The sequence below is a fragment of the Phyllobates terribilis genome, unplaced genomic scaffold (assembly GCF_046119375.1).
Source record: "Phyllobates terribilis strain yellow unplaced genomic scaffold, ASM4611937v1 Scaffold_11__3_contigs__length_659146591, whole genome shotgun sequence".
NCBI classification, from domain to species: Eukaryota; Metazoa; Chordata; class Amphibia; order Anura; family Dendrobatidae; genus Phyllobates; species Phyllobates terribilis.
The window spans coordinates 107,618,223-107,740,439 of record NW_027362771.1 but is presented as its reverse complement, the minus strand read 5'-3'; the positions used below and the strand labels follow the sequence as shown (position 1 = coordinate 107,740,439).

At 42.3% G+C, this 122,217-nt stretch overlaps 2 protein-coding genes across 6 annotated transcripts; both read right to left on the bottom strand.

The window, feature by feature from the left end:
* Nucleotides 1-12,359: 12,359 nt before the first annotated feature.
* Nucleotides 12,360-84,574, bottom strand: KDM3B (lysine demethylase 3B). 4 transcript variants are annotated; one of them, XM_073651437.1, is made up of 24 exons: nt 84,158-84,574; nt 71,467-71,634; nt 68,570-68,683; nt 68,366-68,471; nt 67,376-67,500; nt 61,921-61,995; nt 59,748-60,320; nt 57,317-58,502; nt 55,773-55,974; nt 54,967-55,181; nt 54,638-54,790; nt 54,169-54,282; nt 53,893-54,020; nt 52,913-53,183; nt 50,461-50,708; nt 49,845-50,108; nt 49,575-49,746; nt 47,714-47,804; nt 46,485-46,615; nt 36,823-36,942; nt 34,657-34,850; nt 34,403-34,579; nt 14,904-15,038; nt 12,360-13,593 (listed from the first exon to the last, which is right to left on the bottom strand). In XM_073651437.1, exons 1-24 carry the CDS (start codon nt 84,320-84,322, stop codon nt 13,513-13,515), a joined length of 5,208 nt encoding a protein of 1,735 aa, XP_073507538.1. In that variant the 5' UTR covers nt 84,323-84,574; the 3' UTR covers nt 12,360-13,512. The 4 variants fall into 4 exon arrangements, with proteins under 4 accessions (XP_073507538.1, XP_073507537.1, XP_073507540.1 ...); XM_073651436.1 differs by having other exon boundaries at nt 68,366-68,474; nt 84,158-84,573; XM_073651439.1 differs by having other exon boundaries at nt 34,657-34,796; nt 84,158-84,573.
* A 7,351-nt stretch (nt 84,575-91,925) lies between these two features.
* On the bottom strand, nt 91,926-113,273 carry LOC141165661 (C-terminal-binding protein 2). 2 transcript variants are annotated; one of them, XM_073651433.1, is made up of 10 exons: nt 113,175-113,273; nt 109,327-109,396; nt 105,448-105,602; nt 102,284-102,428; nt 102,000-102,206; nt 101,247-101,461; nt 98,754-98,884; nt 98,547-98,674; nt 98,319-98,433; nt 91,926-96,860 (listed from the first exon to the last, which is right to left on the bottom strand). In XM_073651433.1, the coding sequence occupies exons 2-10, from the start codon at nt 109,373-109,375 to the stop codon at nt 96,698-96,700; spliced, it is 1,308 nt and encodes a 435-aa protein (XP_073507534.1). In that variant the 5' UTR covers nt 109,376-109,396; nt 113,175-113,273; the 3' UTR covers nt 91,926-96,697. The 2 variants fall into 2 exon arrangements, with proteins under 2 accessions (XP_073507534.1, XP_073507535.1); XM_073651434.1 differs by having other exon boundaries at nt 109,333-109,396.
* Nucleotides 113,274-122,217: the final 8,944 nt, after the last annotated feature.

Below are 122,217 nucleotides of genomic sequence, written 5' to 3'. Positions count from 1 at the left end.
ATTATGAAGATCCCAAACTTTTATGGTTTTGTTTTACCCATAACTTTTTTCTGTTTTAGTCGATGGCACTGTGTGAGCGCTTGTTTCTACGGCCTGAGCTGTACATTTTCTTGGTATCCTTTGGAGTGCATAACACGCTTTGATCACTTTCTTTTGCTTTTTAGTGGAAGGTGCTGCCACAAAAAATTACAATTTTGGCATTTTTTTATTTTTTTTTACAGCATTTACATTATGGGTTAAATAATTTTATATTTTGATACATCAGACTGTTACAGAATCAGCAATAACTGTTAAGCTTATTTTTTTTTAATTTGTTAGTTTTGGATGAGTAAAAGGCGGTTTTCAAACTTTTATGTATATTTTTTATTTTTATAAATATTCTTAAAAACATATATTTTTAAACTTTTTATAATAAGGCAATTTAAACTTATTTAAACCTCGGTTAAAAGAAGTGACATAAGATAGAACATGTGCACAGCAAAGTTGTTTTGACACTGCTGTACATATGTTCATTTTATAGGGCGCTTTTGTGGCCCTTTTTCATGTGGATTCCGTTTGACAAAGATGTTGTGTGCGCAAAGCCTAAGGGATTGTGCACAAAGATTTTTTTTTTCCCCTCTCCAAAATCTGATTCAAAACTCTTGGAAAACGCTCTCTGGCTATGTGCACTCCAGTCTTGATGAAGGTGCGTGGTGGAGTCAGACGCTCCTTATTCATGAAGAAGTGCATGTCTCTTCATATCTGATATATATCTGACGTGTTGAAGTGAGTCAGACCTAGTTGGATAGTGGTCCCCTAAGGGTCCCAATACCCTGTTTTACGCCGCACTATAGTAGCGGCAGTTAGCCACACTTGGTTGCGTGACCTGTGTCGTGGTCAAAGTCACCGTCTAGCCCCCGGCTTATCGTCTTATAGCCACAAGATAATAGGAGAGATCACCTAATTGTAAGGGGAATGTGTTATCAGAAAATGACCTACTGTTTAAATCAGGTTTTAGTACTAAATGTAGGGGGTTTTTTTTCATTTCATAATCTGTACTAAAAATGAGAATCTTGCAATTTTCACAGTGCCATATTTTAGACACATAGTTGTAATTTATGTTGTTTCAGGAAATCCATACATAGACTTACACCTCATTCAGACTTTTGTGTTGCACATACATGTTGTATCAGCGTTTTTCATGGATACAACACGTATCCATTCTAATCTAGGGGGCTGTTCACATATGTGTTTTTTCATGGAACATGTGTCCATGCCAAATACATGGAGACATGTCCGTTTTCCTCTGGTATCACGGATGACCCGAGAGCCAATACAACAAATCTATAGGTCCATGAAAAACTTGTACAGTACACTGCAGCACACACATTACCAAAGACAGAAAAACACTGTTGACACTGATGGAAAAAAATGGACACACTGATGACACGGTACGATTTTTCCCGAATGTGTTGAAACACGGACATGTGAATGAGTTCTTACTCAGACCTTATTTTTTGTATTCAGACAGTCATCTAATGAGCGTGTGCAAAGATCATTGTAAAGGGAAGAGGATCAGGATCAGCTGTGACCTCACCTATTGTGAAGGTGTGCAAATCAGGAGTAGTACAGAAGATTATAGACACCTGGCTGGAGATGAAAGAAGTGAAGTAGGAGAAATCTCATGGTCAATTTGAGAGCAGCTGTGGACAATGCTACTTAAAGGGGTTGTTCACTACTCGAGCAACCCCTTCTCAGTAGCTGTATTCCCTATATTAACCTCAGGTGCCGACGCCGTTCTTGTGACATTGGAGCCATTGGAATCTTGTCTCCAAGAGCTCATGTGATGTTTTGTTCCATGAGTCCTGCAGCCAATCAGCAGCCACTTCACTCTCCCATTCTTTGGACGTAGCTGACATCCGGCAGCACATGTACACAGGACAATGTGCTGAGAATGACAATATTTAAGTAAGGCAACATTATCACGGCATTATTTTGGTCAGTCACATCAGTATTTCATCACATCAGTATTTGTAAACCAAAACCAGAAGTAGGTCAAAAATGTAGAATTGGTGTACATGTTTCTATTATACTTTTCCTCTGATTGTTCCTCTCCTGGTTTTGGCTCCCATTCCTGAGAAAAATACTGATGTGAAATACTGCCCAAAATACTGCCATGTGAACATGGCCTTAGCTTAGAAATCATGTCACCTGACAAACATTCAAAAATCTGTTTAGATAGGCTGATGATCAGTTTCTAATTATTGACCACAGTTGACTGTACTTTACAGAGTAAACCATAGCTCCCAACCATCCTGTATTCGGCAGGACTATCCCGATTTGAGGGCTCAGTCCCGCCTCCCATCCCGTCACGGCACACCTGTTCTCCTGATAAGTGTCAGGACCTGAGGAAGCATCGGGGGCCCCGGCACACTATGGGCCTGGTGAGTCAGGAGAGCCCAGTGCCAGTGCCCGCGAGTGGGCCCCCCCGCTTCCTCAAGGCCCCGGCACTTGCCATAGAACTTACCTCTCGTCGTTCCTACGCAGCTCTGGCGTCTTCCGCATCGCCTGACTCTGTGATGTGTCTGGGCAGAGGGCGTGCTGACGTCACTACACTGCGCCCTCTGCTCTGACAGTGCAGAGTGCGGGAAGACGCCGAGGAGTCCTGACCTGCCGCCAGCAAGGAGAGGATTTGATTTTTATTTATTTTTTATACATGGGGCCCATACTGTATATGGCTATATATGGGGCCCATACTGTATGTGGCTATATATGGGGCCCATACTGTATATGGCAATATATGGGGCCCATACTGTATATGGCAATATATGGGGCCCATACTGAATGGAGCAATATATGGGGCCCTTACTGAATGGAGCAATATATGGGGCCCGTACTGAATGGAGCTATATATGGGGCCCATTATTCTGTATGGAGCTATATATGGGGCCCATTATTCTGTATGGAGCTATATATGGGGCCCATTATTCTGTATGGAGCATTATATGGGGTCCATTATTCTCTATGGAGCATTATATGGGGTCCATTATTCTCTATGGAGCATTATATGGGGTCCATTATTCTGTTTGGAGCATTATATGAGACCCATTATTCTGTATGGAGCATTATATGGAGCCCATTATTCTGTATTGAGCAATATATGGGGTCCATTATTTGGTATGGAGCATTATATGGGGCCCATAATTCTGTATGGAGCTATATATGGGGCCCATAATTCTGTATGGTGCATTATATGGGGCCCATTATTTTGTATGGAGCAATATATGGGACCCATACTGAATGGAGAAATATATGGGGCCCATACTGAATGGAGAATTATATGGGGACCGTACTGTATGGAGCTATATATGGGGCCCATTATTCTGTATGGAGCATTATATGGGGTTCATTATTCTCTATGGAGCATTATATGGGGTCCATTATTCTCTATGGAGCATTATATGAGACCCATTATTCTGTATGGAGCATTATATGAGACCCATTATTCTGTATGGAGCATTATATGAGACCCATTATTCTGTATGGAGCATTATATGGGGCCCATTATTCGGTATGGAGTGTTATATGGGGTCCATTATTCTGTATGGAGCAATATATGGGGCCCATCATTCTGTATGCAGCAATATATGGGGCACATTATTTGGTATGGAGCATTATATGGGGCCCATAATTCTGTATGGAGCATTATATGGGGCCCATAATTCCGTATGGAGCAATATATGGGGTCCATTATTCTGTATGGAGCAATATATGGGGCCCATTATTCTGTATGGAGCAATATATGGAGCCCATTATCCTACGCGCACTGCATGATGTAACCCTCTTTCTCGTCTTCCAAAGTTGGGAGGTATGAGTAAACTTTTGGGAGATTTTTTTTAGATGTTTTAGGTCCATTAATAATTCTAGGCAGTTCTGTGGAGAACCTGGTCCTGAGAGCCCTACCAATCGCTCAGAAGACCTCTTAGAAGAGTGCAGCTCCGGAAAGCATACACATAATAGAAATTTCTAGTGTTGTCCACAGTCTGATGACGGCTGATAACAGCAACAACTCCCATCATCTCCTTATCGTTGTTAAGGACATACCAGGAATTGCAGTTTCATGCAATACAATTGTATATGGCAATTAACACAAATGTCCCAAGTAATTAGTCCATCCCACTTCAAGAATAAATGTAATATCACAGCTCCAGATTAGAATTCAATCAGAGACAATGAAGAGATATATGTGTAGAGATAAAACATTAAACATTTATTAGATAAAGCTAAAATCATTATGAAATAAACTTAAAAGTAGCAGGGAAAGAAAACTGTTAACCAATCCACATGTAGGCGAGCCTAAATCTATTTAGAAATAAGCTATGACTCAGAATGATCACTAATTAAACCATGCAAATTCATATCCTGACATATAAGGTGCATAGTGCTGGAGCAAATCTACCATGTGAATAAAGGTTTTGCATGATAGAGTTCATTGGTTTGAGACAATCAGCATGAGTCAAACAGAACACATTTTTTAAGGAATAGCCTATTTACAGTAAAGTGCAAAGTCCAATGGTTACAGGCATTAGATTCTAGTGGGTCTGGCTTCAGGGAAGATGTTAATGAAAACTTACTATTTATAGGCTGATCTACATGTGAAGGGAACCCCGACGACATCGTTTTGCCCCTTTGGAAGAAGCACTGGCGAAATTACATACACTGTCAGGTGGGCGACATTACACTGATACAATGATACCTTGGTTGATGAAATCCATCCTTTGGTTCTTGTGTAATCTCTGCTTTCAGTTTGGCGATAATGATATGCCCATGCTTCGGGTCGACCTGTGGGGGGGGGGGGGGGGCGCTCTATCTGGTGCTCTGCTTACATATTCATCTGTATGCTCTTATGACAGCTCACTGTGCCTTCACTGACCTGCCTCCTATTTTACCTAACCCCACACTACTAGATGCATTATGCAAAATAGGAGGCAGGTCAGTGAAGGATCAGTGAGCTGTCATAAGAGCATACAGATGAATATGTAAGCAGAGCACCAGATAGTCGCACCTCCACAGTCTGCCTCGAAGCACAAGCATATCATTATCTCCAAACTGAAAGTAAAGATTGCACAAAAACCACAGCATGGATTTCATCAACCAAGGTATCATATTAATCAGTGTAATGTCGCACACATGACAGCATATGTAGTTTACTGTGCACAATCCTGCTGACAGGTGCACTTTAAGCTTTTCTTCTTTTGTTCAAAATTTGTTTGAACCTCTGCATCTGCAAAAATTATCCCCCTCCTACCCTTGTGGTCTCTAAATCATGCGTTTTTATTGTGTTATTAATTTATTTTTGTGTTCTACCTCCCTTTCCTATTTAGATGTTTGGTATCTAGGATGATTTGCTAGGACTTCAACATCTTTGTGTTCCTTACAGCAGATTCAGGATGAAGGAGGAACAGACTGCACCAGAGCACTTACCGAATGACATATACACTTTAGTTGTTATTGTTGTACTTTTTAACATTGTCTGTGTATTGCATGTTGTCGCAGTCTGTGTACCAGCTGTTTTTCTCCTTCCGGAGTGCAGTGCGCATCCGTGGTGGTCTTCTGATGTCACGCATGCACTCAGCCGTCTTTACCTCTCCTGAGCATGTCTGGGTGCTTCGGCTCATGCGCACCCGGCTTGTTGGCTTGGGTCTGTGCGGGTGATTCGCTGCGCATGCGCCGTTAAACGATTTAGCATACACTCACGCCCTCCTAGCAATGATGCTGCCGGTCACATAACAGCGCATGTGACCATTCCCTTGGATACTTAGGGTCCTTCCTGGTACCTTACTAACATCGCCTCTTGAAAAATCAGCTACAAACACTGTGAAACGGGCATCGCGAGCCGCTTCCTGTCCGCCACTTGCCTATACCTTCCCTGGTAAGGTTTACTCTTCTTTATGTCTTATTTTTGAAGCCACTTACCTTTTATGATGCATTGATTACCTTTATTGTAGGAATTCATTGTGACTTCTTGGTATTCACTTTTCCGGCACTGCACTTTGTTATTTACATCTTTGATTGATCAGGTTAGGGCATGTCTTAGCTGATGCCTATTTATCCATCTGTCTTGTTACCGTTTTTTGTTTTGTCTAATTATTATTGGAATATAATGAATAAATAAAAATATGTATTTTATACCAGTAGAACTCCTTTTCCTCTGAGTGTATTAACTATAATGTGTATGTATGAACATACATAGTTAGCTGGACCTTGTTTATGGAGTGTTAATCTTCATCCAGTTTACTGTTCTTTTATTGTCTTTCACAAACCACGCGTATGTTTTTATTAGCTTTTATTATTTTTTGTGTTTATAAATGAATAAAAATATTTGTTTTTTCAATAAATTTGTTTGGAGGTCTTTTTCTCTTTGGATTACTGTGTATGTGACCTACCACATGTCAATGGTCTTTTAGGTTCTATACTATCCAAAGGGTTTGGGCAACTTTAGGGAGTGTGCACACGATGCCTTTTAGACATCTTTGAACCTGGCGAACTATTCAGGAAGATGACGATTCAGAACCTGCATCTTTTGTCCTGAAGCAACTTTCTTTGCTTCTTTTCAGTTGTATTTTCGCCAACATCTTTTGGCCACTTTTTTTTTATTTAAATTGGATTCAATAAACTAAAGAATGGTCAGGTCACTTCTTTTACATGCTTTGCGTCTTTGGAAACCTGAAGTGTTTAAAAGAAGCTTAAAAGGCTGGTCATATGCACAGCAAAGCCGCAAGCTGTCTTTACATTGCAGTGTATATGTTCATTATATTTAGTGTTTATTTAGTGCTTTTTCAAGTAGGTTACAGAATGGAACCTCCTGAGAAAGACATCATGTTCACATACCCTTAGTCTGACTTACCAGTAAGGAGTGTGGCCAAATAAAGCGCCAAAAAGCAGCATGAACACCAAAACGGCCCTGTAGTCAGGTGACAACACCTTCACATAATCTACTCCTCTAAAGCACCACTTAAGTGTTTTTTAAATTACAGCATTGGAGTGGTGCTACCAATCTAAGTTCCCTGCTCCTAGTATTACACATACCAGACACCGTGTTCAGCTCTTCCAGGTGTCGCTCCGGTCTTGCGCCTTCTTCTTGTGATCGCAACTTCTGACTGACCAGAAGTCAGAGGTAACGGTCACAAGCTCTCAATGTAAGTCTATGAGAGCCTTGTTCTGGCCTGGTTCTGGCTCTCATAGACTTATATTGAGTAGTGACTTCTGGATCGTCCAGCAAACACTGGAGCTATCTGGCAGGTCACAACCTGCAGAAGACCTACCGGAGTGGCGCTGATAAAAGATGAAGACGGCGGGTGGTGAGTATAATATTAGAGGTAGATAATTTACATTACTAACACCATTCCAGCAGTAAAATTTAAAAAAAACAACACTCTAGAGTGGTTTTTATAAGGATTATGACAAAAATAAGCTAAGCCATAATAATAGGATAAGGGATAACTTACTGCTGATTCCTGGGGGTCCGTCTCCAAATAACATTTATCTGAACAAGATTATGGCTAAGTTTCTTTTTAATCTTTCTTATAGGACTGAAAATACCTTTAATTCTGTAAGCTGCTAGATGAATCTTTCATGGGTTCTGGAAAATGTGGAGGTATAAATTTTAACTCTTTAATCATGTTCATACAGCTAATTTTTTAAACCAATTCAATGTTTTCTACACTAAAATCAGCTTGAATTCTACCTGTATTCAATAGAAATAAGTGCTGTAGTTCATATGACTAGGATTCTTCCCCACAGATTTTAAATCCGCATTGTAAAAAAAAAAAAAAAAAAAAAAGTTGGATAGTCAATACTTAAAAGGTGTTGTCTGGGACTTTTACAACGATGGCCTAGCCTTACAATATGCCATCAACATCTGATCGTTGGGGGTATGACACTCTGCCCTCTCAGCAAATAGCTGTTCTTAGTGCCGGCTGGCTGTGTCAAGTTGCTGAGCAAAACTACAACTGCTTAGTGACTATGGCCTGGTACTGAACAGCCACTCTCTATTTGAATCAATAAGGCTCAGGTGTGCAGTACCCAGCCAATCCCAATATGCAGTTGATGGAGATGTGTAGTTTTGCTCTGAAACTGAACACATCCAGCCACTGCCAGCACTAGGAACAGCTGATTGGCATTAATGTCTATCAGTTATTGATGACCTAACCTAAGGAAAGGTCATCAATGTAAAAGTCCCGAACAACCCCTTTAAAGCACTTTACCCTAGGAGGACGCGATGGCAGACAAAATCATATTGGCTCCATTAAATAGAATACCATTGCCATGCGGGGGAATACTTGGTCTACAACAATGTTTAGGTAGGTGGTACATGTCAAAGTAACATCCACATAAATGGCAGGATTTCCAGCAGAATGTTGCTCAGAACATCAAACAGCCTCTGCTGTCTTGTCTTCATTAGTGATCGAGCATGCTCGGGCGAGCACTTATTATCTTCAGCGTGCTCGGGGGTTAAGTTTTCGTCGCTCCGTGAACATGATTTGCGTCTGACAGCTTTAATACATGTGAGGAATGCTGGAAAAACAGGCATTTCTCAAATGTATTAAAGCTGTCAAACAGTCGCAAATCATGTTCATGGAGCGAGAAAACGTAACCCCCGAGCACGCTGAGGCTAATAGGTGCTCGTAAATCTCGAGCAACGAGCATGCTCGATCAACACTAGTCTTCATCCATCTTAACTTCTATTTCACAAGCAAGTATGCATTTAACCCAGTTATGATGTAAATCACTACACCAGACAACCTTCTTCTATTGCTTCATGGTTCACTTTTGATGCTCACATGTCCATTGTCGGCAATTTCAGCGTGGGATGGGGTCAGCATGTTCTGGCGCTATGTAACAAACCCTGACAGAGAAGAGTCAGCACATACAGTGCATGAATCCTAGCAGTAACTTTAGCATTTTGTTCTTGATTCATGTTTACCGTTGCTTCTATTGTATCAGAATAGACAAACTAGCCTTTACTGCCTATGGACATCATTGAGCCCTGGGAACAGGCCCAGAGTCAGCAACCAGGCAAGTGCTTGGGCCCTGAGCAGACGGGGACACCTGCAAACAGATATTCCAGCCCAAGCTGACAGGGCTACAGTCCTCAGTTCTTGTATCAAAAACAGCATTTTTGTTGTCACTCCACAAATTCTTAAATCGGATTAAGGTCTGGGGATTGGGATGGCCACTTCATAACATTAATCTAGTTGGTCTGGAACCAGGAGGTTGCCCGCTTGCTGGTGAGTTTGGGGTCATGGTCCTGCTGAAACACTCATTTCAAGGGCATTTCTTCTTCAGCATAAGGCAACATGATCTCTTCTAATTTTTTGATATATTCAGACTGGTCCATGGTGCCTGGTATGCAATAAATGGGCCCAACTCCATAGTATGAGAAACATCCCCAAACCATTATGCTTACACCTCTGTAGAACAGTCTATTGTGGTTTAAATTCAGTGTTTATGGGTCATTTCACAAACTGTCTGCGGCCTTTAGCTCCAATAAGAACAATCTTCCTCTCATCTATCCATAGAATATTGTGCCACTTCTCTTTAGGCCAGTCATTGTGTTCTTTGGCAAACTGTAACTTTTTTAACATGTTCTTTTTTCAGCTACGGTACTTTACAAGGGTTTCCTGTAAGTAGTTTGGCTTCATGTAGGTGTCTTCTGATGGTAGCTGGACTCACAGGTAACTGAAGATCTTTTATCTTCCTGGAGCTGATCATTGGATGATTCTTGTGAATCTATGCGAATAGTAGAATTTATTTTCCTACCACGTGTTTCGGGTTTTGTTTTGCCATTTTAAAGCATTGGAAATCTTTTAATTTGAGGAGCCAATTATTTTCTGCCCTTTGTTTCCACCTCTCCAATCAACTTCTTGATCAAAGATCTTTCTCCTTAGGTACAATGTCTGGAACATCACATGTTACTCTCAGAACAAGGGCTAAAACCAGCAGGTACAACATTTGCTGAACACCCTCCTTTCATTAAATGAGTCAATTACACCGAATTAGCAGCGTACATATGATGACTGTTGATTGCCCATTACTCGCCTAAATCTGGTCATTATTTTTTTTTCCCCATGTTGTATTATCTTTTTTTGCCAAAAAAGTAAACACATTAGTGATGTTAGACTATTATTCTGCACATAACTCCCAACCATTGTTATTCACTTCTCTTGACTCATTGGTTGAGGTGGCTACATGCAGCTAAAAGCCATGCAGCCTGCCCAAAGCATGTACCCTTGATTTTTTGCTTCATCCAGCTACTGAAACACAGAAACCTGGCCTAGTAGCTATCAGGCACCTGAGCAATCACAAAGCCACACAATCCCCTTTACATTTTTTTTTTTAATTAATTAAAGGGGTTGTCCCTAGGCTACAAGTCTGTAGTCACTCTATGTGACTGCACCTGTGAACCCTCAACATTGTGCACACTGCGGGCCCTGAGGATTCTCCGGTCCCAGGAGTGGTGGGCGCGTGATCTCAAGCATTCGATTTGCATACATGCAGTGATGTGCTGGACACGTCTAGTCAGAATGTGTCTGGAAGTATGCAAATCGCATACTTGCAGTAACATGATCGCCCGGTCCCAGCACTGGCGTGCTCGCCCTGTGAGGATTCACAAGCCTGCAGTCTTATAGAGCAGCGTTCCCCAACTCCAGTCCTCAAGGCCCACCAACAGGTCATGTTTTCAGGATTTCCTTAGTATTGCACAGGTGATAATTACATCACCTGCACAGGCAATAGTTACATCACCTGTGCAATACTAAGGAAATCCTGAAAACATGACCTGTTGGTGGGCCTTGAGGACTGGAGTTGGGGAACCCTGTTATAGAGTATCTGCAAACTCGTAGCTTAAAGAACAGACAATCCCTTTAAACTAAATGCTAAAATAACCTTTTCATTTTGAATCTCTCATTTTTTTTAAATATTCTATACATGTTTAACTGGCTGGTCATCGTGCTTTGTGCTGTGTCCAACAGTTAATGGATTTGCCAGTGGTCAATCCCTCAAATAAATTGTGGCTTCTCCTAGATATTGGTTTACTTTACGAGATCATTGGACACACAAATGGTTTCTGCCTACACAAAGATATTACAGTCTGAGCCACTATTGCTAACTTGTGCTTTTTGCACTCTGTATTTTAAAAAGCTCCTGCCATCCTGGGACAGAATTCCCTTCTACAACTTTGGTGGCGTAATGCTGTAGGATACTACTCCAAAAAGTATTCACCAACGGTGGTTTTTGTTTTTGCAGCTGCGTCCAGATGTGTGTTTTCACATGTTGTAGTCAAACACCTCAATTGATGCAGCAATTTTATTTTAAAAAATTGTGGCACAAAATTTCCCTGTTCCCTTATAAGTGAACATTTATAATCTATATGCGGTTTTCAGGGCATGTCGAGTTTATCTATGGGCTTGTCACTCTTGCGCAATCCCATAGCGTTAAATGTGTGTAGCATTAGGTTTTTAGTTTGTGTTTTTATTTTTAATTAAGAAAATGATGTTCACCTTTATCCAGCAGTCCTTTTTCAAAATCTGAAGTGGAGCAGACAAAGACTGAACATACGAACAGCAAATTGGTTTTACAATACAAATGAGTAGGAGGAATCTATGAAGTATTTTTGAAGCCAGTTTTCAGGCTTTTTTTTATTTTTTTTTTAAATGGACCCGCTGCAAAAATCCTCAAACAACTCCTGGTGCACATACCCTTACATGGTGGCCATTCAGAAACATTGCCTACCAGAGGGGTTGTCCTTTCCGACTCATTGAGAGCCTAAAGTGCCTGACCACCGACTATTATGTCCATACTCCTTCACGGGTCATATAGACAAGGGTTGGCTGCGTAAAACAACCCACTTAAATATTAAGCAATATAAATCTAGGTTTTGCATGACAGTAATAAAGTCTTCATTTAAAGCTTACCTAGATGTTTTTTCTCCCCATGAGACAATAGCGTAAGATAAAATTATGAAGTTTGCAAAATATCTCTCTGAGGATGGAGTTGACCCAAGACATGGATTAGGAGCAATAGATTGACTCCATGATTGGCATTTTTGCCTTTCAGCGCTGCGATTAAATGCACTGCTGAATGGTAAAGCTTCATAGCAGGTAGTGTGCATGCTTTCTGGATCTGAGCTCAATGTACTCTGACTGTATGAGAAGGTGTTTCTAGGGTAAATGCAAGAATATTATGATCAGAGGTACTGTTGTACATATATTGTCTTACACTGAAAATTATAACTGTGCAAACAACTTGTGCCACGTCTTAACTGTAGGAAAAAACCCCACAAATCAAACGAGAGATTCGTTGTACTTTAATAAGAACATGGAAACCCTAAGTCAGCCCTTCACAAAATCAAAATACAGGAAGTCAAATTAAAGTCATCTACAATAATTCACTTAAAAAACGTGTGTAAATGCATGTATAAACAGACCTGCAAAGTGGCACCAATACAGGCGGGAAAATGATCACCTCCCAAAATCTGGAAAGCTCCTTAAAATAATGATGTCTGATGGTCTGATTATAGTTGTCTCAAATATTAATTTCAAAATATATCACTGGTTAAGAATGCAGTTTTTCATTGGATGGGTAACAACTGGTAAATGAAATGGATCATGTGCCAAACATTTTGCATAAAGTTGCTACAGCAACTCTATACACGTAATACAAACGCTGTGGAAAGATGCCCAGTAATGGCTTCCTCTCTTAACAAACACTTGGGTATGGTGTGATAATCCTAAAACTGGCCAGTACTTACACTCATATGAATGACTACAGAAAGTAGTCATTGTGAAAGGAAGACTAAATGCTATGTGCCATTCTGGAAATGCAGGGAAAACAGAGGTGATCTTCATAAGGTCTAAAAATGTCTAATGTCATGAAAGAGTAACTGCTCCGCTAAAAACCTATTGTTCTTAATAAATACATTTCCAATGCCTGTCCTCCCCCAATAAAAGCATGAATTCAGCCCCCTCCACTTTATTTAGAGCTAGCATATTGAACTATGCCATTAATAAGGTTGTAACAAGTTATTTTGTATTGCAAATAACTACAAGGACAAGTACTAAATTATCCATTGTGTTAGACATTGGGTTCAAGGTGAAGAGTTTTTCTTTTTTTAATTATTAACTATGTTAGTTCCACTTGTATTAGTTTTGTAGATTTCTCCAAGACTGGAAAACTATGCCCAAGAAGCCATACATGCTCTTCTAGATTTTCTTAGTCCAGAAATGTGCTATCAGCACAGTATTCCAGAGATCATGTAGTTAAAGCTGAAGGCAGTGACAGAAAATAGCCGCCTTTCAGACAAGTGCGTAAGTGAGGCATGTCTATAGTACATGTGATGAGGCTGTATAGAAAACAGTGGCTGGGTTGTACAATGGATCCTCTCTGTTTTGACTTTTGCCTTTAGAAGTGACAAATCCAAAACGTGAATGATGCTCCTGTTCCAATTTTCCAAGAGCGTAAAACTAATGTTCTTTATGATCTCGCCAGCTTAGACTCATGTGCTCGGAGGGTGCCAACAGCATCTTTGACTGCATGGTAGATAATGTTCTTGACCTGAAAAAAAAAACAAAAAAAAACAAATGGGAAGAATAAGGAAAATAAAAACAATTTTTGAGAACGTTTTTACGGATAGGGATGGGAGTAAAGGGCATTACCCAAACTCATCATATCTTAATAATAATAATTGGGCACCATACTTTTCTGTCAACCTATTATGATTAAAAGCTATGGACATCTGACATGGAGAATTATATTTACATACTTTAGAGTAACTTTTTAAATTTATTATAATATCTAAGATTCAGTTTTCAATATTTCATCCTTTATTCATTATCAGACCCCCTATTATTTTTCTAGTTTCAAACTTTTATCATGTGAATGTATCATCCCTAGTAATATAGGCTGCATGTGAGGTCTTTGTATCCAGAATGCTGCTGACTTCACTAGCTTTCATCTACAATCACAGCATCATCTCTGGACAGCTTTTTCCCTTCTGCAGACCATGAAGACGAATTTCCTATAATTTGTGGTAACAGACAACGATGGTGAGAAGTATGTATTTTCCCCTTCCCTTTTTAAGTCCTCACTTTTTCTCTGTACAAAGTTACATAATCTATGTGATTCTCTAACCTCCCCATTTACTTTCTTCCTGCATATATTATACTGCTATATACATTAGTTTTCGCAATCTACCCCCTCCTTGAAAACTTGGATGCTTTCCCTCCTCTCCACTCTCTCATCTATCATGTACATCCTTCTTCCTTGCCATCAACTTTAAGGCCAAATTCACACTTTTTCTAATCTTTTATGCAATAAAAAGGTCCAATTTTCATCAGTGTGATATGGTTTCCATCCGTTTTTAATTTGTCAATTGTTACCACCTGTATGTCATCCTCTTTCTCATACGAGTTAAAAAAAAACGATGACTTTTCAAGCTTCTCCTAGCAGTCAGTGAAAAATGGACAGCACACAGATTCAACACAAATGGCATCCTTGTGCTGTCCATTGTATTCAGAAGACCCATTCATATGAAGATTGACAAATCCAGGAGCAGAGTGCTGTTGGATGTTTGTCAGAAGTAGCTGGACAACCAGCTATGTTAGGGAATTGCTTAGCCTCTACAACAGCAAAATAGGAGGAATTTTTCAGATTTAGAAAGTTGCTATATTTTTATGGAAAAAAAAAAATAGTGCAAAGCTAACCATAAGCTTTAGATGCTTATGTTCCTATAAAACAAAATGTGAAGGGTAAATAATGATTTTAGAATTTTAAGTATTAAAAGGTTAAGGATATACAATAGTTTTTCTTATACAGAAGTGGTAATTAAGTTATTATAAATAATTATTTGTAAATCACTATTATACCTGTAGTTTGTCCTCGTGGTTTGTATGCGTATTTGACAAGTGCCTAAATTCCTGCGTCAGACGAAAGCAATGTTTCACATGTTCTGGAGAGACAAAATCTTCCGCTACTTTTATACAACTGTACAAGTTGTGGACCTTCAGACAAATGAAAAGTAAATACGATGTAAAATCTCATTGTGTATGGACACAAGTATGTAAATCAACTCAACACGATTATGCAACCTTGGTGGCAGAGATCTTAAGTTTTGTCAAAACTATGGCATATCTAGGAACTTTTCACAAGATGCCATGGTATGAAATATTTTTGTCTTTTTATTGAATGGAATAAAACTATCTTGTATACCTCCCAATCAGAGGGCAAGTTATTTACTTTGGTAGTGTCATCATATTCCACAGCGCTTTACAGACATTTTCACTGACCCCATTAACTCTCACAATATGAATTCCCTATCAGTGTGTCTTTGGCGCGTAGGAGGAAACCCATACAAACACGGGGAGAACATATCCTCAGTTGGGTAAATGGGTGTCAATAAATATGTTTCCCAGCACAGTAAATGGACACTGAACAGGAGACATGTTTTAGATGTATAGCAGATGCAAGTCCCACCAATGAGAACCGCATATTTCTCAAGAATAGGGCCCCGTCACTTGCTGCTATCAACGGAGAGGTGGACCGAATTCCCATGTAAATGAAAGAGAATTACAACCATCTTTAAGGATGAGACAAATGTGGTCCTATTGGTGAAATTCTCATCAACTAGGCATTTATGCCGTATCCTGAGGATATATCAAATGTACAAAATGCCAACACCCTTTTAATAACTAGGTGTTACTAGGGATGTTAACTGGGGTGTGTTTCTATAGAGTTTAACAAAGTTCGCTCAGTGCTGCCAGTATCACAGTATGTCGGGACACACCTCTTTTTCAAGGTGAATGGTAACACTCAGGTGTCAATTTACTTGCTGTATTTTTCGGACTATAAGACACACTTTTTAGCAAGAAAAAAAATCTTGCTAAAAAGTGAGTGCATCTTATAGTCTGGAGGCAGCTTCCTGTGATCGAGGACAATGCCGATACAGTGTCCTTCCAGATCACCGAGACACCTTCTCTCTCTCCTCCTGCCCCACACTGATCTATGTGACTGGTACAGACTAAAAGAGGAAGCTACCGGGGCCTGTATGGAGGCTGCACATTCCATGTACCCTAAGGACCTTTCACCCAACAAGCTCCAAGACCTTTCAGGTCATGCGATTGATCACATGACCTGAAAGGAACTGCAAAATTAGGTAATGTATGGTGTGTGTACAGGGTCGGTCTGGGCTGGCGGGATACCGGGAAATTTCCCGGTGGGCCCCGCCCCTGCTGCAGAGTAGAGGGGGGAGAAGAGAACAAAAAAAAATCCTGCGGTTTTAAGGGGCACGGGCCCTTTAAAAGCGCAGGCACAGTGTATGCAGGGACGCGCGCACGCAGCGTTCATTACCTGAACCACCGCGGCGCACGTCCCAGTGAAGCAGCTGAAGCTGCGTGTCTCCCTTCGCCGGCCGGCGTATGACGTCATCGTCATGCGCCTGCTGTGAAGGAGGCGCGCAACTCAGGAGAAGGAGGACACCGCACGGGATCGCAGGAAGGTAAGAGGTGTGTGTGTGTGTGTAATGGTCTGGACACACAAGGCGGGGGCCAGCAGGACACACAAGGGGGGGCCCAGCTGGACAGACCCACAAGGGGGGGGCCCAGCTGGACAGACCCACAAGGGGGGGCCCAGCTGGACAGACACACAAGGGGGGGCCAAGCTGGACAGACACACAAGGGGGGGGCCCAGCTGGACAGACACACAAGGGGGGGGCCCAGCTGGACAGACACACAAGGGGGGGGGCCCAGCTGGACAGACACACAAGGGGGGGCCCAGCTGGACAGACACACAAGGGGGGGGCCCAGCTGGACAGACACACAAGGGGGGGCCCAGCTGGACAGACACACAAGGGGGGGCCCAGCTGGACAGACACACAAGGGGGGGCCCAGCTGGACAGACACACAAGGGGGGGCCCAGCTGGACAGACACACAAGGGGGGGCCCAGCTGGACAGACACAAGGGGGGGCCCAGCTGGACGGACACACAAGGGGGGCCCAGCTGGACGGACACACAAGGGGGGCCCAGCTGGACGGACACACAAGGGGGGCCCAGCTGGACACACGAGGGGGGGCCCAGCTGGACACACGAGGGGGGCCAAGCTGGACACACGAGGGGGGGCCAAGCTGGACACACGAGGGGGGGCCAAGCTGGACACACGAGGGGGGGCCAAGCTGGACACACGAGGGGGGGGGCCCTGGCTGGACACGCAAGGGGGGGGGAGCCTTGGCTGGACACGCAAGGGGGGAGCCCTGGCTGGACACGCTAGGGAGGGGAGCCCTGGCTGGACACACAAGGGGGAGCCCTGGCAGGACACACAAGGGGGAACCAAGGTGGACCCAGGCAAAGGGGGGTGGGCAGGATGGGTATATGGGGGGCAGGCTGGACATATGGAGGCCAGGATGGATATATGGGGGGCAGGATGGATATATGGGGGGGCAGGATGGATATATGGGGGGGCAAGATGGATATATGGAGGCCAGGATGGATATATGGGGGGGGGGGGGGCAAGCTGGACTTATGGAGGCCAGGATGGATATATGGGGGGAGGGGGGCAGGCTGAACACATGGAGGCCAGGATGGATATATGGGGGGGGGCTAGGATGAATATGTGGGGGGGGCGGGCTCGATACACATGGGCTAGCATAAATATATGGAGGGGCACACTGGATATATGGGGGGGTGTCAGGATGGATATATGCAGGGGGTAAGGGCAGTATGGATATATGAGGGGAGAGGTTGGACACATGGAGGCCAGGATGAATATGTAGAGGGCAGGCTGGACACATGGAGGATATATGGGGGGGACATATGGGGGCGCAGGCTGGAAACATGGAGGCAAGGATGGATATGTGGGGGGGCAGACTGGCACATGGGGGGGCTAGGATGGGTATATGGGAGGGGGCAGGCTCGATACACATGTGCTAGGATAAATATATGGAGGGGTCACACTAGACAAATGGTGGCCAGAAGGGACATATGGGGGTGCCTGGCTAGACAAGGGACTTAATTACTGTTTGGGGGCCAGATTGAGGAACATACTTTATTAGTTTATGGTGACCAGTGGGGAACATTATTACTTTAGATTCCAATTATTATTACATTACTTCTTCTGTAATATAATTTACTTTTTAGGAAATTGTTTTTCATGGGATGGGACAAAAGAGAGGTCCTGCTACTGTGCAGGACGGCACTATGTTGCTTTTTTTCTTCAACTGGTGTAGTGTAGAGGTCGGGGGGGGAAAGTGGGAATATTCTCTAGAAGAGATCAGTTATTAATAACTGTGTGTTATTTTCTGCAGAGATGATTCCTGGCTGGAAGAAGTGATGGCTGTCTGTGCCAGATGAAGAAGAAAAGCGAAGATGAAGGACTTCACCTAGAGACATCACTGGTGAGTCAGTGTATTACATGTACACTTACACTACACACGTGGTCAAAATTGTTGGTACTCCTCGTTTAATGAAAGAAAAACCCACAATGGTCACAGAAATAACTTCAATCTGATAAATTACAAATTTTTGAAAATGAAGAGATGAAGGTCAGACATTGATTTTCTGCTTCCACAGAATTTAAAAAAAAATTAACCTCATGAAATCGGCCTGGACAGAAATGATGGTTCTTCTTAACTTAATATTTTGTTGAACCTTTTGAGGCAATCACTGCAATCAAACGATTCCTGTAACTGTCAATGAGACTTCTGCGCCTCTCGACAGGTATTTTGGCCGACTCCTCATGAGCAAACTGCTCCAGTTGTCTCGTGTTTGAAGGTTGCCTTTTCCAGAATGTTTCAGCTCTTTCCAAAGATGCTCCATAGGATTTAGGTCAGGGCTCATAGAAGCCACTTCAGAATAGTCCAATGTTTTCCTCTTAGCCATTCTTGGCTGTTTTTAGCTGTGTGTTTTGGGTCATTATGCTGTTGCTAGACCTGCGACTGAGACCAAGCTTTCTGACACTGGGCAGCACATTTCTCTCTAGAATCCCTTGATAGTCTTGAGATTTCATTGTACCCTGCACAGATTCAAGACACCCTGTGCCAGGTGCAGCAAAGCAGCCCCAGAACATAACAGAGCCTCCACCATGTTTCACAGTAGGGACAGTGTTCTTTTCTTGATATGCTTCATTTTTCCATCTGTGAACATAGAGCTGATGTGCCTTGCCAAAAACTTCAATTTTTGTCTCATCTGTCCATAGTACATTCTCCCAGAAGCTTTGTGGCTTGTCAACATGTAGTTTGTCAAATTCCAGTCTGGCTTTTTTACTATTTTTTTTTTCAACAATGGTGTTCTCCTTGGTCGTCTTACATGAAGTTCACTTTGGATCAAACAACGGTGGATAGTACGATCTGACACTGATGTTCCTTGAGCTTGAAGTTCACCTTTAATCTCTTTAGAAGTTATTCTGGGCTCTTTTGTTACCATTCATATTATCCGTCTCTTTGATTTGTCATCAATTTTCCTCCTGCACCCACGTCCAGGGAGGTTGGCTACAGTCCCATGGATCTTAAATTTCTGAATAATATGTGCACCTGTAGTCACAGAAACATCAAGCTGCTTGGAGATGGTCTTATAACCTTTACCTTTTAACATGCTTTTCTATAATTTTCTTTCTAATCTCCTGAGACAGCTCTTTCCTTTGCTTCTTCTGGTCCATGTTGAGTGTGGTACACACCATGTCACCAAACAACACAGTGAGTATCTGTAGCCCTATATACAAGCACAGTGAGTATCTGTAGCCCTATATACAAGCACAGTGAGTATCTGTAACCCTATATACAGGCACAGTGAATATCTGTAACCCTATATACAGGCACAGTGAGTATCTGTAACTCTATATACAGGCACAGTGAGTATCTGTAACCCTATATACAGGCACAGTGAGTATCTGTAGCCCTATATACAGGCACAGTGAGTATCTGCAGCCCTATATATAGCACAGTGAGTATCTGTAGCCCTATATACAGGCCCACTGACTGATTACAAGATTGTAGACACCTGTGATGCTAATTAGTGGACACAACTTTATTTAACATGTCCCTTTTGTCACATTATTTTCAGGGTTACCATCATTTCTGTCCAGGCCGATTTCATGAGTTTAATTTTTTTTTTAAATTCAGTGGAAGCAGAAAAGCAATGTCTGACTTTCATTTGTTCATTTTCATAGATTTTTAATGTATTATTACTTTTGTCAGATTCAAGTTATTTCTGTGACCATTGTGGGTTTTTCTTTCATTAAACGAGGGGTACCAACAATTCTGACCACGTGTGTATATAGTATATACAGAACTCCTGTGTATGTCACTGGTGATCACTATATTATGTATACACTATATACAGAGCTTCTGTGTATAATGTCACTTGTGACCACTGTATTACCTGTGCACTATATACAGAGCTCCAGTGTATAATGTCACTGGTGATCACTGTATTACCTGTACACTGACACTATATACAGAGCTCCTGTGTATAATGTCACTGGTGATCCCTGTATTACCTGTACACTATACACTATATACAGAGCTCCTGTGTATAATGTCACTGGTGACCACTGTATTACCTGTACACTATATACAGAGCTCCTGTGTATAATGTCACTGGTGACCACTGTATTATCTGTACACTATATACAGAGCTCCTGTGTATAATGTCACTGGTGACCACTGTATTACCTGTGCAATATATACAGAGCTCCTGTGTATAATGTCACTGGTGACCACTGTATTACCTGTACACTATATACAGAGCTCCTGTGTATAATGTCACTGGTGACCACTGTATTATCTGTACACTATATACAGAGCTCCTGTGTATAATGTCACTGGTGACCACTGTATTACCTGTGCACTATACACTATGTACAGAGCTCCTGTGTATAATGTCACTGGTGACCACTGTATTACCTGTACACTATATACAGAGCTCCTGTGTATAATGTCACTGGTGACCACTGTAATACCTGTACACTAAATACAGAGCTCCAGTGTATAATGTCACTGGTGATCACTGTATTACCTGTACACTGACACTCTATACAGAGCTCCTGTGTATAATGTCACTGGTGAACCCTGTATTACCTGTACACTGACACTATATACTGAGCTCCAGTGTATAATGTCACTGGTGGTCACTGTATTACCTGTACACTGTATACAGAGTTCCTGTGTATAATGTCACTGGTGATCCCTGTATTACCTGTACACTGACACTATATACAGAGCTCCTGTGTATAATGTCACTGGTGATCCCTGTATTACCTGTACACTGACACTATATACAGAGCTCCTGTGTATAATGTCACTGGTGGTAATAACAGTGTTGTTAGTATTGTGGTTTGTATTCATGATCAGTATTGTAGTATTTGGTCACTTTGGGGTGGTAATATGTGGTCTGGTCATGGTGTGGCCGTATTTGTTCCTTGTATGTAGTATTATTCGGTCACTATGTGGTGGTAATATGTGATCTAGTCATGGTGTGGCGATATTTGTCTCTTTTGTATGTGGTATTATTGGTGTTGATATAGTGGACTGTGTTGTGTATGGCAGTTATTTTGTTCTTGCTGATATTAACTAGGAAAAGATTTTTTTCCATTAGGCCACAGCCCCACCATCAGTATTCGGTCAGTATTTTTTCTCAGGAGTAGCTGCCAAAACCAGGAGTGGGTGATAAATACAGAATTGGTGACTTGTTTCTATTATACCTTTTCTCTGATTGTTCCTCACCTGGTTTTGGCTCCCACTCCTGAGAAAAAATACTGACCAAATACTGATAGTGGGGCCGCAGCCTTAGAGATTAAATACTTGGACCAGAGCGGCAGAGATGCACTTACAGGGGTTCTCTGGTGAAAACAAGTAATCACCTCTCCACAGGATCAGTGATGATATTGATTGGTGGGGGTCTGACTGCTGGGACACAATCGGCAGAATGTGGAGCTTTTCTCCCCATTAGACTGGAGCGGCATGTGAGATGCGACCACTCATCCAGTCATTCCCTCAGTGACTGTGAGCGCTGCTCTTTTTTGGAAGCTGCATTTTAAAATGGGGATAAGTGTCCTGTCAGGGATGAAACTTCCCCATTCTTCTGATAGGCGCGTTTTCCAATGTTCGGACCCAAACGATCAATAAGTGATCACCGATCCTGTGGATCCCATGGATCGGTGATAACTTGTTTTAACCAAAGAAGCCCTTTAATGCAAACTACCGTAATTGTACATCCCAGTTATAGTGGTGCACAGTAGATGTGCAGGAGCCGCCAGTCAATGCTCCACTATAACAGGGATAGCGGATAACAGATATTTGCATATGGCTGTAGGTGGGCCCCTAGAGTCAGTTCTCCCTGTGGGCCCCAGACACCCCAGTCCGACCCTGTGTGTGTATGTAAATGTGCATGTTTAGCACAACTGTGTGTACATAAATGTGCATATGTAGCAGTACTGTGTATGTAAATGTGCATACGCAGCAGAGCTGTGTGTGTATGTAGCAGAGTAGAGTGTGCATGTACTGTCCAAGCAGCAGTATGCTCAATATTAATTATGGTCACTATTACTCTCAACCCTATACTGGATACATATATATCTGCTGACATTAACCATAATAATATTTCTGTACAATTAGCTTGGGTAATGTCATACTATAGGCTCAAAATGATATAGATGGACAACAGGTGCCTGAGTCAAGGAAAGAAATATAATTTAAATACACTGCTCAAAAAAATAAAGGGAACACTCAAATAACACATCCTAGATCTGAATGAATGAAATATTCCCATTGAATACTTTGTTCTGTACAAAGTGGAATGTGCTGACAACAAAATCACACAAAAATCATCAATGGAAATCCAATTTATTAACCAATGGAAGCCTGGATTTGGAGTCACCCCCAAAATTAAAGTGGAAAAACACACTACAGGCTGATCCAACTTTGATGTAATGTCCTTAATAAAAGTCAAAATGAGGTTCAGTATTGTGTGTGGCCTCCACGTGCCTGTATGACCTCCCTACAACGCCTGGGCATGCTCCTGATGAGGTTGTGGATGGTCTCCTGTGGGATCTCCTCCCAGACCTGGACTAAAGCATCCACCAACTCCTGGACAGTCTGTGTTGCAACGTGACGTTGGTGGATGGAGCGAGACATGATGTCCCAGATGTGCTCAATCGGATTCAGGTCTGGGGAATGGGTGGGCCAGTCCATAGCTTCAATGCCTTCATCTTGCAGGAACTGCTGACACACTCCAGCCACATGAGGTCTGGCATGGTCCTGCATTAGGAGGAACCCAGGGCCAACCGCACCAGCATATGCTCTCACAAGGGGTCTGAGCATCTCATCTCAGTACCTAATGGCAGTCAGGCTACCTCTGGCGAGCACATGGAGGGCTGTGCGGCCCCCCAAAGAAATGCCACCCCACACCATTACTGACCCACTGCCAAACCGGTCATGCTGAAGGATGTTGCAGGCAGCAGATCGCTCTCCACGGCGTCTCCAGACTCTGTCACGTCTGTCACATGTGCTCAGTGTGAAACTGCTTTCATCTGTGAAGAGCACAGGGCGCCAGTGGCGACTTTGCCAATCCTGGTGTTCTGTGGCAAATGCCAAGCGTCCTGCACGGTGTTGAGCTGTGAGCACAACCCCCATCTGTGGACGTCGGGCCCTCATACCACCCTCATGGAGTCGGTTTCTAACCGTTTGTGCAGACACATGCACATTTGTGGCCTGCTGGAGGTCATTTTGCAGGGCTCTGACAGTGTTCCTCCGGTTCCTCCTTGCACAAAGGCGGAGGTAGCGGTCCTGCTGCTGGGTTGATGCCCTCCTATGGCCCCCTCCACGTCTCCTGGTGTACTGGCCTGTCTCCTGGTAGCGCCTCCAGCCTGACAGACACAGCAAACCTCCTTGCCACAGCTCGCCTTTATGTGCCATCCTGGATGAGCAGCACTACATGAGCAACTTCTGTGGGTTGTAGAGTCCGTCTCATGCTACCACGAGTGTGAAAGCACAACCAACATTCAAAAGTGACCAAAACATCAGCCAGAAAGCATTGATACTGAGATGTGGTCTGTGGTCCCCACCTGCTGAACCACTCCTTTATTAAGGGTGTCTTGATAATTGCCAATAATTTCCATCTATCGTCTATTCCATTTGCACAACAGCATGTGAAATTGATTGTCAATCAGTGTTGTTTCCTAAGTGGACAGTTTGATTTCACAGAAGTTTGATTTACTTGGAGTTATATTCTGTTGTTTAAGTGTTCCCTTTATTTTTTTGAGCAGTGCATATACAGGTGCATCTCACTAAATTAGAATATCATCAAAAAGTTTATTTCAGTTCTTCAATGCAAAAAGGGAAACTCATTATATAGAGTCATTACAAACAGAGTGATCTATTTCAAGTATTTATTTCTGTTAACCCCTTTACCCCCGAGGGTGGTTTGCACGTTAATGACCAGGCCAATTTTTACAATTCTGACAACTGTCACTTTATGAGGTAATTACTCTGGAACGCTTCAACGGATCCCCCTGATTCTGAGATTGTTTTTTCGTGACATATTGTACTTCATGATGGTGGTAAAATTTCTTTGATATCACTTGTGTTTATTTGTGAAAAAATCGGAAATTTGGCGAAAATTTCACAATTTTCAAAATTTTAATTTTCATGCCCTTAAATCAGAGAGATATGTTACACAAAATAGTTAATAAATAACATTTCCCACATGTCTACTTTACATCAGCACAATTTTGGAATCAAAATTTTTTTCCATTAGGGAGCTATAAGGGCTAAAAGTTGACCAGCGATTACTAATTTTTACAACAAAATTTACAAAAACATTGTTTTAGAGACCACATCACATTTGACGTGACTTTGAGGGGCCTTTATGACAGAAAATACCCAAAAGTGACACCATTCTAAAAACTGCACCCCTCAAGGTGCTCAAAACTACATTCAAGAAGTTTATTAACCCTTCAGGTGCTTCACAGGAATTTTTGGAATGTGAAAGAAAAAAATGAACATTTAACTTTTTTCACAAAAATGTTATTTTAGACGCAATTTTTTTTTATTTTCGCAGGGGTAACAGGAAAAAATGGACCCCAAAATTTGTTGTGCAATTTCTCCTGAGAACGCAGATACCCCATATGTGGGGGAAAACCACTGTTTGGGCACACGGCAGGGTTTGGAAGGGAAGGAGCGACATTTGACTTTTTGAATGTAAAATTTGCTTGAATAGTTAGCGTCCCTGATGTGCCTAAATAGTGGAAACCACTCCCTCCTCCCCCCAGTGACTCCATTTTGGAAACTACACCCCTCCAGGATTTTATCAAGGGGTATAGTGAACATTTTGAACCCAGAGGTACGACACAGAATTTGATAACATTAGGTCATCATATTGAAAAGTTGTCATTAGTCTTGAGTGCAAGTGCTCGCTATTTGAGTAAGCATCGGGTACTCGGGTATGAACCAAGTATCGCGGGTGCTCAAGTGACAAGCTCGAGTCCCCACCCCGCATGTTTCACGGTTATTAGACACCCCAAAAAAAATGGCATGGCAGGCAATCCCCGCAAGGTTTTATTGGCTGTATAACAGCTGCCAAACATTTGGGGCGGAGACTCGAGCATGTCACTTGAGCAACCGCTATACTCGGTGCATACCCGAGCACCTGATGCAAACTCAAGTAGAGAGCACTTGCTCTCAACACTAGTCGCCATATCGTCATCTTTTTTTTTCTTTACTTCTGAAAAAATCCCAACCCAAACCCTAGCCCAACTCTAACCCAACCCTAGCCCTAACCCTAACCCTGGCCCTGGCTCTAACCCTAGCCCTGGCCCTACCCTAACGTTTATTTTTTACGCCGTTCCTCGTGCGGTATAAGTGATTAGACGTCTTTATTCTTCGGGTTGGTGCAATTACAGCGATGCCAGATTCATATTGGGTTTTTATGATTGACAGCTGTCACACACTAAAGACGCAAAGACTAGTTTTTGCATCGCCATATTTTGAGAGCTATAATTTTTCCATATTTCGGCCGACAGAGTCATGTGACTGCTTGTTTTTTGCCGGACAAGTTGACGTTTATATTGGTACCATTTTCGGGCACGTGACATTTTTTGATCGCTTTCTATTCTGATTTTTAGAAGGCAGAATAAACAAAAACCAACAATTCAGGAATTATTTTTTTGTTTTTTTTTATGTCGTTCTGCGTGTGGTAAAATTGATAAGACAGCTTTATTCTTCAGGTCAGTACGTTTACAGCGGTACCGCATTTATATTTTGGCGCTTTTACACAATAAAAACTATTTTATAGAAAAAAGAATTGTTTTTGCATCGCTTTATTCTGAGAGCTATAATTTTTTTTATTTTTCTGCCGTTGGAGCTGTATGGCGGCTTGTTTTTTGTGGGACAAGATGACGTTTTCAGCGGTACCATTTTTATTTACATTCGTCTTTTTGATCGCGTTTTATTCCACTTTTTGTTTGGCGGTATGATGATAAAATATCGTTTTATGTTTTGTTTTTTATTTATTTTTTTTACCGTGTTGACTAAATGGGTTAACTAGTGGGGCAGTTTTATAGGTCAGGTCGTTCCGGACGCGGCGATACCAAATGTGTGTACTTTGGTTTATTTTTATTTTTTTTTTCATAAGATTGTTTATTTATGGGTATAATATATATATTATATAATAATATATATATATATAATATATATATATTTTTTTATTATTATTATTTTTTTTCATTTTTGTTTTTTATATTTTTACAATTTTTTTTTCCTTTTTCTGACATTTTTATGACTTTTACACTTTGTCCCACTATGGGACTTTCACTTTTTGCAGCCTGATCGGCTGTATAGCACAGGAATGCAGAGCCATCCCTGTGCTATGCAGCCTGTCAGCTCTGCACAGTGAGAAGTTACTTTGGTCGTGCACAGTGCATGACCAAAGCAACTTCCTGCCTCCTGGTGACCCGGATGTTGTCATGATGACATCGGGTCACCATGGCAACATCCGGGACCAGACAGACGTCGCGGGACGCCGGCAGAGAAGGTAAGTATAGCGCTTACCTCCTCTTGCCACCGGAATGCTGCATTTCAAGGGTTAATGTGCAGGGAGTGGTGCGGGACTGCTCCCTGCGCATAGCACTGGGTGTCAGCTGTAACAATCGCTTGTGTGCGGGCGAAATCGCTAGGGAATACTAATACCTATCAGGCCTATAAGGCCCAGATACGGATTAGTATGCCCTGGGCCAGAAAGGGTTTAATGTTAATGATTATGGCTTACAGCCAATGAAAACACAAAAGTCATTATTTCAGTAAATTTAGAAAAATTAAAAAACACCTGCAAAGGCTTCCGAAGCGTTTAAAAAGGTCACTTAGTCTGTTTCAGTAAGCTCCACAATCAAGGGGAAGACAGCTGACTTGACAGATGTCCAGAAGGCAGTCACTGACACACAAGGTCCCAGAGTTCCAATTTTCATTTGGAAATCAAGGTCCCAGAGTCTGGAGGAAAAGTAGAGAGGCACAAAATCCAAGCTGCTTGAGGTCTAGTCTGAAGTTTCCACAATCAGTGATGGTTTGAGGAGCCATGTCATCTTCTGGTGTAGGTCCACTGTGTTTTATCAAGACCAAAGTCAGCACAGCCGGCTACCAGGAAATTTTAGTGCACTTCATGCTTCCCCCTGCCGACAATCTTTTTGGAGATGGAAATTTCATTCTCCAGCAGGACTTGGCACCCGTCCACACTGCCAAAAGTACCAATACCTGGTTTAAAAACAACAGTACCACTGTGCTTGATTGGCCAGCAAATTAACCTAACTTTAACCCCATAGAGAATCTATGAGGTATTGTCAAGAGGAAGATGAGAGACACCAGACCCAACAATGCAGACGAGCTGAAGGCTGCTATCAAAGCAACCTGGGCTTCCATAACACCTCAGCATTGCCACAGGCAGATCGCCTCCATGCCACGCCGCATTGATGCAGTAATTGATGCAAAAGGAGCCCGACCAAGTATTGAGTGCATTTAATGAACATACAGTAGGCCAACATTTCAGATTTTAAAATCATTTTTCAAGCTGTAAGCCATAATCATCAACATTACCAGAAATAAACACTTGAAATAGATCACTCTGTTTGTAATGACTCTATATAATATGAGTTTCACTTTTTGTATCGAAGAACTGAAATAAATTAACTGTTTGATGATATTCTAATTTAGTGAGATGCACCTGTAGAAAACAGGTGCCTGAGTCAAGAAAATACACACACACAAACACGTACATACATACATACTGTAGATAGATACAAACATATACACGCCTCACAAAAAGTTAGGGATATTTGGCTTTCGGGTAAAATTTCAGGATGAACTTAAAATGCACTCTAACCTTTTCAGGTGAACTTACTGTGACCATCTCTACATTTTTAAATACACATGTACAGCTATTCAATGTTTCAGTACTTTTTGCACAACTTGCTCTTCTCTAACAAGGAGCTTAATGGCAAAATTCACAACAGGGTTTTGATCCATGAATCGGCCAAAAAAATATCGGCGTTCAATTAGAATTGGTATTTAAACAGTCCTCCACATCATGCTGTTCACATTTTAACATCATGAGACCAAGACCACACCTAAAATTGATCAATAGTACCTCGCCATTGCGAGGCTTCAAGCAAAATATTGTCAGATGGAAGTGGCCACAGAGCATAGAGAGTCACAGACGGTCATCAGCAGGTTGCAACAGATAGGGAGACTGATAGAGTCACAGAAAGGCAGAGTGGATGTCCTTTGGCCACATCCCACACTGATGACTACTTCATTGTGAACAATGCCCTTCGGAACCGGAAGATGAATGCCACACAACTCTAGGCACATTTAAGGGAGGCTGAAAGGCACCCAAGTATCTCGTTAGACCATTCAAAACCGTTTACATCAGCGTGGTCTGTGTGCTAGACGACCTGCAAGGGTAAATGACCACACCACCACCAGGCACAGGCGTCATCACAGGCAGCATCTACGCTGGACGAGGTACAAATGGGCCTCAGTGTTGTTCAGTGATTAAAGTCAATTCACGCTGAGCAGAAATGATGGTCACCAACGATGTTGGAGACATCAATGGGGAGAGCGTTCTACATCAGCCACTTTTGTCACCAGACAAGCCTTTGGTGATGGTGGTGTTACAGTATGGGCAGGTGTGTCTAGTCAATACAGAACTGCCCTACACTTTGTGAATGGTACAGTGACAAACCAGTACTACTTGAATAACATTAATCCAGTCATTGTGCCTCTGCACGAACAACATATGCCTAATTTCATCTTCATGGACAACAATGATCCAGCTCATCAAGGTCACATCATTAGGGAACGGCTGCTGGATACTGGGGTACCTCAAATGGAGTGGCCTGCACTTTCTCCAGACCACAGAAAACCTATGGGATCAGCTGAGTCGCCGTGTAGAGGCTCGTAACTCTCTACCCCAGAACCTCAATGACCTGAGGGTCGTCCTTCAAGAAGAGTGGAATGCCATGCCTCAGCAGACAATAACCCCACTTGTGAACAGCATGAGACGACGTCGTTGTCAAGCTGTAATTGATGCTCAAGGCCACATGACAAGTTACTGAGACATTGACATTTTTTGGTGGGGTATACCCACCACTGTTGGAATTTTTTGTCAAATTGCCTGAGATGAGGAAATCACCTTTGCATGCTCCTATTTAAAGGAACTCTTTCAGCAGGTTTTTGGTACCTCATTTGAGAGCAGCATAATGTAGGCAAAGAGACATTGAATCCAACGAGGTATCACTTAGATTAACGGGTGCAGCCGTTCTGACACAAATCAGAGCTTTTAGATTTAGCAATGAAGCAGAGCTGAGAAAGCTAACCCCGCCCACACGAGGCTCTGTATATACAATGTTCATGAACAGTGAGCTGCCTGTCACAGGAGAGCCGGACCAGGAGGCTCACAGCAATGACAAGCTACTGGTGCTAAAACAATCATTGCAGGCAAACAAAACCAGGAGTTTTGTAAGTTTGGTAAGAGAGGCACTGCTGAAATCTGTGTTTTAACCTCTACATCATGCTGTCTTCAGCTTATATAGCAAAAAACTTCTATCAGATTCCCTTTAAATGCCCAACTTTCATGATAAAATAGCACTGTAGAATGAACTTTTAACGTTTTCTATAAATTTTGCCCGAAAGCCAAATATCCCTAACTTTTTGTAAGTAGTGTATATATATCAGTACATAATGATGACATGGTGTCTCCATTGAGGGGCAGACAGAAGGCTATCTGCTGCATTTTAGATTCTGACATCCACAGACAAACAACTCACACAAGCCTACCATTCAGGATACAGCGAAAGATAAGTGAGATACTGCTATTAACCAATCTAATGGACTCATGGACTATGTATTATTTTCTTGTAACTTCTTCACATATTCTGTATTTTGCTACAATAATTCTTTTTGAAGACAACACAATAAATCACTATGTTTTTCATAAGAATTATTGTGACATTCTTCTTGGGGCGGAATATATTATAATATACAGTACAGACCAAAAGTTTGGACACACCTTCTCATTTAAAGATTTTTCTGTATTTTCATGACTATGAAAATTGTACATTCACACTGAAGGCATCAAAACTATGAATTAACACGTGTGGAATTATATACTTAACAAAAAAGTGTGAAACAACTGAAAATATGTCTTATATTCTAGGCTCTTCAAAGTAGCCACCTTTGGCTTTGATGACTGCTTTGCACACTCTTGGCATTATCTTGATGAGCTTCAAGAGGTAGTCACCGGAAATGGTCTTCCAACAATCTTGAAGGAGTTCCCAGAGATGCTTAGCACTTGTTGGCCCTTTTGCCTTCACTCTGCGGTCCAGCTCACCCCAAACCATCTCGATTGGCTTCAGGACTGGTGACTGTGGAGGCCAGGTCATCTGGCGTAGCACCCTATCACTCTCCCTCTTGGCCAAATAGCCCTTACACAGCCTGGAGGTGTGTCTGGGGTCATTGTCCTGTTGAAAAATAAATGATGGTCCAACTAAACACAAACCGGATGGAATAGCATGCCGCTGCAAGATGCTGTGGTAGCCATGCTGGTTCAGTATGCCTTCAATTTTGAATAAATCCCCAACAGTGTCACCAGCAAAGCACACCCACACCCACACCATCACACCTCCTCCTCCATGCTTCACGGTGGGAACCAGGCATGTAGAATCCATCCGTTCACCTTTTCTGCGTCGCACAAAGACACGGTGGTTGGAACCAAAGATCTCAAATTTGGACTCATCAGACCAAAGCACAGATTTCCACTGGTCTAATGTCCATTCCTTGTGTTCTTTAGCCCAAACAAGTCTCTTCTGCTTGGTGCCTGTCCTTACCAGTGGTTTCCTAGCTGCTATTTTACCAAGAAGGCCTGATGCACAAAGTCTCCTCTTAACAGTTGTTGTAGAGATGTGTCTGCTGCTAGAACTCTGTGTGGCATTGATCTGGTCTCTAATCTGAGCTGCTGTTAACCTGCAATTTCTGAGGCTGGTGACTCGGATAAACTTAGCCTCAGAAGCAAAGGTGACTCTTGGTCTTCCTTTCCTGGGGCTGTCCTCATGTGAGCCAGTTTCTTTGTAGCGCTTGATGGTTTTTTCAACTGCACTTGGGGACACTTTCAAAGTTTGCCCAATTTTTCAGACTGACTGACCTTCATTTCTTAAAGTAATGATGGCCACTCGTTTTTCTTTACTTAGCTGCTTTTTTCTTGCCATAATACAAATTCTAACAGTCTATTCAGTAGGACGATCAGCTGTGCATCCACCAGACTTCTGCACAACACAACTGATGGTCCCAACCCCATTTATAAGTCAAGAAATCCCACTTATTAAACCTGACAGGGCACACCTGTGAAGTGAAAACCATTTCCGGTGACTACCTCTTGAAGCTCATCAAGAGAATGCCAAGAGTGTGCAAAGCAGTCATCAAAGCAAAAGGTGGCTACTTTGAAGAACCTAAAATGTAAGACATATTTTCAGTTGTTTCACACTTTTTTGTTAAGTATATAATTCCACATGTGTTAATTCATAGTTTTGATGCCTTCAGTGTGAATGTACAATTTTCATAGTCATGAAAATACAGAAAAATCTTTAAATAAGGTGTGTCCAAACTTTTGGTCTGTACTGTATATAATTATATATATACATACATACATATACACACACACACACATATACATATATAGTATTTATATTTAACACAGTGAAGACAAGTGAGCATATACCCTGTGGTAAGTAAATAAGTGAAGAAAAACAGTCCATGTAAATAACATAGGGTTCTTACTTAACACTATTTTTATTTAAAAAAAAAAAAGTGTAAAAGCCTTCCCACCGCAACAGGGTGACCACAATTGGGACAGTCCTACCTGGTCTCTGGTTTTAAAACCTTACTTTGAGCGAGGGGCATGAACTTTCGCAAAACAATCTGATTCATAGAGTATATAATACTCCTTTGTGCTTACACAAGTTTGGTTACAAAAACGACGCAAACCGTTATAGGTATGGTAATCCTGATGCAGATCTAGGTCACGTAATGTGGAACAGCCCTAGACTTAGGGGATTTTGGAGATTCTAGATCTTGTGTCCAAGGTGTTTGAATGTGAGATTCCCCATGATCCTATTGTGTGTCTATTGAGATATGTAAATGGTTTACCAACTGAAGAGGCCCATCAGATAGCTATCCTCTGTCTACTATACCAGGCCAGGAAGCGGATAGCTTCACACTGGAAAGACAATGAACCTCTAAACATAAAAGAATATATCCCTAAAATCAACAATATACTTAGACTAGAGAGATATGTATACCAGAGAAGGGAGAACCCTCTTAAATTTGAAAAATTGTGGGCACCTTGGTTGGATTCTCCGGGCCTGGCCCCTATGACATTAACATGGTCAAGAATGTTAGTGACTGCATTGATTAGATAAATCAGATTTCATTGTAATATAAATATAATGACTGCAGCTAATTGATAATTAGCAGATTGATAAGAAGTAGCTAAATGAACTGTGCATGTTAATAAATAAGGGAAAGATAGAAAGTGACCAACACATCTGATACGTAATAAAATAAATCCTTTTATTGCATGAGAAACAAGTTTTACAATGTGAAGAAATTGACAATGTCTATAAACTGTCTCTCCCCTTTAAGGTCAAAAGAGCTGGCGGGAAGGGGTGGGAGTTGGAGGGGGAATTTGAAAGGATGTGATTGTCAACTTACCTGTTCATGTTGAAAATGTTTAAATAAAAATTATTTGATTTAAAAAAAAACAAAAAAAAAAAAAAACTTAAATTGGTCTGCTGACCTGAATGTAGATAAGGGCAGAGCAGAACAGGAGCCTGACTGTTTCAGACCCATGCCCATGGGAAGTTATATAGATGAATTGCCTACCTCAAAAGCTCTAGCTCTATACTGCTTCCCAGTGGGCAGATGTCTGAAATAGTCAGGCTCCTGTCCTGCTCTGCCCTTATCTACACTGAGATCGGCTGACACTAGGTAAGGTTTTAATACTAAATTCAGGATAGGACCGTCCCAATTGGGTACACCTTGTTGCGGTGGGATGCTTTTACAATCAAAAAACTGTTAACTAAGTACCCTATATTATTTACATGTACTGTTACTGTTTACTTACTACAGGGTACATGCTCATTTGTTTTTCCCTTAGGTTTTGTCTGTGAAATAGCCACAGTGTGAAAATGTTCTTACTCAGTTCAGAGCTGGCTGTCAGTCAGTGCCGGGGGCATTGTTACAGCCGCCGCTCACTACGCACTGAGTGGTGCGGGCCTGTATGACTGAAAGCTTTCAGTGCGAAGGCAGCATTGGAAGGCTATTAACCTGCAGCTTCACACCATATCTGCAGGGTAATAGCATTTTGGGAAGTGATAGGTTGCCTTTAAAAGGGGCTGTCTGGCCAACTAAATATTTTTAACAAACTGTCAGAATGGTGAAAAGTAATAAAAGTAGTAATCACTGGCCCCAGCTGTGACCAACATGTCACTGCTATAGCCACTGATTGGTTGTAGTGGTCATGTGTCCGTCCAAGCAGAGCATACCGAAGACTAGCAGGACACTAGTAAGCATCACAATGTGGACAACTTGTTTTTTATACAAGAAAGAAAAGGATATAGTGTGGATGTGACATGATGGAGCACCGCAGCCATGATATTACAGCAATAATATCCACATGATACTGCAGGAACCCGGCATCATCAGGAACACTTATCCTAAATGCCAATGCCTCTCCTCAGTCAGTTTCTTCTGCTAAGCATTAAGATAGACTACGTTATTCATGTGTGCTTTTGGTGCATCGTGGTACAGCACAGAAAAAGCAATACTGTATTATGTTGTACCTGATGTGGTGCCCCAGCAGGAATGAAAACAGCATCTCCCAGGAATTGTACAATTGCCCAGCCTTGCACTCCATATTCATCATAGAGGCGCTTACGTAAATCCTGATCCAAATACCAACTTTGATCATGTATTGGATCATGATCTGCAGGATTTTCTTGCCCCTGTTCATCACCAACCTATAATATAAAACACAACAATGAGTAATGACATGTTTTGTATAAGTGGCTACCATAGTTGGATACCAAAACTGTACCTTTCTAAGAAGCTCACGGATCTTTTCTGCATCCTTAGCGGCGTAAATGTGCCACAGTGCTCCAGGCTTTTCCTTTCCCTCATGAATTCGTTTTTTTGTCACTTCATCAGCATCGCCTTCCTCAATAGTTCTGAGTACCTCTGAAAGTTGTGTTACATTAGCCCAATCTTGTTTTATATGATAGATATGTAAACCTAACACATGTAATTTATATAAAGCTCTTAGGCCTCGATTCATCACATTGTTTTCGCCAGAAAAAAAACACCCTTAGTTGAGAAAAAATCTTGCAACCTTTGGCATTTTTACACCTATTTTCCCAGCTTTGCCAAAATAGGACAAGCTGGGTTGAGACAGGTGCAGAGCAGGGAGAGATGCCTCAACTCATCTAATTCATGGCAAGTCATGGCATACCCTAAGCCAGAAATCTTACTCCAGTCCACGACTGGATTAAGATTTGTAGCAGGGCGCACGCCACTTTCCAGACATGCCTGATTCTTTAGAGGCATGTGCTACTTAATGAATCAGGCAAGCCTGACTCCAGCTCACCCCCTTATAAAGACTGGTGTGAACAATGCCGGTCTTGATGAATTGGAGTCTTAATGTTTTGTTTCTTTACCTTAGTAGGAAGCTGCAACTATAAGCCACAATTTAAAAAAAATGTATTTTATTGTTCATTTCCTTCCTAAATGTAAAGTTAAGCAACTTTCTAACTAATCTTAATTAATAATTTTCTACCACAATAGAAATAATAGAAATCTGGATTAGACTGCCCAAGTATATGCTATGAGTAGTGCTGAGAGAGTATGTTCTATTAACCCTTTCGGCGAGTATGCTCGGGCCGAGCTCCGAGTATTTATAGCTGCTCAGTGATATGGTTGAATCGCTCCCGTGTGCATGATTTGCGACTGTTTGACAGTTTTACTACATGTGAGGAATGTCTATTTCTTACACATTCCTCACATGTAATAAAGCTGTCAAACAGTTGCAAATCATGCACACGGGAGCAATTCAACCATATCACTGAGCAGCTATAAATACTCGGAGCTCGGCCCGAGCATACTCGGAACAGAACATACTCGCTCAACACTAGCTATGAGGAAATACAGTAAATTGCAGGTATCGCATGCATTATATGGCAGTAGAAACAAAGAGGAAAATGAGAAACAGGCATGTTTTATTCACCCGTGTTAAATAAATGCTAAGAAACCTTTTTATATTGAACACTGTTCTGCATCAGTATTTGAAAGCCTAAACCAAGAGGGGCTTCAAGACACACAAGAGGTGCTAATCTTCTGTTTATGATTCATACATCCATAATGAATGTTCGTTTGTTAGTCATCTAGCACAGTATTAAAACACAATGGGACGGTTGTATCAACCAAAACGCAACAGAATTCTGGCACCATTTGAGCTAACCCCCCTAAACTATCGTGACTTGCACCATATTTATTAATGCATTGTAGACTATTTCAGTCTGACAAAGGGCCACGTGTTCACTAAAAAAAAGGAGTGTGGCTTAGAGGGTGTGGTCCAAAGTGCAAAATCATGTCCCAAAACGTGATTTCTGGCACAAAGTAAGCCAGCTAAAGTTTAATTAGACAGTCTTAAAAGATGCCAGATTCATCAAACCGCATGAACTACTTTGATAAATCCGGGGCATAGTAAAGCACCACTCCAGCTTCTTTTTATTGCACTGCTGGAGTAGTGCTTTAAATGTTATTCCCCTGTTTCATACTCACCTGCCGCCGCCTTCATCCTTCGTCGCTCCCATCAGTCTCCGGCGAAAAGTGACCTGTTGGTATCAGCAGTGTTTCATGGAGTAGGCGCTGAGGTCACTTTTCAATACAAGTCTATGAGTGCCTTGTTCTGGCTCTCCTAGACTTTTATTGGGAGTATGTGAAGTAGCTTCTGACTTCCGGCAAGTCAGAAGCTGTGCTCACAAAATGGCTCTGCAAGACAGGAGTAGTGCCAAAAAACGGTGAAGACGCTGGAGGGTGATTATAAGAGTAGGGGCAGGGAACTTACATTTACAGCGCCACTCCAGCTCTGAAAAAAAGTAACGCTGGAGTGGTGCTTTAAGACGGTCTTGTACTAAGAGTTAGACACGAAGAATAAATATACCACAACGTTTTTTAGACATCTTATGAAATTTAATAAAATGATTACCTTCATCGTGAGCACTCTCTCCTAATGGAATACCTACGTACACCATAACATTAACTGCATCAGACACATCCAAATGCAAGTTTGTTGTGCCAACTCGTCTGTCTTCGGAAGTAATTAAACCTGTATTAAAACAACAAAACAGTCTGTATTGTATTGCATAAATATAAATAATTTTTTCAGCCACATACATTCACGAAATCTCCAAATTTTATCTTGTTTCATAAATGTAAATTATGTCAGATTATTTCTATTGCAGTCATAGATCTGTTTTTATGATCGAAAGCCCCAGCATGGACTGAAAATATGACCTGGAGAATTTTTTTTTTACAAGTATGGAGCTCCAGCTGTTAAGACATGTTCACTTGCCGTGCATTTGTCTCAGAATTTTTCAGAAATGTCCAATTCATTTGAATGAAACTTAGAAAAATCCATGCACATGCCACAGAAGTAACCCAATTCACATCAGATCGGTCTCACCCTGTGCAGCCTTCCAGTAGCTCTAGAACTGGGATCTATACTTTAGATTTTACAGAAAGGATGCATTTGCAATAAAAAGTATTTACTGCCATTGCAAATTAGGTTTATTAGCAAAATTTACAAAGTTTCTGTTGTTTGCAATAAACCAATCAAATAAGAACAATATAAATAGCTCAGCACAACTAATATAATAAGTGGTTTCTCCAAACTCAACATTCAGATTGTAAGCTTGGGAGAAGGGCCCTCACTCCTCTTGGTATCTGTTTAATTATGTGTGTTACTTTGTTATATCTTTATTGTTTGTACCTCTGAATTGTAAAGTGCTGCAGAATATGTTGGCGCTATAGAAATACAATTATTATTAAAATATCACTTTATGACTACTGCTGTCTGAAAATTATTTAACCCCTTCATGACAAACGTATTTAGTACTTAGCAGAGCACCCTTTGGCTGTTATGACCTGCTGCAAATATGATATATTGATAGCGTTCCTGAGGAATCTTAGCCAATTCCTTAGGGGCAATGGCCTATAATTCTCTAATATTCTTAGGTTGTCAAGAGTGGTCCAAAATTTTAGGAGAAGTGAGCAAAAAAAAAACAAAAAAAAAAACTAAGGCATTGAGTGTTCCTAGACATACAGTTGGAGGCATAGTTAACAAGTTTAAAGTTATATGAACATTGGCCACACTGCTAGGACAAGAGAGAGGAAGCCATCAACAGTTGCCACCAGATTCCTGAGGAGGTAGGTGGTCAAAAAAAGTGACTACAAAAGACTTTCAGCTAGACGTGGTGCCAGCAGAGAAGGAGATTTCAGTTTGAACAGTAAGGCACATACTAAACACAAAAGGTCCCCCCCATACCTGAACTCCTAGACATACAACTCTACTGATCCAAAGGCACAAGAAAAACAAGCTTCAATAATGTTCAAAACCATATAAATTAACTATAGAAGTTTTGAGATTCTGTTCTATCGAGCTAGGAAACAAGACTTGAACTTTTTGGGCCAATTGATCAGCAGTTGTACAAAGAGTGACGCATTCATTAAAAAGAGCACCCTGCTTACAGTGAAGCATGGCAGTGGCTCGGTGATGACCTGGGGCTGGTTTGCTTCTTCAGGCCCTTGGAAACCTGCAGCGTGTGGAGGGCAAGATGATGGATTTTATCAAGCATCAGGAAATCCTATGAGAAAATGTCAGTGAGGTAGCTAAAACTTGGGTATTTTTGGACCTTCCAACAGGACAATGATCCCTGGCATACCTTACAGTCCAGGAGATGTCAGTCACCATTACTTTGTCAGGCCCTTACTAGCGTGAGTACATGCTCCGTCTTCATGATATTTTGAGCACTGTTTTGTTTCTGGACTTTAATAAAGTGACAAGTTTGCTTTATATCTTTGGTGAGTGGCCTTATGTTTCAAACCTTTGCTGGAGTATTCTATGTAATTTGCTATTTGCATCACCAAATCAGCAAGGGCAAGTATGCCCGCTTTCACCAAACATATATCCAAAAAGAAGCAAAGCCTTTGAAGATATAGTTAGCGCCATTTTCCGTTTCTATTTTGTGAAAGTCCAGGAGATGGTTTGTAATATTCCAGCACCACAGAAAATTGTGTTAAAAATTAGAAAATGAATTTGAATCCATGAAAAATATTATAGTGTGCACCTACATATTAACAACGATGCTATATATACTTTCAACTTTTCCACAGGCCACAAAAGTTTAGTTTAAGAAGGAGGCCGGGAACATCATCTTCATTTGAACCACATAAAAAAAAATCTTTGATGGAATTTGAAGAAGATGGTTGCAGGTCGCAAATCCAAGATTATAAGTGAAGTGGAATCCATTGCCCATGAGGAATGGGCTAGGATTCCTTAGGAACACTGACAGAAGCTGGTGTCTGGCTATGTGTCATATTTGCAGCAGGTCATAACCATCAAAGAGTGCTTTGCTAAGCACCAAAGACGCTTGACATGAGTGTGTTGAATAATTCTGAGACTAGTAGTAATTAAAAGTGGCATTTTGTGCAGAATTTGGAGAAACCACTTGATATATTAGTTGTGCTGAGCTATTTACATTGTTGTTTTATTGCAAACAGCAGAAAATGTTGCTAATAAACGTAAAGAGGATGTCCACTACTTTAAACACTGATGACCTATTCTTAGGGTAGGTCATGAACGTCTTATCGATGAGGTTGAGACACCAGACACCACCCCCGCCGACAGCTGTTCTCTGCGCCAGCGGCGGGCGGAAGTACTCCGTTACGGATAGTAACCGCGACTGGCTACTGTACAGTCATGCCCTATTGATTTGAATACGGGGCGGATGTGCAGTACCTGGCCGAGGCCAATATCAGGAGAGGAAGCAGCTCCGTAAATGATCACTTCTAGCCGTCAGAGTCACCGAGAACAGCTGATTGGCGGGGGGTGTCGAGTATTGCACTCCCACCGATGTTAAAGTAGTGGACAATCTCTTTAATTTGCAATGGAGGCTGAAAAAAGGAGATTTTTGTGTACTCACCGTAAAATCTCTTTCTCTTAGCCTCTAATTGGGGGACACAGGACCTTGGGTGTTATGCTGCTGTCCACTAGGAGGCGACACTATGCATAATCTGAAAAAGATTAACTGTGGCTCCTCTCCTGCAGTATACACCCCTAGACGGCGTCAGCCATCTTCAGTTTTGTGCAAAAGCAGTAGGAGGAACGTAACATAGATAACATAACCATGCCTATGAAAAGGCAACTATATAAGAACTCATAGGAAAACCAATATGAGAACTCAACTTAACGGCCCGGAAGGGCAACAGGGTGGGAGCTGTGTCCCCCAATTAGAGGCTAAGAGAAAGATTTTACGGTGAGTACACAAAAATCTCCTTTACTCTGTCGCCTCATTGGGGGACACAGGACCTTGGGACGTCCCAAAGCAGTCCCTGGGTGGGAAGCAATGGACGAATATTGTGTAGACGGGTCCCTATAATTAGGGTACTGCCGCCTGCAGAACACGTCTGCCCAGGCTCGCATCTACTGAGGACTGGGTATGAACGCTATAGTGATTGGTAGACGTGTGTAGGCTGGTCCAGGTGGCTGCCTTACACACTTGCTGTGCCGAAGCCTGGTGCCCAATGGCCCAGGAGGCCCCTACCGCACGTGTCGAATGTGCCGTAATGCCTACTGGAAGAGGAGAATTTTTGAGGCGATAGGCCTCTTGTATGGTGGGTCTGATCCACCTGGCAAGGGTAGCATAGAAGCTGGCCACCTTGAGGCCACCTTCCAGAAGGAGGAAAAGAGAATCAGATTTCCGGAAGGGCGCAGTGCTAGACACATAGATACGCAATGCCCTGACAAGGTCAAACGTATGGAAAGCCTTTTCCACTCTATGAACCGGAACCGGACAGAGGGATGGTAGCGAAATTTCTTCATTGAGATGAAAGCTGGATACAACCTTCGGAAGGAAGGATGGAGCCGTACGGAGAACTACCTTGTCCTGGAAAAAATTCAGGAAGGGCTGTGTGCAGGAGAGTGCTGTGAGTTCAGACACCCTGCGTAGCGAGGTGATTGCCACGAGGAAAAAAAAACACCTTCTGCGATAGAAGACGGAGTGGGACTTCCCTAAGGGATTCAAAGGGTGATTCCTGCAATGCAGTCAGCACCAGGTTGAGGTCCCACGTTTCTAGTGGTCGTCTGTAGGGGGGAACCAATCGGGAAATCCCCTGAAGAATGTTCTTACTTGCGGTTTGTAAGCAATGCACTTTTGAAAAAGCACTGAAAGGGCTGACACCTGGCTCTTAAGGGAGGCCAGGGATAGTCAGGCTTCCAGGCCCGATTGGAGAAAACCGAGTATCCTAGGTAGGGAATAGGGTAGTGGGGTTTGGTTACGAGATTCAAACCAGGTAAAGAAGGCTTTCCAGGTACGGTAGTAAATCTTGGCAGAGGTTGGTTTTCGTGCTCTGATCATGGTTCCATTGACATCTGGCGAAAAACCTGCCTGGGTTAGAATCCAGGTCTCAATGACCACGCCGTCAAATTGAGGGCCTCTAAGTTCTGTTGGTAGAACGGCCTTGTTATAGAAGATCCGGGCGGTCGGGGAGACGCCAGGGTACGTCTGCTGTGAGTCGTACGATGTCGGCTTACCATGTACGCCTGGGCCAGTCCGGTGCAATTAGGATGGTTGGTACTCCCTCCTGTTTGATCTTTCTCACCACTCTGGAAATCAGGGGGAGAGGTGGAAAAATGTACAGGAGCTGGAACTGGGTCCAGTCCTGAACCAGGGCGTCCTCCGCTAGTGCTCGCGGGTCGCGTGATCTGGCCATGAAGTTGGAGACTTTGGCATTGAGGTGAGACGCCATTAGGTCCACGTCCGGAGTACCCCAACGATGGCAGATCTGTTGAAAGATTTCGGGATGGAGAGCCCACTCTACCGAGTCTATTCCTTGCCGGCTGAGGAAGTCTGCTTCCCAGTTGTCTACACCTGGAATGTGGACCGCAGAGATAATGGAGCTCGTTTTCTCCACCCAGTGAAGGATGCGTGTCACTTCTTGCATCGCTCTGGCACTGCGGGTTCCCCCTTGGTGATTGACATATGCCACGGCCGTGGCATTGTCCGATTGTACTCTGATGTGAGAGGCTGCCAGTAAGTGATGGAAGGCTCTCAACGCCAGGAGGATGGCACGAATCTCCAGGATGTTGATGGGCAAGGTTACTTCCGCTGGGGACCACTTGCCCTGTGCTCTGTGGTGTAGGTGTACTGCACCCCAACCAGTCAGGCTTGCGTCTGTGGTCAGGACCTTCCATTGACCTGGGAGAAAGCATTTCCCTTTTGTTAGAGAGGTCCGATTGAGCCACCAGTGAAGGGACTTCCTGGTTGACAACGTCAGCTGGAACTCCCTGTCGAGGGAAGAAGGGTTCCTGTCCCATGACTTGAGAATGTCTAATTGGAGAGTTCTGAGGTGAAGTTGGGCAAATGGAACCGCTTCTATTGCCGCCACCATCCTGCCAAGGACTCTCATGGCAAACCGGAGAGATCGAGGGGGTTTGCTGAGAAGGGTGCGAACTCCTAAACGGAGAGGCAGTGCCTTGTCCTTGGGAAGGAGTATTAGACCCCTGGAGGTATTTAGCATTCCCAGGAATGTCAGAGACTGGTTTGAGGCTGGTGACGACTTTTGTAGGTTGACTAACCAGCCCAGGTGACTCAGAGTGTCGATCGTGATTGAGACACTGAGCTCGCAGTCCTTGAAGGTGGGAGCCTTGACGAAGAAATCGTCTAGATATGGAATGACCACTATGCCTCTGAAGTGTAGGACGTGCATGGTGGCTGCCATGACTTTGGTAAACACTCTGGGGGTCGTGGCGAGTCCAAACGGAAGAGCCACGAACTGGTAGTGGTCCTGGTCGATTGCGAACCTGAGAAATCTCTGATGGGCAGGTGCAATCCGTATATGCAGGTATGCATCTTGTATGTCTATATTCTCCTTTTTCCATGGATGCGATGGTGGAACGAAGAGACTCCATACTGAAGTGACGTACTCTTACATATTTGTGGAGCTGTTTTAGATCTAGTATGGGCCGTGCCCCACCTCCTTTCTTGGGAACTACGAATAGATTGGAGTAGAACCCCTGGAAGCGCTCGGCTGTTGGGACACGTATTATGACACGTGCTTGAAGGAGCGAGGAGACCGCTTGGTTAAAAGCTTTTTCTGGCGGTTTTGGGGGAACAGATATAAGGAATCTGTTTGGTGGGTTGGAAGTAAATTTTATTTTGTATCCTGAAGATACTAGTTCCCTGACCCACCTGTCTTCTGTAATAGGTAGCCAGACTTGATGAAAGAGTAAAAGTTGGCCACCTACAGGTGGAGTGTCTTTTTGAGTCCGTGATGAAAAGAAATTTTTTGGATTTCCCTCTTTTTGATTGGCCTGCATTTGACTGCCAGGTCTTGTCCGACTTTTGTGTCGATCTCGAGTCTTCCCTGCGTGTGAAGTGGCTGTTATTTTGTGCTGGCCGAGAGACGGACCAGCCGAAAGAGTTCCGAAAGGATCGGAATCTAGCTTGGTTACGCTTGTTATAATTGCGTTTGGGTTTCAGTTGGGGAAGAGAGGTTCTCTTACCCCCGGTGGCATTGGATTTTATTGTGTCCAACCTTTCACCGAAAAGCCGACCGCTGAGGTATGGAAGCTGTGTGAGGGACTTCTTAGAGGCTGCGTCCGCTTTCCATTCACGCAGCCAAAGGATACGCCGAATAGTGATGGCGTGTGATATTGCCCCCGCTGCACCTCTTGCAGAATCCAGAGCTGCATGAAGCATGTAATCTGCCACAACTGGTATTTGAACTGCTTGTTCCGACAGTTCATGGGCAGAAGCTTGAAGGCCAGTTTGTAAATTTTTGGCCAAGCCAGTATGGTCTTGGCTGCCCAGACTGAAGCGAAATCGGGAGCTAGGGAGGCTCCTGTGATTTCGCAAATTGAACGAGCCATACTTTCTACCTGCAGGTCTGCTGCATCCCTGAGGGTTGAGCTATCTGGCAGTGAAAGAAGTGTCTGTGCTGCCAGCCTGGAGACTGGGGGGTCCACTGCTGGTGGGTCTGTCCATTCTTTGAGGATAGATTTTAAATTCTGAATGATTCAAGGAAAACTTCGGCGGCTTCAGGGCTCCTTCAAATGATATGTTATCTTGTGGTGCGTCCGGGGTCGGATCAGAGATATCCAGCACCCGATGTATGGACGAGATTATGTCCTCAACTAGCGCTGTATTGCTAGGTGGGCTTATAGTTAGGGATCCATCAGTTTCTTTGTCTGAGTCGGAATCTTCTGACTCCTGTGTGTCACTAAGGTGTCTCCTAGGTGAATCAGAATGGAGTATTTCTCTGGACGGGGAATGGTGCGGAGAAATATAATCCCTGTCCCTGGTAGGGGACTGTCTAGATGACCTGGGACTACGGTATCAGTCCCTAGACAGGGATGACCGTGTGCTGTGTGATGACGCAGATGAGCGTGACCTATGGGTGCGCTTGCGTCCTGACCCTGACCTGGATGTGCCTGGGTCAGTATGTGGCCAAGTCAGACTTTCCCTTTGCTGGGTAGTCTAGCAGAGGTATGGCTTTGCAGAGCTTGAATCAATTGTCGGTCATGTTATCTATGAACTGTGTCATAGATTGTGACATTTGAGTGGCCCATTCCACTGAAGGGTAGTAGGGGCTGCTTGGGACTCTGGCACAGTAGTCTGCGTACAATCCTCGCAATGCGGATATGCCGCTGGGAAGAGCATTACTGCAGGCTTCTCACCACTCTGGAAAAGCAGTTCTGCCTGGTTTTCTTAGACTTTGAGCCCGGCATAGTGCACCTGGAGTGCCTATGCAGGGGGGCTAACTGTGCAGAGGAGGATACAGAGTATTAGAAAATTCACAGCTGAGGGGTAACACAAGCTGAGAACTTACCCCACCAATGTGCCCCTGTGAGCAGCGCTGAAAAAGCCTGGTCCTGTGCCTCCCCGGAGACCTGGCTGGCCTGTGAATGTCCTGCAGCAGTAATGGCCGCCGTAGCTCTTCTCCTGTATCCGGAGGTGAAGGAGAAGAGGGGCGGAGCGCTGCAAGGGCAGCAGTTTCTATGGAGATGCGCGCCCTACAGCCTAGATCCGCCCCGTGTGACACCGCAGAGTGTCAAAATCGTCATCCGGGGGGGTGAGAATGGGCGGTAGCTTCGGCTAGGCTGAAGCCGCGGTCTAAATTTATTTTCTATGCCCAAAAGGGCTCCAGGCCGGCGCGGTAGTCCTGGGGGGGGGGGGGGGGGCCCGGATCAGAACTGGAACCCCCCAGATTGAAAGGCAGAATGGCGGTGGGGGCATAAATGGAAGGGCGCTCTGAAGAGAGTCCCCCTTAGGCGCTTTTAGGGAGAAAGCTGCCGCAGGTGCAGAGCCTGTGAAGGCCTGTGCCTGTGTGTGCCATGGCTGCCTGCACTCCCCCCAGCTCCTACAGGATCCCACACACAGACTGGGGCTCCTGTATTGCTGCTGGTCCTCGGCTGCGGTGTGCTGGCTGGTGAGAGCTGCAGATGCTGCCGTCCAGGCCCTACCTGATGGTGTCTCAACCTAATACCCCCAGGGGGGATTAGGGAGGGTGCCGCTGTCACCGTCAGGGGGCTTTGTCCTCGTCTCAACTTTTGACCAAGACCGAGGGAATTGGGGAAGGAGGGGGGTTCTCAACTTCGAGCCTGACCCGAGGGGCCGGAGAAGGAGCAGCATGGTGGTTACGCCATCTCAACTTCAACTGTGCACCCCATAGTAGGGGGCAGAGGAAGGAGCCATGCCGGGGGTCTCTTAAGAGACCCTCTTTTCTTCATCTGTAATCCCGTGCTGAAGCGAGGGACGAGTGAAGGTCTGAGGTGTGCCTCCTTGCGACACTAAGCAAAAACTGAAGATGGCTGACGCCGTCTAGGGGTGTATACTGCAGGGGAGGAGCCACAGTTAATCTTTTTCAGATTATGCATAGTGTCGCCTCCTAGTGGACAGCAGCATAACACCCAAGGTCCTGTGTCCCCCAATGAGGCGACAGAGTAATTTTGATTGCAATTGCGTGTTCGCTACGATTTACATAAAGGGGTCTTTTATATATTTTTTCTAGCACAGTGATGGAAAAAAAAAAAGAGCAATTGCACATCTATTAACCAAATCAGGTCATCTATTGACATGTATAACTGATATTTATGCAAGTTTTAGTTGTGTCAGACCTTTGGCCAAAAACATGTTTTATTGAGCTGATATAAAACATAAAAAACATGCTCCAGGTCCTGGGAAAACAGTAACCATATCTGGCACCAGGCTTTCTTTAATATATTGAGTACAGTAAGATGCTTGCACCATCTACTGGCAACTATCCCAGGCTTTGTCCGGCGCCCCCCCTAACAAAAACACTTCACAAGGACTTGACAATCTAATACTTGTGTTCTGGTTCTTCAGCAACTGACATGCCAGATCATACAGTTTCTATTATAAAGCTTAGCCCATCCATCATCTCTCTCCAAGTACCCCTCTCTCCCAATAAATCATCATCATACCCTAAGAGGGCATGTGGACCTGAAATCTCTTAAGACAACACTAAGTCTAAAAACCTCTCTAATGAATTAAAAATGGGTTTTCCACATTCCCTTTAATATATAATGCATAGTGAAATGCCACTTTTGATATTTGCATGACAACATACCATAGGCATTGTACATTTTAGGACCAAGATCTGGCCGCACAAAGTAACTGGGCAATCTTGATGCCAAATTAAGCCTCCCATCTCGCTTTGTATATTCTGGCAAAGGAAGATTCTCCATCAAGTCATCAAATCTACAACAAAGTGAAAACATACAATGTTTCATTAGTGTCAATGAGATGTATACCAGTAAAATTATATGGGATCACTGACATGTAAGGTACTAGTCACATTTTTTTTTCAGACCTTCCATTGGAGGGATACAGTGGAAGGACTCCTGTGATATACCTTTGAAAAAGACAGTATTGCATTCCCCTGGATTGAAGTGGGACACATTGCCTAAAGTCCCACTACTTCTCCACAGTAACACTCATGGATACTGGAGCTCAGGGTGGTATTGTAGGCGTCCGGGGGTCCAATGACAGAGGCACGTGTAGGTTGGCAATGACCCCTTAAGTGGCAGCAACATGCACTGCAATCATGATTAACTGGGATGCAGCATAAAAAGGCAGAAGCATGGGATGCCTCTAAGTTAAAGGCAGGGAAGAGGCTGCAGGGAACCAATCAGCATCCAGTCAGTCTGCCAAGCCTGGTAGCAATGCAGATAAACCACAGGGTAGTCCTTGGATAGCCTGGATTGTATCCTTCAGAGCCTGCATGTTTCTACCTGTTCCCATAAGCAGGGCACTATGGGAGCTCCGCAGATCTAACTGCCCTGGAGCAGATGTGAACAGGACCGTACTTTCGGAAAAAAAACCAAAATAAACAAACCCAAAGTATAGGTTCCAAGTAAGCACAAATTACACATTGGGTAATAGAAACAGCTATTTCTTAAATGCCATAGTCCCCCGAGTAAAATATGAAAAGTTTAAGTTCATCTCCTGCACCGGCAGTATTTCAGCAATATTGGGCCTCCCAGCGCTTGCGTGACACCATTATGTCATGTGAGCACTACAGCCAATCAGTGGCCGCTGTCTTTACTATTTCGTAAGAGCAGACTCCTACTCTGATGTAATATTGATGAACAGCAACCGACTGGAGTCCATTGATTAGTTGAAGCACTGATGTGACATAATGTAACTTGAGCGCCGGGAGACCCCAAAATAACATCGCTGGAACAGCACTGGCGCAGGAGGTGAGTATAATCTTTTCTGATTTTACTGGGGGAACTCGGGCATTTAAGGAGTGGTCCAAATAGTGGACAACCCCTTAAAACAAGAATGACACCTTACCGTGTTGGCATCATGTCTCTGAAATCCTCCCCAGGAGGCCAGTCTTTTAGTTTAAGGACCATAGGAGAGCCATCGTCTGCTCTTAATCTTTCTAAAGAAATAAAAGGTTTATTTTGGATGTAACTAATGGTTGTTCTTAGAGCTGTACATTCAAAGAATAACATGTATGGAAAAATTTGAGTTTATTAGACATTCTAACTGTTGGCAAGTAAAAAAGCAAATTTTTCACAATAATCGTTTAGATCTTTGGACTCAAAAAAACACTGCATCTGTGATGGTACTCGCCCAACATGCTTTTTCACCAAATAGATTTAGCAAAAGGTTTGTATGTCTTTTGCTCATTTTGATCCTATTTCCATTTTTTCTTTAAAATCTGCCAGTGAGGCCAATATTTCATAGTCCGCTTTTTAATGCTGCAGATGGCGCTGGTATTTGGTGGAGAGCTGGCCAACACACTACTACTCCATGGATGACCCTTTACATAAGCTTCACTAACAAATACATATTTAAAAGGGTTGTTCAGCATGTAACTTTTTTTTCACCAATGGCAGACAGTGAAATAAAGGGAATCTGTCAGTAGGATAAACCCTTCTAACCCGTCTATATGGGCATGTAGGTCATAGGAAGCTGAATAAAGTGATACCTTGATATCTGTGATCCGATGTCTTATTCCTGAAAAGTCCACGTTTTTCTTATATGTAAATGAGTTGTTCAGGTCTATGGGCCGGACACAGATCTCCTTGAAAATCTACCTCCAGAGATTATTTTAAACAAAAAGGGGAGTTACCAGTGTGATGTGTAATGGTTACCAGTGTGATGTGTAATGTCCGCTCTCTGCTCTCCTGATCTCACTGCAGAGCTGTGTGTGATTATACCTGACACATCTGCAGGTTCCTCTCAGCTTCCAGCTCACAGGCAGACAGGGTTACAATATTGTTCCAATACAGCAGAGCTGTGAGAGCTGCAGCTGCTAGCGTGTTTGTCATGAGACAAAGTTCAGTTCTCCTGTCCTGTGTTAGTTACATGTGTTACACTGGTAACAGCCCCTTTCATTTAATATAAACTCTGGGGGCAGATTCTCATGCAGATCAGTGTCCGGCCCATAGTCCTGAACAGCTCATGTACATGTAAGAAAAAAATGGATTTCTCTGGAATAAAACATCAGATTGCAGATATCACAATATAATTTTATTTAGTATGCTAGGACCTGCATGCCCATATAGACGGCTTAGGAGGGATGATCCTACGGACAGATACCCTTAAAAAAAAAAATTAATAAAGGAATGAAAAAAGCATCTGCTATTCTGAAGCTGCACTTGGTTCCTTGCAGTTACAACTTCTTGGTCTCTTTTTAACATACAAGAGGTGCTATGAAATTTTTTTTTTAGCCAAATCATAGGCTGTAGCAGGCACACGATACGGTCAGCGTTCACCAAATGGACTATTTCTATCATTCCTGCTGTTTCGAGACAAGAGCAGTAAGTTACCGCCGGGGAATCAGTCAAGTGAGTATTGCTTCTTCTGCTGGACAACCACCTTAAACATGATTATTCAAAAATTAGTTAAAAATTGGGCTTATTCGCGTCAGTATTTATAATCCAAAACAATGAGCGGATCCTACAAAGAGCAAAAATATAAAGGAAAGATTCACACCTCTTTGTGTTTTGGAGCCACTGATGGTATTGGCTTACAAATACTGACGTGTGAATAAGGCCTTAACCATAAGGACACTGATAACACACAATCCAGAATAACGTAGAACAGTGTTGTAGTCTTCACCTCAGTGATGTTGAAGTTCAGAATAGTAAAAAAAAATATATATATATTCATTAGTAGAACAAAAAAAGATGATTGTGCTTACTTTCAATAACTTCAAAACCGTCCCAAAAATCACGAACTTTCACATCTGAAATTATAGCACAGTTCCGACAATTCACCAAATCCACATCTTGATCTCCAAATTCAAGACTAAACGCATCAGGTTTCCATAGCTCCCACTTTAGTTTTTTCTGGACCCCAGAAACAAGCACAGGCTGAAAAGAACAGGAAAATCAAATTATTCCAGATTAAATTTTCATATAGCTTAACTAAATAATTCTTTTTCCCTCCCAAAATATATACACATGCTCACCTGGCCTTGTTTCCAGCATTCCCTAAATATTTTCCAATTATTTTTGTTGCTTGGGTCGTGTAGACAGAGTAGCCTTCCATCACAGAGCCAGGAATGTGATGTGTGTGGGTCAAGTACATGTAAACCCATCATCATCTCCTTCCCCTCCTTAAGACTCTCACTCGAGCTACTTGCTCTCTTCGCAGCATCTGATGTCTTTTTGTTTTCTACAACAGAAGCAATAATGTGGTCCAGAAAATTTGGTAAGCTGGATTTGCCCTTTGCCTGAAAAAAAAATAATTTGTGGTTCGAGTTAAAAGGAAAAATGCAATGCAAAGATGAAAACAAAAATGGAATAAACAAAGATTTTTTCAATGAGTGCCAGAAAATCAGCCATCCTCTTCTATCCCAGTAGCGCAGTCTCTGGCTGTAAGGCAACTACCTGCAGCAGAAGCCCTCCCACTAATTGGTATTAAAATAGAAAACACACCATTAAAGTCTATTTCGGCTTCGAAGCAGCTTATCAGAATTAAGAAGTGGAAATATACTTGTACTTTCTTATGGTATATCCATACAATTTAAGAACATTCCTGTGCAAACTAGATTTATATATTAGTAATTTACAAAAACTACTCACTGTGGCATTAAAGACCGGAGGGAAGGGAACTCCAGCTTCAAGTGCTCCTTGTGAAAGCTTCCCTGGACCAGAATGAAGCAAATCCCTCAAGCTGGAGCCTTCACTCTTTGTGTTGGAGGCAGCCGGCCCTAGTAAAAGGCTGTTAAAAAGTTTTGGAGATGAGGAGGTCGTCATATTTGAATTAAGGGAATCCAATCCTAAGGAAGGGTTTGATTCTTTTTGCTGTACAGGCTTCTGTGAGCTAGGATCTGGAATAAAATATATCTACATGAAATACAATGTTCAATCAATTTTCAAAGACAAATAGATGAAGTTAAATTCAAAGTCTAAAATTAACTCATTTTACTTTTAGGTTCATAAATTGAAACAGATATTCGCTATGCAAAATGGACAGTTGTGTCACTTGAACACAGAATAAAGGTGAGACTGCACTGATGAAACTCTGCTCACCATGGTGGAAAATGGCAAACATTTTTTGAGACAAAATCATGTGTCCTTTGGTCTCCAGAAGTGGGGGGAATTTTGTGTTCTCACCCTTTGGGTCTGTTCTAGAGCTGAGCAAAATGTTTTGCACTGTCCTGGACTAGTGTGACCAGTCCAACAAATGTATTCCAATTGTATCCTGAAGCCTACATTAACTCAATAATAGTCAAAAGAAAACATAAAATCAAATCTAAATCACTCTATTGGGTGTGGCAACCCTTTGCCTTCAAAACAGCATCAATTTTTCTTGGTATAGTTGCACAAAGATTTTCAAGGAACTCGGCGGGGAGGTTGTTCCAAACATCTTGGAGAACTATCCACAGCTTTCTGTGGATATACGCTTTTGCAAATCCTTCTCTCTATCATCAAGGCTCTGTGGGGGCCATATGATCACTTCCAGGACTCATTGTTCTTCTTTATACTGAAGATAGTTCTTAATGATATTGGCTGTATGTTAGGGGTCATTGTCCTGCTGCAGAATAAATCTGGAGCCAGTCAGATGCCTCTCGGATGGCACTGATTGAGATACAAGTATTTTCCTGCATTTCTAAGCACTGAGGACATTAATAACCCTGACTAAGTCCCCGACTCTATTTAGTGAAATGCAGCCCCAAATCTGCAGGGAACAGCCATTATACTTCACTGTTGCAGACATTCATTATTGTACAGCTCTACAGTGAAGAAACTGCCTTCTGTTACAGCTAAATATTTCACATTTTGATTCATCAGTCCAGAGCAACTCCTGCCATTTTTCTGCACCACAGTTTCTACGTTTTTGTGCATAGTTGAATCACTTAGTCTTAGTTCCAAGTCAAAGGTATGGCCCCAATTCTTCCATGAAGACCACTCCTAGCCAGACTTCTAACACAGTAGATTAGCGTAGCTGGAACCCATTGGCTTCTGCCAGTTCTAAACTGATGTGATGGACTGGACAAACTTCCGATTACAAAAGGCAAGTAAGCATAATGGGTTTTTAAAGTAAGATATGTCCAGAATTCTTGCATACAGACTACTCCTAGCCAGATTTCTAAGAGAGGTGTAGCTGGATCCCACGGGTTACTGCCAATTCTAAGCTGGTGCCATGGTTTTGACAACTTCCAATTTCGGAGGGAAGAAAGCATGACGGATCATTTATTTGATGGCCGACAACTTCCTTGGTCGATCACTGCGTCTACAGTCCTCACAACTGGCTCATTTATTAATTATTCTTCAAAAGAGTTACAACAGAACATCTTGAAACCCCATTCTGCTTAGAAAACTTTGCCTGTGAGAGACTTTGCTGATGCAGTATAACTACCTTGTGTCTTGTTGTGCTCACTCTTGCCATGGTGCATAATCTGAGACATGAAACCATCTTCCACAACTTCACCTTTGTAGCAGAGCTAGGCAGTTTTTACCACGTTTTAAAACTCCTACGCAGCTGTTTGTTTCATTTAATAACTATGCTTCAAACTACATATGAAAATGATGATCATTATCATTTGTTTGGTATAATTGGTTTCTCATACACCTGAATATAATCCGGAAAAAAAACACCTAACTTTGTGTAAGTGTACCTAGAAGAATTGATACTGCTTTGAAGGCATAGGATGGTCACACAAAATATAGATTTGATTTAGATTAGTCTTTTGTTCATTTAATTTACAATTTGTGTTCTGTGCCTAATTGACAGGTCTGATGATCATGATCATGTTTAATATGCTCACTACAACTGACAGATTTCTCTCTTTTTGTGTACGATGAGAGGCATGTCAGTCACAGTGAGTCGGCAAAGGAAAGTTGTTTCAGAGCAAACACTAGCCACAATCCAATCTTAAAGCTTTTTTTTTCCTTCCTAAAAGGTGGCACTTTAGACATGGATACAGCTGGTTATGATAGTCAGATCTGTAACAATATCATGCAAATAGAGCAGCACAATCCTGCATAAAATGGGGTGAACAAATGAACTAAATATTACAATGTGCACTACCTTTAGTTTCTTCTTTTGCCTTTTGTGCTGCCAGGTCTGCCAGCCAGTGCAATGCAGATGAGGGGGTAGATTCTGGGGACTGCTGTTTGTTTTTATTCTCTGTGTTGTTCAGATTATTTTGTTCAGCCATGGTGTCTTCTGCATTGTTGTTACCAATATCTGGTTTTATATCATCCTCTGTTTTAAGGCTATTTTCATTCGATTGTGCAGTAGTTGATGATGATGATGATGGTGTTACTCCATCATTGACAGGAGTATTTATTGTTGGAAGCTTGAAAACATAAAACACACCATTTACAAATGTCATACCATGCACCGGAAAGTATTTACTGTGAGTTGTATGAACCATTAGGGAGGATTGTCATATCTATAATAAAACTGTATTCTGCCCATATTTTGACTTTTACAAGCATATTAATATGTTTGACACTTCCAGAATTTTTTCCCTATTTTTCAGTACATGATCCAGTAAAATGAATGGTGTAATTGAAAACTCCAACTTGCCATGCTGCAAAAAAACAAGCCCTCATACGGCTATGTCGACAGAAAACGAAAAAAGTTATGGCGCTTGGAAGAAAGAGAGGAAAAAAAACAAAATTAAAGAGTAAAAAAACAAAACAAACAAACACTGGTTATTAAAGGTTAATGCACCCTCATTCTTTGCTAAGCCCCCTTAACATATCCCCATGTGTTATATTATCTGGCATTGTACTGGACACATTCTGATACACCCCAGGCTATCTATTTCTAACGCAGTAGGTTCACTTGTACACTACTAAAAACCCACCATGATCCGATATACAAGTATACAACGTCATGTTGTTCACCTATTGTGTCTTGTGCTAAACACACTTCCTAAAGTCACTGAATACTTTATAGCTTATATAGAAATACAAAAGCCTCTACACAATGGAAACAAACATCCATATTAGTACATGTGGAAATACACACAATATAACATTGGGGAATGCAATGAGTACCTGGGACATGCCGTTCGTGACTGCCGGTCTTAATACAGTTTTATTGTTTCTGTTAATACATGGACAGTTGGCCTTGATACCCCATTTTCCTCTTGCTGCGTGCACCAAATCCCCAATGTTGTAAAGGGCTGCAAATAAAATACATCTCAATCACTGAACAAAGAATAATGTGGACTTAATCACAACTGGAATCAGGAGGTGACATCTACATACCCTGCTACACTTTTAGGGCTCTTAAAGAACAATATAAAAGGAAAAAAAATGGCTTATGCTTACCTGTGCCAGGGATAATCTGAGTTGGCATCAGGTTTTCAGGTTCATGGGACTGTCCTTTAGCACATTTTATCCAAGCAAACACCTCCTCATCACCTGGTTCATCTTCTGCAGCAACTAAAAAACCCAACACATCCATTTACATGAGAAATGATCAAAGTATCAAGATTCCATTTACAGTGACAACCACCAAAAATTGCATTGAAAAAGGGTCTTCTCAATGAAGAATACAAAATACATGATTAAATGAGGAATTATGCTCTGAATAAGGGAGATGATCTTTTGGGAAAGGCATATAATCCCACAAGTCCAAAATTATGGGGTATTGTCTATCACTGTCCAATAGGGAACACTAAAAAAAAAAAAAATCAAACTATGGCCTGAAGGACACTTTGCAATTTCTAATAGAGTTTTTATGCGGCAATAGATTTATGAGCATGCCTACACTCGGAGAATACACATAAATCCTTACCTCTGAGCTGTCTGCTCTTCCGCAGCCGATAACAATCCAGGCAGACACAAAATCCACACTTACGACAAACCCAGTGAATGTTGAAGAGCGTGGTCTCGCACACATCGCACATCTCCCTCACACCTCTGACCGCTCGCTTCCAAGCAACCTTTTCTGTGTAGAAAATAAAATATTTAAATGACAACCCAGTACTCTTGTGTCATCCCAGCATGGATAATAACCCATGTCATATTGTAGCCTATGGATCAGCATGCTTCCTAGGTTACAGTAACATGCTCATCTATGGTACAAGTATGAGCAAAGTGTGGAAAGAATAAATAAAAACTTACGCTGTGGCTCCACCATCATCATGGCTTCTTTCTCTGACATAACTAACTGACAGAACTGATCTCCCACGTTAGCAAGAATATATTTGGAGGTCTCCAAGTCAATGCCCTCCGCTGGAACTGCATTAGGAACCCAGAGACGCATGGCTTCAGAATCACTCTGCTGGGGACTCAAGAAGCCTTCTACACGAAGTATTCCTTTCCTGGTAAAAACCAGCCTGAAATGCAATGATAGTAACTTTATATAAATGTATTGGTAGAAAATCACGCATTGTTTTAAGAGGATCTGTTATTAGATTTCACAATATTAAAACCTATTCCCTATTAAAGGTAAGACAAGTTATCCTCTGTCCATAAAATAGGAGAGAACTTATTAATCAGCAGAGGTCTGACTACTGAGACTTGTATTCATATCGGTTAAGCCCCTTTCATACTGCATTCTTCGCCATGTACAGTGGTCCAGTCGGAGCGAACGTCCAAACTCCCGGCGTATGACCCGACGGGACCATTGACTATAATGGTGCAGACGGAGTCACCATGTTCTCTGTTGTGCATCATTTTCGGGCGTATAGGTCTACCAGATGTAGTAGAAAACACAGGGATTGTATCAAAATGACTGTGTGCAGACCAGCAAGTGACACATGGCTGGAATCAGGGTCTCAGTCCCTACATCATGCTGCTCTCAGATTACATAACAAAACGCTGGTGATAGATTCCCTTTAAAGTCACTATCCTCTACTGTTTATGATAAAACCTGGAACTGACTGCCTACATTGCTGGGAACACAAACACTTAGAATAAAGCCATACCTGCGGAAATGGAAAAATCTACAAGCCACAGTGGAATCATCCTGATCTGGCTCTTTGAATTTCCGATAGCGTTCTAATCTGCACTCCCGACATTTATGCAAATGTGGTGCCACATTGATACAGGAGCCATCCTGAAGAAAAGGTTCTCCTGACTGCTTCAGTTTTCTTACTTTACTCACGTCTTTCAACACAGACTGTCCAACTGCAATAAAACAAAGAGATCGTTCATGAAATCACCCAAACGTCCAGAGGATAATATTATCCGGTTGTGAAACAGTTATCTGATACTGTATATGCCAGATTAGAAATACTGGATTGTATACAAGTACAATCTAATCAAGCAGGAGAACTGCTGCTCTGGAGCTCTACAATACAGACCTTGTGGAGCTGCTCCAACACCATGTGCTTCAGAAATCCAAGAAAAATACAAAGAAAGCATTTGGTATGAACAGCACGCACCATGGCAAGGGCTGGCAAAGAGAGGACAGGTCCCAGTATACCCAGATTTGTGGATGCCACCGTCTGTATTCACCTGGACACAGAGTTGCTTTCTGCTGTCATCCCTCCATCTGCACCAAATAGAGCGGCTGACCTGTATTTTTCTCAAAATAAACACCCACCTTCAACACCATTTTCTTAATTTAACCCCTTCCCATCACTGCCAATTTTTATTTCAGGAAAGACAGCAGAAAAAGGAGAAATCTCTCCAGAACAATAGTACATATGCCAAGTGTGTATGGAGAGAGCCCAGGGGCAGATGCCGGCAGTAATACACTGCTGGCTTCTGCCTGTAAAAGTGATCAGCACTGACAGCAGCAGCATTTAAAAGGAAATCTGTCACCATGAGAATGCAGTATAATCTGCAGGCATCATGTTATACGGTAGGGGGAGCTCAGCAGCTTTATGTATAGTGTTGTGAGAAAAGGCTAGGTATAACCTGTATTTTCACCATTTAATCCTCTGCTCTTTCTGGGGTTTTTGGTCCAGTAGGCGGTCCTATCAGTGACTGACAGCTGTCTTTATATAAGTGTGGACACAGAAATAACTGTCAGTCACTGATAGGACCGCCCACTGGACCGGAAATCCCAGATAGAGCAGACGTATAAATGATTAAATCACAGGTTAAACCGAATCTTTTCTCACAAAATCACATATTCTGCTCACCTCCTCCTTCTCTATAACATGGTGCCCGCAGATTGCATGGCATTTTCTTGGTGACAGGTTCGTTTTAAACGCTGTGATAAATTGTGACTGAACCTTGGCGCTACAATACTCAAGAGACCTCTGCATATAAAATACATATGCTGCCTCCCTCTTGCTGATGAGGCACATGTATCTCATAAGTTGGGAATATGATACATTTGTAGCCACTTCTAGTTCATTCTCCACTTTGATACAGTGGTAGATAGGGGACACCAATTTACACAAAGATACAGAGCCTAGAGGTGGTACCCACATCTATCCGATATTTTTGGCATATCCTGTGGCTATGCTATAATTTTCCAAGATACGAATAACCTTTAATTTTTCCCTTCCCTTCTTACCTTTCAGTGGAGCAGTAGCTCTTGGTCTTGCTTTTGGGACCTGTTTTCCTCTACCTTTTGCTAACAACAAATCCACAACATGCTCTCCATTAGGTCCAATCCTCCCAACCAGATGCTCTGGAATCCCCTTAAAGCCAGCTCTAGAGTTCAGCTGCTCTTCTGAATCACTCATATCACTCAGATCACTGTTAGTACTGGAATCAGAGTCTTGTTTAGACGTCCGACTTCGTTCATCCAATGTGAACCTATTAACAGAGTCAAAAGCGGCTTTACCATCATGAGAAAATTCTGATGAGGGGAGGACACCTGGTTGAAGCCTACTTGACAAAGCAGTGAATGTTCTTAACAACGGATTGTCCATTTGCCCAGATCCAATTGCAGGTTTATCTTCAGTAGGACTCGAAGCCAATGTTGGCATCTCAATTGGTTGACTTAAGCTATTTGCTGGGGAATTTGACCGTCCGTTTCCCAAAAATGTAGAACTTTGAAGAGTTTCAGTTATTGATGCACCTGAAGTTATAGGTAACTGTTTAAGTGACTCTGTAGTAAAGAGGGGTTTTGTTTTCAGCAAAGAGATGGGTTCATCAGCTCTGTGCTGGTCCTGCCAAATAGAGGATGAAGTATTTCCAGGTAATGAACTCTGGGCTGCAAAGCCAAATGGTGACATGTCCTTTTTATCGGAAAATGCCAAAAATGGGTTTGATGGTTCTTCTCTGGACAGCTTCGGAGGTTGCAGAAAAAGGTTTTCATGTGTCTCAGGTGGTCGAGCAGGTAAAACCTTTCCAGGAAATGCAGGGGTGAGTTTCGGCATAGATTCAGAAAAAGGTGGTTTTGTGTTTGCTTTTGTTTCCTGTGGGGTGAGAGCCTTTGGCTTGAAAAGTGTAGAAGAAAGTCCTTCCTTGTATGACATGCCAGAGTCCTTGCCTGAAGGTTCTTCTACAGAACTTTCTGAGATGGCAGTAAAGTAATTGCTTGGTGGAACGTTTTGTGACATACACTGGAAAAACAGGTTTTTAGACAGATCAGGCTCTTTTGCATCTTCCTGGATATTACCAGTTCCAAACTGGAAGCCAACAGGCTTGTTTCCTTGAACTGTGCCATTGGATTGGTTCCTGTCCTCTCCAAAGGTTGGTTGATGTCCAGACATGCCAAAACCACTTTTGATAGGCATGCTTTTTCTGAAATTCTGCAATACATTTAATCAAAAAGACTCAAAATAAGAAGGGTTAATATGCAAAAGTGGAAATGGGTAATGTCTTAGAATGCTTAGGACAACTTAAAGGCAAATTGGTAAAGTTTGATTCCAGACTGGAAAAACATGGAAATAGTATAAAAGATAAAAATACAGCTTAGATTCGTTCTTTTCAGTTCTGTTTTAAGACATTTTCTATTTTTTGCAGAAAAAACACTGGGCTACAGGATCCATTTGATGTGTCAGGTCTGCTAAAAAAGGAAGCATGATGCTACCCATGGTGCCTCCGGACTGTAAGACGCAGACACTTTTTAACAAGATTTAATCTAGATAAAAAGTGCGCCTTTTAGTACAAAAAATGCGGTATTTCTTGTACACTGTCTAAACACATATAGAAATGAACTTTTACCTGTTTTAGTGTGCAACACTAGATCATAGAGTATGTAGTAAGGATCTGGTGTTAATTAAAATGAATATGTCAGCAGGTCTTTGCTATGTAATCCGAGAGCAGCATGATGTAGTGGAAGAGACCCTGATTTCAGCATTGTGATACTTACTGGACTGTGTGTTGTTTCAATACAATCAGTGTTTCATCAGCAGATCATCACCACAGGACAACTGGCCTCAAGCATCCTAGTCCAACCGGCCTCAAGCATCCTAGTCCAACCCTGCCCCCAGCACTGATTAGCAGCGCTCTGTCACTATACAATGTACACAGGAAGCTGTGATGTGGCCGGGGTTAACAGCTGAACATCTGAGCTCTGCTAGATCTGCAGCACAGAAAATTGTGACTCTACTACAACTGCTGCATCAAGTAAACTAAGTGATACATCGCTGAAATCAGGGTCTCTGCCCCTACCTCATACTGCCAGCAGATTACATAGCAAAAATCAGCTGACAGATTCCCTTTAAAGTGTTACTCTTGTCTCGTTTGTTAATGGCATACTCTGTCTATAACGAGACCTGCATCTATCTCTAGAATCAAGGTAGGTCTCTGATGCGCACTGCTTTTCTGGGATTCTCTCAGCTGATTTATGACACAAACCACATCTAAGTTGAATGTGCAGGGAAACATATAGCCTGTGATAGCTAAACAGTGCAAAAATTTTAAATGAAACCCAATTGCAAACATGATTATTAGCCCCAAATACATTCAATCATGTAAGAAAAAAAAATAGTCAAAATAGTTTTTCACATTGGGATGGTAAGAAACTTAAGGAGCAAGTGCAAAATAATTACCTCTCCTGCAGCCCAGCTAGGTTTCTTGCTTTCTTCTGCCACTGCACTGGAAGGAGCGGTGTCAGATATTCTCACTGTAGTTGCCGTCACTCCACTAGCCGGTAAACTTTCAGCGTTGCTTATAGGATTATCAGTCGGCATTGCACTTGTATTCACTGATCGTAATGTTTCTGGCATTAGTGTGCCTTGACTAGCCATTGATGAAAACGTTGGGAAGGCTAGAGGTGCTCCATCGCTAACAGGCTGGTCTTGGACTACTAATGTACGGCCATTTTCTTTGGTGTAAGTTGCAAAGCGAATATTACGATTAATTTGTGGAACAAAATGTAACATGTGTTTGGATCTAGAATCTACTGCGGGGTCAGTAGTACTGCCACTAGTCCAGGAACTCCGGGTAAGTTCACTTGGATCACCTCCATTGCTATCCAACTCTTTCTTTTCTGCTTTCTGCTTTTTGCTTGAAGAATCACCATCTGCATCGAGAGGAATCTTTCTTCTACGGCCATCACGTCCATCTGTATTTTCCTTTTTCTTCTTGGATTTTGTTGTCTTTGTTACTTTTAATAACGAATCCTGAAACACAATTAATCAAAAATATTTATAAGGATAGGGACAATGGTGGCAACCCCACAGATCAGCTCTGTGCAGGTCAAGCAGCCAAAATTCTAGCAGTATTTGCCCACAAAAAACGGTCTGATGTCTTGCATCATATTTATAGTCTAGAGGTTTGCTACCTTGCTGAAAAGAAGCACAGTTTGTCAAAAACAGCATGGTCTAATATATATGTGACACTAGTGTGCCAAAAATCTAGCCAACAATTTTAGAGTAAATTTAAAGTTAAAGGTTAAAGTGAATGTGATTTGAGCTGCAGCACTACAGAATGGCCGCTGCACAGTATACACAGGTGGGGTGTAGATAAAAAGGCAAAGAACAATAATGATGACGTCAAACCCAGTGGTGTGTACAGTGGCTGTTGTCCCAAACCAGATAGAGAGCCGGTCATCAATTTTGTCAACCCTAAAATGCTATAGGGTTAGAGAGGCGCTTTAGAACATAACTATGTGTAATAAAACTAATCTTCAAGGAAAAATAAATAAGTAACTAACCCATTAGTGATCGGCCAATTGTGCTTGTTTTTTCCTCTCTTTTCTGTGCCATTTTTATCACTGAAGTGGCTATATTAGGCCTTGTTTTACGCATGACAAATTGTAATTTGTTTAGTTTTGTTTTGGGTTACAATTAAATTATTGTGCAATTTATATAATTTTTCTCTGTGACGCAAACATAGAAAAAAGCTATTTTTGGTTAATGGCTTTTTTTTCCTACCGTTTCACTGTTCACGTTTCACAATCAATAACTTGTTGAATTAATTCTCTAAGTTATTATGGCCTTGTGGATACCTAATATGTGTAGAGTTTTTTATGTAATAAAATTAATTTTATATAAAGAAAATGGAATTTTTTGGTGGAAACTATTTTTTTTCATGTATTTTATACAATTTACATAATTTTTCTCTCAAGAAATCATAAAAAAATTCAAGGGATCTTGTAGCAATTCTGCTATGCCAGTCATGAGATTGCCATGTCCTCCAAAAGCATCAGCGATGATGATGCTCCTATTTGTTGCATAGCACTGAGTGCTATGTCCCTAGTGAAAGAGAAGGCAGAAGCAGCAATAAACCACTTCAGTTTTCTCAAGGTCCCTGGATGTGTCTGACAACCAGGGACCGACCAGCTTATGCTAGACTGTAGGAGCTTTAACCCAGTGCCATAAATTTACAATGGTGCAGAGTTATAGCTCAGGACCTAGTACAGTAAATTTAAGACGCTTGGTCATTATGTGACTAAACAAATCCTATACCACATGCAAAGTGCTATCCAGTTATCTGCTGGGAGTTTCTTCAGCAGGCAAGTGTGTCTGAATGTGGTGGAAACACCTACCATATAGGCTTGATTGACATCTCTTTGTAAGAAATAGTGTGATGACATTGGCATCTGTGACACATCCTATGAAACCTTGCTCAACCTCCCTACCATAATTGTTTTAATTTTCAGCCTGGATACCAATATTTTGTAATGTAGAAAGAACAATGTATCATTTCATCATATGTTTCCATCATACGCTTCAATAATTGGTCACATTTATTTCTTGAATTGCGAATAGAATATATTACCTCCGGCTCCAGAACAGAGTCATCGACTAGCACCACGTGTACCAATTTAGGATCAACCGTTTCAGTTTCACCTGCCTGTCAACGGTGAAAAAAAGGAAAAAGTCACAGTAAGAAATTGGGGAAATCTTGAATCAAAATTTAAAAAAAAATAAATAAATCCATACATTTCTAGAAATACTTCTTGAGCAGTGAAAACTCTAGTTTATACAGTATATGGGCCTTATAGCTACTGTCACCCAAGAGGCTTTGAAAACTACAAACAATACTGCTGTCTGTGTACAAAGTGGACAAAACGTACAGCAAAGCCTTTTCTCAAAAAACCTTACATTTGGACAGTCTACTATCTAACAAGCCTTTTAAAAGAAACAAACAGTTGAATAACACGGGAATTGGAATGTGAGATCATATTAAGTTCAATGTATCTTCAATATTAAAAAGAGTTAAATACCTTGTAAAAATTCCTGAATTCCGGAATCTGTCGTTCTTTTCCATTTTGCGCTACGTCACTCCAATGCAGAGATAATCACATTGTTCCTTTTGCAGTGCAGTATGGGAAATCTCTGCTTGCAGTCCAACTGGGCGTTTCTTCAGTCTTCTCTGGGGGTGTGTGCTGTAATCCCTCCCTTCCAGATGCTGCCAGTCTCGCCAGTGTCTGACATTGATAGAGCTGTGATTGGCAGCACTGGGAGGGAGGGGTGAAAGAGCACATCCCCTAGAGAAGACTGTGAAGAAACGCCCAGTTGGACCGTAAGCAGAGATTTCACATAGAGCGCTGCAGAAGAAACAAATGTGAATATCTCTGTAATGGAGTGACGCAGCGCAAAACAAATGAAACAGTCAGAATCAGGGGAACTCAGAAATGTTTACAACTTATTGTAACTTTGTTTTTTTTAACAAGTGACAGGTTCTACAAAGATTATGTTTTTCCATACCTGTAAATAATGATAGACATTGAGGATATGATTGCATAAACAATGTGCCTCATCAATATTTTTCAAAACTATTGAGTGGAGCCTAGTAGTGTCATCTATCATGATACAGTTAGACTACAATCTGCACTTTCCTCTTTCACGTGGAGACTAATATAGAGATAAAGCTGTAGATTTTCACTACATTATTACCATCCAAGTCAAATCACAGATCAACAGTATTGCAAAAATAATATAGTCAAGTGAAATAAAAAAAAAAACATGCACGCAAACCAGCATAAAGGCTCATTCAGACGTCTGTGCAAATCAGTCCTATGTCAAACCACAATGCACGGACGGACTGTGGCTCTCCTGGCACCTTCCTGTTTTCAGACACAGAGACACGGCCGACACAGCTTCAGTCACTGCTGAGTATATAGTGAGTGGCCGATGTAATCACGCCCTCAACACTGAATGATGGTCGGCTCACCAGTCCATCAGTGCCAGGGTGTGGTTATAGCCGCCACTCACTATATACTCAGTGGTGACTGAAGCCGCACCGGCCTCTATGACTGAAAGCTGGAGGAATAAAGTTCATTTCCTCCTGGCAGCTGGGGTTTCAGTGCATAGGCTGCACAGATTTAAAATGCTATTAGCCTGCAGATCTACCCCAGATTTACAGGTTAATAGCGTATTTATATGACAGAGTCCCTTTAACCGCTTCCCGACCGCCCACTGTAGATAAACGTTCGCGCTGCCTGGGCTCTGTGCAGCGCGGACGTTTAAAAACGGTGGGTGGTCTCGCAGCGCTCAGGACCCCCAGGGTCCTGCAAGCGCTGCGAGAGCGGTGCAGAGCGATAGCTCTGACAGGGAACATCATCGGGACCTGATTGGATCAGGTCCCAGTGATGTTAACCCTTTGCTGTCTTCTATATGCCGCGATCTATAGTGATCGTGGCATATAGAAGACAGCAGGAGGAGAGGGGGTGGTATACTTACCTCTCCGAAGACCCCTGATACCTTCAAGGACCTTGGGTTGCTATGGCAGCTGGAGGTCACATGACCGCCTCCAGCTCTGCCATATATTGTGTCCTGCCAGAGTCAGCCTGCAGCTGAAGCCTGGCAGGAGACACTGACTGTGTGAAGATCTCATGTAATATAATATATGTCTATTACATTACATGAGATCAGCGATCAGAAAAATAAAAATTATTGTCCCATACAGGGACTAAGTAAAAATGTAAAAAAAAGTAAAAAAAAATGTTTTGAAACGGTTAAAAAAAAAAATACAAAATAAATTAAAATAAATAAATAAAATATTAAACCGATAAATCCGTATATTTATGCAAAAATAAAAAAAGTACACATATTTGGTATCGCCGCGTCCGAAACAACCTGAGCTATAAAACTGTCACACTAATTAACTCCTTCTGTGCACACCGTAATAAAAATAAATAAAAAACGGAGCAAAAAACTATGCCTTTTCCTCATATCGCCAAACAAAAAGTGGAAAAAAATGCGATCAAAAAGCAAAATGGAAATAAAAATGGTACCGCTGAAAACGTCATCTTGTTCCGCAAAAAAAAAGCAGCCATACAGCTCCATCAGCCGAAAAATAAAAAAGTTATAGCGCTCAGAATAAAGCAATGCAAAAAAAATATTTTTTTCTATAAAATAGTTTTATTGTGTAAAAGCGCCAAAACATAAAAAAAATATACAGTAAGTGTAGTATCGCTGTAAACGTACTGACCCGAAGAATAACGCTGCCTGATCACTTTTACCACACGCAGAACGGCATAAAAAAAAACCTAAAAAACAATTCCTGAATTGTTTGTTTTTGTTAATTTTACCTCCCAAAAAACGGAATAGAAAGCGATCAAAAAATGTCACGTACCCAAAAATGGTACCTATAAAAAGGTCAACTCGTCCCGCAAAAAACAAGCCATCACATGACTCTGTGGGCCGAAATATGGAAAAATTATAGCTCTCAAAATATGGCGATGCAAAAACTAGATTTTGCAAAAAAAAAAAGCGTCTTTTAGTGTGTGACAGCTGTCAGTCATAAAAACCCGATATAAATCTGGTATCTCTGTAATCGCACCGACCCGAAGAATAAAGTAATCTCATCACTTATACTGCACGAGGAACGGCGTAAAAAATAAATAAAACCAATTCTTCACCTGCTACTGATTTGTTTATTATGTCTCCCAAAGATCGCAGTAAGGCTCTGCTCACATTTATCCTGCGCTCTGCGCTAAGCGCTTACACCAGAGTTTCCGTGTAAATCTCTGAAATAAGTGATTCAGACGGAACCCATGACGGAAGATTCCCTGTAATGAGGCAGATATAGGCCACTGTGGATGCCGTCTGGCCTGTGATCCCACGGTGTCATTTGTTTTAGGCGTGCATAAAAGTGCGGTTGGCCACAGTTTTGTGCACTTCTGAAAAAAAGGACACCGCTAAACAGAGGCCAGACTGAGTCCAGAGTAACTCTGCTGCCTCATTACAGTGAATGGATCCCACAGGGGTTTCATCTGAATTACATCACTTGGAAATTTAGATGGAAACCCCGATGTAAGTGCTCAGCCTCGAGCGCCGGATAAATGTTACGTAAAATGTTCCCAATAAAAGCTTCAACTCAGTCCTCAAAAAAAGCTAGTCCCCACTCAGGTCCGTCATCTGTTAAAAATATAAGGGACTTCCAAGTTACTGGTAGCAGAAAGGCTCTGGAAAAGCGAAATGGCCCTTGCCCCCCAAAAGAAATTCAGAAAATTTTGTGCTCTCAAAACCAAATGCCTATTCTACAATAATTTGTTCTCCAATTGTCAAATAGCGCTCCGTCCCTCCCAGATCTCACCGTATGGCTGAGCGGAACGATACAGCCACATATGGGGTATTGACACTTTTAGAAGAAATTGTGTGACACATTTCGGCACCATTTTTACCCATTGCCCTGTGTGAAAATGTAAAATATGAGGGTAAAACATTTTTTTGTGGTAAAAATATAATTATGCTTTTTTCACTGCCCAATGGTATAAATTTAAAAATTAAAAAATACTCACTACTTCCCTAGATGAATTCCTTGAGAGGTGTAGTTTACAAAATGGGGTCACTTGTGGGGGTTTCTGCTGTTTCGGCATGTCAGCGACTCTTCAAATGTGACATGGTGTCTGCAACCTATCCCAGCCAACATAGCGCTCCTTTCTCTTCCGAACCCTGCCGTACACCAAAGCAGTGGTTTTCCCCCACATATGGGGTATCGGCGTACTCAGGAGAAATTGCACAACAAATTTCATGGTGCAATTTATCCTGTTACCCTTATGATAATGCAAAATTAGGGAATGAAAAACATTTTTTGTGGGAAAAATGTGAAAATTGTATTTTTATGGCTCAATATTATAAACTTCTGTGAAGCACCTGGGGGTGCAAGGTGCTCACCACACATCTAGATAAGTTCCCTAAGGGGTCTAGTTTCCAAAATGGTGTCACTTGTGGGGGGTTTCCACTGTTTAGGCACATTAGGGGCCCCCCAAATGCAACATGGCGTCCACTAATTATTCAAACAAATTTTACATTCAAAAAGTCAAATGGCGCTCCTTCCTTTCCGAACCCTGCAGTGCGCCCAAACAGTGGTTTTCCCTCACATATGGGGTATCAGCGCGCTCAAAAGAAATTGCACAAAAAATTTTGGGGTCCATTTTTTCTTGTTACCCCTGTGAAAATAAAAAAAAAAGGGGTCTAAAGTAACATTTTTGTGAAAAAAGTTAAATGTTAATTTTTTTCTTCCACATTCCAAAAATTCCTGTGAAGCACCTGAAGGGTTAATAAACTTCTTGAATGTGGTTTTGAGCACCTTGAGGGGTGCAGTTTTTAGAATGGTGTCACTTTTGGGTATTTTCTGTCATAAAGACCCCTCAAAGTGACTTCAAATATGATGTGGTCCCTAAAAAAATGTTTTTGTAAATTTTGTTGGAAAAATGAGTAATCGCTGATCAACTTTTAACCCTTATAGCTCCCTAACAATAAAAAATTTGGGTTCCAAAATTGTGCTGATGTAAAGTAGACATGTGGGAAATGTTATTTATTAACTATTTTGTGTGACATATCTCTCTGATTTAAGGGCATGAAAATTCAAAGTTTGAAAATTGCAAAATTTTCGCCAAATTTCCGATTTTTTCACAAATAAACACAAGTGATATTGAAGAACTTTTACCACAATCATGAAGTACAATATGTCACGAAAAAACAATCTCAGAATCAGGGGGATCCGTTGAAGCGTTCCAGAGTAATTACCTCATAAAGTGACAGTGGTCAGAATTGAAAAAATTGGCCTGGTCACGAAGGCAAAAACAGGCTCTGGTGCTAAGTGGTTAAGTGCTGACATTGTATTTGCCTTTATGACCTCTTTGGTTGGGGTATTCCACAGTCAGACTACTCTAACTATAAATTGTCTTTCCTCCACATGTAACATACACAAATAAGGCAATATGTACAAAAGAAAAAAGTAAATTTGTATTATTCAGTAATATATCAAAACTCATACCTACCTCAATTATTGTAACATTTATTATACGAGTAATAGGGTCTTGATGAGTTACAACTCCACAGATCCATTTTTCATTCTCATCTGGTCTAAATACCTTGACCTCCTGACCTTGAATACTGCAAATACCTAGAAAAAATTACAATAAGCAATAAATTAATTACTTGCAGGCCGCCTAATGACTCAAAATTTTGGGGCAGTCCTCATTTGACTCAGCAATGAAGTTTTATGTCATTGCAAAGTAAAGAAAGATTGTGCAGCTGCAGGAGCCGGCTCAGACATGGTTTGTTACCATCTGCTCCCTTATTTCTGAACAAGCGCTGTGTATACAGTTTAGGAAGTGCTTCCTCCTCCCGTCTCAATCAACATGTAACTTCAAGTGTCCTTTTGAAGACCTTATGTGGGGCACAATGAGTGCATTAAATAAGTATAAAAAAAAATGAACCCCTTCCATTTTGGGAGAGATACAACATTTTGATGCCTTTTTAATTACATTTTTTGCACTGTTGTGGTGACCAAAGTAAACACAATTGTGGAGTTTCGATATATTGATATATCAGCTTTTTTACGGACATGGAGATACCTAATATGTGAAGGAAGGGAGGGGCGATAAAAAAAAAAAAAAATTAATATTTTTTTCAACTTTTTTTTTTTTTTTTTTTTTATTTCTTTAGACCTCTTAGGGGACTTGAACCTACAATCAATCATCAGATCATTGTCCTATATATCGCAATACCTATCTGTATGGAGAGCGGCTTGATGTGGCATTTGCGTCGGCAGTGCCACACGCCGGAAGCCGTACTATCCAACGTCACTGCCCTCCACTGAAACATCAGACAAAAAACGAGGAGCCAGACGTCAGGCTCTGATTCATGGTGCCCAAGATTTGGCCAACATAAATAAAATGAAAGGTTCCCCCACTTTTTTCTTACTAACAAACCTCCATAGAATTTCATCCTGCTTAGGGTAGATAAATATCCTCATTAATACATACCTCTTAAAATGATTTCTTGGGTTTTCCTTGAGTTAATGATGTCAGTGACTGCATCCCGCAATAACGGCTGCTCTTTTAAAACCAATTTGTGGCTGTCAACTCCCATCTGCTGGAATACAATACAAGAATATACATTAGATGTCTTTGAGACTAAAAGGCAAATTAAAAAATACCTTGTCTTTAATGACAAGACGCAGGTTCTACCTGATAGAGACGGAGAGTGCTGGCATCTGGGAGGAAATGCAAGATTTCTTCTAACAGGAACTCTATAGGGACCAGGGCTCCCAGACCCAACTTATCAACCAGGGTTGTGAATGTCTGCAAACAAAACATATCACTCTCACTGAATAGTTAACACATGAAGAGAGATTTCAGGACTGAATTATCTTTAAGGGAATCTGTCAGTAGGGGCAACCCTCCTAAGCAGTCTATACGGGCATGGGAGATCCTTGGAAGCTGAATATAGTGATAGCATGATATCTGCGATCTGATGTCTTATTCCAGAGAAATCCACGTTTTTTCTTATATGTAAATGAGCTGTTAAGATCTATGGGCCCGACACGGATTTGCATGAGAATCTGCCTCCAGAGCTTATTTTACATGAAAGAGGGAGTTATCAAGGTGAGACAAGTAATGCCCACTCTCTGCTCTTCTGATCTCACTGCAGAGCTGTGTGTGATTATAACTGACACATCTGCAGGTTCCTCTCAGCTTCCATCTCACAGGCAGACAGAGCTGCAATATTGTTACTATTCAGCAGAACTCAGAAAGCTGCAAAAATATGTTTGCAAGAAGACCAATTTCATTTCTCCTGTTGTGTGTTAGTTACTTCTATCACACTGGTAACTCTCTCTTTCATTTATAATAATCTCTTGAGGCAGATTCTCATGCAGATCAGTGTCCGGCCCATAGATCTTAGCTTAATTACATATAAGAAAATTATGGATTTCTAATAACACATTGGATCACAGATATCAAGCTATCACTTTATTCACCTTCCTATGACCTACATGTCCATATAGACGGTTTAGGAGGGTTGATCCTACTGACATATTTCCCTTTAAGTACTGTAGATCTTAGGCTTAGTTTACATCGGTTTTTTTTTACATATGTTTGGTGTATTTGCTCTTGAGATAGGTGCTAAACATGTTCATAAGCCCCCATGAATCATGTTTTTTTGCCAAAAGAGTATCCTTTTGGCATACACAGGGATGGTATGCATGAACATACCTTTTTTACCACTGTATAGAAAAGAGTAGCCTGCTTCGCTTTCTTATAAATTAAGAAAAAAGTAAAATTAAATTAAACTTTGCTTCGCATGCATTTTTTTAATTGGGTACAAATGGCTGATATATGTCACTGTTTTTTGGAACATATTGGAGGCGTACATATGGGGAATACTTCTGATGTATACCTTTGAGGGTAACAAAAAAAAACAAACAGATGTGAACAGAGCCTTAATTACATGCAATAACTAATACTCTACCCCTCTCACTGCAACCAGTTGAGAGATCATATTTACTGACCTATTAAAAATGCTACCAATGCTTTGAAAATACATGAACTACAATCAAGAAAAAGAGGGCTTTAAGGAAATTTGTCACCAGGTTTTTGCCACCTGATCTGACAGAAGCATGATGGAGGGGCAGAGATCCTGATTCCAGTAATATATCACTTACAGGGCTGCTTACTGTAGTTTTCTGAATACTGATCACTGTATAGCTCCGCCCACTGCACTGATAGGCAGAAAACTGCCAACCAATGGTGGGGCGGGGTTATACAGGGCTCATGAATAAGGAGGACTACATGGTAACAGGTTTACTAGTTCTCTAGTGGTAAAATCACTGTTTTATCAGCATATTATAAAAACTACAGCAAGGGAGCGAATAAGTGACATCACTGGAATCACAGTCTCTGTGTCTATATTATGCTGCTCTCAGATTAGGTAGCAGAAACCTGGTGACAGATTCCCTTAAAAACACATTCATGCTTCGCCACATCAACTGCCCATATGTGTGGGGGTGTCGGGAACCATATAGCTTCTGGCTAATTGAGCATTCAACTACTGATGGCATATGGGTAGACTAAATGGTTTCTCCAAGAATGAGATAAAATGGCATACCTGCTCTAATTCAAACTACAGCCCGTCCTAGTCACATGGCAGTATGGGCTGCAGACTGAAGACATACAGCTCCTGAGACCTGCGTCTCAACTGACAAGTATTGTAAGAAACTCATTGATGGTTACCGGAAGCGGTTGTTCGCGGTTATTTTGGTTAAAGGTTGTGCAACCAAGTATTAGGCTGAGGGTGCCAATACTTTTGTCTGGCCTTTTTTTTGGAGTTTTGTGTGAAATGATCAATGATTTGATTTTTGCTTCATTCTCTTTTGTGTTTTTTCCTTGCAAGCAAATTAAATGAAGATAATAAAGACCAAAGAATTTGTGATTGCAATCATTTTCAGGAAGAAACTGAGTATTATCTGACAGAATTGCAGGGGTGCCAATACTTTTGGCCAGCACTGTACATTTCAGTAGGTCAACATTTCAGATTTTAAAAACATTTTTCAAGCTGTTGTTATAAAGTATTCTAATTTACTGAGATAATGACTGTTGTGTTTTCATTGGCTGTAATCCATAATCATCAACACTGGCAGAAATAAACACTTGGAATAGATCACTCTGTTTGTAATGACTCTATATAATATATGAGTTTCACTTTTTGTATTGAAGAACTGAAATAAATTAACTTTTTGATGATATTCTAATTTTGTGAAATGCACCTGTATATCAGGGACTCAATTTGATCTCATTCTTGGAGAATAACTTTTAGGCAAAAGACAAGAAGTGAGAGTCATCTGCACTTGGCAATACAGATTACCTATTCCAGATATGTCCCCATAATATAAATCATTTTCACAATCAAAATGTCCAAACTACAAACTAATCTTTAACTCTTTGACTAATGTACCTACACTTTTGTTCTCCACAGTCTGACCTGGCATGGTGCAATGCTCCTGTATGCCGTGCATATGACTAAAGGTCAGATAGTGCAGGAAATGATAGTGTAGTTAGGCTTCACAGGTAACATGGAAAAGACTCACCAGTGCTGGCCAATGTGTGGGACAAATACGACTCCCTTGGACAATAATAGGTTCTTTTCTTGGTGACCAAACGAGTGGCCCTTCTAGCAAGATCACCAAAATATCTTTTCCATGGACTTGCACCCATGAATGTGGTCTGGAGCTTTTTTCATCAAATTCTACAAAAACCTGATAGGAGAAAGAAAAATAAATTTGGTTTTCATGGTGCGGACAAGGAGTCAATAGACAATATGGTTGTTACAAAAGAGCTAGACAAGTCCCAGGAATCAAAAATCAAAATCCAAAAGATGTCAGGATGTGCTCACACTATGGTTGTGGTGCATATTTTGTTACCTATTTTTCAAATGTATGCTTTTATAGCAAAAACATTGCATTACTAGAGTAAAAACACATTGGTTTGAGCACTGTCGTCATACTTCTCTCATGCAACTGGAGAAATAATCATTGTGTTCAAATTGAAAAATAATAATCAGAGTGGAAATTTACTTGATCTATATAGATTTATTTAATCAAGTTCTGCTCTACTAAAAGGCACCCATTGTGTCCCCGTAAGGTGCCTCCATAACCAGATATTCTCCCCTATAAGCAATTTCTCTTTAGATGTTTCTGATGGAGCATGCAACACTTCTACTTGGTCACGTCCTTCAATGAATCGGACATTAAAACCCCTGCATTAAATTAGAGTAAGGGCTCATTCACATGTCCGATTTTCCACGCAAGAGACAAACGGCCTGATTATTATTATCAGACTTTGATCAGAGTGTGTTTCTAGTGTCATCAGTTTTTCTCACACTGAGAGGGAAAAAAAAAAAAAGTTTCTCTGCCTTTTCTATTCTCACAATCCGTGAAAACCAGACCTCATTCAGATGTCAAGCAAGAGAGGTCTGATATTTTCATGAGCACATTGACTTGCATTGCCGATTTTGATCAGACCCTCAGATCAAAATTGAACGGCCCCCATAGCCTATCACAGGTACAAGTGGTATCCGTGAAAACAATGGATAGCACTCGTACACAAAAATCGGACGTCTGAGCCCTAAATGTAACTGTTGTATATCCCCATGGACAGCTATTTAAGCTATAGTTAAATTCCCACAATGAGTTTTTGATGTTGTGTATTTTTGTGGTGCAAAAAACATAGCATCTCATAGTTCTAGCAAAGTGGATGGGATTTATAGAGATCTCGGGCCCACTGTGCCTTTTTTTTTTTACACACTATATAAATTGACCTGCAGTGCATCTTTGAAATCAGCCACATGTCAATTTCTTTTGTGATCACGCTGAGTTTTGTGTGTGGATTTTTCTCCATAGAATTGCATTAAATACAGAAAATCCGCAGGTAAGAAACGCATACACCTTTTTAGTGTGTTTCCAATGACGGGATCAATAAAGTTTTGTCAATGCCAAATAACAGGAAATATCAAAAACAAAGTAGCTTTATTTAAAACAAAAACCACAGCATCAAAACGTGATAAAAACGCAAGTTTAAAAAAAAAAAACTCACTCAAAAATGCAACGACGTAACCTAATTTACCTAATAGGTGCAGACATGCTGCAGAAAATCTAAAGTATTAAAAACTCACCAAAAACTCATCGTGGGAACGTAGCCTAAAATAGCTTTGTATCACACAAGGCTATATTGCGTCATAATAGGTCTGTGTGCATGACCCCTTAGTCCATATTCTCACAATGGGAAAACCCTTTGTTGCATGTACTTTGTGGGCAGCGTTAGCGTGTAATTTGTACGGCCCCCGAAAGACAGTATAAATATCCAAATGACACTTGGCAGAAAGAAGGTTCCTCACCCCTGATGTATATGGTCACTACTGATGTAAACTATTGTCACAAAATATCTGTGTGTAAACAGGCCATGCAGGCATCATGTGCATACTGTACCATGGGAAGTTTAGCTTAGGGTCACTGCTATCTGTAAACCTTGGACAGGTCTAAAAATAGTAAGAAATATAGATGCAATCTCTGGTACTTTTGCAAAAATGTTATTTTATTTTTATATTGTAATTTCTGTACAGCAGATCTGTAGGCACAGAGAGTAAAGCTGGTCATGCACATATGTATAACTGTGATCTAATGCACAAGGGGGCCTCCTGACTCTTCTCCCACAGCAGATGTCAGGGAAGATAAAAATCGACTGTCCAAACCTTTTTGTTCTTAGATGATACACTGCCACCAGAGGTAACTGGCAGCAGCTTACTCCCTTCTTCCTAGTGAACACATGCATGCCTGACTGAGCCAAGCATAAATGAGTATGGGGTGGATGGGATTCCTGTCTCTCGGCATACTGCTCTATTTGTGGGCTTTTCCCTCTCTCTATACAGCCTGTGTAATTCACTCCATTCCCATTTGAAGACAGTATGTGAACGCTTCCCTATCTTCATTCTGATACAGTGGAGCCTGTCAGATCTGCCCTCTCAGAAGACTTGGATGCTTTCCTCCCTCTCCACACTCTGACTAGCTGTGATTATATTCTTCCCTCCTCAGTGCTAGCATCACTGTTTGAGAAAGAGTAGTAGTACAAAAACGTTAGACACAACAAGCTGTAATGTGAGATCCAGGTTAGATGCAGCAGCACCACTGGTGATGTACAGAAGTTGCGCATATTCTAATAGGTTGTAAGCCAGACACTGTGCACTACATTTGTGTGACTGGCGCCAAATACAAGCCTTATCATTGTGCACTACATCTGTGTGATTGGCGCCCTATACAAGCCTTATCATTGTGCACCACATCTGTGTGACTGGTGCCCTATACAAGCCTTATCACTCTGCCCTACATCTGTGTGACTGGTGCCCTATACAAGCCTTATCACTGTGCCCTACATCTGTGTGACTGGTGCCCTATACAAGCCTTATCACTGTGCACTACATCTGTGTGACTGGTGCCCTATACAAGCCTTATCACTGTGCACTACATCTCTGTGACTGGGGCCTTATCCATTTGCAATTCTAATACTATTCATAGAGGGGGTGGTCGCCTAGTAATTGTGAGTGGTTGTCTTATGGTATGTGCAGATGGTCAGGAGCCGCTGTGGGTTTGACGCTGTGTGTTATGCAGCGTCCAACCCGCAGCAGCCAGATGTTACAGCATAGTGGATGGATTTCTGGAAATCCCATGTCCGCTATGCGTCTCCGTGCACCTGCAGATCACCCGTGGAAAGTGACATGCTCCGCGTTTTTTCCAGACCGCAGCATGTTAATTTCTCTTGCGGGTCCACTTGCGGACTTTCCCCATAGACCTAACCTCTATGAGGAAAGACCGCAGGTGAAAAAAATAAATAAATAAATGGCACCGCTCATTTGCATAATGAGCGGAAGTCGCCGGCGGCTATTCCGCAGCTGGCTCTGGACAGTGAGCACATACCCTTATCAGTATTTTGCACCTGTGTTGCCTCCACTTTTATCAACCCCCCGTTGAGTACACTAGTTTTCTGACATGTGTTGGTATATACGGCTGTCTTTTTTTCTGCTATGTTTTTTTAACTTATGTTCTTTTGCTGTGTTTTTGCATCTGATTTTAGTGTAGGGACATGCAAGACAATGAGGACCCTTGACGTGAGTTGGAAGCTTGCGTATATTGGCCAAAATATCAACAAATACCTCATGCATAATATATTTGAATTAACATTTTTCATTTTTATATGGGATGCAGCCAAGCCCATCAGTTTTGGCCTTGTAAACTAGGGCGCGTGTCCTGGTGGGGTGCATTTACATAATACTGTAAATCTATCCTGCCTAAGCCAGACACTGTGGACTGTATCTGTGGGACTGGCACACTGTACAAGCCTTATCCATGTGCATTTCTAAGGGTATGTGCACACGATTGGTATGGGCATCACTTTGAACGCAGCATACTTTATGCTGCGTCCAAAGCGCTGCACGCAGGTGAATCCACATGTGTTCATTGAACCATCCGGATTCACCGCAATCAATAGATTGTATTGATCTAATTTCTCTTGTGGAAACTAGCGTCTCCGCAAGAGAAATTGACATGCTGCAGTCTGGAAAGACGAGCCGCATGACCATGTCCACATAGTGGACATGGGATTTCTTGAAATCTCATCCACTATGCTGTAACATCTGGCCGCGCAGATTGCATGCAACGCTAGTGTGCTGCGTCCAATCCGCAGCGATTACTGACCGTGTGCACGTACCCTAATACTAGGCGACCACTCCTCCATGAATTGTTAGGTTGTGAGTGGTTGTTTCATCAGTATTTTGCACCTGTGCTGCCCCGTCTTTACCAAGGGGTTGCTGCTGCATCTTATACGTGCATTCGTTTTCTGAAATGTGTTGGTAAAAATAGCTGCCTTTTTTGTTATGTTTCTGCACAGATTCTACTACAAACATAAAGGAAATGATGAAAGTGGACAACTCCTTTAAGCAACTGTCTAAATAGTCTTCAACTTTCACATTGATGCCCTATCCGTAGGATAGTGCATCAATGTATGATCGGTCGGGGTCCCACACGCGGCACCCCCGCCGATCAGCTATCATCAGTGCCGGAGGCCGGAAGTCCTTACCTGCAGTGCTTGGTCAAGTTGTAGTGGCCGTCGCTTGTTACTGTACATCCATCTCCTATTCAATTGAATGGGGGGCCGATGTGCTTTAACAAGTGCCGGCCACTACAACTTGACGGCCAAGCACCGCAGGTAAGGACTTCCGGCCGCCGATAACAGCTGATCGGCGGGGGTCCTACGGATAGGGCATCAATGTGAAATTAGTGGTCAACCCCCTTAATGTTGCATTTAGAGGAAAAAAAAATCAGTACAAAAGGTATCTATAGCCTTTAAAATTGTAAATTTACAGGTTCCATCAGAAAACTATTTCCCCATAGCTCTCATTCCTTTCTCATTTGGCGAGAGCAACTCCATTAAATACCGTTCATGTGATTCCTTAAAAACACTGCCCTATACATTAATAATTTCTGATGGTATTATTTATTTTTCAGCATCCTGCTACTTTTTGCTTCTAAGGCTGTGTGCCCACGATGCGTTTTTTCAAGCGTTTACGTTGCGGAATTTCCGCAGAGTAAATGCTTGGGAAACACTTGGTAAACCTTCCCCCATGGTCTCCAATGCAATTCCGCACTTTCAATGCCCATGCTGCGTATTTTTCCGCTCAAAAATCCGCAGCATGTCCATTAATTTTGCGGAAGCGCTACGTTTTCGCCGCCATTGACTTGCATTAGAACGCGCCAATTCCGCAAGACGGCATCTGTACTTGCGTAATTGGCGCGTTCTAATGTGCGGATGGTACCTGGGTGTAGAGGAGAGGAGACTCTCCTCCACACCCAGGTACCATTAAAAGCTCTAAAAAAAGAATAAAATAAAAAATAAGATTATATTCACCTTCCGACGGCCCCCGGACTCCTTCCCTGAGCTTGCCGATAGATCGCACAGGACTGTAGGATCTGCGGTGACGTCACAGTCATGTGACGGCAGATCTTTCAGTAGAGGGTACCGCGATCTGCCAGCAGCCAGCACAGCAAGACTGCAGAGGCCATCAGAAGGTAAGTATAGGTTTATTTTTTTATTTTTAACCATTCTCTCGGGTCACACTATATAAATCCATGCCGGTTGCATAGATTTATATAGTGTGACCTAGTTGTCAAGCACTTTCCAAGTGATGCTAAAATCGCTTGGAAAGCGCTTGACACCTGCATGCGGAAATGCATGTGAAGAACGCTTCATTTCCGCATGTCCCTGGCAGAAAAACGCATGTACAATCCGCATGCGTTTTTTCTGCCAGGGAGATGCAGAAACGCTCAGGAAAAAATCCGGAGCATTTCTGCATCGTGGGCACATAGCCTAACCATGGAAATTTTGAAACTACTAGTGGGTATAAACGTAAAAAAGTTCAACTCATTAAAAGAGAAAAGCTCACCAGGTTTATCTTGTAGAAACTGATTTCTTACAGTAGTTGTAATAAAATCTTACTTAGTCCAGGCCGTTTATAGATTTTAAACATCTGGGAGGTTCCACATTTTACTGTGCAATGAGGTTTTAACCCCTTTACCCCCGAGGGTGGTTTGCACGTTAATGACCAGGCCAATTTTTACAATTCTGACGACTGTCACTTTATGAGGTAATAATATATATACTATATATAATGCGACATGGTTCCAATTTGTTAGCGGACACCATGTCACAATTTGGAGAGCCCCTGTGTGCCTAAACATTGGAGCTCCCCCACAAGTGACCCCATTTTGGAAACTAGACACCCCAAGGCACCTATCTAGATGCATAGTGAGCACTTGGAACCCCCCAGGTGCTTCACAAATTTATTCGTAAAAATGAAAAAGTGGAAAAAAAAAATACTTTTTAATTTTTAGGAATCAATTTGTGAAGCACCTAGGGATTCCAAGTGCTCACTATGCATCTAGATAGGTGCCTTGGGGGGTCTAGTTTCTAAAATGGGGTCACTTGTGGGGGAGCTCCAATGTTTGGGCACACAGGGGCTCTCCAAACGCAACATGGTGTCCGCTAACAATTTGAGAAAATTTTCCATTCAATTTGTTAGCGGACACCATGTCGCGTTTGGAGAGCCCCAGATGTGCCTAAACAGTGGAAACCCCCCACAAGTGACCCAATTTTGGAAACTAGACCCCTCAAGGATTTTATCAAGGGGTATAGTGAACATTTTGAACCCAGAGGTACGACACAGAATTTGATAACATTAGGTCATCATATTGAATAAGTTGTCATTAGTCTTGAGCGCAAGTGCTCGCTACTTGAGTTTGCATCGGGTACTCAGGTATGCACCATGTACTGCGTGTGCTCGAGTCCCTGCCCCGCATGTTTCACGGTTATTAGACACCCAAAAAAAAAACATGCGGGGATCGCTCGTGCATGGCAGACAATCCCAGCAAAGTTTTTTTTGGCCGCGAAGCATATGGGGCGGAGATTCGAGCATGTCACTCAAATACCCACGATACTCAATGCATACCAGAGCACCCGATGCAAACTCAAGTAGCGAGCACTTGCGCTCAACACTAGTCGCCATATCGTCATCTTTTTTTCTTACTTTTGAAAAAAATCCCAACCCCATCACAACCCTAACCCCAACCCCAGCCCTAACCCTAGCCCAACCCTAACCCGAGAGTTTATTTTTTACGCCGTTCCTAGTGCGGTATAAGTGATTAGACGACTTTATTCTTTGGGTCGGTGCGAGTACAGCGATACCAGAATCATATGGGGTTTTTATGATTGACAGCTGTCACACACTAAAAGACGCATTTTTTGTAAAATCTAGTTTTTGCGTCGCCATATTTTGAGAGCTATAATTTTTCCAGATTTTGGCCGACCGAGTCATGTGACGGCTTGTTTTTTGCGGGATGAGTTGACGTTGTTATTGGTGCCATTTTCAGGCACGTGACATTTTTTGATCGCTTTCTATTCAGATTTTTGGGAGGCAGAATAAACAAAAACCAACAATTCAGGAATTGTTTTTTTTTTTTTTATTCTGTTCCGCGTGTGGTAAAATTGATAAGGCAGCTTTATTCTTAGGGTCAGTACGTTTACAGCGGTACCACATTTATATTGTTTTTCTATGTTTTGCACTTTTACATAATAAAAGCTATTTTCTAGAAAAAAAAATTTTTTAGCATCGCTTTATTCTGAGAGCTATAACTTATTTTTCGGCTGATGGAGCTGTATGGTGGCTTGTTTTTTAGCGGGACGAGATGACGTTTTCAGCGGTACCATTTTTATTTATATTCGTCTTTTTGATCGCGTGTTATTCCAATTTTTGTTTGGCGGTATGGTGATAAAGCATTGTTTTTTGCTTCGTTTTTTTTTTTTTTAACCGTGTTCACTGAAGGGGTTAACTAGTGGGACAGTTTTATAGGTCAGGTCGTTCCGGACGCGGCGATACCAAATATGTGTACTTTTATTGGTTTTTTTTCATAATATTTATTGATGGGTACATTATATTTTTATTTTTGGTGGATTATTTTTTTTTATTTATTTTTTTAAAAGTTTTACAATTTTTTTTTTATTTTTTTTTTTACTTTATGACAGTTTTTTTTACTTTGTCCCACTATGGGACTTTCACTTTTTTTTCTCTGATCGCCTGCATGGCACAGGAATGGAGCACCATCCCTGTGCCATACAGGCAGTCAGCGCTGGACAGGGAGAAGATAGTTTGGGGATGCACTGCGCATGTCCAAAAAATCTTCCTGCTGTCTGGTGACCCGGATGTTGTCATGACGACATCGGGTCGTCATGGCAACATCCAGAAAGCTGCGGCAGACAGCGCTGGAGGCCGGAAGAGGAGGTGAGTACACCGATCACCTACCCTTAGCCACCGCAATGCTGCGATCGACTTCGATCGCAGCATTGTGGGGGTTAATGTGCCGGGAGCGGTGCGGGACCGCTCCCTGCACATAGCCCCGGGTGTCAGTTGTGACAATCAGCTGACACCCGGCGGCGATCCTGCCCGCACAACCTGTGTGCGGGCGAAATCGCCAGGGAGTATTAATACGTATCTGGTCCATAAGGCCCAGGGCACAGATACGTACTAATACGCCCTATGTCGTAAAGGGGTTAAAATGTCACTGCATAGTAACCAATTGTACAAAACCAGGCAGCGGCTGAAACAGGTAACCAGTTGTCAGATGAGAAAAAAAATGTTAGAGCTCTTAAAACCACAACCACATAAATGGCAGTCAATGGCTTGGTCTTGAACTGGTTAATTAGCCGCAGTGAAAGTTTCATGTTCATGAAGCCAAGGGTTTCCTCGCCACTGATTGACAAATTTCTCCTAGTACAAGAAAAAAAAGCTGTTAGGCTATGTTCACACATGTTGTGTTTTTCTGCGTATTTTGCAGCAGATTTTTATGCTAATTTTCAGTTGCATGTAGCAGTACCAGCAAAGTCTATGAGAAACCAAAATTCTCTGTTCACACATGTTGCTTTTTGTTTGCTGCGTATTTTCTGCCTTGCTTGCGTATTTGGAAAATAGACCAGGTCACTTCTTTCAGCGTTTCGGCAGCAGAAAACGCGCCTGCATTTTTTCACTCATAGGAAGTAATGGGTTGTCAAAAGTACGCAGCAAATAAGCAGAAAATACATAGCAAAAAACGCAACAAATACGCACATTTTTTACGCAGCTGTTTTTCCTGCCAGAGAAAAGTTAGCAGCAGATTTGAAGCAGAAAAAAAACACGTGAACATAGCCTTAATCAACAGCATTAGGAGAAGAGGATCCAGGCGCTCACAATACTGCTGCAGCTTTAAAAAAAAAAATATATATATATATATATATATAGAATTTTTTTAATTTTTTTTTCTTTATGAAAACCACAGCAAGACAACTCAATGCTAGAACCATGGTCTCTACCCCTACTTTATGCTGCCCACAGATAGGGCAACGAAAGCCTACTGACACATTCCCCCTTTAAAGACTAAGTTAGGAACACAGATTTTCTCAGGTGTCATCCTATTTACTTCCAATTTTTTCTCTGAAGCAGGTATGTATTTTACTCATTTATATAGCGCCATTAATTCCGCAGCACTTTACAGACACTAACATCACTGTCCCCATGGGGGCTCACAATCTAAATTCCCTTTCAGTATGTCTGTAGTGTGGGAGGAAACCCACCCAAACATGTGGAGAACATACAAACTCCTTGCAGATGTTGTCCATGGTGGGATTTGCAGTGCTAACCACTGAGCCACCATGACAATATATTTAATATCCAAATGAGGGGGCTTCGGTGCACCTTGGCGTGGCCAAGAGCTCAGTGCACAGTTACGCCCCCTCTAATTGCACACAGAGCAATGTGATATGTTGATGACAGAGCTCATGCGAGCGCTGCCTGAACATTCCTGCACTCACAGTGTTATTACTAGCTCTTGTCTGCAGTAGAGAACCGAGCAGCAGTCACAAACCGGATCTGGTGATAAAAGCCAGCAATGGCACAGAGCGGCTGCAGTGTTCGTGCAGAGCCGCTGATTGTCATATTTTGATTGACTCTGCACCTTCACTTCTATGAAGCTGTCAGGGTCGGGAGACTTGCGGCCAGTCCGTCCATTGCGGTCTGATTTGCACAGACTTCTAAATCCGCCCTAAGGATGCATCAAATTTATAAACCAACATCCAAAATTTTGGCATGCAATCAGAGGCATATAAGCCTAACAAAATGGTCAGTCATTATGAATGCAACATTTATTTTCCCAGTAACAATTTTAACAAATTGTGAAAAGTAGTTGAGCTGTTCTAGCTTCTAAATCCACATGTACATTTTATAGTTAAAAAGCTTTTAATTATGCCATGCTTAAAGGAATATTCCAGTCTAGAAGGATTACCACCTACCACTTGATTGTCAGTGGTGGTGCCACCGTGGCCAGAAGATAAATTAAGCAGACCTTGCCTTACCTCTTCAAAGTCTATGGCACTGACGAAAGCCTAACAATGATCTAATAATTATCCCCTAAACTACAGTAGCATACCACTTTAAATCAAGCATCTAACTTCTGAAAAGAATAAAAGCAAACACTATTCGCCTCTTATTTCCACCCATCCCTTTCCTCCTGGTGTTTACTAGTAGCCAGCTAGTGGCCACAACAGTCACATACCACGGATTATCGGCATCATTGCTCAGAGCAGTGCCATCATGCCACGTGATTGTTAAGGCCACTTAAAAACAAACATTGGGGGGGTTAATGCAGTACTGGCAAACAAGAGGTAACATGGTTTTGTCTAGTTTGTTTTGTTGATGTTAATTTGCAGGCATTTTTATTTTTTCATACTGATAACCTATTTATTTAAAGGGTTATTCCAAAATTGTTAGGTTGTAGCCTCTCAATAGGATAGGGGATAAGTTTCTGATCGCTGGAGTTCCAACCACTTGGATCCCACAGGAACTAGGCTCTGCAGAGCTTCACCTTGAATGGAGAGGTGGCGCACCTTCTCAGTTTCCAGAGCCTCTGTCTTGGAATCACTGGAGGTCCCAGTAAGTTGGACCCTCGGCGATCAGTAAGATATCCTCTATTGTAAGGATAGGGGAAAACGTAATATTTTGGGAATAACAATTTAAGTTATATTTACAATAGAGATCTATGTAAATGAGCACTGAAGAACTTGTGCACCTAGAACTGATCCCACTACTGAGCAGAAGGGAAATCTAGAATTAAAGGACTGGGATAAAAAGCCATCAAGTTCGGTCATTCATGGCTGAACATCACAGTTGGCCCTGTGTAGGAGGCATGAAGTGTATATCTGATAATGATCATAAGGCCATGGCCCCACTATCAGTATTTGGTCAGTATTCGGTCAGTATTTTTTCTCAGGAGTTGGAGCCAAAACCAGGTGAGAACAATCAGAGAAAAAGTATAATAGAAACAAGTCACCAATTCTGCATTTATCACCAACTCCTGGTTTTGGCTCCCACTCCTGAGAAAAAATACCGACCGAATACTGATAGTGGGGCCGTGGCCTCAGGCTTAGAACACATGAATGTGGTTTCGGTCCGAGCTAAGTCTGTGAAAAAACTGATATCACATGGACAGCACTAGGACCAGTACTAAACTGAACTGTTCAGGTAAAAGTTTATTTCACAGAAAAAATCTGTGCGTGGAAAAAAATAAAATTGAAGCATGCACTATTCTCTTCCATATGTCGGATGCTACTCGCCTATTTAGGTCTATGGGGTGATTAAAAAAAATAATAATAATCGGACCCAATATAGGCACACTTGTGTGAACCTAATCTCCTCCTGTCCTGTACCAGTCGCCGTCACGTTTTGTTCAAGATTATTGTAATTGTGTATGTACACCCCTTTTTCACATTTAAAGCGCCATGGAATAAATAATAATAGATATACTAGCTGGAAGATTCCCAGGCTGATCACAGTGACGTCTGAGGGTATGTTCCCACGATCAGGAAATGCTGCGTGTTTAAAGCTACGTGTCTATGCAGCGGCCAGATGTTACAGCATAGTGGATGGGATCTCTAGAAATCCCATGTCCGCTACGCGTGCATCTGAGGCTGCGGATCACCCACGGACACGCGGTGCGTCTTTCAGGACCGCAGCATGTCAATTTCTCTTGCGGAGTCACTAGTCTCTGCAAGAGAAATTTGACCACTAGAAATTATAGAATGCGGTAAATACGCATGGTTCAGTGAATACATGTGGAGTTACCTGCGTTCAATAGAAAGCAGCAAAAATATGCTGCGTCCGGATAGTGGGCACACAGTCACATCAGTTAGTGAGTGTTATATTAGTAGGCAGATTCCCGGGCTGATCACATTATGTGCTATGGAGATCACTACAATGTAACATCAGTCAGTGTGTTATGTTATTAGGCAGATTCCAGCCTGATCACACAGGATCACTACTATGTGACATCAGCCAGTGTTATGTTAGTAGGCAGATTCCCAGGCTGATCACACTATGTGCTATGAAGAGCACTACAATGTAACATCAGTGAGTTAGGTTGTGTAGGAGAAACTTTGTGCAGCTGACAGGGGGCGCTCTGGTGGTGCACTGAAGTGGGGGGCACAGCACACACTCCGGGGGTCACTCATTGATCCGCACTCCTCTATATTTACACTGGGAGAGGAGCCGCAGTCACGGGCCGGGAGTGGGCCGGACTAGGCCGAAACTGCACACCGAGCCCCGAGTGAGTCCGAAGTCGGGAAGACAGCGAGGTAGAGGCGGGAGTGGCCACTTACCGCCAGCTCCTCGGGCGCCGCTCCTGTGAGCCCCCGCACAGTTCCGCCCTCCCAGGCCCGCTTCCCCAACGGGATAGACGGATCTGGGGCTCCCTCCCGTCCGGAAGAGCTCTCGTCAAACAGCAGCCTCAGCCGCTTCCCCACCGGGGACACCGGAGCCGCCATGTCTCTCCGGCTGGTTACCCGTGACCACTGCGCGATCACCTGACGTGAAAGAGCGAGCGAGGCCTCTGCAGCACCCGCGGACACAACGCGTTACACAACAACGCCGCCGAGCGGCTAAGAGCGCATTGCGAGGAGTCAACAGCGCCCCGTGTGGTGAGGAGGGAAACAGTCACCAAAACAATGCCTCAAACCGCCCTATGTCGTGTATAGTCCGGCCTCTACAACATATGCTCTAGCGCCCCCTGCTGACAGGGAATAGGATGCAGAGCAACCCACCCCTTCCACTGTGTGAGCAAGTGAGGGTTACAATGCACAGCGCCCCTAGTGGTTTGGAGTACACGGTGCTTGCTTATCCTGGAAAAAGTAAAGAGTCGATTGGTCAATACACCGTTGGAGAGGAGCTCCTTAGAGATAAAGAGGCGGAGGTGGATTCTGGTGACAGGAGCGGAGGGAAGTTAGTACACTCTAAAGAAAAGCGCATGCGCGGAGTACACGGCTCGCGACCAATGGGCGTGGCCTGTAGGCTAATAAGCGGAAGGATAGAGGAGTACACCGAGGAGGATGGCGCCTGGAAGGGGTGGGCCTGACCAACGCGGGGAATTGCAAGGGCTAAGCGGACGCATGCGCAATTCACTGCGAGCGACTATCTACAGGTCCTCCTCCACAGGACAGGGCCCTACCCCTATTATTTTAAAGGGGCTTAATAAAAATATATATATAAATTATTTTCTTTTTCTTTAAATGAGTGTCCAGCTCAGCGATTGCAGCCTTGTATGTTTTATTCTGAAAAGCTGTGGCATTAAGAGAAAGTATGCTGTGAAAAGCTGGCCAGGGAAAATGTTTAGGCTAATTAGACCAAGGCAGGTCCATGGTGGCTTCTCCCCACCCAGACCCCTCTGATTGACAAGTGCTCCTTTATACACAGAGACTGATCAGTTTAGGAGAAGCAGGCAGGAACCCACCTCAGACTAGTCCCCCAGATAGTCCCGGGTCAGCTGTGTTTACTCTGAAACACAACAGCATTTCAGTGTAAAAAAATACATGGCTGCAATAAGGCAGCAAATGTCCGATTCCTGCAATATTAAATAGAGATAACAAGTACTGCAGTACTCTCCAATACGCCAGCAAAAATGTAAAAAATTATAAAAATATATCGGCATTGAAGAAACATCTGTGTGCCAGGAATTTAGTAAAAACTCAACAAACTGAGGGAAAAAAATGTTCTTATAAATACAGCATTAAATTGCTATAATTTAATAAATACCATTAAAGCCGTATATAATAATGACATAATACCATAGGAATCCAGTAGATGTTAGAGTATATGTTCCGCGCTCAAGTTTGACACCTTACGCTACGTGCACACGTTTAGTGTTTGGTTAGTCTTTTTCCTCAATATACACTGCTCAAAAAAATAAAGGGAACACTTAAACAACAGAATATAACTCCAAGTAAATCAAACTTCTGTGAAATCAAACTGTCCACTTAGGAAGCAACACTGATTGACAATCAATTTCACATGCTGTTGTGCAAATGGAATAGACGATAGATGGAAATTATTGGCAATTATCAAGACACACTCAATAAAGGAGTGGTTCTGCAGGTGGGGACCACAGACCACATCTCAGTACCAATGCTTTCTGGCTGATGTTTTGGTCACTTTTGAATGTTGGTTGTGCTTTCACACTCATGGTAGCATGAGACGGACTCTACAACCCACAGAAGTTGCTCAGGTAGTGCAGCTCATCCAGGATGGCACATCAATGTGAGCTGTGGCAAGAAGGTTTGCTGTGTCTGTCAGCAATAATGTCCAGAGGCTGGAGGCGCTACCAGGAGACAGGCCAGTACACCAGGAGACGTGGAGGGGGCCGTAGGAGGGCAACAACCCAGCAGCAGGACCGCTACCTCCGCCTTTGTGCAAGGAGGAACAGGAGGAGCACTGCCAGAGCCCTGCAAAATGACCTCCAGCAGGCCACAAATGTGCATGTGTCTGCACAAACAGTTAGAAACCGACTCCATGAGGGTGGTATGATGGCCCGACGTCCACAGAGGGGGGTTGTGCTCACAGGCAAACACCGTGCAGGACGCTTGGCATTTGCCACAGAACAGCAGGATTGGCAAAGTCGCCACTGGCGCCCTGTGCTCTTCACTGATGAAAGCAGGTTCACACTGAGCACATATGATAGATGTGACAGAGTCTGGAGACGCCGTGGGGAGCAATCTGCTGCCTGCAACATCCTTCAGCATGACTGGTTTGGCAGTGGGTCAGTAATGGTGTGGGGTGGCATTTCTTTGGAGGGCCGCACAGCCCTCCATGTGCTCGCCAGAGGTAGCCTGAGTGCCATTAGGTACCGAGATGAGATCCTCAGACCCCTTGTGAGACCATATGCTGGTGCGGTTGGCCCTGGGTTCCTCCTAATGCAGGACAATGCCAGACCTCATGTGGCTGGAGTGTGTCAGCAGTTCCTGCAAGATGAAGGCATTGAAGCTATGGCCTGGCCCGCCCGTTCCCCAGACCTGAATCCGATTGAGCACATCTGGGACATCATGTGTCGCTCCATCCACCAACGTCACGTTGCACCACAGACTGTCCAGGAGTTGGCGGATGCTTTAGTCCAGGTCTGGGGATCCCACAGGAGACCATCCACAACCTCATCAGGAGCATGCCCAGGCATTGTAGGGAGGTCATACAGGCACGTGGAGGCCACACACAATACTGAGCCTCATTTTGACTTGTTTTAAGGACATTACATCAAAGTTGGATCAGCCTGTAGTGTGTTTTTCCACTTTAATTTTGGGGGTGACTTCAAATCCAGGCCTCCATTGGTTAATAAATTTGATTTCCATTGATGATTTTTGTGTGATTTTGTTGTCAGCACATTCCACTTTGTACAGAACAAAGTATTCAATGAGAATATTTCATTCATTCAGATCTAGGATGTGTTATTTGAGTGTTCCCTTCATTTTTTTGAGCAGTGTATGTAAGCCAAGACCAGGAGTGGGTGATAAATACAGAAGTGGTGACGGGTTTCTATTATACTTTTCCTCTGACTGTTCCTTTGCTGGTTTTGGCTTACGCATACTGAGGTAAAATACTGACCAAATACTGAACGTGTGAACATGGCCTTAGTTGGAATAAGTGCTGACCACCAACAAAAAACAGAGAAAAAAAAAACACTGGCAGAGTTTGGTTGCGAAAGGTGCCATTTAACAAGAGGATGCTATGTAATACTGGCTGGTGCTATACATAATAAGAGTACCCTGTAAAAAGGGACATCACTATACATGAGAGGACACTAGGTAATAATGGATGGTGATATACATAATGAGGGAGAACACTGTGATAAGGAATGGTATTATACACCATAAGGGAGGAACCTATGTATTAAGGGAAGGCACTATAAATAATTAGTGAGGACGCTTTGTAATAAGGGGCTGTGGTAGCATTGAAAAGAAGCTATGAAATAAGGGACGGTGCTATACAATAAGAAAAAAGGCTATATAATATTGGAAGGTGCTATACGTAAGAGAATACACTATATGCCAAGGACCAACAGTGGTGTGAAAAAGGGTTTGCCCCCTTCCTGATTCCTTATTCTTTTGCATATTTGTGTCACACTTAAATGTTTCAGATCACAAAACAAATTTAAATATTAGACAAAGATAACACAAGTAATCACAAAATGCAATTTTTAAATGAAGGTCTTTATTATTAAGGGAAATAGAAATCCAAACCTAGAGGGCCCTGTGTGAAAAAGTGATTGCCCCCTAAACCTAATAACTGGTTGGGCCACCCTTAACAGCAAAAACTGCAATCAAGCGCTTGCAATAATTAGCATTGAGTCTTTTACAATGCTCTGGAGGAATTTTGGCCCACTCATCTTTGCAAAATTGTTGTAACTCAGCCACGTTGAAGGGTTTCCGAGCATGAACCGCTTTTTTAACATCATTCAAAACAAATTGATGAACTGTGCCCACCCATTAACCAAAATTAGCAACACCCAAAAAATATAAAATTAGCTACTGTGACTCTCCCGTCAAATATATTACAAACTCCTATCCTGTGTCCTCTCTCCCACCCTTAAATAAAATTATAAGACCCTGTATTGTTCTCCCTCCCTTCCCCAATTCATTATAAAGACCTTGTTTTGTCCTATAAACTCCCCCACATTCATTTAAAACCCTGTATTGTCCTCTCCCCATCACCCAATTCATCATAAAACTCTGCATTGTCCTCTTTCACCCCATTCATTATCAGTACCTGTATCAAGCTTTTTCCCGCTAGGTTAGAAAAAAATAAATCACCTCTCCAGACAACCCCTTACTGCGCCGCCTGCATCCTCATTTGGCACTCACCAGATCGTGTAGACTGCGCAATGCAGTCATTGTGCTGAGCAGGAAGCGGACGATGGCTTCCTGCAGCAACATATCATTGCAGGCTGCAAACTTCCCTGCCCGGCCTACTGCCTCAGCTCCCAGATGATAGGCTAGATTGCCCTCATCATTTTCTCGCGAGCGGGTCTCTTCCACCTCTAGGCCCCTTCGCAGCTGAACTGAATGCTTGTCCGACCCCTGTCAACAATGTTAGTAAGCGCACCACCTCCAATACGCACTGCAATTTTTTTATTTCTCAAATGTCGGATTCATTGTACCTGTGGTTCGGCAAACATGATACATTCCATTTAAGCTGGCCATACAGAAGATAACGGACAACCAAACGTTCGTTTAGCAGATCGCTCTCTCCCAACTCCCCCATGCACATGTTTTCCCTCTGGGAGAGCTGCAAAAACATTGATCTCCCCTGAAAACAAAAGGTCTGGCAATTGAAATTCCAGTGACCCGATTCTCATGTACAGAAAAATCAAGTGATCAGTATCACTCGTTTGTTCTTCCAGGCATAGAACAATGATGGACACACAGCAGTGGGGCTCTGTGTTTCAAAAGAGATGCAATAATCAATTCTAGCCGTAGAAAATGATCAACAGAACTCGCACTGTTTTGTTTTTCCTCCATAAAAGTCTATTTCCTGAACATACAGCAGTGAGATAACTAACAGCACAGACAGGCAGTCTGCTATCCCACTGCTGTATGTGCACAAAATCTAGCACTTTTATGGAATAAAAGCATATGGGTGAGTGCCATGGATTATTTTCTGCTGGAATCGATTCTTCTCTACTCCGACATAACTTGTCGGTGAGAGTTGGGAGTCTTTCATATTCATCAGAAAGTCAGCAGGTCTTGCAAATCAGGGCTGTGGAGTCGGTAAGCCAAACCTCCGACTCCTCAATTTCCATGACACAGACTCCAACTCCCTCATACACGGCTCATGTTTAAGTGATAAATTTACTGTAGCACAGATTCATCTCAGCTAAAAGTCTAGACCCTTAGATCAGGAATAGGACAGAAATTTATAGGACATTTTATAACTTTCCCAAATTCTTATGAAAAATATTCCCCACAAACGGCATTGAACTACTGTACCCAATTTATTATATATTTTAGGAGTCAGAGTTAGTACATTTTATACCGACTTCACAGCCCTGTTGCAAACTCCTCAGGCTACGTTCACATGCCCAGTAATCATGAGTTACAATGGATCCAGCAGCAATCAGTTGACAAAAAAAGTTGTGCAGACAACTGATTTTAGCTGGATCAGGTTTTCTTTTTTTTTGCTTACTGGATGTGGAAAAATATTTAACATATACTACTGGATATGTGAACTTTTAAGTAATCATGTACTGTATTTTGCAGATTCTAAAACGCACCGGACCATAAGATGCACCTCACATTTTGGGGAGGAAAATAGGAGAACTCCTGACAGTTTGTGAAAGCCCAGGAACCACCACAGTCCCGCACCACCGAACACCCCCTCCTCCCAGCCCGGGGCCCGCAGCATCGCCTCACTCCTGCCATCGCCAGCTGCCTGCAGCAGCAACCCTGCCTCCTGGGACCCCATTTCACCACTGCCACCCACCCAAGTAAGCTACTTTCGGATTATAAGACGCATCCCCATTTTCCCCACTAATTTGAGGAGAAAAATAGTGAGTCTTCTAATCAGAAAAATATGGTAACCCTGTAAACAAAGAAAAACTGATCAGTTTCAAATGGGAGAATGGATGGCTAAATAACAAAAGTTTTCCATAGACTTCAATGTTTAAAAAAAGAAAAGAAAACACGGATCCAGGTGAAACCAATTTTGTTTTTTCTTAAAAAAAAAAAAAAAGGACAAAAATATGCCTGCACAACTTTTTTGCCAAGATTGCTGCTGGATCCGTTCTAACGGATGATTACTGGACCTGTGAGCATAGTCTACTGTGTTATGTGGGCCTTTACTTTGTTTACTAGTGAATGGCAAATTAGAATATAATGGATCTATGGTTATAGGTTTGTGATATTCAGTAGGGGAGTGATTCTCCTTTCATCCTTCCTTCTCGTTTTTAGCTCAGAAGAGGTGGGAGGTTGCCCCTCATAAGTACTGAAAAGTCTAATTGTGCAGTGGTCACATTGTTGCTTGATACACTTCTTCCCATAAGGAAGCATTGAAGTTGCTATTTAGCATAAAATGGAGAGCATATTTGAGGTACTCTGGCATTATTATAGGTAACTACTGGACACAGTGCCAACATGTTTTGCTGACTTAATATATAAACCTGTATATATTCTAGGAATTTATGATTCCCCTCATCAGATCCACTTGTACTGTATTTTCACACCTGATAAAGACCAAAATTTTGGCTTTGGGTATTTTATAAAACAAAGACAAGTTATAACATTGGTTGTAGGACTTTATTAAAATATTATAGAGAAATGATTAGGAGACAGAAAACTATCCTAACAATTCGGTTTCTACAAGTACTACAAGTGAAAAATTAAAGTATTTGCAGTCAAATTTAAAAAAAAAAAAATGAAAAAGGAAAAAAAAACAATGGAAATACAGAACACTTGTTTACAGACAGCTTCTCAATGTTTCACAGTTTTAGCTATCCAGCTGAAAAAAGGCATATTGTTCATTGTCTACAAAAATATATTTCTGACACTCCGAGTAATTTATAAAAAGCTGGTCAGCTGTGCATAACCTGTAACAAACCAACACAAGATTGACCACACAACACTGCACCTTTAGGACACAGGGTCACATCTCAGCTCAGTCCATGCAGGGTTAATACAAGATCACCCATTGCAGATGTGGGGCCACTGTACAGGGAAAGAAACGCTCTAATATCTTCTCCATGCAGATTGGGACATCACCAGTACAGGAAAATAAATTAGAAAGGATGCCAATCATTGGCAGTCCATTCTATGGATTATTAAAGGGAATTTTCTAAATAACCCGTGTACTACGGGATGTATGGGGAAATAATGCAAATAACGAAATCCCACATGACCAGGGAACAAAATCATTAATTAAAGCTACTAGCCGATACTGAATGCATGGCCTGTTGATTTTTTTATTACAGATTACCCCAAGGGCCCTCCATTTATCTACACTCCACTGTTGTAACCTGAATGCCCACAAAATGGTTCATGGGAATAAAGAAACCTGCTATGTGCATGTCATACTGAGGCGCAGAAACTTCTTGCATTGAGCTGATTTATGAAGCTGTTTATTTTCTTTTTAAACAGTATAAAAAAGGCTCCTTTTAAAGGAGAGCGGATAAAATATGTTGATTCTTAGGATGCGATTATTTTCTGTGTGCTGGGTTGCTGTTCAACATAAAATGCACAAAAAAAACCTCTTAAGACTTTGGCGAGTTGCTTCCTAGACATCCCAGTCAAAAGTGTCCACACTACGAAACTGCGCCTAACTGATATTGTGCTCTACACTGTAACATTAACACAATTACCAATGTCAAACTACCCGCTTATTCACTCATTCTAGGAAATTATAACCCATTATTAAGGCTCCTCTTCCCCCATGCATATTGGCCAACTACCATAGTCTTAGCTAAGAAAAAGTCGGACACTTGCTACTTACAACATGCCACTATAGTCATCCATTAGTGAGCTCAAATGTTGCAGCCCTCAAAAATACCTCGTATGGGCACAACCATATGGATACGGTGTCAGCAGCCTCTCACGGTCCAGTGGGACATTGGTTATTCCAGAAAGCATTAATCACATAGCTTCATATCTCCTATATAGAAAAAGTATTGCTACGAGAACCATACACTAGGAGTATCAGGGTTTCGACTGTCCAAAACTTGTGATCATGAGTCATGGTAATTGGCAATCAAATGAATTACTTAAATGGTTATTCCTATTTTCCATTGATTGATATTGCAGGATAATTCTTGCAGAATTAGGATTTTCCATTTACCCTGACCAGAATCAGAACAGTGCTTACAATATCAATTGAAAAGAACTTGAAAGCCTTGTGTATTTTCAGCAGTCTAGCAGTTGTGGTCGGTCTCCAAGGCAACGAGCTATAAAGAAAAATGTGTTATTCCCTTAAGAATGGCTGAAAATTGGAACAAGCAGTAAATTGCTTGTATTTACAAGCATTATCTAACAATACCCATTTGTTAAGATAGGAATAACCTTTCCTTTTAAATGTGGTATTCCAGCTTAACAAGTTATCACCTAGCCAGAGTCCCACCACACATTTGTCCCCTTGCCGCAAAAGTGTGGCCAGGAAGAGTTGAATCGAGGGGCAGGTAGTGCATGCACTTTGCTGCCTAGTTCAGCTATATGACTCTTTAAGCGTTGGGACCCCCCACCAATCTAACAGTTATCACCTATCCACAGAATAGATAATTAGTTTAAGCTGGAACACCCCTTTAGGAATTACCGTAAGTACACGGCACAGCCATGTGCAGGAACATTATGGTGTTGTATTTTGCGGTTATTGTTCCCTAGAAGAAATGATCTGCTTGAGACAATCTTTTGACATCACAGCCAAAAGAGAATGGCACTAATTTTTTTAAGGAGCTATAGTAGGGCCCCATATTATGGGTCTGTACCATATGGAAGTTATACACAACTTCTATATTGTCATAGCAGGGGACACTAAATGACTGATGGGAACTGTAATCATGTTAATGATGCACACAAGAATAGACAGGGAAGCTAATGTCTAGGCTGACCTTATATTGGAAAGAAAATGCAGTCCATTGTTAGAAATGAGAACATCCTACTACTATATTGAGAAATGGCCACACAAAAGTTTGAAAAGTAACAAGTTTATAACGTTTTCTTCGCAGAAGAAAGGGCTCTGACACTTATGGTCACCTATGGAATCTATAGAGATATTGCAAAAGGCTTCAGCTGGATCTGAAAAGACAGAATCCGATCCCATACTTGGCCCTAAATATTACAATCATTCATGGAGCTATGATATGCTTGTGACCACCAGCCCTAAGAAATTGGTAACTTGTAAATATTTTAAGACTTAAAAGCTTATGGAGAAAACAGAAAGAAACTACATATTATGGGCTTAAGTTATGCACTAAGAGAATGGGCCCCACCAATTTGTTGGGTTTTCTAAAATTTAACAAATTATTTTCAATTAAATACATTCTAAAACTTAGCACTGAACCATCATTACTCACAGCATATTTTATATGCAAAGCAGACGAGGATAGGCGGTAACATGGATTTTAAAGGTTATTCCCATCTTTATAGAACGATACTATCAGACAGATCTTATAAAAACAAGCACTTCTGCCGTTTGCTTATTAAAATTTGCATTAAAAAGGTATCAACCTCTGAGGACACTCTAAAGTTGCAGGCATTCTTGATATATTGTTTACAGTTTGTTGCCTAGGTGACAGACCACAGTTGCTGTGTTGATTGTAAGCACTGCAGTGAAGCTATTCCCAGTTGCATAACAGTGCTTACAAGCACAAAAGAAAAAATCTTGTAAGCACTGCACATGTTCTGCTGTCTACAGCTGGTTGCCTTCAAGACGGACCACCTGTGCTAAACAAAAAGGGTGAATATCTCATGAACAGCTCATATCTAATAAGCAGTACATTTTTAGATTTATGGTATTTACAAGCAGTATCCAAAATACCTATTTATGAAAGGAATAACGCTTTAAGTGAAAATACAAAATAAAAATCAGACATGTAAAAAGGTTTCCTAGGCTTTTTAATGTTACTAACAAGAACCTGTCTCAATGAAATGAAGTCTGTATTCTGCCAGAAGAATGTAGGGAAGAAGAATAGGATATTGGCCTTATCGGACTTGTGCACTACTAGGACCAACCCCTTAATGACCAAATTCACAAATGTAAGATAAAAGTACCCTATACTCCCCCTTCCCATTCCAGCAATGTCAACACTGGGTCTCCTGAGGCTCAGGTGACTGTTATATCAAAAAAATCCCTGCAGCAGGTCAATGGCCACTAATGGGATGCTTATTGATTTTAGGAATCATGTGGCATAACAATATCACGCAAGCCTCAGAAGACCAGACCCTTGGTAAGGAAGCTGAATGTAGGGTATTTTTATTGTACAAGTAGGAATATAGTATTTAAGAATTGGATGTCTTAGTGGACAACCTTTAAGTGGAGATCTGGACTTAAGGAAGTCTGTCAATAATTGGTTAAGTGTGCATGCAGAGATAGCTGTCAATCACTGATCAGGACCAACCACTTGACTGCTAGTCCCAAAATAACTTGAATAAAATAAGTTATATAGCTTTGTGGCAAGAGATTATGTATATCAATCTTTTCAACTTATCCTGCTGAGAACATGCTAAATGCAGATTGCACTGCAATTTTCAAGTTAAAACACCCTGTTTATAGAGTAACCGTTGATTTAATTTCTATTTCATAAATCAATAAAACATGAAAATAAGAAACTTTGTAATCCATCTCAGAGAAATCTGCTTCTTTCTCCACCAGGACTGATTATTCATTCTCTAGATTCTCACTTTATGGGCAAAATCTGCATTCAGTGACATACCGACAATGGAGATGGCAGTTATTATTGATAAAATTCTTTGTAGACGGGAAGTGTTAGAAACTCGGCCTCCATCACCTTCCTCCTCCTCCCCCCATAGAATCTCATCAGTAGTAACCATCATCTGAGTAATGTAATCTGTCTTCACTGAACACAGATTTTACCTTTAAATTGAGAATGATTGATCAGTCCTGGCAAAAAAAGGACTCAGATTTCTCTGACATTTAACAAAGTTTATCTACATGTGTACAATTAATAAAAATTAAAACGACTGTTACTTTAAAGTTTTAGGACTGTACGTCCCAGTGTACAAATTCAGTTTGATTCTTCCTCTCTCCAGACTGTTACAGCATTCTTCTATGATGCACCCAATTTCAACCTGTTCCATGCAGCTTAATCCTGAGGCTTGTTATATGAAATCACGCATTTACAGAAGGCTATTCACAATCATCCCATGCCAGTATAGGATCCTGTGGATATTTCCTGTGGGGATAAAATTCTGAGGGGCTAAAACTTGATAATATAAGCATCAGGTATACTCAGTCGAAAATAGAAAGCACTTATCGACCTCGAATTCTCCTCCGTAATAAGCTATGGAGGCGAAATGCCATGAACAGCCACAACTTCTGTATGTAATGGGGCAACAAAATCTACATTTTCAAAATTCTAAAATTCAGCTGTACTTCAAAGCAGACAAACATATAATTAATGCCCAAGCCCACATTCACCATCATGCTGAACACAAGCCATGTGGGTCATGTGTACCTTTATGCCTTTTCATCCATGTACTGTTAAAAGAACTCCAAGAACCTGAGAGAAACTCCATAGACACATGCATTAAGTGATTAATGTTCTACCTTTTAAATATATCAAATTTTTTATTTTGTGGCCTTGGTAAAAAACAAAAAAAACAAACAAACATGACCGAACTATAAAATAGATACCTTCAAAATTTTGTAGAAATGCAACAAGCTTCTTCAGAAAAACAATTATTCTTTTCCAGTACGGAGTGGATTAGAAGATACCTGCTACACTAAAAATTTGGTGATGCCTCAGCTCCCTGAGACAACTGGGCATGTCTGGTTCTAAAGGAAGCAGTAAAGATCAGCCTGCCCCGGCACACAGAAGTACAACCCACCCGTATAGTATTTCACGTAAAACTAAATCAGTTAAAAAATAGATCTGTTGAAAGGCAATATTCTAAAGGTTTCCAGACATTGATAAGAACATTCTCCTTTCCGGTATGAGGAGAGATGATACACCTCAGGGCTTGCAGCATGATTTTATTAACCGGGTAAAGCTGCTGAAAAGACCTGGAATCCCGCTCTTCTCCCCCAAAATATTCTGAGAGGAGGAAGTAGAGCAAAATTATGGGACCAGAGGTAAAAAAAAAAAAAAAAAAAAAAAGGAAATAAAAAGGCAAAATAAACATAATAAACAAAAGAAATAACACAAACAAAGCACAGTATTGCTACTGGTCAGTGGGAATTTCTCTGTCTGGCTCTGGCTTGCTTGTTTGTCCCGGTGATGGAGTGTGGGAAACAGAGGGAATTAAAGGATGTGAAGTTGCCACTAGACTTTCCACTGCGGCTGGGTGCCCCGGAGCAGCTACTCCCACAACTCCTGGTGGAAACCTGGAAAAGTTATCCAAGCAGGTAATAGGTTAGGTTTCATCACTTGTAAGCAACACCTAGATACACAAACAGTAGGCTTGTCATTAATGATGGGACACTCGTCAGTAATTTTCATAAACAATTTCTATACACTTGGGATTCATACAGGGCCCACATTAACAATACCACTTTGATTGTGGTAACATGGAATGCATCCTCAAGAAATGGATAACAATACAGTCCCTAAAAATGCCATGCTTAAAGAGGAACTTTCACAAAGTCAAGAGTGACCAATTTTTGCCCTTAAATTTCCAATGCTCTCCTGAGTATTCAATTATTATTTTTTTTAAATCCGCCATGTGGAGATATGGGTTTTTTTAACTAGTGCAGGCAATTATGCAGGGCACCATAAAGACACATTCTTGTATAATCCTTTCAGCCACGTCCCCTTGTAAAGACCATAAAAATTAGTACTAAATCTTAGGAACCAGATTAAAAAAAAGGCAGACCTGGGCCTTCAACATGGAGGCGTCAATGAGGAGACCGTAAGTGCTCCCCTGTCTAACTGAATAGTTATTGACTGGAACATTTAGGCAAGGTCAACATTTGTACTGGACAACAATTTATAGAAAAGACTATTGTAGAGCTCTGATTGTGCTGTAAAGAAACCAGCAAGTTGCATATCCCAGGCAACTTACATTGAAGTCTTTTGCAAGAACTGTGTGTTTCTTGCGAATTGCAATAGAAAATAAAAACACAGTTGGACACATTTGTGACACTGTTGCAGTCGCAACATCATGGGAAATTATTCCGTCCAAAGTTGCAATGTGCTGTTGGGATTTCAGCATCACGTGACACGCTGCCATGTAGCCCTAGCCTTAAATGGGTTGCCCACTCTGACTGCAGACATGTGAATCCTCATAACACCCAGAGTGTGCTCTGCCAAGATTCTCAGATGCCAGGAGCAGGAAGGCGTTTGACTGCAAGTATGCGATTAAGATATATTTGGTCATGTGCTGACTAGACTTGCATGGCCTCTCTCAATACAAGTGAATTCAGCGAGGCTGTACACTTCTAGTCGGAATGTAACTGGAAGTATGCAATTCGCTTCCAGGGCTGGAGAATCTGACAAGTGCACACTGTGAGGCTTCAAAATTCTGTAGACACAGTGTCTGCAGACTTTAGCCCCAAGCCTGGACACCTTTAAAGGGTACAAACTGTGGGGACAAGAGCAAGCTCCAATCCTGGCTGTTACAGTTGACGCCAATTATTGATGGCTTGGGCTTAGCTCATGCTGTACATTAAGATTTTACATGTTGAAGGCTAAATGTACAGTGTAGAGCAGGGCTTGAAATTATAAAAACAATAAATAATAGCCACTGAGGCCAAATGGCACTGCTCTTAAATATGAAAACATGGCCCAGAAATGCTGCCAGGGAAAAAAGTGGTTGCATGACATGCAGCTTGAAATAAACCTACCTATATCCCGCTGCCCCATTGAGCTCTGGATGAACAGATTCCATTCCCGACCACTGTGCAGCTGCCAGCAAATACTCTTTATTTACACAATTTCTCAACGCATCTGGAATTGGACCTGTAAAGACACCAAAGTATTTAGTCCACTACATTTTGCTTGCAAATCTCTGGGTACAAAAACAATTACACAATACTGAAAATATTAGAAAAGGAGACCTTATTCACACATACCTGTAATGGCTCTGCGGATTTCTTTAGCTGCTTCCTCTCTTGATTCGATCGAAGCATGTTCACTGTACCAAGCAGTGTGAGGGGTGCAGATCAGGTTAGGGGCATCTTTTAAAGCTCCCTGAGAAAAGCTGCAGACAGAAAAGGAACAGACATTGGTAAATTGCTGTTCAGTGGTAAGATACAACCCTCACAAGAGGTCAAATATACCTGAACGGTTCAGACTCGTGGACGTCTAAAGCAGCACCTCGGATTCGTCCATCTTTCAAAGCCTGGGCTAGTGCTTTCTCATCAACAAGTCCACCACGGGCAGTGTTTACCAAAAAACAACCTTGCCGCATCTAGAATTGTGAATAAGAGTCATATTGATTACTACTGCATGACTGGCGGCATTGCAGTGTCTCATTACCCCCATAAAGTGTAACCGTCGTTTTCATTTTTATTTCATAACTCAATAGTACACCCGAAAATAAGCAACTTTGTAATACATCTTAACAGAGAATTTTCTTCATGTGTACTATTGATTTATGAAACAAAAATTAATGCAGTCAATTTTTGTGGTTGTTTTTCTTCCTTTCCTCAAAGAACCATAACTTTTTTTTTCACATCGACAGCCATATGAGGACTTTTTTTTTGAATGTCGATTTGTAGTTTTGATTGACAGAAAAACAGGAAAAAAATTTAAGGAGGTGATATTACAAAAAAAAAAAAAAAAAGCAATATGGCCATTGTTTTATGTTGTTCATTGTGAAATAAAAGTGATTCTCCAGGTCAGCATGATTACAATGATATCAAGTATGTATTTTTTTTTTTAAGTGGTGAAACTTGTATATATTTTCTGTCACCTGTTACTTTGTTTCTGTAGACTGAGCTGTGAAATGGCCTGTTTTGCGTGGCTAACTAACACAGTGTTTACCATCTGGGTTAAATTAATATTTTGATACATTAAGATTAAACAGAAACAGCTATACGCAATAGGTTGATATTTTATTTTCTTAAAATATATTACATTTTTTTTATTTTAATTAAATAAAAAGGTGGTTTGATTCAAGTATTAGGTACTTAAAGGGGTATTCCCATCTCCAAGATCCAATCCCAATATCTAGTAGGTGTAATAATAATAATAATATTAGCAAATACCTAAAAATAGAAATGTAGTATATTATTTTTGATTCGCTATGCCACTTACCTCATGTGCAGGCAATACAGGAACTTGGGTATCCACGGTTACGACCACTAGCAGCTAGCTAACTGTCACTTTATCAGTGGACGTAACCATGGATACCTAAGGTCCTGCAATGACTGCACATGAGGAAAGAGACATGGTGAATCAGAAAAACTATACATTTCTAATTGGAGGTATTTGCTAATATTATTATACCTACTACATATTGGGATAGGATCTTGGAGATGGGAATACCCCCTTTAAGTTTTTTTTATTCCCAATAGGGAACTTGAACCTGGGGGTCTCCTGCCTGGAAAACAGGACTGTGGAGTCGGAGTCGTGGAGTTGGTATAAAATGGACTGACTCCTAAAATCTATAATAAATTAGGTCCAGTAGTACAATGCAGGATGAGCTGTAATTGTTTCCATAAGAATTTGAGAAAGTTATGAAATGTCCTATAAATGTCTGTTCTGTTCCTGATCTAAGGATCTGGGCTTTTAGTTGAGATGAATCTGTGCAGCACTTTATGTACACGCTCAGTAGTGAGGCAGGGCTGTGGAGTCGGAGTTGGAGTCGGTGGTTTGGCTTACTGACTCCACAGCCCTGCTGGAAAATTTAACATGTAGGCAGGGGGGCTTTTAGCAGACCATGACAACCCATCAGCACCCTGCAGTCGCATTGCAGGGGGCCCAGTGGATGCCAAGGCAGGACTGCACAGTTTAAATACTATCGTCAGCTGTATATAAAGTGTTAATAGCAACGAACAGGCGCTAGTGCAGATCGTGCTGTTTGAGGTAGTTGCCAGCAGTGTAGCACAGCTGGTATCTGCATTGAATTAAGGTAGATCATTTCCTGATCCTGCTCCATACACCCAAAACGTAATAGTATGCCATGGGGCAGGAAGGAGTCAAAATAAAGAGCTTACAGTATACCTACGATGTCCCTTTTCTGCATTCTCATAAGGCTGCCCTAGTAGTACCTAGAGATCAGTACAAACATTTTGTGTTTGACAGCTTAGGCTGTTGTGTGCATGGTATGTGTCAGCACAATGTTTTTTCAACTAATGGAAAGTAGTTCTCTATGCTCTCCAACGCAAAACCATTGTGCTCACTATGTATACCCCATAATTTCAATTAGTTTTAACAATATGAGTGTTAAAAAGGTTGTCAACTACCCTAACTATTACCTAATATTTTTGCCATATTTTTGTTAAATGATAACGCCCCTAAAGAGCCCCATAAAACCTTTTCTGCCAATTTTCATGCTTTATGCAATTCTGCCTCAATTTCTGTTCCCTAGAATCAGCTCTGGTGCTCACAGCCATCAGTTCCTTCTCAGGATCCACTGCTCCATTCTGACTACATTTCCCATCATCCCTTGTGCTGGGCTAAAAGCCACTTATAACTCTGCATAAAACCCTCCCACTCTCTATTTCTAATAGTGGAGCAATTCTTAACTGTTTGGAACCCTAAATGTGTAAAAACCCTCCCTATGGTATACTCTACAAGTCACCCCACAATAGGCGGCCATTACACACCTGCTTTATGGTAAAATCATTGATGAGGTGATGGTTGTGCTCATTCAAACTGCAGTGTAGAGTTATGCAGTCACTGTGCATAAGCAGATCCTGAAGTGTCGCCATCCGCTGTAAGCCCAGGGAACGTTCAACTCCATCCGCAAGATAGGGGTCATAAAATATGACGGTGAAACCAAAGGCCTTGGCACGTAAAGCAACTGCTTGTCCAACCCTGCCTGCAAAGCAAAACAGAACACCGCCTGACAAAGCCATATCAGAAGCTGTCGAGCTGTACACTGTGTGGATAGAGATTAAGAAAAAAAAATTTAATTCTATGGGCCAGATTCATAATTTGCAGGAGGTTTTTTTGTCACTTTCTTGGTCATGTCACATTTGTTGATTTTTGCACCAAATACCTCAAAAAGGTGCATGTGGTTCATTGTGTGCAAAACATAAAAAAAAACTAATTTTCCCTTCCATCTATTTTAGTGCAAAAAGTCCCATTTTCAGCTTAAAATGTTGCAAAATTTGCACAAGATTTTTTAGACAAAAAGGGACTGGAGTACATTTGCAACTTTTTAAAACATCAGGAAACCACCAAACCCCGCCCACAATGACAAGCCCCCCCACAAAATAGACTTAAAAAAAAAAAAAGGGGCAAATTAAAAGAATACAGTACAAAATGAAACACAATTGTAAGACCCTGCAAAAAAAGCTACACACAAAAAAGGAACAAACTCCATAACGAATCAGTGCTATTGGACTGAGCTTTACCAAGTCCAATGATGCCCAAAGTCTCCCCACGGATTCTGGCCGCGCCGCCTGCAACCTCTCTGATCTGTTCCACACTGGCTGCACGATTCCCTTCTCTCATAGCCTGGTGCAGCCATGTAACACGCCGATAGAGATTTAAGATGTGGCAGAGTGTAGAATCAGCAGTCTCTTCCACAGACGACGAGGGAACATTACAAACTGCAATACCTTTAAAAAAAAAAAAACAACATTTTGTCTGTAAAGACTGTCTCCAACAAATTCATCTTGTGCCAATTTACACTTACCCAAGTCAGCCGCAGACTTGATATCAATATTGTCATAACCACTTCCAATTCGTATAATAATACGCAGGGCCTTAAATTTTTCCAAATCCTCTCTAGAAAGGGAGATTGTGTGATACATAAGGGCCCCCACTGCTTCACTTAATACCTGTAAGTAACATATAGAATCCACATTGCATTAAAAAAAATAAAAAAACAGGAGTGTTTCCTGGTCCCCAAAATAAAAATCTCCGTGCATAATCCAAAAATGTTGAAATATTACATCAGTGTTCTCTTACCCCCCATGCTGCCATATCACCTGACCATAACACATTTTACCTGTGGTCAAGTGAAGTGTTATCAGCAAGGATGACATAGCAACGCTTATTCACACTATAATGGGTATATTTAAAGGGGTTGTATCAAGATGAATCAAGAGCACGCCGCTCACAGCTCATTGGGGGCGGTGCGCTCCTGAAGATTGACAGTTCGGACCAACAGCATGATCTCACTGCTGGTCCGAACTGTTCTCTCTGCCAGGCGGCTAGCAGAGGCAGCTTGGAGAAGAAGTGCAGGGGGAACGAGGCTGGTCAGATCCAGCGATCCATCCAGCATACAGTCTGAAAGTGGCACATATTCTTCGCCTAGGTAACCGGTCACTCAGACTGCAAAAAGGTGGCCGATAAACTGGGCAATGACATTACACTATAAAATTAGAAACCCATCCATTCTTGAGAACAAAGGATTTTTAAATTAGTTTTATTTCTATAGCGCCAACATATTCCCCAGCACTTTATATTACAGAGGGGACTTGTTCAGACAAAAACCTAACAGAGTAACACACAATTTAACAGATACCAAGAGGAGAGAGGGTCCTGCTCGCAAGCTTACAATCTATGAAGAAATAGGGGAGACACGAAAGGTAAATGGTAAAAAGGGCTTGTATTGTATGGTTCAACCATCAATATAATAGGGTATTCACATAACGCTGCATGAACCGGTCACCAGCCAGTATGTGAACAAGTACAGACATAGAGGGCTACTAATTGAATGGAGGGTGTGTGAACAGATGCTACAATGGACCAGATTAGGGAGAACATTTTGGAAGGGCAAAACTGGAATAGTTACATAAGAGGTGAGGAGATAGGCCACTCTAAAGAAATGCATTTTTAGGCCACGCTTAAAACTGTGGGTAATGGGAATTAAGCGAACTGTCCAGGGTAGTGCATTCCAAAGAATTGGCGCAGCACGTGAGAAGTCTTGGAGACTGGAGTGGGAGGTTTGGATTATTGAGGTGGTTTGTCTTAGGTCATTAATGGAACTGAGGGCACGGTTAGGGTTTTAGACAGATGAGGGAGGAGATGTAGGGTGGTGAAGAACTGTGGAGAGCTTTGTGTGTGAGAGTGATGAGTTTATATTGAACTCTGTAGCAGATGGGCAACCAGTGCAATGACTGGCACAGGGTAGAGGCATCGGTGTAGCAGTTGGAAAGGAATATGATCATGGCTGCTGCATTCAGAACAGACTCAAAAGGGGAGAGTTTAGTAAGAGGGAGACCGATTAGTAGTGTGCTGCAATAATCCAGACAAGAATGAATAAGAGCCACAGTAAGTTTTTGCAGAGTCAAAAGGTAAGTAAAGGTTGATTTCTAAATATATTTTGAGGTGTTGGTGACATGAGCGGGTGAGTGATCGGATGTGTGGAGTGATGGAAAGATCTGATTCAAATATAACCCCAAGACAGCGGGCATGCTGAATGGGAGTAATGGTAAAAACCAAACATGGAAATGGCAATATCGGGTATAGGTACATTAGTGGAGGGAGGAAACACAAGGAGTTCAGTTTGACAGATTCAGTTTTAGATGGAGGGAGGACATTATGTTAGAGATCGCGGAGAGACAATCACTGGTATTTTGCAGCAATGCAGGGGTGATCTCAGGAGACTGTATAATTGGGTGTCATTAGCATAGAGATGGTACCGAAAACCTACTGATGGTTTGTCTAATACGGACAGTATATAAGGAGAAGAGGAGGGGACCTATAATTGAGCCCTGAGGAACCCTGGCAGTGAGGGGAAGAGGAGATGGGCCAGCAAATAAGGGGTAAATTGCAAAGTTGCTTATTTTTACAAGTACTTTGCAATTTTATACATTTTTTAATCATTTTGCACTCATTTATTTCCAGTTTAAGGTAATTTCAACATCAAAGGTTGCCCAATCAAAACCACAAAATAGATAATGAATGTATGATCAAAATAGGTCATCAGTATCAAATTAGTAGAGGTCCAACTCCTGGCAGTCCACGAGTTATCAGTGGCAGCAGGATATACTGAACAAATATGAATAGCATACATCCATACAATGTGCAGAGGCAGCTGCCAAGAACGCTGCTCCTATCAGATCTGCAGTACTCGGCAGCAGCCACTACACATTGAATGAAGCTGCACTGTTCAGCTCAGTTCAATGTTTATATTCGGTAGAACCAGATAACAGCTGATCAGTGGGACACTGGGTGTCAGATCCCAACCGATCTGGTATTTATGCCTTATGCTAAGGACAGGTCATTTCTATTACATGTCTGGACAACCCCTTTAACTGTGATAATCAATAAAATATACAGCAGCAACAAGACAATGAGTAAGCAATGTGATCTCATAAGCTTGGGGAAGTGGGATCATTGTAAGTGGTAAGGCCTATGCAGGCAAACAGGCATGTAACAGATAAGTCACATAATTCAGTACAATGCTAGATATTACAAAAAGTTGGTCAACCAAGTAAGGCTATAATGAGATGGATACATCTATTACAACACGTATTCCATAACAGACAAATCATTAAAAGAAGGCACTCTGTTTAAAGCAGAGAGAAGCAATCTTTGGCATTCCAGCTGCAGTAAAACTACTACTCCCATCATACCCTGGCAGTCACCTGACAACCAGTGTCTGTCAAGGAATGCTGAGAGCTGTAGTTTCACAACAGCTGGAGTACCAAAGGTTGCTGATCCCTGTTCACAACTTCCCAACAGTAGCAAAATAGACATTTCTTAATATTCCCACACAGGTAAATGTAACTAAACTGGCTTGAGGCCGCCGTATCTGTAGACATTGCTAAAATACTCAGAGAAGTTCGTCCATTTAAAGAATATGTAAGGATTTCAGCAAAAACTAATACAAAACTTCTAAATACTTACTTTCTCGTGAATTTCTTGTGTAGACTGAGCGTCACAGAACGCTACTGTAGCAACATCCTTTAATATAGGCATCTCAACCGTGCAATCCCTTCCATCCAGAAGGGCCACCAATGGACGGACAGGCATAGGACCATTCAGAATAGGCGGCCGAATACCTGAACAAAAACAAAATCAGTAAAGATCTTCTTTAGATGCAAGTAGTTGTCAAACTATAAATTGCTTCAACACAAAATAAACCAAATATGCAAAACATCACAGAACACATCAATTTTGAGCATATGTCAACCCATGAACACCATTTTAGGCTATGTTCACACACGTTGGGTTTTTCAGCATATTTTGCTGTAGATTTTTATGCAAATTTTCAGCTGCGTTTTGCAGTACCAGCAAAGTCTATGAGAAACCAGAATTCTCTGTGCACACATCTTTTTTTTGCTGCGTATTTTGTGCCTTGGTTGGGTTTTTGGAAAATCGAGCATGTCACTTCTTTCAGCGGTTTTTTCACCCATAGGAAGTAATAGGTGGTGAAAAAAACGCTGAAAAAAAGCACCAAAAAAACACAGGTAAATTTTTTCAGCGTTTTTGATGGCAAAATAGAATTTTTTTTTTTTTTCACAGAACTTTATGTACATGCATAAATAGAGACAGAAGGACAGTAAGAAAAAACGCAGCAAAAACCTGCATTTTTGACGCAGCTGATTTCCTGCCGGAGATCAGTTTTGCTGCAGATTTCCGAAGTAAAAAAAAACACAACATGTAGGAACATAGCCTTATAGTTTTTTTTTATATATATATATATATATATATATATATATATATATATATATATATATATCTATATCTATATATATATATATATATATATACACATACATACATACATATATATATATATATATCTCTAATCTGCATAAAACTCACATTTTGCATTATTTAGTATTAGTCCTTAATTATGTGTTGACCAGAACAACAGTCAGTTCTGCTGGATGTAATTGGACTCAAACCACAGCATGGCTTATTTTTTGCAGAAAGACAGTAGATTTTTGTTTTTACCACGGATTTCATTCAATTGCTGTGCAAAGGCCATTTCCATATCCAAATCTGCAATAACATCTTAATGTAACACATGCAGTTTTCATGGTGGCTTTCTGACCAGGTTCCGCACAGTAAATTTTAGACTGTATAGCATTATACTGCACCAGGTCAGTTTCTGAGCTTACAACATGACAGACAGGAAGGCTGTATCCTATGTATAGCACTGTATGATATAGAAGGAGTAAAGCAACATCACTGAACTTGTATGTACATTTCTATATGTGAACTGTAAAATGGTGCTCAATGTGGAGCATAAATATTTCAATACATTTCTAGGGCCTCGTGCACACAATCGAGTGCAGTGCATGGAGGCTGTTTTCGGTTCCTGAGTACAGCCACATGTGATCTGTGTGCTTCCAGATGTTTGGGGACATTCTCACTTACAGGCAGCGCTTTCAGATAACTATCTGTATACACAGCATCTGATGGGACATTGGCACAAAATCTGCGAGCGGCAGGTATCACATTTATTACAATTGCACGTGTGCACGATACCTGCCTCTCATGCAGGAGAGCCAGTAGGTATCTGAAGAAGTGACGTCCCCAAACCCACTCAACCAGTGAGATGGAAATGAGTGGAGCCGGATTATGCCTTAAAGAGAACCTGTCATGCCCCAAGCACTAAACCTGCAGAAATAGGCTAATCTGCAGTTAAATAGCATTCCAATGCAGTTCGGCTGCCTTACCGAAAGTGCGGCTACCAGGAGAAAATTATTATTCTTCCTGGGAGCCACCGGCTTTCAGTCACAGAGGTGTGCCAGAAGCAGCTACAGTGCAGATCCTGCACTGTAAGCACACCCCAGGATCTTGACGACTCGCTCTGCACAGAGGGGCTGTAGCTTTGGCTGTGAATCAAAGTGGGGGCCATGCTTACAGCTGCCACTCACACCTCTGACTTACAGCTGACTGGTCCCAGTAGGAATAACGCTAATTTTCTTCAAGTAGCCGTGCTTTCAGTGTGGCGGCCAGGCATTGTTACACCATTAACCTGCAGATTAACCCTATATCTGCAGGTAAATGGCCATTGGGGACATGTTTCCATTAAGAATGGAAATATATTGAAGATTGGGAGTAACAAGTTTTGGGGATGAGGTGTGTCCCTGAACACACTCACTGTCCAATCATTGCCAATTGTCACTATATGGTGGTACAACCCTGTTAACATCCATTTCTAAATGTATCCATACATTTCTTGGAGGAATAACAAGAACAGCACAATGCAGAGTTATAAGAAAAGATGCTCCAGAGGTTTTACACTCCGTATACCGGGAACCTGTCAGCATGGAGGATGATGCACTCGACTAAACAAAATCAAAAAGCAGGCTAAAAAATTTCTGTGCCATCATGTGGTGTCCATCACAGCATCTCTGTGATAACGTGATGGAGTCCAACTCCTACCAGTATATGACCACAGCGTATCACATGATCCACAACTCATGTGATGACCCATGTGACTGTGCAGAACCAGGAAGTGCCTTTCTATGTAGTCATATTGTGGGGAACATTGGCGACTAATTTTAATTTCTAATTTAGGACAGAATGTCAAACTACTGCTTTAACTTTATGCCACCTTTACACGCAACATTTAAAACACAAAAAAAAACTAAAGAGAACTTGTCAGCTGATATATGCTGCCCAATCCTTGGGCATCATGTATCAGGCACTGGCTGTTGCATCCCAGCCAGGTGTGTTTGACTCTGAAGCACTGCGGCATTTCAGAGAAAAACTTTAATAGCCTCCAGGGTACGAGACCACGTGGCAGACTAGTCGGACATGTGTGTCCTTGGCGAGCTTCCCTCCTCCGGTGTCCTGGATTCACAGGTCTCTGCCTATACATCCACATATACTAATCTACAGCATGGGCTCTGTGTCCAGAAGCTATTAAAGTATATTTTTCTCTGAAATGCCACATCATTTCAGAGTCCAACATACCTGGCTGAGTTTATTCAGCCAGTGCTCGATACATGCTGCCCGCAGATTGGTCAGCATGTATCAACTAACAGGTCCACTTTAAATTTAAAAGGTCTGGTGAAATAAGAGTAACCTAGGTGAAGGGGAAAAAAAAGTTACGTATTTATGATAGACTACCAGGAGTAACATTATGACACATGGTTGTGACACGGAGTCCCATGAATATAAAGGGAGTCTGTCAGCACAAAGACAGTTCAAACCCAAGCACAGGCGCTCAGTGCACCCTTGGTGTGGCCAAACAGTTCACATCTCCACCCTGATCTTCCTCGATTGACAGCTCTGGATTTACAGCAGAAGAGTAAGGATGGACATGAATGGATAAGTAAACTACTCGACCATGCTAAGGATGCACATAGCCCCTGTGCTTTCTATGAACAGTCATTTTGTGCTGAAAGACTGCCTTTAAGGCCACATTCAGTATTTGGTCAGTATTTTACCTCAGTATGTGTAAGTCAAAATCAGGAGTGGGACAATCAGAGGAAAAGTATAATAGAAACCCGTCACCACTTCCGTATTTATTACCCACTCCTGGTTTTAGCTTACAAATACTGAGGTAAAATACTGACCAAATACTCTGTGAATATGGCCTTATAAAAACACTTGTACAGGGCTATAAGGTATAAAAGCCCATACGTATTTCTAAGGCAAGGTTAAACATCCTTTAGAAATGTTCTTGCTTTCTGTACAAAGAAAAACTTGAGCCTGTACTTTCTGTATCAAGTGATACACTAGTTAAGGACACTAGGGTATGTGTTATACAATGGCCTGCTATAACCACAGGTTCCTGCAAACTCTGATTTAATATCTTCTAACCCTCACAGATTCGATCCAGGCGTTGTCTCTTTACTTTGTGCTTGTCCATGATTCTGGTCTTAAAAACCGCCTGGAAACAAATGGATAATGGTTAATAGCATTCAGACAGAACAATAGAGAACATGAATACAATACTTAGCGAGTGTTCAGGAGTCACTTACACTAGTGCACGGCTCCTTAACTACGTTCACAGGCAGAGGGTATTCCCAAGAGGACTCCCACCCCATGGGACTGATCTAACACCTGGCATAATTCAGCAAAACAACTATCTGAACCTGAGGCTCTTAACGCTCCTTTGGGGACCCCTTAGCAACTAGATTGTCTGTCACCTTGGTGTGCAGGATAATTGGATGTAATCTCCTTGATAGTTTCCCTTTTGTTTCAGCATATACACATGGACAAAAAAAAGAGCCCACTTGTCCAATTCAATATCCCAGTATGTAATAAAAAAAAAACAGTTATACAAAATCGATAACTTGGCATATCAATTCCTAGAAAACAGTAATATTGAAAATTGCTAAATGGAGATTGCCAAGAATAAAAATACGTATACATTGTGCTGGCCTATATATTGTATATTTTAAGCACATGGTGGCTTTTTTTCTGGGTTAATCTATTAACAGTATGACTGGGCATCTTAAGATGTCAGGAGAGAGTGCGAAGGTTCCTGGTTGAAAATCCAACATGTGGCCGGCCTCAAGGGTTAGTAAGGCTTCACTTCTGCATAGAGATGTGAGCGGGTCAGAGGACGTCACACCTACTGATACCAAGCAGGTTTCAATACAGGACTTCACACTCCCCGTTCATCTGGCAGAAGTGAGCAAAGCCCCCATATACTTTAAATAGCTGTCAGCTGGCAGGTATTTCGCCAGACTCTCCCATACACAGGAGCTCTTGCTCTGCCAATTGCTCTTGTGTTCTCTATGAAAGAGGGTTGTAAGGGTCATTAACGTATAACTGCACAAACCTTTGCTGAAAATTAACAAGTGAGCATAACTCGTTTCCGACTCTTGGTCTGTTTGCAATAATGTCGGCGACCACTCAATGAATGGGCAAAACACGCAATCATTGAGTGACTGGATTGTTTATGTCAGAATAATCATCACTCTCAGCAGCGCATCATCCCGAGTAATCCCAGGATGTGCTGCCGATAACATGGTGCTGTATGGGGACAAAAAGACCATATTAACAATGGTTTTGTTCCCATCAATAATCCTTTCGCTGTGTAAACAGGCCAGTAAACGAGCACTTGCATATAGTCTGCCATCTAAAAGGGTGACGCCACCGGAGACATCAATGTCTGAAGGATAAGAATGGTTAGTAATACAAAAACATCCTTTATTTTTTACAATTTGTCAATGGAAAACACATAGAGGGTGATGGGACGTCTAACTGTGCCCAACATATAATTGTTGAAATGTATTGAGGTTGTTATAATGGCTCACATCAACACAGGAGGGGTATATATATATGACATTATGCATAATCAGTCATTGGCAAAGCTTTGAGCTAGTCACTAAAGGTTTTATTTAAATCTTTTTATTCTTGTCAGATACGTGACAAGAATATTTCCCAATTTTTCGATAATTTTCCCTGAGGTATCCCACTATATAAGACACAGTAGTACATGCCAGCAATTGACTGACATTGAAATTTTTTTTTAGTGTCCCTCTGTAAATTAAAGTGCAGCACACTATGCGATCCTATACAGGAAAATGGCAGTGCATTTCAGCCTAGCACCTGACAAAAGAGCAGTCTTAGGCTAGGTGCAGACGACCCTAGATTCTCATCTGACTCGGGCCCATTATGCTAATCACACTGCGATCAACCTCTGATCAGAGTGTGAGCAGTGTGCTCCGTGAAGACGTGGAAATCAGACTGCACCCAGATGTCATCCGAGTGCAGACCGATTGTTTCCATGTACTCACTGACTTGCATGGCGATCCATATATCAGATCACACTAGGGTATGCAGCAATTTTTTTTTCTTGGACATGTGCACAGCCCTATAGACTAACATTGGTCTGAGTGTGATCCGACATTTTGTCGGATCGCGCTTAGACTTAGAATATAACATACAGAACGGCCCTATGTGTAAAAAAGGCAGAAAGAAACATGGCTGATGCAGTTGGACAGTGCCTGAATCAGCCTAAATATACCAACTAAGAAGAATATGATAAAAAGGAGGAACAAGGAGCAAAATGGTAAAGAGCAATAGAAATTCTAATAATTAAGTTCAATAAATAAACATCAACACATAGGTAATATAGTCATAGCATGGAACGACAGAAAAGTGCATACTATCTGGAGCACCCAGTACTCATAAGCTCATAACCCCTAGACCATTGCATTGTTACTTACTGACCAGGGCTACATGTTATTATGGCAGACTCCTGCCTTAAATGGATATTGTGTGTACCCCTGGTTTATATTTGATTTCTTCTTTTTTGCCTGCCGTGCTCTTTCCCATCTTCCTTGCCTTTACCCAATGCAATGGTCTGGGGGTTATGAGCTTATGAGTACTGGGTGTTCCGGATAGTATGCACTTTTCTGTCGTTCCATGCTATGACTATATTACCTATGTGATGATGTTTATTTATTGAACTTAATTATTAAAATTTCTATTGCTCTTTACCATTTTGCACCTTGTTCCTCCTTTTTATCTTAGACTTTGAATATGTAGGGTTTACAGAAGATTTGGACAGGTTTGAAAAGTGTAAAGATTAACAAAAAAAAAAAAAAAACAAAGTGTGACTGAAGGCTAAGAACATGTTTTTTTTTTAATGTCAAGAACCAGTAAGAGTATGTGCCCACGATCAGGAGCTGCTGCGGCCCTGACGCTGCAGAATACAGCACCACTATTGTCCTCATTATGCAAATGAGCGGCCACGATCTTTTTTTTCTCACATCCGGACCTTCCTCATAGATGTTAGTCTATGGGGAAAGTCAACATGTGGACCCGCAAGGGAGATTGACATGCTGCGGTGTGAAAGACACGCCTCATGTCAGTTTCTATAGGTGTGCCGCAGGCGCACAGTGGACATGGGATTTCCAGAAATCCATCCACTATGCTGTAACATCAGGCCGCTGCGGGTTTGAGGCTACATAACACGTACCATCAAACCAGCAGAATTTCCTGATCGTGGGAAATAAAAGTAGTGTCTGCCCATTCTCCATTGCCATCACAGAGGTTCTCAGTGCAATATATGGCATTAGAAAAAAGTAATTAGATGTCCTGAACTACTAGATTACAGTACACCTTATGTGGCTGATAACAGGGAATAATAGACTGTGCTAACTAGCGTATACACAGTGTATGGTACTCCTAATGTCCTTTATGGGTGACCACACCTGCTATATGTCTGACAGTCAGGTCACACAGTAAATTAGACAAGGCCTACCGGGAAATCTATATATATTCCTGGGACATGTGTCATCCTTCTCTAGCCAGCAGTAAGACCATCCATAGACATTCATGGCACCTATGCAGCAGTGTGAGGAGCTTTCAGCAGATCCAGGACCTGCCAGTCCCCATTACATCCACACACACAGATACGATGTGCTATATGGGCAGGAAGCCATCGCCTTCTACTGAGGGTGAACTTGGGAGTGCTGGCGGTGCCTCCTACATGATGATCCCCGGGCACAGAGGCCGCTGCTGAGCACTCCGCGCGCTCACCGTGGCTGATGGAGAGCTGAGCCCAGCGCTGCCCAGTACACAGAGCGCTACAATGAAACGCAAAGCTCCGCAGCATGTAAGCAGTGCACCCCAGAGGAGTACATACCATCTCCCTCCCTAATGCGCAGCCGCTAGTGACCACCGGCTGCACACCCGCTTTCTTTTATTACCTTCTCCTCCCCACCGGACCTGTCGCGCTCTCGGCAGCGAATCACACAGGAAACAGGAAATGACCACCAGGGGTAGCAACGAGAACCAGCAAGTCAAGAGCGGCACCGGACCTTACTGTGGTAGCACGCCCTCTAGCGCTCATCCTCGGCATCCTATGCCGCTTGTGTGTGAGTGTATTGTGCAGCAGCGCCACCAGGCGGAGAGTTCTGGTAAGTAATGTCAGTGCTTTGTATCTGTGTTTCCTAGTAAAGCAGAGATATTTTTATTAGTAATATGTAGAGATTAGACGGATCAGGCAAAATTGGAATTCACCTATTACCTGGAAATTTGATTTGTAGAGAAGTTTATGTCCCTTATTATGTTCATGGGTCTCACCAGACCCCAGAGCATAATGAACATAAGATATAAAAAAACCGCTTATACTAACCTTAACGATCTATTACTGACTGTTCTGTGCATATGTGAAATGCAGCCGGGCCTGGGTAAACAGACACTAAGGCCATGTTCACACATTCAGTATTTGGTCAGTATTTTACCTCAGTATTTGTAAGCCAAAACCAGGAGTGGGTGATAAATACAGAAGTGGTGACGACTGGCTTTGACAAAACTTGTGGATTACATGCGTTTGTGATGCGTGTTGTGAATACTGACCAAATACTGATAGGTGGGCTGTGGCCTTCGGGCTCCTTCAGGCATAGAAGATTTTTCTTGAACACAAAAAAAAGACGGATTTTCATCAGTGTTTATTACGTGTGTCAGTTTTTACCTTCAGAGTTTCATCAGTTTTTTTTTGTATTTTTTCCGTATGAAACTGTTTTTCAAGCTCCTCCTATAATACACGAATGTCTGACAGCCCTCAGATTCCATCTGAGTGCTTCCTGATTCTTTCACAGACCCATAGATTTGCGCTGGCGAGTTTGAGCCATGACTTGGATCACAATCGTACACATCTCCATGTTTTTGGGCAGATACTCGGTCAATATAATTACACATATATGTGAATAGTCCGGTAGAATGTAATGAGTACGAGTTTTATCCGTGAAAAATGCTAATAGAACTCACACATGAAAAACTGACGTCTCAATGAGTTCTCAGGTCTGGTGACTGGAGGCCTTGACGCTTTGCTCTCCTTTGGATGGTGCAGAGAATAAGGCAGCTGGACACGTGGTAAAATGCAGTCATCAAAACCTAACTGTGTACCGGAAAAAGAAACCTATTTGAATTACTCAGTTTGCAGTCTCCCCACAGGAGGGCGGGCTACTCACAACATTACCAACAACAGTGTAACATGTGCATCACTGCTGTTTCCCACAAGATGGCAGCCACTCCTGACTTCAGCCTTACAGTCTCTCAGTGCCACTTCCCACTTGGTTGCCCTGCTGCTACTTTTTGCTGTACCTAAGGCAAACTTCTTCCTGAAAATCTGTTATTCTGCCACCTAGGAAGCAGAAGCACAGGTCAGGGAATACAGATCCTTTCGACCCAGCAGCACTAACGTCTTGCTGAATCACAAGCTCTGTGCGGATGCATTACTCCTCTGGTACTCTGGTGAGAAGGAAGCCTTCCTTTCCTTTCACATGCTCATTCCCAGGCCAGGTCTATCTTCAGCCAAGACTGTCTGGGATCTAGTCGTCACATCTTAGGTCTGGTCTGCTGCTGCTCTTCTGTCTAGAAGCTTCATCCAAGCCATGTATCTTCACTGAAGCCATCTTCTCTCTGCAGCATGATCATCTTCGTCCTCTCCACAGCCACGGAACCTAGCACCTATTCCCATCAGGGGAATACCACTATTGCAGGGAGGGAGTCTCTCTTTTCTCCCAAGCACATCTCAATATCGGCGCAACTGCACAATAACTTCAGACCTCCAATATATCCCTCCCCAGAGGTGCAGGGGGGCGCCGTCGGACCACCTAATGCGGCAGGCTAAAGTGTCTCCCACGGCAGCTGCATTTTGCTGCCACCCGGACTGGAAGTCGTCCGCTGTCTGAGCCAGCTGTCAAGCTGACTGCCGGCTTAGAGAAGGTGCAGCACACCGGAGCCCAGTGAACAATTGTAATTGAGTCTTTCAGAAGCGAGTACAATTGAAGCTGTGACCGCCAGGTCAGAACAACATCAGCAGTGTGATCAGGTCATGTGATCACACTGCTGATGTCACTCACCAGCACTGCAGAGGCGCGCATTGGTTCTCCAGTGGAGCTGAAGACACCGAAGATTCAGTGCAATGGAGGAGATTTACTGTGGGGTCATTTAGTGTGTGGGGGATATGTAAGGTTGGGGGGGAGATCTAGTGTAACGGGGTGGGGAAGATTTAGTGTATGGGGGGTGGGGAAGAGTTGAGGACACAAGTTTAGGGAGCAAGGAAGGGACAGGTGCAGACACAATATGGAGAGCGGGAGAAACTTAAAGAGTATGAGGAGCAAGGGTGTAGATGGGGACATGAGGAAACTGTATGGGGGGATGTGTGCAGACACAATATAGTGAGTGGGGGGATGGGTACAGACACAGTATGAGGAGCAAGGGGGAGATGGGTGCAGACACAGTATGGTGAGTGGGGGGATTGGTGTGGACACAGAATGGGGAGGATGGGTGAAAACGCAGTACGGGGAGCGAAGGTGGGAAGGTATGCGGACACAGTATGGGGAGCGAGAGGGGATACAGGTGCAGTCACAGTATGGTGAATGAGGGGATGGCTGCAGACACAGTATGAGTAGTGAGGGGAAAAATGTATGGGGAGAGGGTGATGGGATGTGTGCAGACATAGTATGGGGAGCAAGGGTGATGGGATATGTGCAGACACAGTATGGGGAGTCGGGGAGGATGTGTGAGGAGGCAATATGGGGAGCGAGGGGTTAAATATATGAGGAGACAGCATGGTTAGCAGGGGGGGATGTTAGAGTAGACAGTATGAGGAGGGAGGGGGAAATGTGTGAGTAGAATATTAAAGGGAATCTGTTACTCCTTGGGATGCTTTTAATCTGTTACTATGGGCATACAACAATGGTTAAAATAGCCTTACCTGTATGGCTCATAGCTGCGGTCTAGCTGTTGAGGAAAATCCTTTATGTTAATGATTTCTTCCGGGCTACGGGCATGCGGTGCCTGGAAGAAATCTCTGCTTCCTGTCTTCATTTTCACACTACCCTCCCCCATCCCATGCACATAACAGTGCCATGTGACGTGCAGTTGTGGCGCCGGAATCCTGCACCTGCGCTATTATTTGTATCTTATCCGCCCTTCTATGGGCAGTGTCTTCATTGCTCCTCTGTGCAGGCGCCAGCGAGTCACTGCTACTGCTGTTTTTCACTGAACATTGAGAGAATTAGGGAGAGCAGCTAGTCGGTACGTGACTCAGTGTGCAAATCACATATGTGTTTGGGATGGGGGGGGGGGGGGAGTGATACTGAATTGTTGCCCGGGGTGCAAGAAAATCTAGATGCACTTCTGTCCCTCTCACTCTGGCACAGTGCATCATCATTCAGGCCCCGGTCTCTGGGCCTCTCTGCAGTGCTTCAAAGCTGCCATGCACCCCTTTACTAATCCAGTTCCATGCTGCTGCCCTTTTCGCTGTCAGAATATAAAATGGTAGATTAAACTCTTGCCTCCTCTTTATTAAAAGGAGTTTTCCCACAAACAAAATTAATTTTAATCAACATTTTATTCAATAGATCTTTGAATAATAATGTTTTACAATTGGATGTTCTTAAAAATATGTTCCTTTGCTAAGATAATCTTATAACTGTGCTCCTGATATGTACTGTATAATAGCTACATCTGAACGTGCAGGAACATGGTCTGATCATACCACATCTCCTGGGCAGGTGACAAAGCAAAATAGTATACAGACAGGACTGCACGGGATCAAAGCAGATTCTTTGTCACAAATGTGCTGCACTCTGCTGGAACCTCTAGTGCGTCTAGGATTAGAAGATCTCAGAGATTAGCTGAGCACAGATTCTTTTTTAAATCTACACGGCCATTCATGAATTAAACAGATTTATGGTTTCTTGTGGTATGGAAGGGGTTAAGAGTTTTTCTGCTGAGTTTTTCTATTGGCTCTTGTGTCAGCTGTTGCTTGTTGGAACTAGGCCCCTTTCATTTTTTAAACCTGCTCCTGGCTTTCTTCCATGCCAGCTACAGAATTACTATCCTGTGCCTGACTACTCTGGAGAAGGTGCTCTTGGAGAAACTGTTGTGCTTTTTTAAAGATTGTGGATTTTCATTTGTTTGTGTGTTTTCCCGTCTGTCTGTCTTCATTCCCTGTGTTGGCTGTATCGTAGTAGTAAGACTAGGGTCTTGCTGTCCTGCATACTAGCCAGGTCAAGGTGCAGGGTCAATCAGGGCTTAGGCACGTGACAGCGGACCCGTCTAGGGCGACAGGAAGCGCAGGTTTCAGCATAAGGTAAGTGTTGAGGGGTCACCATCTTCGCCCTGTCCCTATCATCAGGGTTTTCATTTACCAGCTCCCTTAGCCCCTCCTGTTGTGTTGCACACCGGGCATCTCCATGCTATGGTGTGACATTCTTCCTGTGAGTGTAGGGTTTCTACTCACTCGGTTGTGTATGAGGTAGACACAGCACAGGAAGAACTTTCATTAAAATGTCCAGGCTTGTTTAAGACTTCATAAACCGATCAGGAAACCAAACAAAAAAAAAAAGCCTTTTCCGGCACGAAGTGAAAACACAAAGTAAATAGTCCATACAGTATTGTAGATTCACCCGTTTGGATTAGTGTCCAGTTCTTGAGTCCTTAGCAAAGACCAACGCACTGGAGATCTACACATCTCCAGACACAGACACTGAATGAGACAACTGGTCTCCATTTTATCTGCCATATCACGCTCCCGGGGTGGGGATATGTAAGCAGCCAGTCCCACCCATCTCTTTGACTGCTCCTAAATCCGGCCCTGATACGCTGTATTAACTCTCTCAGCACTATACGTGCTGGAGCTTGCTTTCCGAGCCTTACATCACCTTAGTTACCAACCTCGATGATACATATTTCCCCTCAAGGACCTGTCCTGTGGCCATCTTACATACCCTATCTTGGCATCTTCTGCCAGCAGACATCGGACCCTCAACAGAACGTCAACATTGTCATGCAATTTCCAGGGCCTATGCTCTACATGGAAGCTAAAATCCTAAATAGCTAGGAACCACCTGGTCACCTGGCATCATTTACCTTCTTCTTTACCTTCTTCTCCCTCATCCACGTTAGCGGGGCATGGTCTGACACTAGCCTGAATTTCCGGCCTAAGAGGTAGTACCTTAGAGTGTCCAACACCCACTTGATGGCCAAACATTCCTTCTCCACTATGGAGTAATTCTTCTCGCAGGATGACAGCTTCTAACTTAGGTCACGGCCCTACAATCAGTATTCGGTCAGTATTGTTTCTCAGGAGTGGGAGCCAAAACCAGGAGTGGGTGATAAATGCAGAATTGGTGCACTTCTTTCCATTATACCTTTTCTCTGATTGTTCCTTACCTGGTTTTGGCTCCCATTCCTGAGAAAAAATACTGACTGAAGACTGACCAAATACTGATAGTAGGGCCGTGGCCTTAGATTCATTATGGGGAGCGCTTCCCCGTTCACCTCTTGTAATAAAACAGTGCCCAGCCCGACATCTGACGTGTCCATCTGGACCACAAACTTCTTAGAGAAATCTGGTGCCACCAACACTGGATGTTTACACAGTTTCTGGAAGGCCGTCTCAGCTTCTGGAGACCACCTAGCCATAGCCGACTTTGTCCCTTTAAGGATGTCCGTCAGAGGGCCAGCTATCATGGCGAAGTTAGGGATGATCTGGCGGTAGTAGCCCACAATGCCCAGGAATGCCATGACCTGCTTCTTTGCGAGAGGTTGTGGCATCAACTCTATTTATTTGGGGCTTTATTACGCCCCTACCTACAACATAGCCCAAGTATTTAGCTTCCTCCATGCCCATGTCACATTTCTTTGGGTTTATGGAAATCCCGCCTTCTATAGAGTATCAAGTATCTCCTGGACTTTGCTCAGATGGCTTCCCCAATCCTGGCTGAAGATCACAATGTAATCCAGATAGGCCACTGCGTTCTTCTTGTGAGGAGCTAGGATCCGGTCCACAACTCTCTGGAAGGTGGCCAGAGCTTCTTGCAACCCAAACGGCATCCTTATGTACTGGAAACAACCTTCTAGCGTTGAAAAGGCCGTCTTCTCCTTGACATCTTGGGACATGAGAATTTGCCAATACCCTTTCGTAAGCTCAAGGGTGGTAATTTATCTGGCCGGACCTAGCCTTTCAATCAGTTCATCGACACGTAGCATTGGATATGTATCGAACTTGGAGACCTCATTCAGCTTCCTATAGCCATTGCAAAACCGACATTCTCTATCTGGTTTCGGCACCAAGACTATGGGACTGGACCAGCCACTCTTAGACTTTTCAATGACTCCCAGGCTCAGCATCTGCTTCACCTCTTTTGAGATCACCTCCCGGCAGGCTTCGGGAATCCGATATGACTTCAAGTTAACCTGAACATGAGGCTCTGTGAGAACCTCATGCTCTATGACCTGAGTACAACCCGATAATTCTAAGAACAGATCTCTGTTCTAATGTAGTAACTCTCTGCACTGCTGCTTTTGGCCATGTCACAGCCACCTAGACTTCTTTTACGTTGGCTTCAGACTTAGCCACCAAAGACGGAGCTGCCACGGACTCCCTATTTTGCCACGGCTTAATCAGGTTGACGTGGCAAACTTGGTACGGCTTCCTTCTTCCTAGTTGATGGAATTTATAGTTGATGTCGCCAACCTTTTAAACTACTTCATAGGGGCCCTGCCGCTTTGCCAGAAATTTGTTCTCCACCGTAGGTACCAGCACCAATACCCAATCCCCAGGATTGAAGTGTGTCACCCTCATTGATCTATTATACACCCTCAACTGTGCCTCTTGTGCTTTGAGGAGGTGTTCTTTCACAATGGGTATCACCTTGACAATTCTCTCTTTCATCTGGGCCATATGTTCGATTACACTCCTGTAGGGTGTAGACTCCGCCTCCAAGGTCTCCTTCGCTACATCCAGGAGTCCACGTGAATGCCGTCCATATAACAGTTCAAAAGGGGAGAAACCAGTAGAGGCCTGTGGGACTTCTCTGATGGAGAATAAAAGGTACGGCAGTACACAGTCCCAGTCTCGTCCATCCTTTTCTACGACCTTCTTTAACATGGCCTTCAAGGTTTTATTAAACCTTTCCACCAAACTGTCTGTCTGTGGATGGTAGACTCAGGTCCTGAGTTGTGTGATTTGCAGGGTTTTGCACAACTCTCTCATCACATGAACGGAGTCCTTTGGTCCATTAGGATCTCCTTTTGCAACCACGTTCTGGAAAAGATATGGACCAACTCCTGAGCTATACACTTGGAGGAGGAGTTTCGTAGTGATATGGCCTCCATATACCGTGTAGCATACTCCAGGATCACCAGGATATACTGATGCCGTCTGGTGGACTTGACCAGGGGTCCCACTAGATCCATGGCTATGCAATCAAATGGAACCTGAATGATGGGCAACGGCACTAAGGGGCTACGGAAGTGAGCCACTTGGGTTGTTAACTGGCAGGTGGGACAGGACCTACCATAGCTCAAGATTTCTTGGTGACAAATGGGCCAGTAGAACCTCTGGATGATCATTCCTGGGTTTTCTTCACTTCCAGGTGACCACCTAACACATGAGTATGGGCCATTTCTAACACCCTGTGTCTGTACAGTTCTGGCATCAGTAACTGTTCTATTACCTCCCCTCTCTGCTTGGTGACCCGATATAGTAACTCCCCATTTACAGGAAAATATGGATATCGGGTGTCAGCCCCCAGGTCTTGAGCAACACCATTAAGTACAGTCACATTATCAAATGCCCCTTTTAGAGCCAAGTCCCTGAGTTGACGGTTCCAAAGTTTCCCCCAGTTGGTCTCCGGGGATGCTGCCTCATCCTTATCACCACCAAGCATACAAAAGGGAAACCAGTCAGATGCAGCCTCCGACGAGGTTTCTTTAGAAGTGACTTGGCTGTCGTCTGGGCAACCAGGCGTCCTCCCTTTCCCCCACAAGTCCCAAAACAATGCAAAGTCCCCCCATATTATAACAGAGTGTAATAGGTCCTCGAGTATCTCAACCTCATGTGACTCGGCGCCACAGTTTGTGTCTATGACCACTCGGGCCACAAGGTAGTCTTTAGCGTCCCCATGGATACAGCGGACGCCCACCATCTTCCCAAGAATCAGCCAATGAGGAATTGTGGCCCTTACAAAGGTTACCAAACTACCCGAGTCCAACAGACCAGTCATTTGCACTCCGTTCACTGATACGGGACATGCCTGCTGCCCCTCGCCTGCTTGAGGGACAGAGCAGCGTCAACCTATGCTGCAGTCCATTGGCTCGGTGGTCATCGGGCAACGGGCGGCTATTTGACCCAGTGTGTGACACCTCCAACAAATCATGTTATTTGATGGGGCCTTTGGCAACAATTCAGATGCCTCCTGGGCTCTTGGATGCACTCAAGATATGGCTCTAGTTACCCTCTTTTGGGTGCCAACTCCAGTACGGAGGTGCTAAGACCACTTGCTTCCCCAAGGAACTCTCGACTGCCTGGTAACTTTCCACCAGGCGCACCAGGACATCGGCATTTCCGGAATCCGGGACTGCACTGGCCTCGGAAGGGAATGTATGAACCTGTCCATGATGACCCTTTCCACCATCTGTGCTGGGGAGGAAGATTCAGGTTGCAACCACTTTTGGACCAGGTGTAGGAAGTCAAACATTTGGGACCAGGGAGGTTTGTCACTGAAATAGGCCCAGTGGTGCACCCATTGCACCCTGACAGTCAGAGTCACTCCTAAGCGCGCCAAGATCTCAATCTTCAACTCTTCATACTCTTTTTCCATCCTACAAGTGCAGGTCATAATAGGCCTTCTGCGGTTCCCATTAGGTATGGTGCCAGAACCTCCGTCTCCTGCTCCGGAGGATATTTCTTCTGTTCCGCCACCCTTTTTCTAAAACAGTCAGGAATGC

Coding starts and splice junctions, on each gene's coding strand:
- KDM3B (XM_073651436.1), bottom strand. CDS start 84,322: ATGGCGGCTCCGGTGTCCCCGGTGGGGAAGCGGCTGAGGCTGCTGTTT. Junction 55,975..57,316: donor AGCTACTGCTCCACTGAAAG/GTAAGAAGGGAA, acceptor GTTTTATTGCAG/TTGGACAGTCTGTGTTGAAA. Junction 36,943..46,484: donor TAAAATGTACAATGCCTATG/GTATGTTGTCAT, acceptor GTTTTAATACAG/GTTTAATTACTTCCGAAGAC.
- LOC141165661 (XM_073651433.1), bottom strand. CDS start 109,375: ATGGACAAGCACAAAGTAAAGAGACAACGCCTGGATCGAATCTGTGAG. Junction 102,429..105,447: donor CACAAGAAATTCACGAGAAA/GTAAGTATTTAG, acceptor TGTTACTTACAG/GTATTAAGTGAAGCAGTGGG. Junction 98,885..101,246: donor ATGATTTTACCATAAAGCAG/GTGTGTAATGGC, acceptor TCACAATTCTAG/ATGCGGCAAGGTTGTTTTTT.